Source organism: Pholcus phalangioides, unplaced genomic scaffold, assembly GCF_987345545.1.
Source record: "Pholcus phalangioides strain wild (caught in Gottingen) unplaced genomic scaffold, Ppha-v1.0 ptg000028l_1, whole genome shotgun sequence".
NCBI lineage: Eukaryota > Metazoa > Arthropoda > Arachnida > Araneae > Pholcidae > Pholcus > Pholcus phalangioides.
The window spans coordinates 12206196-12350374 of NW_028301618.1; the positions used below are offsets into that span (position 1 = coordinate 12206196).

Below are 144179 nucleotides of genomic sequence, written 5' to 3' on the forward strand. Positions count from 1 at the left end.
AGAGAATGCTACGCAGCTGCAAAGACGGTTGCTCTTGGCAACAGTACGTAATCGGCTTCATGAGGGAGGGCTCTATGCACGTAGGCCAATGGTCTGCATTCCGTTGACCCCACGCCACCGTGTGGCCCGAAGAAGTTGGGCTGCTGAACATCGAGATTGGGAACAACATGATTGGAGCCAAGTGTTGTTTACAGACGAGTCCCGATTCAGTCTGGAGTGTGACACCCGACGTGTTCTGGTATGGAGGGACAGGGGCACTCGAAATGACCCCGCATTCGTTCGTGAAAGGTCACAATACAGACGAGCTGGTTGGATGGTATGGGGTGGAATCAGCATAGGCGTACGTACGGACCTGCATATCATTCGGAATGGCACTTTGACGGCCCAAAGGTATGCAGACGAGATACTGCGACCTCATGTCATCCCTTACGCTGGAGCCATTGGAGATTCCTTTGTTTTCCAGGATGACAATGCCCGACCGCATAGAGCTCGTCTGGTGGAGAACATGCTTGAAGCTGAAACAATACAGCGTATGGAATGGCCAGCGTGCTCTCCTGACCTGAAACCACGACGACGTATTGCTGCGCGACCAAGGCCGCCTGTTACTGTCCGAGACTTGCAGATTGCACTTCTTGAGGAGTGGAACAGTATTCCCCAAAGTCTGATCGATAACCTCATCGCATCCATGGCAAACAAGTGTGCAGCAGTCTTAGCTGTTCGAGGAGACCACACGCCCAATTAAAACTCATGCACCATGTCTAAACAGTACTTTTTTTTATCGTTTACATGTAACCAAATTGTTGCCCTAAATCATCTTTTCATGTTTTTTCCATATTTTCAAAGAATTAAAGCTTAATTCCAAATTTTTTTACGTCTTTTTTCTGTATTGCGCATTGATACGCGTGTACTATCCATTGTATGCCAATACGTGGCTGTCTCGCACGGTTTTCTTCACTTTTTTGCTTGCTCCCCTAATTGATTTGAGCAGTGTAAATATAAAGAGGAAAAGTATATATGACTACTTTTACAATCCAGTCGAACAACCTGTAGAACTCCTACAATAGGGAGGCTGACGAACCTCTGGGAGTTCAGGGATCGACTCGCACACACACACATGTAAAATTTTCGTACACTAAATATTTATTTAAAACTAGCTTACCCGTCTCGCGTTGCTGCGATCTCAGAATTTCAATTTCGAATTTATTTTACAATTTGTGTGAATACGCGTTATATGATATTATTGACAACCAAGGAGACAAATGTCCCATACTGGTTGTTGCAATGAATAGGTTTAAAAAATACAGTACAGTGATATTAGTTTCAGATATATGATGGGGAAAAAAATACAAAAAATGCAGTAGTTACAGATAAAAATAGTATAATTAACAAAAAATAAATATGTTAAAAATTGCAATATAAATAATAAAGCATATTCTCATGCAACGGCGGAGGTGCTATAAAAATTACATATGAATAATATCAACACGAGTTCTTAATATAGACTTAAAATTGACCCGAAATACACAAAAGAAAAAAAAATATGGATAACATATTAACGATTTACATAATAAATATGGAGCCAGCACATGAATTTGTACAGGATTATGGAAAAGGCGATTGAAAGATATGATTTAATTAAGCATAATGTTAGAGGATGTAATCAGGAATGGGAGAAGAAAGGGAATTCAAGGAAACGAAGGAAAGGAGAAAAAAAAACGATGCCACAGAAACCTTCGCGGGAGTGTACTCAACAACTTCCCAAAGTTTCATGGCGATCGGACGAATGGTGTAGTAATGCATAAAGGACAAACAGTCATACATTCGTTTTTATATATATAGATAAAGTTAGTGAGTAGCAAAGTTTCTTGCTCCTGGATATGGGGGGGAGGGGCAAATGACAGTGTTGAGCATGCTTCCCTGGAACACCTTTTGCATTTTTGTGCCTTTATAAATAGATTTATCATATAAAATAGATATGATGAAAATAGATTTATTAAGAACTTCTCACAGGGCATACAGAGGGGCGAGAAAATTTCTGAAGCTCGTGGGAGCCATAGTCGCGAAAAGTTGGAAAACCACCGATTGAGATCACATTTCAGATTATCGCTGCTTATTGGTGCTCTGCAGAAACTTTGGTGTTCCAAATTTTTTTTGGGGGGGGGGGGGGTGATGGTGGGCTATTATACAAACACAAAGGACACAACAGGCAAATTACCCAACAAATTAAAAGCTGCGCATTTTTTCTTTTGTGTAGCAGCAATCTAAATAGTATTTGTATTAAAGAAATATTTGTTTGGTTCGGCTTCGTGGGCAGTCCTCAATGGCTGTATGTGGCCTAAGGCCGGGATTACACTATAAAAGTTTGATGAAATCCATTTTATAAAACTTGAAAAATCTAACCAATAAGGTTATTGGTTACATTTTAGAAAATGCAACCGTTGACCTTATTGGCTACGTTTTCAAGTTTTAGAATAGGACTTTTATCAAACTTTTATAGTGTAATACCGGCCTAGCACGTTGGAAACACTGGCCAATTAATCAAATGTGACACATTAATGAAATTTACATTTGTATATGGTACTGAAAAATTTAGAAAAAAATTTGAGAAGTTATATTTGAGTTATATTTGAAGTTATATATATATTTGTATCACGTGAGGATGTCACGTAATATAAATGAAACTTCTGGGTTTGACATGACTAGATTCAGTTCAATTGAATTGAATTGTAATTATTTAAAATTGAATTTTTAGATATTTTAAATTTAATTAAATTCTGTAATAATGGAGAACGAGCCTTCCCCATGCCCCCTCCAAGACTATCGAAAATTTATTTTTTTGATGCCAAATATATTTAAAAGAAAAATTAAAAATGAAAAATATTTAAAATATCGGAAGAAAATAAATTGTACATGTCATTCTGTCATTCTAATAAATGTGTATTAATTTCAATGCCATTTGAAGACGAACTCAGAATTTCTCTTTAAGAAATTGATTGCGATCTAAAGCCAGTGAGCTCAAAACATGACCACCCGGAGTTAGCTGATGTGGCCAGTCACTCAAATTTAATTTTTTTTAATAAACTAAGCGGTACATTTACAAATCGCTTAAGTGACCCACAAAAAAAAAGGATGGCACGAAAGATGAGAAACTAATAATATTGCAAACTAGACTTCACACACATTATTGCTCAGTTTTTCGATTAGCTTTTTACAATTTTCATAAGGTATACCCAGGGCAGTCTTAACATTATCATACGCCCAAATGCAAACCTATTTTTCTGAGAAAGTCACCACTACATAGCTAAAAATTCCTACCTACCTATTTGCATATTTACTCTTGAAAATCGGAACCAGGTCTAATTGTCACTTGACACCCCGGAGAAGTGCCCGGATGGGCCCGTGCAGTAAACCAAGTTCTACAGAATAAGGACGTGATTTTTGTGGGTCATTAATAGATCAACTGTGTAGTTTGATCAATAGAAGTAAAAGAAATGCTACCAGGTGTAAATTACAAACTTGAGAATGCATCTAAGGGGCCGTTCAAGTATAACGTCATCATCGATGGGGGGGGGGGGGTTCCGATTTGATGACTTTTGATGACAAGGGAGGAAAGGGGGGGGGGTTTGGATAATGCTTACATCATCAACCACCCTTTATGAAAATATGAGTTAGGATTCAGAGGGGCAGAGCTGATGACGAAATTTTTCTGACAAGGGGGGGGGGGTCAAAAATGGCTAAAAATTTGCTTACGTAATACTTGAACGGCCCCTAAAAAGAAACAGTACTCAATATATAACTGTGATTCGTCAGAAATAAGATACCTACTGGCAGGGCAACTACTCATTTAGGCACCCCCCCCCCCCCGTAGTGCTGAAGCATAGGTTGAACGGTTAAATTTGCGCCACCTTTTGTGATGCGCCCGGGGTACTAGACTAGCCTTCTCTCCCCCCCCCCCCCCCCACTACTTGCCCCTGCCTGTTGATAATATTATGGCCATTCTAAGATTAAATGGTTTGATACAAATACAAATGCAACGCCACAACAGGCAAAATGCCCAACGAGGTGGCGAATTGGAGTGTTGGTACAGCCTTTGTTCATCAACCGTTCGTCGTAGTGGTATGGTTATAATTTTATAAATTCTCAAAATGTGACCAGAAGTTACCCTGTACGAGTTTTGAGGATGAAAATACAGTGTACACAAAATGAAAAATGAAGATTTTTATACGATATCAACCCCCCCCCCCCCCCCGCGTCCACTTTTTCGTCGGAACATCACGTGACTCGGTGAAAACAAACATGATCCCCCGTTATTTTCTTATGGCATAAATAGGAGTTTAAAACAATAAATAGAAAAATAATTTCAGCATGGACGGGATAATTCCAAAATTAATGAAAGTTATAATTTCAGCATTATAGAACGATAATTTCAGCATTAAAGAAAGATAATTTCAGCATTAAAGAAAGATAATTTCAGCATTAAAGAAAGATAATTTCAGCATTAAAGAAAGATAATTTCAGCATTAAAGAAAGATAATTTCAGCATTAAAGAAAGATAATTTCAACATTAATCGAAGAAAATATTCTAGAATTAATGTAAGAGATAATAATAAAATTAATGAAAGAGATAATAATGAAATTAATGAAAGAGATAATAATGAAATTAATGAAAGAGATAATAATGAAATTAATGAAAGAGATAATAATGAAATTAATGAAAGAGATAATAATGAAATTAATGAAAGAGATAATAATGAAATTAATGAAAGAGGCAATTCCAGAATTAATGAGATATAATTTCAGAATCAATGAGATATAATATCAGAATCAATGACAGAAATAATTCCAGCATTAATAAAAGAAATAATTTCAGCATTAATAAAAGAAATAACTTTAGCATTAATGAAAGAAACAAATCCAGAATTGATGAAAGAAATAATAATTAATAAAGAAAATAATTCCAAAATTAATGAAAGAAAATAATTCCAGAATTAATGAAAGAAAATTCAAGAAATAATGAAGGAAAATTCAAGAAATAATGAAGGAAAATTCAAGAAATAATGAAGGAAAATTCAAGAAATAATGAAGGAAAATCCAGAATTGATGAAGGAAAATTCAAGAAATTATGAAAGAAATGATTCCGGTATTAAATAAAAATAATTTAATCTCTCTTTAGATGAGTTCTTCTCTCTATCCTTTTTTTAAATCTTTAAAACCCAATATTTAGAGACCGAACATTTCTTTGGAAAAATTGCCAGGCGGGAAGTTTGTTTTCACGGAGTCACGTGATTTCTTTGCATTTGATGTCGCTGCAGTCGCGGTGGCTGGATGCTCCCGCCAGTAATACAATCTCTGTCGTCTGCTTTTCTCCAGGTTACTTGTTTTGGACGTCTCCTTGTGTCCTGAAAAAAATAACTTCCAGTTCTAACTTCCAGTTCTGTTTGTGAGCTTAGCTTGTAGGGAACCGAATAAACCGACTTCTCTGTCGTCTGCTCATAAAGAGGTTCTTTGTTTTGGACGTCTCCTTATGCTCAAATAAAATAACCGAACTTATAGTTTAAATTTCCAGTTCAGTTTATGAGCTTTGTTTATAAGGAACTGAGCGGAATAAAGAATATAGTTTTTTTACTTTAAACTTCATCATCACCACATGAGTCACTTTTAAATTTGACATTAGATGGCAGCACATTACTATAAAGTGGAGTGTGGAAAAATTCACTGTTAACGGTCTTACCTAGGCTGACCATATTTCCTCGAAAGAAATACAGGACATTCGGATTCAAAATACGGGACATCGCCAAGAACAACGCCAAAAGTGAACAATGTTGCCAAATATTGTTGAAATTTCAGAAAAATCGCAATGGCGGGAAACGAAGCATTACTGCTAATTCCACTTGCTGTGGATTCCACAAAATAAAAGGTTCACCAAACCAAATATGGGAGAATAATGTTGTTATTTGTAGTTGTAATTATCATAATATAATTTATGAGTTCAAAAATTTCTTCAATAAAGAATAAAACTCCAAGGCGTCATGTAAAAAACGGGAGAAACCGGGACACTTTTGTCAAAAAGTCGGGACGGCTAGAAAAAGGAAAAAAACCGGGACTGTCCCGGAAAATACGGGACGTATGGTCACCCTAGGTTACCATCACTGTTAGAAGAGGAGAAGAAAAAAAAGAGCAAAAGAAGTCGTAGTCACGGTCGTACGGACTTCAAACTAAGCAGAAGCATTCTTCCGCTTAGCTTACGCATCTTGTGGAATGTTCTTTCTCTAACAGGGGATGGCCCGAAGGCATAAAGCCCTGTATAATAGAAGAAGAAGCTTACGCTAATCTATTTGAAACAAAGCTGCATTAAGGGTGTAGCGGCTTTGATTTGAAACGTGCATTCCGTTATCCGAGTGAATTGTTGCTTCATTTCATCATTTTTCTTCACCCACCAGCGAGTTGAAGGCGTTTGGGTTGACACTCAGCGGTAAGCTATCCGTAAGAAATATTCACTGGGTATTTTATGAGGCGCCGATAATAAAATGGCCCATTTCTTTTATTGTATTCTTAGCTCTACGTCAGAATTTTATCCATGACTGAAATCCTGTATTTTAAAATACATTCAGTGGAGTAATTATGAAATTATTCATGTGCGAACTTGACACATTGGGCTACCCAAAATGCTTTGGGGCTCCTCGACCTCGTGGGAACTTAACCCCTATTGTCGCTGTACAATTGGAATTGACTGAAATGGCACCCATGCAGAGTGATGGACAATGACAAATTCTATGAACGTTACCATTTAGTACATACATTGAGAGCCCTCTACATTAGACCTGTGGATTAAAAAATAAATACAAAATTAATTCTCGTGGAAAGCCGACAATCGTCTAGACAGTTTTGAAATTCTCCCAGTTGATTTCCCTAACTAATTCTAAAAATGAATTGAATACATCGACTTTTTTTTAAATACATGCATGCCGGAACATAAATTGAGCCAAATAAAATTTAAAATCTGCCTGCCTGTTGTATTCCAGCAACGTACTCTTGACGTGTCGCCAAGTGGTTTCTATGGTGTTCGTGTGAGCACCTGTTTCAGAATTTGTGAATTCAACGCTGTGGTTGACCGTCAAATGGGAGTGAACCTCCCACAAAAACCCAATGACCCTCTACCCTACGGCCTTTATTATATTTCCACTTCCCAAATTTTGCCTCGACGATCTTACAGATGCTGCCTATTTTCTCCGAATTGAGCTCGATGTGATCGAGAATAATCTCATTTATAAACTGCCGCCAGTCGGCCAAGGTGCTGGAAGAAAACGAATATTCCTGAATTATCCTAGCAGTGCTTTGGCATTGCAGGAAAATTTCGGGAATATTCAGTTTACTGAAGCCGAACCGAATAGATTTCTTGGCTCTGCACGTACTGGCCATGCAGACCCAAATGAATCCATCGGAAACATCATTTTTTGGTGTCACCTTCATGACAGTTCTGCATTTCGGGCAACATATAGATGATTTAATGAGCCCTGTTTCGCGTAAAAATTCTAATAACAAGGGCATGTGTGGGACAGGTAAGTTTGATAAAAAATGGTATTACCAACGCCCTCATTACCCAACGTTGGGCAGTTGTTCAAATATTTCAGAGTCAGTTTTTCACTGAAAATAATTCCCTGAAATTTCTTAACGACGCTGAAAACGGAAGGCATGATGAAAGAGGAAATAAAAAAGCGTCAAAATCAAATAATAAATGGAAAAAAAAAGAACAATACGACCTGACCTGTCGGCGAAAGTATAATCCAAACCACTCGGAACAATCATCAACGACAAAATGGCTGTATGGCTCTGACGCCTCCATAAGAAAAATAGTCAATCTTGAAATAAATATCTGTAGATGAGATTTGTGAAACGAGAGAATTAGGGATCACCTGTGTTCAAAGAAACAATGCCTCACAATTGGTACCGTGAAATCATGTGGTATCCTAGACTTGATGTCGAAGCGTGTAAGCTGAGTGCCTGGCTATGAGCAGATTCGCTCTCTCTTCAGACATTCGATATAAGCTGATGGGAAACTTTGGGTGGGATGCAGTTTAGACCCCTTCAGAAAGTTGCACATTGTGGCACCTCTGAAACGTTTATTTACCTTCAGCCTCAACTGGATTATATTGTCTTCTCGGTCTGCTAGGGCTTTATTCCTGCTTAGTGAAATATTCTTGTTATGTATCCTGCTTAATGAAATAATATTGCCATGTTTCTGGTTGTGGTGCAAACAGAGTTGATAATTACAGGCCGGGGGGCCCCCTTTAATGGCCGGAGGAGCGAAGCGAGGTGGCCAAGCCCGAACGAAGCTTGGCCTACAGGTGCAGCCACTGATTTGCATATTCGCATGCTTTTGTTAGCGATTGGACGAACCGTTTTCTGCGCTAATGCATTTCTGAACTATGTGTCATTTCACTTCCACCGCGTGTTGTTGTAGGATGTTTTGCTCGCAGTCACGTTTCAGCACCGATTTTTTTAAATTCTTGACGGTGTTAAATGGCTTCTGTTGGGCCGAGGCCTAATAACTTCAACAACAGCACATTTTGGATTATTTACGTGTTTGTGTCCTAAGGATAATTTCACGTGCATGTGCCCCAAGGATTATTTCTGTTTCTAAAGGATTATCGCTGTGCCGTTCAGGATGGGGGAAAAAACAGGTGAGCTGTAAAAAAATCTTTTTCATTTCCCTTTCTCGGGGCTACATTAGACTCGGCACTGCTTGGCGCCAAAGCAGTGCCAAGAAGGGTGCTTATATTGCCTTTTCACCATATACAGAACTGTTGTTTTCTTCAATGCACATACACTTAAATTCTGTATCACTCACATTTCTTTAAAAGTTGTGCAATTCAGCCCCATGTTGGTTTAATTTTCTTGCTTTCAAACTTTAATATTGTGGTCTACAAACTTCAATATACCCATCTTCTTGATGGGCAGAGAGACAGGGACAGAAAATATTCTCTCAAAGGACTACTATTATAAATTACTAGAGAATATTCTTATCAAAAATTTTATTTTATTTATTTTTAAGTTAATTCTCGAGATTATTTATTATAATACATGTTATTACATATATTCTTGATAACTCTCTGGAAAGATTTTGGTAACTGAAGAATATTCTCTGGAAGGACTATTATTAATAACTTCAGAATAATTGTTATTATTTTCTATAAGAATATTCCCCAGTAATTTATGAAAGTAGTCCTTCCAGAGAATATTCTCAAGGATATTATATGCAATTATAGTATACATAACAGGAGCATATTCTCATCAAGAACTTATAAGAATATTCTCAAGTTATTTATAATAGTAGTCCTACCAGGAGAATATTCTCCGAAAGATTATTAGAAAAACGGGAAAAGAAGATTGTTGTGCTGTCAAAAAAATTGACAATGAAATTTAAATAAAGAAGTTGGCTAAGTTCTAACTACCATTCCTGCCAAAAAATGATGCTACTACCAGTGGTGGGAACTTTGCGCCAAAATTAACATCTTGCTCCTATAATGTATTTTCGTATTTTTTTTTGCATCAAATATTGCGTTTCATTTTTTGTGTACTTGGAAATTCCTCGAAATACTTTTATGCCTGCCTTGTATGTACCGGTATTACACTATAAAAGTTTTGCAAAAGCTCTTTGATAAAATTGAAAAATTCCACCAATAAGATCACTGGTTGCATTTGCTTGAATGTAACCGATGGTTAAATGTTTTAGGTTTTATAAAAGCTTAAAAAAATCCCTTTTATAAAACTTGGAAAATCTAACCAATGAAGCTCATAGATTACATTTGTGCAAATGCAATCGATAATTGAATTTTTTAAATTTTTAAAAAAGCTTTTTTAAAAACTTTTATAGTGTAATCCCGGCCTTAGAGGAGAAATAGAGAAATATTTTTATTTCTCCTCTAAATTGTATGTACAATGATGCACTCTGCGCATTAAATTCCTAGTCTTTCGGAAAAGGGCACAAAAAAAGTTTTGTTTTCACGTGCCATGAAAAGATTGTCCCAGAAAGCGTGTTTTATTCCTTCGTACTTCAGCATCACCCCTTCCTCCCATCTTTCATAGTTGCACTTAGAATTATCCGAGAAAATAATTTTGAAGAGTAATTTCAGGAACAGATGCAGTATGGTCCACCACGACTTTGGCGACTTTTTCCTCGCGATAAGTCGCCAAGCCTGTCATAATGGGGCTTTGGGTTGCCGTATTTTTTAACATCTTTTCAGTTTTCGCTGGGTGATACTAGATGGCGCTGGCTTCGTCAAACAGGATTTTTTTTTTTTTTTTCATATGTTCACCACGTTTTTTCAAAAATTCTAAGCAGCCGTTGTTCCATTTCCAGCGCGTCTCTCTCTTTGATTATTGGATTTGATTATTCCTCCCTTCTGTAGCTCAAGTCATTTGGATTATTATCTACTGCTCAGGTTGTATCGTACCGTTTTATTTTGTTGTATTTATTAGTTATTCATCCATTGAATATTCATCCATTGCCTTCCGTTTTATCGGTTTATTATTTAAAATGAACCTACAGAATTTTTCATGCCCGGATCCGTTTATTAAAAAAAAGGGTCCGGTTTTAGTTTTAATGCATAGAATATTTATGCCTGGAATTCCTTATGCCCGATCTTTTTATTATTAAAGAAATGGGCCAGGTGTAATTTTTTTTTTAACTGATATTTTTTTCTATTTTTATGCTTGGTGGTTTCTATTATGTTTTGCATGCTGATGTTTTTTTTTTCGGCGTCCGTAGTATCTGACGGCCTTGGCGACTCTTCGTCAGGCCATCAGACATGTGTGGCGCCAAGTGGCGGACCATATGACAGCTGTTCCATTCCACAAAATTCGAAAGTATTTTCAGTCCTCTACAAAATCTGGAGGATTGAAATTGAATTATATGAGTGTTGGATTTTCCCGGCAAGATCCCGCTCTCGATTTAAATCGAAAATCGGATTGTGGTAACGGCTGCCCCTTATTCAAATTATTGGTCCCTCATCGGGCTGTTCATCATGAAACGTTGATCATATCCGTAATTCGTCAGCTGAAGATGGTTATTCTAGTCCAGTGTTTCTCAACAACCGACTGCGGTTTCCATTTTCAATAAAACAAAAGAAAGTCGCCACTGCAAGCAGCAGAAATTACTATGGTCGATTGTCATTGCGTCAAATCCAGATGTTCCATAAAAAAAAAATTCATTTCATGAATAAAAGAGCTAGTCCATCAAATTACGAGTGTTAATTTGTAAATTTAGCCAAATAACGAGTGTTGAATGTCCTGAAATTTGCTCTCATTTTGCAGCAATTTCTTTCTGAGTATAACTGAAAAACAAGAAGGAAAATTGAAAACTTAATTGTAAAGAATTTGTGTATGTGTTGTGATCCACTTTGAGTGAGAGGTGAATAAAGAGTTGCTGCAAACATAAATAATTTTGTAAGAAAAATCTTTGTGGCTGTGGTTTTTTTTATTTTGAATAATTGGTAGGGGGAATGAATATCACTTAGAATTTTTATAATTTATGTGATGCTGTTATGAGTTATATTTTTGATCGAAACTTGGTTTTAGAACGCTTTGGGGACAACAGAAAAATATGGAAAAGTAATGTGCATTGATTATTTTATGCATTCTTATAGTGCTGGGTAACGAATCAAAAATTATAATTTCTGAACCACTTATATGTCTATATTTTTGAGAAGAGGGAAAATTTGTTTGGCAAATTAAAAATTTGTGTGTGTGCTGCATCCTTTTTTTTCTTGCGGTAAAACTTATAAGTTATGAAGTTTGCCATGATTCCTTAAAAACTGTTTGAAAACTCCTTAATTTTTATTTAGGAAATTTTGTATGAACCCTGTCATTATTACTCCACCCATGGTGTTAGTGGCCTGCAATTTCTGTAGAAGAATTCCTTCATCCTTACAAAAGCTGATTCTGTGTACACACTCGTGATTTTCGTAGTTCGAAATGGTGACTACAGTATAGCAGCTGGATGACAAAACTAGATATTTAAGGTAGTTTTTAAAGATGCAGTTTTTTTTCTGAACGATCTCTTAAAAAATGTTTTACAATATGAAAAGGCATTCCAAATCCTTTACGATTTTTTAAAAATTCACATTCGCAATCTTGTAGGAACAAAGTGAATTCATGCTGTATAGAAACTGTCTTTAAATGCCAGCAGATAGCCGCAAAAGTACCCGTAATTTTCAATTTGTAACCGGAGGGGAGAAAATCTGCAGGGGAATAAAAAATTTGAAAATTCTGTATATGGCCTTTCATTCAGGGAAGCAATTAGATATCCATCTTATTTTTCAACAACCCACGTGTATGTATATCAATACAATACAGTACAGTATACAAAGTAGTAAAACTAGTTTTTCAAGGTTGCATGATTATGATAGACAGTTAAAAAAAGTTAAGGAGGTTTTTTCCATTTTCTTTTCTTAGAACTAGGAAAGTGAACCAAATTTTTATGTGTCCTTTTCTGAAATAGCACACTTCGTTGGGAACTCTGACCGTTGATGAGCAATTTTTGCCATGTAAATTATGATACAGATTTATCCAATACATGGCAAATAAGCCTAGTAAATTTGACATCAAGTTCTGGTTAGCAACTGTTGTGATATCCATGAATATGTTTTGAATGGATATCCGTATTTAGGCAAAGATAAAGAGAAACCAATCAATGTACATCTTTGGGGAGAAAGTGGTATTACAACAACCACAAAAGTCTGGACGTACTGTCACAACTTTACAGCTATTTTACTTCTGTAAAACTTGTAGATGAACCTTCTGTGAAGAAAACCCTAATTGCATGTGGCACGTCAGCGCCACAATATTGTCCTGTTGTTCTGAGAAAAAGAACACTCACGATATATAGGTGCAAGGACAAAAAATTCCAAAAAATCATTTTACAAAAAAAAAAAAATTTGCCTTAATTTCCAGGCTCTAATAATTAATAATGACATTCATAATTATTATAATAAAGTTTTATTTAAAAAAGTGCAATGTGGTAGAAACTATGGGAATGTCCCGTAAAATACTGGCAATATGATCAGCCCATACAGTGCCTGATCTAGACATTTTTAAAGTGTAAGCGAATATAATATTTTGGAGCCCCCTACCTAATGGACAAATATTCTGGAAAAAAAATTGTAACAATTGCAATTTTTTTCAAAATCCATTGGTTTCCCAAAGAATATTAATGACTGATGACAAAAATATAACTGTTGATGAATATAGAACGAAGTTCTAATTTTAATAATTATATGTGAGCAATTTTTATTAAATACACACCACTAACAAGGAAGGTCTGTCATCTGCTGAATTTAATGGAAATAAATAAGGTGAATGTATATCAAATAAGTAAGGTATATCAAAAATTTTATTTTGATAATTAAACAACTGAAACCAAAGTCGAAACTTCTCGTTTCTGTTGTTACTCATATTCATGTTATAAAAGAAAATTTTTTTGGCCTTTTCAGTTTGGCAAAATCTCTTATTAATACATTCGTATCAATTTCATTGAGAATGTCATTTTTAATGGAGATTAAAGCTAGTCCATTCAATTGTTCCTGACTTATAGTTGATAGTAAATGTCTTAATTTTAAATGATAGAAGTTATAAAAATAACAAAAGAGCAGAGATAGTGGAACCTAACAGACTTAATTAAGGTTTTTCAAAAAGAAAAAAAATTGTACAAGAAACATATTTTTAACATCCAACACCAATATAGAGCTTACCAAATGTGCATTAGAAACATACAAAAACATGAAGCTGTTCTTCGTGTGTATTTCAGTGAAAATCATAATTGCACTGCTTCAGATAATTTGCAAAGTCATAATTTCGATGGGTCCAGAAATCAAGTATGTCTTCATACCTGTGTGCTGTATGTTGCGGAACATGAGAAGCCAATTTTGTTCTGCTCAGTGTCACCGAATTTGGAGCATGGGGCCTTCATCTCTTTGGGCTCATTTGGAACCGATTTTGAAAGAATATGAAATAAATGTGGTTCACTTTTTTTCTGATGGACCTTGTACTCAGTACAAACAAAAGAAAAATTTTTACTTATTGGACAAATATGTCCCAAAATATTTCAAGTGGTTTTACTTGGAATTTTCTTGAAGCAAACCATGGAAAGGAGCGGTTGATGGTGTTAGTGATATATTGAAAAGGACAGCTGATAGCATGTAGGAATGACATCAGATGCTACTCAGTTTTTCACAATTCTCAAAGATGCCACCAATGTAAAATTTCACGAAATCAAAAATGAAGAAATAAAAGGTATAAAAAAAAATTATCCCAAATGATATACCTGTGCTGAAAAGCACTATGGCAGTCCACCAAATAGTAGCAACTGGCAATGGATTGCTGCAATACAGAGATGTTTCTTGCTTTTGCGAAAGAAATGCTAATCTCTGTGAATGTTACGAAAACTCTGTGAATGTAAGAAAACTTAATCTTGCCAAAGAAGTATAAAACTGGAAGTTCCACAACCGATTTCAGAGTTTGAATCTCTGGAAAATGATTTTCAAGAAAGAAAATAGTGAAAACTATGCTATCAACTCTAAAGGAAACAGTGATGGAGAAATGTCAACTGGTCTAATTAAAGCAGGTGTTCATATGTTCGTGAAATTTGATTCTGGTGGTATATATAAATCTACTTAGATACGTTGTTTTAGCCCAAAATGACATTGAAGATGATGGGGAGTTCAAAGTTATATGCCTCAAACTATGAATGATGCTAGGAAGCTGTTCAGAGCTGATGACAAAGATCTCTCTTACATCCACTTTGACCAGATTTTAAAAGTTTTGCCAGAGCCAAAATTCAAACTATGGGGGGGGAGGGGGGTTTTTTATGAATTTCCTTGTAGCGTGGATGTTTTTGAGATGTCATAGAGGAGTCTCTGGGATACCTTTCATATTGTCTATATAATTTTTGAAAAAATAAGTATTTAGAATTGTGATTGTGTGTGTGTGTGTGTGTGCTCGTGCTTACTAACATTTTTGTCCACTCTGTTATGGGAAGCATTTTTGCAGTTCACAGGCAAAAAAATTAAAAAGCACTTCAAACTAAATTGTTAAATAATAAGTTATCAACCCATTGTCTGTCAGAAATAAAAAAAATTAATTTTAAGTAATTGAAAAAAAATGTAAAAAATAAACTTTTCTATGCGCCATTTTGAAAAAATCACGAAAAATCAAAAAGACAAAAAAAGTCAATTTTTCAAACTTTTTTTTTTCAGCCTATGTGTTTGAAATAAGTTGATTTCATTATTTGAAGGGTAAAAACAGCAGAAATAATTATTTTTTTACAGCGATATTTGTTTTTGTAACAGAAAAAGTAGATAAAATCCATCATTTTCAGTCATTCTGTTGTTCTCGGTTCAGTTCACCACGATTGGTGCCAAATGGACCGATTTTAAATCACCACTGCTGATTCTCAAAGATTCTACCTTATTGCCTGTACAGTAATATTTTCTCTGAAAATATTCACCTTTGAAATAAAATCTAAAATTTCCCCCTTTTCAACCATGTAGTTTGCAGGATTCCCCTTGACTAACACCAAATCGCCAAATTGATCCCAAAAAATAGCTAAGCATGCCAAGATGGATACATGGTCATTTATCAGGTCCCTTTTGACATATAATGGACATTTTTAAAGTCATTGTGGTGTTTCATATTGTCAAGCCAGTAACTCTGGCAAATAGTGTCATATTTGGTTGGGCGATTGAAGATTTCTTGTAGATAATTTCTGTCTTTCCTTTTTTTTTTGTCAAAAAATTTGAGACACTAGAGTTTTTTATTTTTCTATGTTTGACGCTGTTATGCTTTTTCTCTTGTTCCAGTAATCATGTATCCAAATCTCGAGGAACTCAAGTCTGCTTGAACGAGACTATCTGGCAGTAATCACATTTCATACAGTGTTCATCCCATCAGAGTGTGATATCCTGTGTGGACGTATTTGGTCATCTCTACTTCCCTTCGAAGGCTTTCTATTTCTCTTCTTGGGCTGTATAAGTGATGTCTGACATCGGATCAAGTGGTTCTGATCATTCCTTTCCCAAAGATGGACCTCTTCCTTGAGAAGTTTGTAACAACTCCATCTTTGCTGACTGGGACCTAAAATGTCACATGAACTCACACGGGCCACACGTCTTATCAGTGCAATATATGTCTTCTCTGCAGCAAAAGAAACAATTCTGAAAATCTTGAAACTTCCTAAACCTTGGTGGAACCACGAATGTAGTCTTACTATTGAAGCACAAAAGAAAGCATGGAGTAGGTTCCAGCGGTACCCTACCCATGATAATATGTTGGAATTTTTAAAAGCAAAGGCGATAGCGAGAAAAACCAGGCACCAGGCTCAACGCGAGTCCTGGCAAAAGTTTACCATGGGAATCAACTTCATCCAAAATCATTTGGGACCGGATCCGAAAAAGAAAAATCAATTGTCATTGTCAATCTCATCAGATCACCATTTTAAATACCAATGGCACTATCAGCGATGTGAGGGATATTGCGAACACCATCACCCCACACTTTTTCACTGTTTCCAGTGAAGCAAATTATCCCCCATCATTCCATCACATCAAATCATCAGAACGCAATACGCACACCTTCCGGCCTTTTACACCGGAGGGGTACAATTCATTGTTCACCCATCATGAACTGACAATGGCGGGGTGTAATGTGATAGGCCTCCTCGTGGTGCACCCTGGGTAATGCTAAATCTATCACACGTCATTGTCTTCGCATATTTGTGCTCATATCATTCAGATTTCAATAGCCCCGATTACATGTTAATTTTCATACACCTTACAATACTTGTCTTGCATCTGTCTGTCCTGTACATGTCCTTGTCTTTTGTATCCAACCCCTCATTGTGGGCCCCGCTCAGGCGGGGAGGGGTCCTCCCAGATGGGGCATTGCCTCTAGCATATGCCCTATCTGGGTCGCTGTCTACCTGCGTGTTTCCCGTGCGTGGAGACCCGTAAGGCTGGAGATGGGGATCCTGGTTAGCCTGATGCGCTAGCTTTGGCCTCGGATTCAGCCGAAACGGGAGGCCTGGATTAGCTCCGTCTGGGTCAATCGGATGGTCGCCTCGGTGGCTGAAGGGGTTACACTACTGGGCAGGTAGAGGGACCGGGCCTGCCGGACTTCGTGAGGTTTCTTGGTGCTGCTTCACGTCGCTCTTGGATCTGGAACGCATCTGCTCGCCTGTTTCGGTGGTGTATAGTTCCTACCTAACCTGGCCACTAACCTTCATCAGTTACGTGTGCGCGTCCCCTTGTAGGGCTCCATGGTGGGCATGGTCGGTAGGGGCTGAACAAATTATCTCCAAAATGGGGAAAAATACAAATGCACCAAAACGTCTACGTATAGCTATGAGCGAAACAATTGTCACTGAACCTGCTCTACTGTTTCATTTTTCTTCTTGCATTCTACTGACACCGATAAACCTCTGGCCAAAGCATCACCATTGTTAATAGACAAAGCTCTCTACGGCGCAATAGGCACATTAAAATCAGTGAAGGCTCTTCGTTCAGGAGACCTTCTAATTGAAACTAACACACCGAAACAATCCAAACTTATTCAAAAGCTCACATCTCTCGGAGACATTCCAATAACAGTCAAAATCCATCCCACGTTGAATTATTCACGTGGTGTCATTTCAGATAATAACTTAATTAACATGGATGAAGAACAACTAACACAAGAGCTGGCGTCTCAAGGCGTAACATCTGCCAAACATATTATGAGCCGCAAAGATGGCAATCCAACTCCCACACGAAACATAATTCTCACATTCTCATCACCAACATTGCCGAAAGATATCAAAATAGGTTATTATAACCTCAAAATCCGGCCATACATTCCTAACCCTGTTCGATGCTTTAACTGCCAAAAATACGGCCACTCACGAACGCCGTGCCGCAGCCAACCCACCTGCGCAAAATGCGGTGAGAAGGACCACATTTCGGACAACTGCACTAATTCATCATTCAAGTGCGTCAATTGCGGTGGCGACCACCCCGCATATGACAGGAAATGTCCGAAATGGAATGAAGAAAAAGAGATCCAGAAGATCAAGGTCCTTAATAACATCTCATATATCGAAGCACGCCGTCGTATAACCTCTAACCAAACTCCAATAGTTACTAGATCATACTCTAATATGGTAGCAAATCCATCGTCAGCTAATAAGACTAACACTGTCACCAAAGCGTCTATAACAACTCAGACTGAACCAATAGCTGACACATCAACTCAAACATCATCATCATCTAACCAACCGTGCAATAGTTGTGGCTGCTGTTGCTCCGCTGGATTCCGGAGGGAGTCCACTACCTCCGAAGAAGAAGCGGGAAAAGCAACGGCTAACACATTCAAAATAACTACAGATACTGAACCAAAAATCAACTCTGCAAACAAATCAAAAAAGAAACCATTCAAGACCGGATATTCACGAAAAGCTGTACAGAGAGCGCTGAAATATCCATCCATGAAGAATGTGTCACTAATTGATGACACATCAATTGGTGACATGGACCTTGACAATAGATCAGATTCCGGTACTACTCGCCGTAAACTAGACCGGAATAAATTTAAAGATCTTGAACCGTCTACTTCTACTTAATTTATGGCCAACATAATTCAATGGAACATTTGTGGTCTTAGATCCAATTATGAAGATCTCAAGGATTTGATCAATCGTTATCATCCTGTTTGCGTGGCACTCCAGGAAACTTTTACGAAGCCCTCGGAGACATGGAACATCAGGCGACATTCCCTGTTCCGTATTGATTACGATGACGGGAGTAGAGCCTGCCGCGGTGTTGCTCTGCTGGTTCCACATCACGTGTCATCGCGCGTTTTAACGCTGCGCACGAACCTGCAAGCCATCGCGGTAGAAATCTCTACAGGCCTAAGGGTTACCATCTGTTCAATTTATTTGCCACCAAATGACACCATCTTATAGAGAGATCTAGAAGATCTGATTGATCAATTAACTCCACCATTTTTTCTTCTTGGAGACTTCAATTCACATAATATGATTTGGGGTTCCAACAGCAACACCCCACGTGGCGAAGTGGTTGAACGGCTGTTAGAAGACATGGACCTCGCCATCATGAATGATGGCAGTTTCACTCATTTCCATGCCCCAAACAATAGTTTCACTGCAATAGATCTATCCTTGTGTTCACCTTCACTCTTGCCCAACTGGTCCTGGTTGGTTGATCCGGACCTCCATGGGAGCAATCATTTTCCTCTAGTGGTTAAGTGCCTTGATCGAAGCCATAGGATACCTGAGGGTCCTGCTCGGTGGAAGCTTGTGGCTGCCCGATCGGCAGACTTCACGATCAAGGCAGAAATCACAGAGGATATAGTTTCGCAACCCGACGTCGACCTTGTGACCAGTTGTATGATCTCAGCAGCCAATGAAACAATATCCAAAGTCTCCTCGAAACTTCCTAAATTTCCTAAACCTTGGTGGAACCACGAATGTAATCTTACGATTAAAGCACAAAAGAAAGCATGGAGTAGGTTCCGGCGGTATCCTACCCATGACAACAAGTTGGCGTTTTTAAAAGCAAAGGCGATAGCGAGAAGAACCAGGCTCAATGCGAGTCCTGGCAAAAGTTTACCACGGGAATCAATTCATCTACTTCATCTGAAGTCATTTGGGACCGGATCCGAAAAATCAATGGTCATTATCAGTGTCATTATCCCATTTCACCATCTTGAATACCAATGGCACTATCATCAGCGATGTGAGGGATATTGCGGATACCATCGCCGCCCATTTCGCCGCTGTCTCCAGTGATGCGAACTATCCCCCATCGTTTCATCCCATTAAATCATCGGCCGAACGTACATCGTACACCTTCCGGCCTTTTACACCGGAGGGATACAATTCATTGTTCACCCTTCATGCCTTCAGGCCTTGCAGCGAAGTCCTGACTCAGCTGTAGAGCCAGATGCTATTCATTATTCCATGATTCGGCATCTATCACCAGAATCACTGTCACATTTACTTATTTTATTCAATCGGATCTGGGTCAGTCATTCATTTCCTGACACCTGGCGAGCAGCCATTGTTCTTGCATTCCCGAAGCCTGGCAAAAATCCTCAGCAACGGAACGGTTACAGACCTATTGCTTTGACCAGTTGTCTATGTAAGCTCATGGAACGCATGGTCAACTATCGCCTTATGCACTACCTTGAGGTTAACAATATTTTATCGAAACATCAAAGCGGCTTTAGACGGTTCAGGTCCACAACATGCAATCTGTTACGCCTTGAGACATCAATAAGACAAGCATTTGTGAAGTGGGAGCATATGCTGGCCATATTTTTCGATATAGAAAAGGCCTACGATCGTACTTGGAGGCACGGAATTCTTTCTGACCTCTATAATAGCGGCTTGCGGGGCAACTTGCCCATTTTCATTAAGAACTTTCTTGCTCGCCGCATCTTCCAGGTACGGATCGGAAGCACATTATCAGCTCCCAAAATTCAGGAACAAGGTGTACCTCAAGGTAGCATTTTAAGTCTCAACGGGGTGTTGAACCAACTCAAGTTGTCGGTTACTGACACACTCTACGTGGATAATCTGCTGATATCTTACCAATCAGTGAATATGAGGTCAGCAGAGAGAATTACAAACCACTCTTAACAAAATCAGCGTGGGTTCACGGTAACGGTTTCTCTTTCTCCGCCTACGAAACCGTCGCTGTGCATTTTTGCCGGTGTCGTGAGCTTCATGATGACCCACAATTATTTTTAAATAATAGTGAGCAGTCTCTGCCAGATGTCTCTCTATCATTATCATCATACCCTAGAGCCACCACAGCAGATGTCATATATCGACAAATATTTTTTAGGCACAGGGGTAGGTGGTACAACAGGTACTTCCCCATATACACCGACGGCTCTAAGAGCCCTGGGATGTCGGTTGTGCCTACATCTGCTGTGAGGAGACATCTTTCAAACTTCCCGACATGTTTTCTATTTATTCGGCAGAGCTGTACGCAGTCCTTCAGGCTCTACGTCATATACGACGCAAATGCCACCGACGATCATTTATAGTAACTCTCTCAGCGCATTACAAATACTGTGTTCCTGTACGTTTCACACGCATCCATTCATTCATGCCATTTTTCATGAACTGCATTACCTCATTCATCATGGTACCACAGTAAAATTTTAGTGGGTACCAGGTCATGTAGGAATACCAGGCAACGAAAAAGCAGACACCGCAGCTCGAACAACAACTAACATTGACAATAACCTTTTGGTACCTGCCAGTGACCACTTCTCAATCCTCCGGGAAGTGATGCATCACTGCTGGCAGGATCATTGGAACCATCAGATAAATAATAAACTTCATGCCATCAAGCCCACACTTGGCCATTGGCGTTCGAGCTGCAGAACTAACAGAAAGGAGGAAGTTCTGCTTGCCCGGTTACGCATAGGACACAGTCGCCTCACACAATCATATTTATTATTACGAGAGAGTCAACCAGAGTGCCCTCATTGTGAAAGTCCATTGACCATTGTTCATGCTTTTACTTGTTCACATCATCGTCATCGTTTTACGACCGCTTTTGGTCATTGTCATCTTTCACTTCATGACATTTTAAATGACAATAGCGATGCATCTCGCATTTTTAAATTCATCAAAGCCATTGGTTTATACGACAAATTATAGTTTTTACAATTTATGTCATTGTTTTACATGTTCCGTTTTATATGTTTTAGTTTTTTTGACATGACAGAAGGACATTTTTCTCATTTTTATGTCTTGCTTTGGCGCAGTTTGACCAAATTGGTCCTTGCGCCAATAAATTGAAAATCCAATCCAATGCAACTGACAATGGCTTTGCAGCGAAGTCATGACACAGCTGTAGGGCTTGATGCCATTGTTCCATGATCCGCCATCTCTCACCAGAAACACTCTTACTCATATTATTTAATCGGATCTTGGTCAGTCATTCATTTCCTAACACCTGGCGAGCAGCCATTGTTCTTGCATTCCCGAAGCCTGGCAAAAATCCTCAGCAACCTAACAGTTACAGACCTATTGCATTGACCAGTTGTCTGTGTAAGCTCATGGAACGCATGGTCAACTATCGCCTTATGCACTACCTTGAGGTTAACAATATTTTATCCAAACATCAAAGCGGCTTTAGACGGTTCAGGTCCACAACATGTAATTTGTTACGCCTTGAGACTTCAATCAGACAAGCATTCGTGAAAAGGGAGCATGTCATGGTCATATTTTTTGACATAGAAAAGGCTTACGACCGTACTTGCAGGCACGGAATTCTTTCCAACCTCTATAATTGTGGCTTGCAGAGCAACTTGCCAATTTTTATTAAGAACGTTTTGGCCATGATCCAGGTACGGATCGGAAACACATTATCAGCTCCTCAAGTTCAGGAACAAGGTTTACCTCACGGTAGCATTTTTAATGTTACATTTTTCATTTTAAAACTCAACGGGGGTGTTGAACCAACTCCCGTTGTCTGTCACTGGCACACTCTACGTGGATGATCTGTTAATATCGTATGAATCAGGGAATATGAGGTCAGCAGAGAGAATTACAAACCACTCTTAACAAAATCAGCGTGGGTTCACGGTAACGGTTTCTCTTTCTCCGCCGACAAGACTGTTGCTGTGCACTTTTGTAGGCGTAGAGACATTTGTGCAATTACTGTAGGTGTGCCACTTTTAGTATTGTATTTTGTGAGTCGTCATAGTGATCGTTGACACCCAGGTTCAGAAGGGGCTGAAATGGAAAGAGTTAAGTGACTCCAAAAAAAAAAAAAAAAATCAACCAGATTGAAAGGTAGAAATGAGGTATTTAATTAGGTTTCTTTTTATCCTAGTTGCTGTTGAAAAAACTAAATTACATCCTTTTTTTTAATAAAAATTCACATAGATCACATTATTAACACAGTTTCTTTTTTTTTTTTGTTACAATGATTATGAGAGCTCAATATTACACGGGCAGGTGCACCTAACCAAAAAAAAAACCAATTAAATTCTCGATTGACAGCGGAGGGGGGGGGGGGGTTCCAACCAAAAGGAACATCAAAGAATTACTACTTATCTAGGTACTGTCCCCCTTATTTCTTGTCTGTTGACTCCGAAGTCATCTCGGAACATGCACAACACCGCTGGAACATTGCGATGGATGAAACGGATGGTTGGGCGATCATCCCTGGTAGCCTTTCGATGGAGTATGCGATGGATCGGTTATCCTCACTGGAAACCTCTCGATGGCGTATGAGGTTGACCAGTGATCAGCACGGGAAGTTTTTTCTTTTGATGGAGAATGTGTTGGATCGGTTATCATCTCTGGCAGTTTTGATGGCGTATGAGGTTGTCCAGTGATCCGCTCTGGAAGCCTTTCGACGGTGTATGAGGTTGATCGTTATCATTATGTGATTTTTACGTCTTGTTCGTTTGGAGAAATGTCTAGTTAGTTTTGCCCTTTTTTTTTTGGATGCTATATTAAATTGGAGAAGTGATTATCATGGCAATTTTTACGATGGACCGCCATGGATTACTCAAGGCCCACCCGGAACAGCCACCAGAAATCTCTTGCGGCCATTCATGCTAGTGCTTCTCTCCGACTGCCTAGAAAAACCGGTACTCATCGAGTATCCTCCCTCGATTCTATGTGATCGGAGATAGCCTATTGGTCGAGGTCCCCTGTACACGAGCTCTTCTCTAGGCATTCCCTGTATAAAATCACGCGCTTGGTTTGGGAGCGTCAGCTTGATGATGATGATGACTGGTATTTTTTCTGCCGATAAAATTTTCAAGATCCTGCATGTTGAGAAATCTGCACGTGCAGGGTGCTCTATGGCGTGCGTGCTGTACTATTCAGTACTATATATATATTTTTTGTTTTGATTATTCTTATATTTAATTTCAGCAAATAATTTCGACATTTTAACTCTTCAACAAAAATATTTTTCCTATTTTCATTCATTTAGAACACATAAAAAAAATCGTTATATATATATATACGTTTCAATTTTGAGGAATCTTCAAAAAAAAAAAATCAAATTTCAATTTTTATGACCTGTCGTGAGCCACCCCGCAGTACTGCACACCTTCATGATGACCCACAGCTGTCTGTTAACAATAATCTAATACCTATTGTAGAAAACACAAAATTCCTTGGCATCATATTAGACAAGAAACTCACTTTTAAACCTCATATTGCACAGTTAAGAGCGTGTTGCATGAAGATTATGCACCTCTTGAAGGTCATCTCTCCTACATCATGGGGAGCAGACCGTAAGTCGCTCCTCCACATATATAAAGCTCTAATAACATCAAAGCTCGACTATGGCTCCATTGTATATGGGTTGGCATCTCGGAGCTATCTGAGTGTGCTCAACCCAGTCCACCATTTAGCCCACCGGATTTGTTCAGGAGCTTTCCAAACTTCTCCCATGGAGTGTATATGTAAAATGCAATGAGCCATCAATCACATCTAGACATCAGCAACTTTCTTTAAAATATTATATTAAAAGTCTCTACCAGATCATCCACTTCATCGCGTCGTTTTCACATCATTCCTTCATTTCATATGCTTTTCGCTGCTTGCCCTTCATGTGTTCCATCTTACGGCGTATGTATGAGAGCACTCGTGGAAGAATTACAAATCGACATCAGTCGCATGGCTCCAGTTGCTCGGCAACTGGCACTGTCTCCGCCAGATGTCTCTTTATTATTATTATATCCTAGAGCCACCACGGCCAGATGTCATATCGACAGATATTCTTTAGGCACGGGGGTAGGTACAACAGGTACTTCCCCATGTATACTAACGGTTCTAAGAGCCTTAGCCATGTCGGTCGGGCCTACATCTGCTGTGAGAAGATATCTTTCAAACTACCAGACACATTCTCTATGTATTCTGCGGAACTGTGCGCTATCCTTCAGGCTATACGACACAAACGCCACAGACGATGCATCATTTATAGCAACTCTTTCAGCACATTGCAAGCACTGCTTTCTTTAACTTTTCACATTCATCCATTTATTCATGCCATTTATTCATGCCATTTATTCATGCCATTTTTCATGAACTGCATCACCTCATTTATCATTGTACCCCAGTAAAACTTCAGTACCGGAATACCGGGCAATGAGAAAGCAAACACAGCAGCTCGAACAACTACTAACATTGACAATAACCTTTTGGTACCTCCAGTGACCACTTCTCAATCTGAGAAATGATGCATCTCCGCTGGCAAAATCATTGGAATAATCGGATAAATAATAAATTACATGCCTTCAAGCCCACACTTGGCCATTGGCCAAGCTACAGGACCAATCGAAGGGAGGAAGTTCTGCTTGCCCGGTTACGCATAGGACACAGTCGTATCACACAATGATATCTTTTATTACAAGAGAGTCAGCCCCAGTGCCCACATTGTCAAAGTTCATTCACCATTGTTCATGCTTTTACTTGTTCACGTCATCATCATCATTTTATGACCGCTTTTGGTCAGAATCATTTTTCGCTTTGTGACGTTATCTGACCATTGCGATGCATCTCGTATTTTTAAATTCATCAAAGCCATTGGTTTTTATAAAAAATTAGTTATTTACAATCCATGTCATTGTTTTATGCAACATTGTTTTCTATCATTCATAGTTTTACTTTCTGGACTTGACAAGAATATAAGTTTCATCATTTTATTTTTAATTAATCATTTGTTTTGGCACATTTTGACCTTATGGGTCCTTGCGCCATTAAACCCAAAATCCAATCCAGTATTTCCCAAAGGCGAGGTGAATATTTTGCGAGGATTGGTTGGCCTTGATTCTCTAACAGTTGCTGAAACAACTCTTTATTCTCTGCCTCCGAAATTAGTTTCAGAACATCAAGATATGTTCATTTGCTAGCTTATTGTTTTTTTAAAGTAGTAACAATTGCTTGCTTCTTGGTGTCCCTTTGCTTCTGCAATATTGCCAATAAGGTTGAAATGTGTTGCATCGAATATTCACTTGGTTGTGTATGTGTGGACATCGATCATTCTGTAAACATAACCTCATTCCACTATCCTTCTTTACTACTCACACAATAGGATGACTAAATTCTGCATCACACGATTCAATGAGATCAAGTTTTAATAATTATTTTTTCTACCCTTATCTTGTATTGGAATTAGAATCTTATAACAATGTAATGTTTTAAGCTGACTTCCTGGTTTCAGTTTAATTTTATGCTGTCCTATTTTACTTTTCCTAATTTTCCCTGAAAAGAAACCCGAAAATTCAAGTAATTCCCTCAATTGTTCTTGGATTTTAGAGAACTGATCCTTTTCTAATATTTCATTCCTACACTCCCGCTGATATCTGGAAAAATTAAAGAAGCCCCAAGGAAACAGTATCTTCCTGAAGAATTATTCCTACCAAATCACGGGTTAGATCATTGGCATGAAACATTCTCTAACCCCCATTTCAACAGCATAACTATTGTTTGGTCCTTTCCCAAAATGGTTACAGGGGCTTGTCATCTGGCAAAAAATTTATTGATGGATCTGGAACTATAACTATTACTTGATCACACACACACCACCTTTAAATTGTTTGCATCTATTTCCCCTGTTATCGTAATTAATATTTATTCGTCTTAATTGAACATTTTTTGGCTAATCTGGATTTAAGCAGGGCTCGGAACTGCTCATGGCTTCAAAACTAGTGAAAAATGCTGCATTTTCAAGACGACAGTAGTAGAAATACATTGATTTTGTTAAGCAAAGTTTATTGTATCTATGTTAAGCATTCCAAAAGTAATGAAGCTTGAAAATATCAATACAACAGATGTTTTCAACAATTATTAGCCATGTCCTGTTGAACATCAAGATAAGAGCTACATGAATGACAACAATCCAATTTTTTTTCTTATTTACCCATATACAGATATACATATAAAAGTACTCTTTTGACCTCAAATAAACTGCAAGTGAAAGGAGCTAGAGATATGCAACTTAGATAACATTGGAGTAAAATGACAAGAGTGGCTCACGTTTCTTGTATGTTTTTCCATCGTAAAGGTTATAGCGTGTCCTGGCCGTAAGGGACAACTCCAAGTTATGACATTACTGGGAATTTTTCTTGAACAGGATTTGCAAATAAATGGAATGGCTTACCCCCCAGGTGTAGTGAATTCTGCAACTACTGACACGTTTAAAAAGAAATGATATCCATGTTGGGGTAAATTCAGAAGCTACCCGTACATAGATGACAACCATAATTTCTTATAGGTGGTACGTAATATTTTAAATGATAATTGTTCTTTTTTTGAGGTTGTTGAATATTTAAGTGCATTTGATAGACAATGACATAATTTTTGTGGGGATTTTTTTCCCGCCTTGTTTGTCAGTTTGAAATTTTTGTATAACATACCTCTGTTTTTTGCAACAGTCAACAAACAGCAGCACATAAAATAACTTGAAAAAAAATTAAAATTTGTATACAGCCTCTGATATGAAGAAAATGCCACTGAAATTTGTGTCTCTTCCTCTATATAGACTTGCCTATGCACCACCAAAATAAATTTGCCTTGTAAAAACTGGATAAAAATTTGTTGAGATATATTGCCAACCAAAATTCTTGATTTCCACAACTATCTCCATATTATTTCTTTTGTTGCTTTCGCGCATAAAAGTGGAAAAAATTGAGAATTTCAATTATACTCATATCGCTGAGCTATAAACAAATATTAAGTTTTACATTCCTTAAATTGCATTACATGCTGTTTGTGGGATCTGATAAGGCACTGTCACTAAACTACACTGTTATCAAAATGGCGTAGCTGTAGCCTCCTACTTGGGCAAGTTATTTTAGATCACAAAGCCTTTCTAATGCAGATGTGTATATGTTACTTAAAGTACATAATTTGGTTATTTCATAGGATAACGTTACAGTATGGAATACCACACACTTATTTTATACTTTAACTATACTCATGTCTATAAATTAAGGATAATGCCAGCTCCGGCAAATAAAGGTTCAGAAACAAAACAAACGTTACTTATTCATAAAGCCCATTTATTAAACAAAAGATAAAGAACAAAAACGATGGTGTATGTATAATACCATTCATAAAAACTATGATTTTTGCTCCCTGGAGCAATTGTAAAAAATATCTCCTTTACAAAAACTTACTATTACATGGTTGGTATGATGGTTAATACATTGCATGTCTCCCATGCGATGAAATACAGTCCGTACAACGCCTAGGCATGCTGAGTATCAAATCATCTATCTGATCTTGGGGAAGATCACTCCACTCTGCAAGCAATGCTCTCCGAAGTTCCGGTACACATGTAGGAGGTGGTTGACGGGCTGTAACTCGTCGGCCAAGCATGTCCCACACATGCTCTATCGGATTCAAGTCAGGTGAGAATGTTGGCCATTCCATACGGGTTATTCCTCAGATTCAAGACATTAGTTTACGATGTTTGCTCGGTGAGGACGGGCGTTGTCATCCATAAACACAATTTCTGCGCCCATGGCACCCCCAAACAAATGTACATGTTGTTCCAGAATGATGTCCCGATAAATTTGGGCTTTCATGGTTCTGGTTTGAACATGCAGATCTGTTCTGGAACCCAGTATAATTCCACCCCAAACGAGCAATGCTGCATCACCCTAACGGTGTCGTTCAATGATGTTGTCTTGGTGGTAACGGGCACCTGGCGTTCTCCATATGAAAGTCCGACGTGAATCAGACTGCAAGCTAAACCTGGACTCGTCGGAAAACATCACACAAGCCCACTGTGACGATGTCCACATTGCATGTTCTCTACTCCAGGCTAATCGCTGCCGACAGTGAGTTGTCGTGAGCAGAACACATCTGACAGGCCTGCGAGTATATAGACCAATATCTCCCAAACGTCTGTACACGGTTTGCCTTGAAACTGTGGTACCCGTGGCTGCAGATAGCTGATGAGACAGGTCGGATGCTGTGCTCCGTCTGTTTCTTTTGGCAGTTACTGCCAAATACCGGTCTTCATTCGGCGTTGTAATTCAGGGGCGACCTGTACTGTAACGTCTACTGACATTTCTGTTATCTTGGAATCGTTGCCAAAGCCTAGAGATGACAATTTGGGCAATTCCAAGTTCCTCGGATACTTCCATCTGAGTACGCCCACATTCCAGGCGGGCGATAATTCTACCACGTAAAAAATCATCCACATGCGTCCTCTGTGTCGTAACTATTCGCTTATGGCACTGAGCGCCTTACAGAACTCTTGTGAACAATTTCACTTCTTTGCCACCATTCCTTATATACCTCCCTCTTACACTCTCGTCATTGTGACATACTATCAGCATCATCTGGTGTCTTCCTGAAATTCGCATATCATTCTTGCAGATGTGTGTGATAATTCTACAGGTGAAATTTTTACTTTAGATTTCGATTTCCGTGTGATTCTGAATTATCCTTAATTTATGGGCATGAGTGTACTTAAAGGTTAAAGTTTAATATTCTACACTTTTATTAGTTATTCTATGAAATAACTGAATTATACATTTTAACTGTAGCATATACATCAATCACATTAAGTATTTTTTGGGTTTTTTTTTTTTTAAAGAAATGTATCTAACAGTCAGCTTTTTTTTTAATACTTTTTGAATTTTGTTTCCTTCATCTCTCTCGTTGCTACACCTTCCAACATAGCATTAGCCAGAGAGATTTCTTCCATATTTTTGTTACTCACACCTTTCTTCAACCGTTCTGTAGCTTCAGCAAACAACTTATCAGCTATTTTACGAATATCATCTTTTCTATTCCTCTTCTTTTGTAACAATTCTTTGCATTGCTTAATCATTTCCTTTTGTGTCTAATTTTTCTCCATGTAATTTATCTTTTGCTTTCTTGTCCTCCGCTTCTTTTTTCTTCAGATCTTCCTTTTCTTCTATAACTTTTTGGTTCATATAAATAATTATCGTAACTTTTATGTGCATTGCGAGTAAAGTCCAATAACTCTTTCGTAATGGGTACAAGTTCAGGTTGGTTATCATAGTTTTTCAACATGTTTTTCTCCACCATAGTACTATCTAATGTCCTTTCAGATGTTGAAGTGTCTTCCATCAGCATTCTTCTCCCGATAATAAGAAACCTCTCTCTACTAATGCAGCTTTTACAACTTTTGCTACGTTGCCATATTGGATTATGTCTGTATGATTTTTGATGGATAGTAGGCTATTCCAATAAACATCTATTTTGATACTTTCAGACGCATCATCTTTCTCCTATTGCAAAGCCTTCCACTCATCCAATAGAATATCCTTGATATCAAGCTACAAAAACTTTGCAACAGCTACTAAATCACCACAACTATGTTTAGTTTTTTTTCCATAGAATGAAGGAAACAATTGTTTCAACAAACTTGATAATAGAGATGTTTTTTCGATAATATATTTGGCAGCACTCGCATAATGTTTCTGAGAATTTTTCAAAAAAATACATTTTCTTTGCTTCACTGGCATTTCCAAGTTCTTTAATTACTGCTTCACTGTAATTAATTTGCTTCAATGGCCAGTAATTATCTTCATTCAAAAGATTGTCCAACTCATCATCTTTATTCAAATTAGATTTCTTGCAGAATCTTCTAATCAATGTTTGGAACCAATGTAGTCAATTCTGAGTGCAATATGTGTACTAATGGCTCATCTTTCTGAAACATTCTGCTAAATCTTGTCTCTAAAAAGACATTTGCACTGGATATTAAAAAATGAAGTTCAGCCCTCATAGTGGTCTTTTTCACCAAGCTTACAATATTCTTGTACTTTACGCCAGTCACTGAGCTCTTACTTGGCAAGTCCTTCAAAAAGTAAGTTATAACTGCAGACCACTGCTCAAGAAGTCTTTTAGCTGCTGCTTCTATAATTAACCCAGCGTTTCCCAAACTTATTCACCCCATCGCCCCATTTTCAAAGACAAAATTTTTCATTGCCCCCTTGAAAGTGATTGTGCTGTCTGGGAACATGTTTGGAAACAAATCACTTCATGATCCTGCAACTCTCTCTCTGATTAATGGCACATGGCTTTATTGATGGCCCACAACACTTCTGCTTTTGTAACTTGGTCGTTCATGAGAAATTTCTCCAAATTGGATCTTTCCCATTTTCATTAACTACTGGTTGATTCAAAATGGCAGAAGTAGATGCAGATGCAGTAACAGATGTACCATCAGCAGCTGATGCAGAAACAACATTGAAAGTGTCAGTGGAGTTATTAAATTTGAAAATTGTTTGCACTGGAAATTAACGATGTTGACAAAATTTGGTGTTTTTTTTTTTCCTTTTTCATGATTTTTAACGCTATTGTGACCACTATGGCTAACATCAAATGATAACTTGCAGAGAAGACAATAGGCTTTATATTTGTCACCTTTCACTGGGTGTAACCATTTGGCAACATCCTCATTTTCTGTTATCCAGAATTCCCTAAACATACATTTTCCAGCAATGGAATTCGTGGTCTTGGATCCAATTACGAAGATCTCAAGGATTTGTTTAATTGATATCATCCTGTTTCATGGCACTCCAGGAAACTTTTATGAGGCCCATGTCTCCAAGGGCCATCTCCAGTGTGATGCAAATTATCCCATCAAATCATCAGCTGAACGTACACCTTCCAGCCTTTTACACCGGAGGGGTACAAATTCATTGTTCACCCTTCATAAACTGACAACAGCATTGCAGTGAAGTCTTGACTCAGCTGTAGGGCCCGATGCCATTCATTATTCCATGATTCGACATCTCTCACCAGAATCACTCTCACATTTACTTATATTATTTAATCGGATCTGGGTCAGTCACTCATTTCCTGACACCTGGCAAGCAGCCATAGGTTTGCAATCCCAAATCCTGGCAAAAATTCTCAGCAACCTAATAGTTACATCCTATTGCTTTGACCAGTTGTCTATGCAAGCTCATGGAACACATGGTCAACTATCGCCTTATGCAGTATCTTGAGGTTAACAATATTTTATCTAAACATCAAAGCGGCTTTAGATGGTTCAGGGGATGTACCACCTTCTGATTCTTACTAAGAATCCGCTTCTTAACTATGGATTTGATCTTTAGTTAAGAATTGAAAGAGAACTTTGCTACCACATTCTTAACTAAGAATCGTTTTTGTTCCATAGTTAAGAATCGAGTTAAGAACCAAGGCTACCCACTTCTTAGCTTGATTCTTAGTAAACATTTTTTTTTCTTGTATGCGAGATAACTTAAATTCTTTCTTTAATAGAAGTTATTTTATGATTCATATTTTAAAAAATGGAAAAAAAAATTAACAATGCATTTTTATTTTTAAATAAGGAATTTGTCAGACTTTTTAAGTTATCAAAAAGTTATCTTCCAGTTAAGTCCAAAGTTATCGAAGGTTGTGTGGGAGAGTTGAAAACAGTGTTAGAGTCTATATACAGCACATATATGTTGATAATAGTGATAAAATATCGGATTATTTCAATAAAGTTTGATAAATTTTGCTACATTTACCAGTGATTATGCATAATTCCCAAATTTTCAATCCATAAATATTATGAGTGATGAGTCGTAAATACAATTTTTTTCATATTATGGGAACTTATAGATTTGAAATTTTTTATTAGTTTAAAACTTGAGAGAAAATTGAATTTCGCCCACAAAATATGTGAGATAAAGCTTTAATCGGCCGAAATATAATTGTACATAAATTAAAAATCATTAACCTGCTGCTGCGTTTGTTTTTTTCACATTCTTCGGTGTATGTGAAAAAGCCAACATTACAGAAGCGATGACCATTTTTAATATTGATGTATTATCTGATCACTATATATTATTTTTATTTGGCCACGAAGCAGCTATGCAATACATGTACATCACCACGTTCATTTCACCATGACAATTAATTTAAAGAAACATGAAACATATTATAAAAATTATTGTTAGTCTTGTAATGTTAGCTTCACTTACATACATAATGTAAACACAACGATGATTCATTTATCGCATTAACCATGGTTTGACAATTATGCATAATGACCTACAAATGTGATAGATACACGGTATATGAACAAAATTTATCAAACTTACCGAAATGGCCGGTGATTATTTATATAATAACAGCTCTTTATCACTTTCACCATAACATATATAGCATAGCCCCTCTTCATGGAGGGTGGCAGGGATCCATCCCAGTGAACGTGGGATGAATCATATCGGATGATTAAGTATGGATATGTTTGTTTTTTACTGTAACTTGTTAAAAAAATATTATGTATTTATCATTTCTTCAAAACCGTATTCACATTTGCTGAAATAATCTCCGCCATTTTTTCAGGCTAGCGTCGCTCTAAAATTTCTTTTCCTCTCCATCTTGTCAACAACAAGCTGTTGTTAATTTTTAGCTGGGCGCTGATTGGCCAATGGCGAAATTCCCCAAAAGGGAAATTTATCAGCCTGTCCATCGTCATGTCACCTTAAGAATAACTTTTAACAATCACACCGTGGTTGCATTCGGAGCTCGATTCTTAACGTGATTCTTACGTATGGATGATTGGTTATTAAGAATCAGAAGGTGGTACACCCCCAGGTCTACAACATACAATCTGTTGCTCCTTGAGACATCAATAAGACAAGCGTTTGTAAAGAGGGAGCATATGATAGCCATATTTTTTGACATAGAAAAGGCCTACAACCGTACTTGGAGGCACAGAATTCTTTCCGACCTCTATAACTGTGGCTGGCGGGGGAACGTGCCCGTTTTTATTAAGAACTATCTTGATTGCCGCATCTTCCAGGTACGGATCGGAAACACACTATCAGCTCCCAAAATTCAGGAACAAGGTGTACCTCAAGGTAGCATTTTAAGTCTCAACGGGGTGTTAAACCAACTCAAGTTGTCGGTTACTGACACACTCTACGTGGATAATCTGCTAATATCTTACCAATCAGTGAATATGAGGTCAGCAGAGAGAATTGCAAGCCGCACTCTGCAAGATCAGCAAGTGGAGACTCATAATAACGGCTTCTCCGCTGACAAGACTGTCGCCATGCACTTTTTGTCAGCGTCGAGACCTACACGATGATCCAGAAATGTTCCCAAACAATAGTCAAATACCTATTATATAAAACTCTAAATTCTTCAGCCTTACATTTGACAAGAAACTCACTTTCAAACATATTTCACAGTTAACAGCTCGTTGAAGTGTCATTTCTTTCATCATGGGGAGCAGACTGTAAATCGTTCCTCCACTTATATAAAGCTCTAGTAAGATCAAAGCTTATTTGACTACGGGTCAGCACCTCGGAGCTACCTGAGTGTGCTCAACCACTACCTCCTATATACAAAGCCTCAGGACCGTTTGTGACGTCACCCACCCGAAGGCCGAGTCTGGTTTATGGTATTGCTAGAAACACCCTTTACAGGAGCGTTAATCTAGTTAATTTTTTCTTCTTTTAGACCATAGTTTCCCAAACTTTTTTTGTGGTGTCCCATCGCCTCCCCCTTCTACAGAATTTTTCCTCTCATCGGCCTCCCCCCAACTCAAGCGAACCCATCGCCCACTTTGTAGACGCCACTGTTTTAGACGTAATATTTTTTACGTAAATCTAAATTTTATATTTCCATAATTTGTGTACACATTAATTTCTTCCAACCTTAATTGGAATTTTTTTTCAATTAGATTTATTCATCTATTAGTAGCCAAAGAGATGCTTCTGCTAAAATTATAAACGGCCTATTTAGTTATAAAAATATGGTATTTCTCGTGATATTCATTAAAGTTTGCAATATACTCATAATAGGTGTTTACGTAGGAGTTTTCTTTTCTGATGTTTGGATTTTTTTACGTATATAAATCTGAATTACGTATTTGTGAACAATCTCATTTCACACTCCTGGAAACCGAAATTTTGGAATAATTCCGTGTAATTAAGTATTCCAATGTCAATTTGGAAAAAAAAACTTTATTATCCTAAGAGAGATGTTATTCCTAAATTTCATATAACATGCTCTTATTCATAATAGTCATTAAAAGTTAGCAATATGCCCATTTCTGCAGCACTGAAATCAAAAATACTTCAGAAAAAATTTATTACAAATACACACTCACACTACAAACATGTTTTTTTTATTGTTTACAAAATAACATGATTTAAATAATGTTCATGTGAATTTACAGTCAAATCCAGTTTTAACGGAAAACGTTATAACAAAAATCTTGTTTTAACAAACACTTCTCTAATCTCCCAGATAAGTTTACATAGGAACAATGAAAAAACCTGGAATTACTTTACAATGGAATTTTGTTTTAACAAAGCGCTTTCTCCAGTCTCTTCAAGTTCATTATAACACTATTCGACTATTATAAAAGTGTCTGTAGTTTTCTTTTATTTCCTTTTACATTACTTGGACATGAATTTCCAATACTTTCAGAATCTATAGGTTCATTTGCATTCAATTTATTTTTGTCCAACTTCGAAGTCTTGGGTGCATCATTCCTCTTTTTACAATAATTTTTCAGAAATATGTTAGTTGATGCAGATATAATTTGTTTAAGAATAAAATTTGAATAGTGACCATTTGTACATGTATCAGGAAAACATTCAATTCCAAATAATGTATTAACCGTTGCTTTGATAACAAAATCATAATGGTTCCTGATTTCAAAAAATTCCTTTTCAAACTCTTTTGAGACCAATTTAGAAACAATTACATAACAGTGCATAACAACTAGCAAAACAGATTGTTTTGGATATTTTAATCCACCCCTATCAAGATTTTTAATTAAATCATACTGTTCATTAAATTCCAGGGAATTATTGAAGGTGAGGTTGAATTTACAATTAGTACACTTCAATTTTTTTAAAGTTGCATGCGCACAATAACCTGCAATATAAGTTAGCGCAGGAAGTGAATTACCGAGATCTGTGAGCTCCTTTTTAGAAACAGTGATCTGTTTTAAAAGCAAATTCTCTGTATCTGGAAGTTTCACAGAATCTGGTTCATTGATTTGAATAATACAATATTCGTCGAGAGGAGCTAAGGAAATTTCTCCTTGCGAGTGAGACTTGACAGTTAGAGGCATCAAAGAACGAATCCTCAATTTCATTTCAGTTTCATACACTTGAACCAAAGACACATTGTATTGACAACCTGCAAGTTTTCGGTATTGACCAAAACGTTCTTCGAGGGAATCGGTTTGGAATTTGCCTGTTAATATGTACTGCAACTTCAATTCATCACAGCAATACTTCACAATTTCTATCATTGCATATGTTGTATGTTGCAAGGCAAGAAAAGTTTCCTTGGTTAGAAAGCCAGATGAACAATTTGCACTTTTCCAATAATCTAACCAATCTAAAAAATCATATAAAAATTTCATTTTCTCATCATCTGGAGATGATGTCAAAGGTTCCTGAAACACGTTCCTTTTACATTTTCCTTTCAGGACTGTGCGAACGTTCATTATATCAAACCACTTACATATTAACGTTATGTAATTGGCTGTATCTTTGTGGTTTGCAATGGCATGAATTTCACCACCGCATTTCAGGCCTTCGGAAATTGTATAGTTAAATATTTTCAACGCCAAGCGAACATTTTGACGTTCAAAATTATTGGGGCAAAGAGCTTTTTCTGTTAGAGAAGGGGCAAACTTCACAATATTGTTTGCTTCAGCTTCATGAAGCTCTTTCAATGCTAAAAATGAAGCTGTTTTCAATAATGGCTGTCCATTGATGCCCATTGGTCGAGCTTTAAAATCTGGGAAATACATACATTTTCCTGTATTCTTTTGGTTAAGCCAATTATTTCGGATACATTTTAATATATGGACAGAATCAATAAGATAAAACAAAGGACGAAGAAAATCTGAAGGGTGTTTATATACAATGCTTAGTTCTGGAGGGCTACAGAAATACGAAACAGCCTTTCGGTTTATAGCATTATTATCTGAAACAACTCCTATGACTAAAAACCCAATAGTTTCAAGACCAACAATTATTTTGCTTAACATATTATATAATACAGCAGCAGATATTGTTTTCACCGGCAGTATGTGTATTACATCTTTATAATTAGACTCAATACTCTGAATCATGAAAGCAAAAGCTGAAGATGCAGCTTTTTCGTTATTATATGCCATTCCTAAAATACTCCCACCTTTATAGTCTAAATATGATTTTATGTGGATTTCATCCATCAATAGTAAAACATGCTTATCTTTACCACCAATCAATGCAAATTTTTCTTTTGCATAAGCCAAAAAATTTTCATCATTCTGTTCAATTTTAGGATTTACATCATACATAGAACATAGCTTTGTCAGGGTAGATGAATGTGGCAAAATAATATAGTTACTGCTGCGTAAGAATTTGTATGCATGTGGAGATATGGAAAATAATAGGCAACATAAAATTAAAAAATTTCCACTGTACCTGTAATGGTTTTTGTGACAAATTATCAATTTCAATTGCTCAGAAATAAATTGAATCATTTCTATATTTACATTCTGCTCAATTAAATATTGTTCGAGTGTTCGAAGCATATCACAGATTGACAGAACAAGTGCTGCAGCATTTTGGCACATTTCATTGTTGGAGTTTTTAACATCGCACAGAAACTTATGTAACATATTCACATCAGTTAGCTTTGTAGGTAATGCACACTGGTCAACGCTGGTCAGTTTGCAATCTTTACGAAAAGCAGTAACCATCAAATTTTCATCCACAACAACTGAGGAAAGTATTATCGGAATTGGTTCTGCTTGGATGTGAATGAAAATTATATTTTCTTCCTTCACAAGAACATCCCAATCCTTAGGAACAGGACAGTTTTTCAAGCAGTCTTTCAGTTCATTTAAAGAACTATAGGAAAATCTTTTATTGTAGAGCTCTTCATCTGCTTTGCTTTTCTCAATCGCAGCAGCGATTTGCTCACTTTCAATTCAAGCTTTTTTATCCAATGGACTTTCCCTGCTGGTAGAAGGTGTGGACAAATACAAGGGACATCCATGGAAAACACGGGGAACTGCACCATCTCTGGGTCGAGGTTGGGGAAGGCTAGCAACAAGGTAATTTCCAGTCTTTTCATCATAATACGACACTTTCCTTTCAATATCCTCTTCGATAAAATGCAGCTCGCAAACCTGAAATGAATTTGGTATTCAAATTTTGGCTTTATCCATACAAACATAATTGAATGAGAAACAAAAAATCCTTCAGAGAACTAGTAACTGTAACAAGTGACATTTAATGCATGTGATAAATTATCTATAGTTATATTATTTAAAAATTAATACTATCATAATGAATATTTTGTTATAGTACAACAAATTTGTATTTTATTAAAAATTTACCATATCTTTAATGTTATTCGAAGAAATCTGACTACCAAGAAATAATTTCTGAAGCAAATTAAGGAAAAATTTAATTTTAACTTTGGAATAAGAATTTGTGAAATATTGTGAATTGTAAAAGCTATAAAAAGTTCTAACAATGTTTTTAAGGATGTATGAAAAGATGAAATATCATGCAACTAACTAATACAAAATTTCAAAGAGGCTCTCTGTCCTCAGGCCTATACCTTTGAATAGAACTTTCTGATATATAAATACCACCAAAAACAGTACTTACTCTGGAACTTGAGGTTGGTTCGAAATCCTTCCGCGGTATGGCTTTGATCCATTTCCTTTTTAGATTCTCTTCTTTTGGAAACCGGAATACTGAAACCTTAGGCCCAGTTTCATAATTGCCCTTGCAGTTGGTAACACAACACTTGAAAGGCATCTTGTTATTCTGCATGAAATGGAAAGATTGAAAAAAAAATTAAATTTCACATTTTAAATTAGAAATTATGAAATGTTGTGAATCTTAAAATGTATGAACAATTTATTTTCATTGCAAGTCATGGCTTACAGCAGAGGTTCTTAACCTGAACTGTTTGAAAGAATTTCCAGAGGCAGGATAGAAGTGTATAAAACTTCAATAGAAATTAAAAGCATAGTAACTATTCATAAAAGTATCACGAATAGGTAATGATGTAGCCATGAAAAATTTAGATATATGCTCGTATATAATATCCCAATTTTTATAATGTAAAAATATTCATAAAACTGATATTTCATTTATTTTTTATTATATATATCATAGATTTTATTTTATATTTTATGTATGTGTATTATTTATTATTGGCCTATATTATTATAGGCCTAAATTAGAAATATTTGATATTCAAGAAATATGGCAATCTATTTTTAGATGAGATCCATTCATAAATACTTTGGGTTCTAAAAAAAAATTATTTTTTAATTTTAATGCATTCTTTTTTTTGAAAGTTTCAAAAAATATTAAGTATTAGAGATATTTGAAGCTTTGTACTGTCACAGGATAGCATATATAATCAAAAATATGTATAGTAAATTTGAAATAAATCTATGGTTAAATGATATTTTTAACGATATTTCTACCAGACTTTACTTTTTCACCACGTTAAAAGGCAGGAAACTCCTCAAATTAGGCCTATTGCAAGTAGTACAGTACTTACAAAAACAAGTAATGTTTTAAACAAGTAACCGTTTTGTTGTCTGAAATTCATTTAAAAATATACAAGCTTAAACGATTAATTTAACGAAAAATGCAAAATATACTTACTCTGGAATTAGAGATCGATTCAAATTTTCTTCATAACCACGCGGTATCCGAAATATCACACAGCATCGCCATAGCTGGTTTCTTCCTGTCGTCGGCCTTCGGATAGTCACGTGACCACGTCAGCTGTGACGTGTGCAGGGGCTTTGTATATAGGAGGTAGTGGCTCAACCCAATCCACCATCTCACACTAACATTGACAATAGCTTTTTGATACCTGCCAGTGACCACTTCTCAATCCTCCTGGAAGTGGTGCATCGCCACTGTCAGGATCATTCGAACAATCAAATAAATTACGTGACATCAAGCCCACTATTGGCCCTTGGCATTCGAGCTGCAGAACTAACAGAAAGGAGGAAGTTCAGATGAATAACATAATAAAGGTGATGAAGCAAAAATAAGTACAAAGCTCAGAGGCCCACTCAAGCCCTATAATAATTCATCAATATAATATGGGTTTTTTTATCCCATTTCCCAGAGCTGGAAATTCTGGCACTCCTAATGTTATCTTCATATCAGAACCTGATCCATGAAAAATACAGTAGACTCTGGACTAATATGGCAAAGGGCAGTGGAAAAAACTGCGGTAAAAACCATTGAAAAAAATTTCTTATTCTACTTGTATATCCTACATGTTAGGAAACTACAGTATTATTCTCAATCAATAATTTCTTTTACACAGGCTTCAAATATTCAATAACTGGCCTCGGTTTGGGTAGAGCAATTGTATTTCTCGCATTCTCATTTACTGGTGTAAATTTTCAAGGCCTGCGGCAATCATCCTCTATCTCTGTGCTTGCAACGTCAGCTTCTTTGGCTCTTTTTCTGGCTTTCAGCAGGTCATCTATTAGAGACAAGACATACTTGTTGACAAGGAAAAGTATTTAAAAGAAATAAGCTGCAACATTCAACATTACACTTGAATATATTGTCCCCCCTTAATGCACAAATAAGCAATGTTCTTGGAAAAAGAATGTAGGAAATGATGTTTGAATGTTTGCTCTACTTATGTATGGTGGACTCGCCTTTGGACTATCACTCTATGGAAGTTATTTTCCTAAAATGTTTCATGTATTTCAATAGGGGGACACATTTGCAGCTCAGGCAAAATGTATAGAGCAAAATAAGGTATCCAACCAGCTGATACAAATGTGGAAATTTTCTTTTTTTTTTGCTTCTGGTATGAGGGGGAACTATATATACCACACAGGGCTGGACGAATCTTTAAAAAAATCTAAGTGGCAGAACAATTTTTTTTTACTGAAAAAAGGTTCAAAATAATGCTTCTCTTGGCTTTTTCAGGGCCTAGTGACCCTCTTTCATGTTCGCAGATATGCTGCTATAAATTAAAAACATTTTGGACTGCTCTCAGCCTGCAATTTAGTGACTCCATAAAGAATTTTTTAGTCCTCATGGTGACCTAAGATCTTTCCAGCCCTGACAACACAAAATGTATAACAACAAGGCCCCAACACTATTTCACTGGACCAAATTTATGACTGTTGATGCTGGAAGATCCATACAAAGGTTTACTGACATTGACTCTCAAAATTTAAGACTACAAAATATGTAAATTTCACAAGAGTTTTAAAAACCTTTTTAAAGCAAGAACCTAAAGTTTGCAAGCCTCTAAGTTGGTTAAGAAGAAATTTATCCCCAACAAAATTGAACTTGATCTTCATTCTTTAATCCCAATGTTACATGAAGTGAAATGGCTACCTGTTTCATAGAGGATTCTGTTCAGTTGTATGATTTTCCGATTTTCACCTGGCTCCTCACCAGAAATCAGAGCTTTATTGTAATTTTTCACATTTTTAGATGGCCAGAAACATCTGGTCTTCCGGACTGTTAACCAATTGCTGCTAACAATAACTGGACCATTCCCAGAATCGATTGCCTCTGTAATGCAAAACATTTTTCAACTGACAAGCAATCAAAGGTAAATACTCATTGCCATAAAAATTTGCGCACCAAGAAATAATTGTGGGATTGAAACGAAAGTTGGCCTGAAGGTACATGTCGGGCAGATATGCAAATGATTAGAAATGCAGCGTGATTGCGCATTGCGTAATGCCACTAGAGGGCATTGAACTTTGTTCTCCTTGGAGTATAAAACAGGTAAGCAGAGCTTGCTGGAGTGTATTTAATCGTTTGCAAAGGAAATGTTGAGGTAGACATGCCGTTACGCCGCCGTTGAAGACCATATGAGCAGTTGCCAGAGTTCGATAGGGGAAGAAGAATCATCGGGATGATGGAAGCTGGGTGGTCAGCTTGGCGAGTAGCTCGTCAACTAGGCCGTTCTGATTTTACTGTGAGCAGGTGTTGGGACCAGTGGACAGAAGAGACGTCATTTACACTGCGACCAGGTTCAGGACGCCCTCGACAGACCAGTCGTCGAGAAGACCGTCACATCATCCGAAACGCACGCGTAGAGCCAACTGCCTCGTTGGCCGCTATCCAGACACAGGCAGCAGCTTCACTACGGGCCCCTGTGTCTTCCCGAACCATCGCAAGGCGCCTGGCTGAAGGACATCTGGTATCGCAGCGCCCATTACGTGAGCTGCCAATGACACCCACCCACCAACGCCTCCGTTTGGAGTGGTGTTGAGCACGACGGAATTGGACTGCAACGGAATGGAACCAGGCCGTCTTCAGCGACGATTCAACTTGAGCAGTGATGACAATCGTGTTCGTGTGTGGAGGCCCCGTGGTGAACGCTTCAATCCTGCCTTCGCTTTACAGCGACACACCGCTCCCACAGCTGGTGTCATGGTATGGGGTGCCATTGCTTACGATACACGGCCACCCCTAATATTGATCCATGGCACAATGACAGCCCAGCGGTACGTCCATAACATCCTTCAGCCACATGTGTTGCCACTCATGGCAGGGCTCCCAGGAGCCATTTTTCGACAAGACAATGCTAGGCTACACACAGCAAGGATGTCACAAGACTGCCTCCGCCACATTACCACCCTTCCCTGGCCTGCTCTATCCCCAGATTTGTCACCAATTGAGCATATCTGGGATCATTTGGGACGGCAAGTTGGACACGCTACGAGGTTGGTCGAACTAGAGATGCATTTACAGCAACTGTGGAACGAGATGTCTCAGGACATCATACGGAACTTGTATCGCATCGTGCATTCGCGCTAGAGGGGGTCCAACAGAGTACTAAAACTTCTGTTCATCTGTACTTTTTTCTGCAATAAATGATCCTTTTTCTTGGATTTTCTAATCACTTACTTATATCAACGTAGTACTTACATGTGTAAAATTTCGTTTCATTTTGACGACTTCTTCTGGGTGCGTAAATTTTTATGGCAATGAGTGTACATAAATAACTTTGCAAAAAAAAAAAAAAAATTGACAGAATTGTAACAAAAAAGTAGGACATGCATGAGATTAACTGATAGAAATTGACTGTTGACTCATGAAATAAAAATTTGAAAAGAACCTCACCTCTCGAACCCCTTGAAAACAACCTGGTCCTTGTGCCTACGCTCAAAATCTTCACTTTTTCAAGGCACGCAACTAAAAGGCTATCCCTAGCATAAATTGAATAAAAAGAAAAAAACAATTCATTGATATAAATGACGTTGTAGGATTACGAAAAGGTTGAGAACATATGCATAAGACAAAAATTTCAACATCATATAGAAGAAAGACTATCATCAACATTCACTGCACACTCCTATGAGAGAGAAAGCTTACATTCTTTTGCAGTTGAAGATTTTCCAATGGGCACAAAATTTGTGATGTTTATGACTTAAATTCATTTACGCCATTTCATGACCCATCATATTTGATGCCAAGTGACTACTTGGGTAGCAGCTAAATAAATAGAAAAAGCACTGACCATGTTCCAGGCTGTTTGCTGGAAAACACAGCTAATCCAAGATCCGACGGAATGAGCGTCGCCATATTTTCCATAAATACTGGGTTCATCTCTTAACAAGAACGTTTCACGAAAGGCTAAAAACATCCTGAGAAGTTTTTTTTTAACGATTACAGAATGTCGATCAAGAGCTTTGACAAACTTTTTGAACAAGTTAGTCTGTATATCACATTTCAAGACACATATTCCATAAAGCCATACCACCAGAAGAACGGCTCCCTGTTAAGACAGAAGAAAAACATTTTTTAAAACTATCCTTTGTTCTTATTCAATATAGAGTCAAAGTAGTTGAATAATGTCAATTGATGGCTCTTAGAGTGGTCAATGTATTTTAGGCATCCTATCTTTATTTTCTTTTTCCTGAAAGGTGGGAGATGATAAACATTGTCATCATCTCTGCAAATCTGATGGGAAATGAATGGGAAACGAATACATATTATATATATTATTGTCCATGTTTCACACTCATATTTTTTGCCGCATATTCATTGTAACTTTAAAATGATGTACATAGGATCCCACTTAAACCATTTTTCAGGAAAGCATCATGAAAATAAGTTGAGAGTGAGAAAACGCTTTAAACGGGAAATCTCAATTAGTATTAGTAAGAAGGGATCACAAATATAAGTCGTACGGAGCAGGACAATGTATCAAGTGTGAACATTATAAGCGGGTCTACTGTATTGTGAGTTTAACCCAGACCTTTTACAGATTTCACGAAATATAAAATTACAACTTCTGCGAACGATTGAACAAATGTTGAAATAGAAAAATACTAATTTATTTGTTTGAATTATCTGTAAAAATGTCGTTACTGGCAAAGCAGCGAGCAACTGTCGCTGGATTAGCAGCATGGAAGGAGCCTGGGTCGGGCTTTGGAATTTCACGTCCCAGTGCAAAAATAGTTTTGCACCTCTCTAAACAAAAATGTAGTTACTCTTCAAAAAATTTTTAACAACCGGCTGTCGCGAAGATGAATTGTTAATTGTCACTCTTCGAGTTGCGAACATAAATCTTGAAGAGGTGAAAATTTTTTTTCAGGAACGTGTTAATAGTTGGGATCGTAATCAAAGAGCTCAGAAGTTTAGGCACTAACGGCCATATTCACCATCAGCGTTAATCGGTAGGTAGTTGTTAAAATGACGGTTATCTGAAAAACAGTATTTTCCGTACCTTTAACCGGCGAGTTGCCACTCCTTTTCCCCTTGCTTTTAAGCGGTTAGCATTACAGACACTGGTAAACGCATGTGCGCTAGTATTTACTTCTTGAATCATGGCTTCCTATCGTAGATATTTGCGGTATCTTCAAGCTCTGGAGGAAATTGAAAATGTGGAAAGATCACAGATCATTTACAGCGATAGGTGCTCGGACTTGGACATGTTATCTAACCATATATGTCCTAAAGCAGAACATTCTGCTATAGGGCTTATATGGAAGATTTGTTCACTGAAAAGTTGTGGTGCTAACCAGGGTTGGCAATATCACAACACTTTGTTTTATTATTAGCCTTAATATATGAATCAAAATTGTATATTGATGAGCTTTTTTTCTTCTCCAGTGGCTTTATTATTTTGTTGAATTTTTTTTAACTGAAAAACAGTGAAAAGGTTATGCAGTGGATTTCACTTTGGTATATCCAAAAAACTGTAATAAAAAATGTGAGAAAACATTTTGAAAGGGAGATTTTGAGCAGAATTAGGTTTGAGTTGGAACTACAAAAGTTAAGCGTAGTAAAGTGGGATTGACTGTACCACTTTTTTTTTTAGTTGTATTTAATTCAACTTTTAGGATAAGCTTGGTAAGCTACTCGTAGTTTTCATTGCTGATTGATGGGCTCTATTTGCAGTTGATGTTCGATATTTTTTTGCTACACAAGCATTCACTTATGTTTCTTCACAAAGTACACACTTGCAAATTATAGGTAATCACCTCATTTGTGTGTTCATTCATCGTAAATACTATGGAGACATTCATTGGCCTATGGCGGGGGGTGCCCAAGCTGAGATTATAGTGTTATTTTTCAGGATAAAAACTTAAAAAAACCCTTGAGAAAATTCTGCGGACGCCTATGGAGACATACGAAAGTTTTTAAACTTAAATATGTTTATTATGTGAAGAAAAAGGAAAATTAAAAATGGAATGAAAAATAAAAAAAAAAGAATAAGAAAGTAAATTTTATATGTACAAATTAATATATTAAATTTCCATCTTCTGAAACGCCTCAAAATTGGCTGATTGCATTTCTAAAATTTTCCTCTTAAATTCATGCAGTTCAACATGTGAATTCATTTCTTTTCTTCTCAACTGCATAATTATTTTGTGGTGTTCTACACTGCTGGCCACCCAAATTGCAACACCAAGAAAGACAAGAGATATCGCAACAATATTTATTTTGTAGATAACATGTTGACCAAGCATCAAATGATTAACTTTATAGACTTCTGTGAAGTGTGGTTCCTGCCAAAATCAGTAGCCAGAGTAGCCGCCATTGTTGGAGATCACCGCTGCCACACGCCTCGGCATTGATTCAAAGAGACTTTGGATGTGTTCTTGGGGTACAGCAGACCAAGCAGCTTCCACGCGTTGCCAAAGTTGATCTGGTGTGGCAGCTGGGGATGTAATCTGGGTCAATCGTTGAGCAACCATGGACCACATGTTTTCTATCGGCGAAAGATCCGGAGAGCGAGCTGGCCAGGGAAGCAATTCAATCTGGCGATTGACGAAGAACCTTTGGACAATGCGTGCCACGTGTGGTCGCGCATTATCCTGTTGAAATATGGCTGTGGGCAAGCCCTGAAGGTAAGGAAGAACAACTGGCTCCAACACCTCGGAGATGTAGCGCTGGCTTTTTAAAGTACCGGCAATGCGTACTAGAGGAGTGCGAGAGTGATATCCAATGCCGCCCCATACCATAATACCCGGTGCAGGACCAGTGTGGCGGTGCATAACGCAGCTGTTCAGCATCCTGTCTCCACGGCGTCTCCAGACTCGAATTCGACCATCGTGGTGTTGCAGACAGAAGCGTGACTCGTCAGTAAAGACAATTTCATTCCATTGTGCCATCCACATCCTTCTTTCATCGCACCATTGGCGGCAGAGACGTCTGTGGTTCTGCGTCAAGGGTAGACGAAGCAATGGACGTCTTGCGGACAGACCACTCTGCTGTAAACGGCGTCGAATGGTACGCGCAGACACTGGATGATGCGGTACAGACTGAATGTGCTGTGCTATGGTTCGTGATGTGGCTGAGCGATCCGTCACTGCCATACGCACAATACGCCTGTCATCACGTGAAGTGGTGCACTGAGGTGGATGCGATCGAGCACGTCGGTCCGTCGTACCCTCCTGCATCCAACGATCACATATCCACATTACAGTTGTTTGGTTTCGTCCAACACGACTACCGATTTCCCTGAAAGGTAATCCACAATCTCGGTAGGCCACTATCCTTCCTCTGTCGAACTCGGATACTTGATCAAAAGATGATCGCTGTTTTCTACGAGGCATAATTGATCGTTTTTTTGAAAAAACCACAAGAAAAACACAATTGCCGTACTTTAAATCGTCGAAATCACCAAGCCTTAAATAGCGCTTTGAAGTGGCGCCACAGGCGCGCGTGATGTGCGTCTGCGCTGAAATTCTATTCATTTGCATATCTCACCTTCGCTAATGCATGTTGTAAATTTCATATTATTTGCATGCTTCCTTCAGGGTGTTGCATTTACGGTGGCCAGCAGTGTATTTGCTGTTTTTTGTTTTTTTTTTATATCGCTTCCGATACTTTTTGGTTGACACAGCAGATGCTGGAACAGCTCTCTGCTTCTTCACTGGGGGCCATTTTACTACTCTTTGCGTGGAGGTGACTCTTCCACCTAAAAAAGCGCTCGCCGCCTTTGCAGGTGGCTCTGCTGCTGATGGCCGCACAATACTTTTCTTGTGGAGTTGAGAGGATATTCCCTCTCCGGGGTCATACTCCAGAAAAGATTTATGTTCTTTTTTGGAAGGTGGTGTCGAGGCTTGTGATGACACGCCTGCCTCGAAAGACTGCCCTTCCCTAGGATTGTAACTATCCTGCAATGACACATGTCTGATGTATTCATTAAACTAATAAAGGTTATGTTGATAAATTGCTACTTATAAATCAGTGCCCTCATGCCAGAAGCATGAATGATACTTTCCTCATTGGGAATAAAACCAAACGGGAGAAATACAATTTGAATGTTAACTCTACCCATGTATAAGGTTATTTGCCTGAAATGTTATACGACACAGGTTTCAATAGTGTGGTATATTTGGATTTGGAAACAAAGAATAACGACAAAAATATGGACAATGAGACAGACTCAAGACGTGCCGCATCCGTTTTTCAACTGAACATCTTTACTCCAGCAAACGTAAACAAAACATTGTGTTGCCACACACTTGGAACTAAATGATAGTAGATAAAAATGATGAACTACATAATCGATATATCATAATAGAGATATATCATTCCTCCCCCTTTATAAATTGAGCTTATCTGGAGGTTTTATACTTCGGGTTCGTCGCAAAGCTAATGGTGTGTCTGGGGACTTCAACACAAGATCATGTCCTTTAACAGGAGTGGGTTGTGTTGAACTTTCCACCTCTGGTGATGGAACATCAGTGTCTTGAAGTGATGGTGCTTGCACTGGTTCAGGAGTTCCCTCATGTGATGGTATTATCGTTGAAATTAACGCTATGCTTGGTCCAACTGGACGAATCTGGTCACTGTCTTCTCCATAGCTGATTTTGTACCGATATAGTATAATGTAGTTCGTCTCTTGAAACAATAGCACCAAAAACCCACTTTTTATATGGAGATCTGTAGTCTCTTACAGCCACTTTTTGTCCCACCTCGTAAACATGATCAAGAAATGTAACTCTCTTTCTGGTCTTTGTTTCTACTTCTCTGACTATGCCAGGCCGTGATAAGTTCAATCTTGTGTGCAATTCCCTTTTCAAAATAAGGATGCTGGACTATATCCAGTAGAAACCTGAGGTGCTCTTCTATACGCTAGAAGAAAGATATTGAGAACATTCTGCTCGGGTAGGTTTTTACTTTTGAGACATCGTAATGCTTGCTTCAAGGTGAAAACATGTCATTTCGCCTGTCCATTTGAAGCTGCATGGGTGAAGTGAGGAGTATTTCACATAACTTCAAAAACTGTTGCATCTCTTCCCCTACAAACGTACTTTGATTGTCAGAGACTGGTACCTGGCATTCCATAATGTGCAAACAGAGTCCAGAATACTGATCAATTATCGGTTACGTGTGCGCATCCCCTCATAGGGCTCCATGGTGGGCATGGTCGGTAGGGGCCAAACAAATTATTTCTAAAATGGGGAAAAATTCAAATGCACCAAAAGGAGGAAGTTCTGCTTGCCCGGTTGCGCATAGGACACAGTCGCCTCACACAATCATATTTGTTATTGCGAGAGAGTCAACCAGAGTGCCCTCATTGTCAAAGTCCATTGAACATTGTTCATGCTTTTACTTGTTCACATCATCGTCATCATTTTACGACCGCTTTTGGTCAGAGTCATCATGACATTTTAAATGACAATAGCGATGCATCTCGCATTTTTAAATTCATCAAAGCCATTGGTTTTTATAACAAATTATAGTTTTACAATTCATGTCATTGTTTTACGTTTGTTTTCCTTTTTATATGTTTTAGTTTTTTGACACGACAAAAGGGCATTTTTCTTATTTTTGTGTCATGTTCTGGCGCAGTTTGGCCAAATTGGTCCTTGCGCCAAAAAAAATTCAAAATCCAATCCAATCCGAGGCACACTAAACCAGGTTTCGGCGAAGAGTCTATCCCGAAGAGAAGGCTAATACTCCAACTCTCTTCGTCCCACGGCTGCCAGGAATAAGAGCCCCTAGGTCGTAGATTCACCAGAACATAATGACGTACTCTGCAAGAGACGAGACGCCTTGCTAAGTGCTGAGCTTTGTATGTTTGTTTGGATCTGCCCTTTTCTCTGCACAGTGGTGGCTTTTAAAGAAAAACTTCTATATTCCAAGAACCAATCAGACAGCAGAATCAATAGCCTGTAAAAACTTTAACATACTGAACAGTAAAACTCATTTACATATCATACGGAACAAAACTATTTTCAACTTTTGACATATGAAAGTTGGCAACACAGGAAAGGTAGGGTCTATAACAATAGGCATATTACACATTGAAACACTCATGAAATTATTGACCGTGAAGTGGTTCATGGCCTGCAGACGGCATGAAGGTAAAAACATTGTACATTTTTCTTGTATAATATATTGTAAAACAGGGTGTAATGTGATAGGCCTTCTCATGGTGCACTCTGGGTGATTTATTTCAGGGTATTTACATTTCTTAAGTTTTCGATATTTACATTTCTTGTTAAGTTTTATAATTCACTGTTTACTTTTAATGATTTCTGTCATTAATTTTTAATTAATTACAACCAAGAGTATGTTTTACATATTTTTTATGATATGTAATCAAGGTTTCTTTGGACATTTTTCAAATCGGATCCTAATAAAAAATTGCTTACATTGCAACTGGTGTTTTTTTTTTCTTGTCTTGAATTCCTTCCTCCAATGCTTCCTAAGTGTTGGAGCACAAATTTATCCTAAACTGATTTTGATGGAAAGAAATTTTTATTTCAAAACTTAGCGCTCTTAAGGCTTCGGACACGTGCAACAGATAATGACGTGGTGCTTAGCATCCACCTGCAATACACAGCTTAAACAGGGAAAGCATTCATAAGACCACCGAAGAAAACTTGTTGCAGAGGATTTTTTCCTCTTTCTCCAGTGAGACAAGTTTTCCAGCTGATGCAAATGACAAGGAAGCAATGAAAAGGTGAGCCACATTAAATGGTGCCCTACCAATTTTGCTTTACGGTTGTAGTTGACAGGGGGGGGGGGGTGTGTTAAATAGCAAACTGAATGGAAACACTGCTTATTTCTATTACTCTGAAAGATTTTAACCTTTTGTCTAAGTTCCGAAGAATGACAACAAATGCCACACAATCATCTTAATTAAATGCTGCTTTTCTCTCTTTGTGATTTAATGGGGTCCACTTTCCTGATAATTACGTTCTTGTGGAAAGATTTATATATAGAGAGCTGCTCACTTTTTTGGAAAATGAAAAAATGTGGCTGAACATTTCAAAACTGGAAAAAAATTATAGATTAATCAATCTGATAAACCCTCCAATTCAAATACAAACTGAAATGCTAATTATCTAATTTTATTCAGACATCGTTAAAAACATTTAAATTGCATTCACATGATATGAGCTTTAATGGAAACATCACAATTAATAGGCATATTTTAAGCATTCAACAAATGGTGCACAGTGAAATCCTTATGTACTAGCAGCGGAATGGAAAAAGTAACATTTTAGAGGGAACACTTTGATATCTGAGCGCACGCTGATACAAAGACATGCCCACGATGTCATGGTAAAATGCACACAAATCAAGATTAACAGCGGTTACTGAACCCATGACCCCAGCTAGCACCAAATTCCCAAAATATCTGCACAATAATTGTGAAGAGTTGTAAAATGCTGATGGCATCATGGGAGTACAAAAACATACATAGCACAAAAAAAAGTTTCTGAATCCTAATTTAAAAAAATATTAATGGAAGCTTCATCATGGTGACACAGTTTTTCACAGAGGTGAGCAAGTAAAAAAAATACATTAAGTATTGCTGCAGCGAGATTTCACTAAGGCACTACATAGGATGAACTATATACATGAGTTGAGGGGATGGGTGAATTTCTCATTGTCGTCCAGTGGCAAAGTAGTTCTCTATTCTGCCACGCAGTTCTTCCATCTCGTGAAGACAAATTCTCTGTTTCCTCAGATGGAGGGTGCCAGAGTTGATCATCTTCATCCAACAAGACAATGGGTGACTGCAACCGGTCCTCGATGCACATGTTGTGCAGTACAGCACAGGCATTGATAATTTTTGATGCAATGAGAGGCCTCCATTTCAGGGTTCTCTGCTTACTCAGACACCTGAACTTAGATTTGAGAACACCATTGCGTCCCTCAATTGTTGACAGTGCTGACTTGAAAAGTCTATTGTACTTCTTTTCCGCAGCCGTTCTGGCTCCATTGACTGGTGTTAAGAGCCAATGCTCTAGCGGATAACCACTGTCACCTAAGGAAAATTGAATAATCAATTGATATATTTATGGATGGTGCCACAATATTTTCATGGTGGCGAATGAGTTTATTGTAAAATTTTGTGTAACTGAAGAATGAAAAACATATGCTTACCTATCAACCAACCAGGTGGATATGCTAGCCCCAAATAGTCTTCTTCCAGAAATAGTTTAGCCTGGCTGTTCCGCCAAATGAAAGCATCATGAGTGCTCCCAGGATAACGGCTGTTGATGTTTATGATCCGTAGATCTGCATCACAAATCTGTACAAACACATAAATGAAGAATTAAATGAACAAAGAATGGTCAAGTTAAGAACACACTAGATTTAACCGACTGACGGTTTGAGGGTGTTGAGAAAATCTACTTAAAAAAGGTTCAGGTAATTGTGACAAAACCTCTTCGAAAAAAATCCAACAATTTTTCCTTCCCCCCGTACAAACAGCGGGATATCGGATTTAGTGTTGTGTGGTTTAAAATTTTTTGTTCCGCCCACTGTTGAATGCTTCTTTGTAGGAGAGGAAAAGAAAAGGTGTGTTCTCTCGTAAAAGGATTCAAATTAAGTACAATACTTGGCTTTTTGTGGGCTCGTCTTTTTTCCCATTCCTCTGCGAACGCATTTTTTACTTTTCAAGTAAAGATCTGGGCAAAATGGAAGTGATTACACGAGCGCTGATTTGAACAACTACCAAATTATTTTACTCAAAAATTTTAATAAACTTACCGTATTCCCACGCATTGGCCGGCACGCCGTAAAACACGAAGGGCACCAGCTTTTTGTATGTTGTGGTCTTGGCCACTTTCAGCATGCCGGAAAAAGTGAGGTTATAATAGGATCACCGCATGCATTCAGCTGAATCAGTGGATTTTCCGAATAAAGTTGATATACAGCATATGTGTATATTTTTCTAAATCACACTTCCTCATTTTCAAAAAAATCAGTTTTCTTTAAATATTAATTTGGCTCGTTCTTCCTCAGGAATAAATTGAATCTATGCATTATCTTGTGTTCATAAAACTTTTAAAAGAAAGTATTTTACTTACATAGTTCCTGAATTTTATAACTCTATGCCATCTGATATGAATTCAACTGTCAGCCTTCATTCATACACAGGGCCGCAACTATGGGGAGCAGACGGGTCTCGTACCCCGGGTGCTGAACCCGAGGGGGTGCGAATTTCATTCTGAAACATCTCCTTTACCATTACAAGGGGGTGTAAAAATGCGCGCTTGCCCCGTGTGACCAAGCATCTAGTTGCGGCCCTGTTCATACACATGTATAGAAGACTAATCAAATTTTACCTTCTTTCAATTACAGTACCGACATTGAACAATATTTCTGATTCTCTATGAAATGTTTCATTTCCTTCTTCCTCCCATTCAGTTATTCATTCTAATATTAAATATTCAACTGTTTGTTTTCAGTAACATCCAGTAAGAGCCATCATTGTTGGCTCCGTGGATATGTACAATCTATTTTCCTGATAAGAAATTAATAAAAAAATAAAGATATTCAAGAATTTTCCAGAATCCGTGAATCGAATTTATCGGCATTCCGGAAAATACGGATATTTTCAGCATGCTGGTCTGCCTCACTGTTTCCCAGCATGCCAGCTAATGTGGGGGAGTACAGTAACTATTTTAGTAAGAAATTAGTTTTTCCTCACTAATTGAATTCAATTGCTGTGGCCCGCTTTACATCCAGGAGCTGAACTGTTTTTGATCGTTAAATTTCTTCCTAAAAACATTATTGTGCAAATAAATGTTATGGTAGGTTGTTTGACCTCAAGACCTTTCTGTTATGTGGACAATGGTGCTATTGGAAGAGCCGTAGCCAGAAATTTCTTGAGGGTTGGGGGAAGGGAACTGACAGTGCAGTACTTAGTCAAGATTCCACAATATATAAGTAAAATTCTGGCATTTAGGGCAATGACTGGCAGTGGGGGTGGAGCCAGAGGGTGCAGTGAGTGCTCGAGTACCTACAGTATTCTGTACCACTGATCTGAGCACCCCCAAAATTCATTCAGGGATCAATAGTTTCCATGTAAAGCTCAAGTCAAGCACCCACGGTTTCGTAACTCTTCCGACGTATCTAATGGCTGGGACACCAGATCACTATCTTAGATGGAAAAAAAAGAAGTCAGTCAACCATTTGGATGTTTCGTTTGTACAATGAGCACACTTTTTATAAGAAGTGTGAGTATTTTATTTTTAAATTTAAATATACTTTTTTTTCGTTCAATGTTGAGGCATTGTGCTTGATGAGCACGTACAAGCTTATTCATGTCCTGTCGCATAAGTGTGAGGAATTGATAGATGAGCTGCATATTTTTTTTTTTTTTTTGTACGGAATGCTTAATCATAAGCCGTGGCTCAGCTTTTACAGCACAATACTTTTTTACTGGATTTTCACCCGTGGCCACTTACTATATTCTAGAGCTACTGTGTCGTCGCGTGGACATCATTCTGGGATCTCATCACGAGCATCCAGGTTTTTACCTTACTGGCGGCAGAGTGGTGGTCTACCGAAGTTCGTTTTCTGTGGTTTTTCCACTTAATGAACGGTTACAGCAGCGGTTCTCATCCTTTTTGGGCTCGCCCTTTTCAGTATATAATTTCTATGGTGGAGCCCTGTTTCACTCGAGGAGCACTTTTTGCATATAATTTTTATGGTAGAACCTTGTAGGCCTCTTATTTTTTATTTATCTATCAAAGTTACTGATTTGTTTTATTTTTCTCGAGTCACGGCGGAGCCCCTGGGAAGTGTACACGGAACCCCAAGGGCTCCGCGGAGCACCGGTTGAGAATCGCTGGGTTACAGGTTTATCCTGCTTGAAAGTTTGAATTTACTCATGACCGGTCAACAATGTGATAACATGCTTATATTTATTTCCACTTCCAACTGTTTTTTTTAAAAATTCTTACTATAACCGATAAATTAAAAAAAAAAAGCCACACACGAGTGCCCTTGCATTATTTATTTTTTAGAGCATTGCTCAACGAAGCGATGAACAATGATATAAAAATGTATATATTTGTATAAGTAATGGTACTAGCTGAAAATTATCAACTAAGCAATGAAATGTTGCAGAGATTGAATACATGCGTGGATTTAGGTATTGCAAATGCGCCGCATTCTCGATTTCACTGAACATTAGCATGGCATAGTTTGCAAAGCTAATAGAATTTCATACATGTTATATACGTCTTACCACAAATGTGATGCGCATACGTTCCCATATGCTTCCTCTGTGTACGTTCGCCCAACTCTGGTGCACAAGTATGGGCTGATCCAGGCATAGCCCGGGGGGGGGGGGGTATAATGTCTTCATGGGGCCTACATGATAAAATTCTGGCACACAATAATTTTCGAAAGTACGTAAATATGTAGGCTGTTACTTCCATCGAAATACTGAACCCCCTTCCCGAATATCACTTTGCAGGTGGGAGGGGGTGGGGTGGCGCGATCTTGGCATCACTGCCCAGCGTATAACCTTCACAAGAGGGAAGCTCGCTGGACTCTAGAGACATGACCGTCTTGACAGACACTATGACAGTCTTTGTTTATAAAATTTTCGCTTTCACTATAGATTTTTTCAAAAAGAAAATAGTTTGTATACTTAGAAATGGTTTCCTCTGCTGGGTGAGATTGGGGGCCCCATGCAAAGGCGGAGGCCAAGAAAGAAAGAAGTGAAGTGAGAAGAAAACATGGTCCAAAGAGGGTTACGGGGGGGAGAGTAAAGGAGTTAAGAAACACTGGTATCAATTATGCTCTGCGTAATTAAACATGATACTGTATTTGGTTTTCTGATGTAGGGCTTTCCAATCACATCGGATAATTGAGGTTCTGCCGTATCGTACTTGAGTAGTGATAAAGAGGTAAAGATAAACAAATGAAAAATAAAATTAAAAAATTTCGCCTATACTGTAAAAAAATTAAAATCACTGGAAAGCCAGGATGTCACAATTCGGGGGGGGGGGAGAATTCTGTTTATCTCTATCTTGCATTCAGTGTTTCGCTGTCAATGAGTTTTAATACAATGTAATTTTTTTTCATGCCAAAATAAAAGTGAATGCCAGTACATATCCTACAATCAAGCGATAAGAATTTCTATCATATCATATTATAAGATAAAGACGTGCCTTTTAGGTGGGGCATTTCTTGCTGAAGAGCAGCCTTTTTTATACTTTCTGAAAATTTCTCTTCCTTTACAAAAGGATTAAGGCTTTTTTGAACTGACTATTCGAGAGCTGCTTGTCAAACGTCTATCTGCTAAGTTAATTGAAAACTGGCCCCTCCCACCGAAGAGGCAGAAGCCATTTTGTCGTTTTCAATGCCCAGCGCTGTTGCGAGTACAATGGTCATTTTGTGGAGAAAGGAGAGGGGCGTATGCTAAGCCAGCTTAGTGATTCTTTATGGGGGGGGGGGGGAAGCAAGGCAGTATATTTACGGCCAGGACCATTTGGAAGTCGAAAAGTTCACACGTAAAAATACGGCCTGGACCGTTTGGAAGGCATGAACTTCACACGTACATATACGTGCAGGACCGTCAGTCGGTTAAATAAATCTATGAGAAAACTTCACATTTTGAATGACTATCAATGCAAGTCATGTGGGGGAGGGGTGTGTTCCATGGTTTCAGCAGGTGTAATGAGATAGATAGGCCTCCTCGTGGTGCACTCTGGGTAACGCCAAATCTATCACACGTCATTGTCATCGCATTTTTGTGCTCATATCATTCACTTTCAATAACCCAGATTACATGTTTATTTCTACACATTTACAGTACTTGTCTTGCGTCTAGTTTTGTCCTGCTCTTGTCTTTTATGTGCAACCCCTCATTGTGGGCCCCACTCAGGCGGGAGGGGTCCTCCCAGATGGGGCATTGCTTCTAGTGTATGCCCCACCCGGAACGCCTGTCTACCTGCGTGTTTGCCGTGCGTGGAGACCCGTAAGGCTGGAGATGGGGATCCTGGTTAGCCTGATGCGTTAGCTTTGGCCTCGGATTCAGCCGAAACGGAAGGCTTGGATTAGCTCCGTCCAGGTCAATCGGCTCTGGTCGCCTCGGTGGCTGAAGGGGTTACACTACTGGGCAGGTAGAGGGGCCGGGCCTGCCGGACGGCATTTAGGGGTTTGTTGGTGCTGCCTCACAACGATCTTGGATCTTGAACGCGCCTGCTTTAGTGTATAGCTCTCACCTAACCGGTCGTTGCTACTAACCTTCATTGGTTATGTGTGTGTGTCCCCTCGTAGGGCTCCATGGTGGGTGAGAGTGGAACAATACCCATTTAAAATGGGAAAAAATCGAAATGCACCAAAACGTCAAAGAACTGCTTCAAACCAAACACACGTCACTGTAACTGCTACAAATTCATCAACTGTCTCATTTTTCTTTCTGCAATCTTCAGATACCGAGAAACAGCTGGCCAAAGTATCACCATTTCTAATAGATAAAGCTCTCTATGGCACAGTAGGTACCTTAAAATCAGTGAAGGCCCTTGATTCAGGAGACCTTCTCATCGAAACTAACACATCCAAACAAGCTGAACTCATTCAAAAGCTCACATCTCTCGGAGACATTCCAATAACAGTCAAAATCCATCTCACGTTGAATTATTGACGTGGTGTCATTTCAGATACTAACTTAATTAATATGGATGAAGAACTAACCCAGGAGCTGGCGTCTCAAGGCATAACATCAGCCAAACATATTATGAGCCGCAAAGATGGCAATCCAGCTCCAACACGTAATATAATTCTCACATTCTTATCACCAACATTACCGAAAGATATCAAAATTGGTTATTATAACCTCAAAATCCGGCCATACATTCTTAACCCCGTTCGATGCTTCAACTGCCAAAAATATGGTCACTCACGAACGGCGTGCCTTAGTCAACCCACTTGCACAAAGTGCGGTGAGGAGGATCACATTTCGGACAACTGCACTAATTCACCATTCAAGTGCGTCAATTGCGGTGGAGACCACCCTGCATTTGACAGGAAATGTCCGAAATGGAATGAAGAAAAAGAGATCCAGAAGATCAAGGTCCTTAATAACATCTCATATATCGAAGCGGTGAACACATTCAAAATATCCACAGGTACTAAACCCAAGATCAATTCTGGAAACAAATCTAAAAAGAAACAATTAAAGACCGGATATTCAAAAAAAGCAATACAGGGAGCAATAAAATGTCCCACCCTCAAAAATGTGTCACTAATTGATGACAAGTCAATTGGTGATATGGATCTCTATAATCCGTCAGAATCTGGTAGTACTCGCCGGAAACTAGACCGGAATAAATTTAAAGACCTTGAACCGTCTACTACTACTACTACTTAAGGATTTGATCGTGGGGAAATGGAACAGTTGTTAGACAGCATGGAGCTCGCCATCACGAATGATGGCAGTTTCACTTGTTTCCATGCCCCAAATAATAGTTTCACTGCAATAGATCACCGCTGGCAGGACCATTGGAACAATCAAATTAATAACAAATTACATGCCATCAAGCCCACACTTGGCCATTGGCATTCGAGCTGCAGAACTAACCGAAAGGAGGAAGTTCTGCTTGCCCGGTTGCGCATAGGACACAGTCGTATCACACAATCATATCTTTTATTACGAGAGAGTCAGCCACAGTGCCCACATTGTCAAAGTCCATTAACCATTGCTCATGCTTTTACTTGTTCACATCATCGTCATCATTTTACGACCGCTTTTGGTCAAAGTCATCTTTCACTTCATGACATTTTAAATGACCACAGCGATGCATCTCGCATTTTTAAATTCATCAAAGCCATTGGTTTTTATAACAAATTATAGATTTTTACAATTTATGTCATTGTTTTACGTTTCATGTTCCGTTTTATATGTTTTAGTTTTTTGACATGACAGAAGGACATTTTTCTCATTTTTATGTCTTGCTTTGGCGCAGTTTGACTAAATTGGTCCTTGCGCCAAAAAATTCAAAATCCAATCCAATCCACTGCAATAGATCTGTCTTGTAACACTTTTTATTTTAAGACTCAAAGGGGTGTTGAACCAACTCCCGTTGTCTGTCACTGGCACACTCTACGTGGATGATCTGTTGATATCTTACCAATCAGTGAATATGAGGTCAGCCAAGAGAGAATTGCAAACTGCTCTCAACAAGATCAGCAAGTGGGCTCATGATAACGGCTTCTCTTTCTCCGCCGACAAGACTGTCGCTGTGTACTTTTGTCAGCGTCGAGACCTTCATGATGACCCACAATTGTTTCTAAACAATAGTCAAATACCAATAGTGGAAAAAAGTAAATTCCTCAGCATCACATTCGACAAGAAACTCACTTTCAAACCTCATAGTGCGCAATTAAGAGCTTGTTGCATGAAGATGATGAACCTCTTGAAGGTCATCTCTTTTACATTGTGGGGAGCAGACCGCAAGTCGCTCCTCCACTTATATAAAGCTCTAGTAAGATCAAAGCTTGGAGAGCCTATGTCGAATGCAACGAGCCATCACTGACATCAAGACGCAAGCAATTTTCCTTGAAATATTATATCAAGATGAAGTCTTTTCCAGATCATCCAAACACTTCATAGTGTCATTTTTAATCCCTCATTTCATAGACTTTTTGCTGCTCCACCTTCATGTGTTCCATCTTACGGTCTTCGTATGGGAGCGCTTGTGAAAGACCTAGAATTAGACATCAGTCGTGTGGCCCCAGTCGCTTGGCAACTGGCACCATGGGAGCAGTCTCTGCCAGAGGTCTCTCTTTCATTATCATTATACCCTAGAGCCACCATAGCAGATGTCATATATCGACAGATATTCTTTAGGCACAGGGGTAGGTACAATAGGTACTTCCCCATATATATACCGACGGCTCTAAGAGCCCTGGGTATGTCGGTTGTGCCTACATTTGCTGTGAGAAGACATTTTTCAAACTTCACGACACATTCTCTATTTATTCGGCAGAACTGTATGTAGTCCTTCAGGCTCTACGTCATATGCGACGCAAACACCACCGACGATGCATCATTTATAGCGACTCTCTCAGCGCATTACAAGCACTGTGTTCCTTCACTTTTCATACCCATCCATTTATTCATGCCATTTTTCATGAATTGAATCACCTCACTCATCATGGTATCACAGTAAAATTTTACTGGGTACCAAGTCATGTAGGAATACCGGGCAATGAAAAAGCAGACAACGCAGCTCGAACAACAACTAACATTGATAATAGCCTTTTGGTTCCTGCCAGTGACCACTTCTCAATCCTCCGGGAAGTGATGCATCGCCACTGGCAGGATCATTGGAACAATCAAATTAATAATAAACTTCATGCCATCAAGCCCACACTTGGCCACTGGCGTTCGAGCTGCAGGACTAACTGAAAGGAGGAAGTTCTGCTTGCCCGGTTGCGCATAGGACACAGTCGCCTCACACAATCATATTTGTTATTGCGAGAGAGTCAACCAGAGTGCCCTCATTGTCAAAGTCCATTGAACATTGTTCATGCTTTTACTTGTTCACATCATCGTCATCATTTTACGACCGCTTTTGGTCAGAGTCATCTTTCACATCATGACATTTTAAATGACAATAGCGATGCATCTCGCATTTTTAAATTCATCAAAGCCATTGGTTTTTATAACAAATTATAGTTTTACAATTCATGTCATTGTTTTACGTTGCTTTTTTATCACGCACAGTTTTTGACATGACAAAAGGACATTCTTATTTTTATATTTGTTTTGGCGCAGTTTGACCAACTTGGTCCTTGCGCCAATAAATTCAAAATCCAATCCATCGTCATCATTTTACGACCGCTTTTTGTCATGACATTTTAAATGACAATAGCGATGTATCTCACATTTTTAAAGTCATCAAAGCCATTAGCATAGCTGCCAAGTCTCCAGATTTTTCCGGGAATCTCCCGAATTTTAGCTTCATCCCTCGACCTCCCGAAAAGTTCTTAAATCTCCCAAATTTGTACAAAAATCACAAAAAATCCCTAAAAATTCCCCACTTCATTAAAAAAAATCCCCGCTTCTGAAAACAATTTTTAAGGAATTTCTTGTGGGGCATGAAGTCTTTTGCCCATTTTTTTCTCCTTTCGAAATGACATCACACGTCGTAAATGGGGAAATTCCCTTTTTAAAGAAGTTTTAAAAACCCTCTGATGGTAACAAGAAAGTTGTTTGTCTTATCGTGCAGGGAAATAGCTTAGCAGCCAATAGTCCTGGATAATAATTGAAGATTATAGTGACGCACATGTGGTCAAAACTTCCTCTTTGTTGAAGTTACGTACGTGCGATATAACAAAACATGTGAATACTGATAAGCAAAAACATATTTAATCAATTTTAAAGATATTTATTCCCCGATGAATTTCCTTTCATCAAACGTTCCAAAGAAAGGCAGACTTTCTTTTTGTACAAGTTGTGTTACGGACATAAACATCGGTCATGGTGGAAAGACTGCCATCATCACTCATGTGAAATGAAAAAAAAACATCAAGTGTCACAAAAAATCAGTGTTCTTCAAAAATTGACGCTTTTTCCCTTAATCTTCCGATGATTTTGGGGTCATTCGCGCAGAATGTTTGTTCACATCGTTTCTGATTGAACATATTTTTTTTAGATCATTTTAAAGTTTTGGCCTTCAATTTCACTTGTTTTTGAATAGGGATTTTCTTCCATGTGTGTAAAATCCCTATTTTATTTATTAGGGAGTGGTTTTAGCACAAAATACAGGTCTGCGTGAAAATCTCCCTAATTTTCATTTTCAAAAGTTGGCAGCTATGGCTATGCATTGGTTTTTATGACAAATTATAGTTTTTACAATTCATGTCATTGCTTCACGTTTTATGCATACTTTTACCTTTTGACATGAAAAGAGCAGTTCTTGTATTGATTTACATAGACATTACATTTGTTCTGGCGCAGCTTGACCTAGATGGTCCTTGCGCCAAAAAAATCAAAATTCAATCCAAATGACAATAGCAATGCATCTCACATTTTTAAAGTCATCAAAGCCATTGGTTTGTATAACAAATTATAGTTTTACAATTCATGTCATTGTTTTACGTTTCATGTTGCTTTTTATCATGTGCTTTTTCAAATTGGTTTTTGCGATAAACTTAAAATCCAATCCAATAAGAATACATAATGAAATGCTGCTACTTACTGTGTGTTAATAGAATGGTACATTTTCCTATTGACATAGGCAGGCTCTGGGTAAACAGGATCATTTTTGGAAGTGCTTCAATGGCAATGTGTGTGCAGTCTACTGCGCCTCTATTATCCTGGGAAACTCATATGACACCAGGAACTTCGATTGGAGATCATTGTATTCAGATACTTCAGGAAAATTTATGTACCTAAGCAACAATTTTTCACTGATCGCTTTGGTGACCGAAATGATGGAGTTGTTAACAGATTGTTGGCTCATGGCACAGCATGGATCTCGGCCCAAAGTTTTTTGATATGCACCTGTCGCATAAAAGCACACAGAACCTGTGAGGAAGAAAAACAATTTTCACTGTAGTTTTTAAAGAGGAACAACTAAGTGAATGGGGGGGGGGGGAGTAAAAACGGTACATACATGTGCACACAAAAACTGTTTATTTGCAGACATGTTAAGGGGTTAGGCCCATGAGACACAGATTATTTATGTGAAAGTGAATAAGTTCATGAGTGGTTACACACTTTTAAGGTGAGGTAGAGGGGGTTCGAGCAAGATTACGATGCAGGTACATATGAAATGAAAATCCTACATAACAATACCCTATATCACATCAATTATCTATATAACAACATTATTCTGTAGCACCGATGTGCTTTTCATGGTTTAACATATATCATCTACCTTTAACGATTATTCCTATGCAATGAAACATTTCTCAAGTTCCTTGAACACAGTTATATAGGCGTTTAACTGTATATACATATATATGCAATAGGTAAAGCACATTGCCGCCCCCATATCTCTGCCAATGGCTTGCAAAAAAGAGACAAAATTACTTGACATAGTAATGGAGAGTGAAAAAATTGATAATTGGGGCTTAGCTATGGATGTGCAAATTAATGATTCAATAAATGTTTTTAGCCATAAGCACCCATGTTGGAAACATTGGGAAAGCTCAAAAACATTGGGAGAGGGGACCTTGAACCTTATATTTACGTAGATACACGTGGAGATCATAACAAACATTGGTGGGGTGATACAAGTTTGCGCTTATTTCTTAGCTATATTATCAAAGCGTACAAAAAATATCTGGAAGTGTCATAATGTCACAGGGTGGAACTCAAACCTAATGTTCCCATAAGCTTCCATTACAATTTCGGCGAAGGATGCAAGTTTTCACCATTGCTGTGAATGTTTAAACGGTGTGGGTTTTTTTTTTGTTCCACACTTTATTTTATGCTGACCAATCGTCAAAATTCTCAAAGAAGTGGCTCTGGCCCACGGAATGGATACAAGTTCATGCCTATAATGTGAATGTTTACACAGTTTGCAATGTTTTTGTTTCAAACATAATTGTATCAATCTGCCACAATTCTCACACAAATGGCTCTGGCCCGTGAAGCGGATTGAAGTTGCGCCTATAATGTGAATGCTTTTTGACATGGTTAGCCATGTTTTCATTTCACACATAATTGTATAATTTGAACGATCTCTGTCAAAAAATTCTAAAAACAAATGGCTTGGCTTGGGCTCAGCACATGGGCGGGATACAATTTTGCACATGTCGGGGGGGGGGGGGGGACGAAAACTATTGTTTGGACTAGGTGACAAATATTGGTGGAGGGGGCATAGACAAAGATAGACTTGAAAGTCTGGGGGGGGGGTCATGGTCATTATTGCTGGGGGGCACGATGATGATGTCAATTCATATATACATTAGATCAGTCGACTTCACCTTTGATGATGATGGGGGGGGGGCATAGGCCCAATTTTATGCCACGTAAACATTGTATACAGACATTTTATATAAACTTTTTAAACGTTGCTTCAGCAGGGGTCGGCCCTAGTTCTTTAGCGAAAAATAAAAAAAAAATTTAACTAGGAAAGCTCTATGTTAATTCATGTAATTGAATAACACATTAAAATGGGTAAAGCACTGTCAGTCTACCCTCCACGTAGTTGGCAGGAAGGGTCGCATTAATATATTGATAAGAACAACATAATTTCACAAACACTGATTACACCTATAGGATGATAAAAGACTAACAACCAAAAAAAATTTTTAAATTTCAATTATTACACTTATGTAGCTTTCTCTAGAAGCTTCATTGAATAAATACCAAACTGTAAAATCTCAATCAAACTAGAAAAGCATATTTACTATAAGACATTTCTAAATTTAAAAAAGAAAATAATGATTAGGAGAAAGGTTTCAAAAAGCACTATTTTTTTTATTAATTTGGAGAAACTTGTTATAGAAAAATAAAGTACCTGGTATTCTTTATTTATTTTAAACTTGACCAATGATATTAAAGATAGCATGCCTGGCATACAGATTTCACCAATCAAGGCAATGCTGTGGGTATGGCTTTGAGAAGGGACTGATGATTGGTCATTTTTTATCTTATTCATTTTTTCCCCCTTAAACACTGAAACTATGCATTGCTCTATTATCTGGCACAACCATTTGTTTTTTATGTTCAGCCATTTTGTCAATTTGTTAGCTTCAAATCTGAGGGGAAAAGTAGAGTTGCTGTGATTAAAAATCCACCTCAAATTTGAAATAAAAAATGAACAAAGGTGGCAGACCATCAGACAGTGTGTGGCAACATTTTTTGAAAGTAGACAATGATGGGAAATCAGGAAGTAATGGAAAATATGCCAAATGCAAGAACTGTGGAAATGCACAACTTGGAAAAGCGGATAGATTGAGAAAACACATTTTTAACTGCGAAACTGAAAAGGTATGAGAGAATAAAAATTCAAGCAACATGGAAACTATGAATTGTGATGGATTAGCTGACCTTGGAGTACAAAAAGAAGCGAGTGAAAATATAGTTGTGGCACCACCAAAGAAGATGAAAATTCAGCTATCTTTAGACTCGCATGTTTTAAAAACAAATCACAGAACTGCAGAAAATTTGGATTTACTGGTAGCAAAATTTTTTTTATGCTAATAACCTTGCATTCTCCATAGCTGAGCACCCAACTTTTAGGGAGTTGATTACATCTTTGCGTCCTGGATATAACTCCCCAAGTCGTAAGGCATTAGTAGGACAACTTTTAGACACCATTACAGCTGAGGTAAAAAATAAAACCAAAAGAATTGTGGATGACAAACAAGTTATTCTAATTGAAGATGGGTGGAGTAATATTCATAGACTCAGTAATAGCAACTTGTATTCAGAGTGAGGAAAAAGCTTATTTTCTGGATTCAGTGGAAGCAGGAACTCGTACTAAAAATGCACACTATCACAAAGATATCTTGCAATCATCTATTGAAAAAGCAAAGATAGAAAATAATTGTGATGGAAAGGCGGTAGTCACCGACAATGTCAGAGTCATGGAGAAAGCAAAGGAACTCCTGTCTGAGGATAACAGCTTGTTGTTATATGGTTGCAATGGGGTGTAATGTGATAGGCCTCCTCGTGGTGCACCCTGGGTAACGCCAAATCTATCACACGTCATTGTCATCGCTTTTTGTGCTCATATACTTCACCTTCAATAGCCCAAATTACATGTTTATTTCGACACATCTTGCAGTACATGTCTTGCGTCTCGTTTTGTCCTGTACATGTTTTTGTCTTTTGTGTCCAACCCCTCATTGTGGGCCCCGCTCCGGCGGGGAGGGGTCCTCCCGGATGGGGCATTGCTTGTAGCGTATGCTCCATCCGGGACGCTGTCTACCTGCGTGTTTGCCGTGCGTGGAGACCCGTAAGGCTGGAGATGGGGATCCTGGTTAGCCTGATGCGCTAGCTTTGGCCTCGGATTCAGCCGAAACGGGAGGCTTGGATTAGCCCCGTCCAGGTCAATCGGCTGTGGTCGCCTCGGTGGCTGAAGGGGTTACACTACTGGGCAGGTAGAGGGGCCGGGCCTGCCGGACGTCGTTGAGGTTTGTTGGTGCTGCTTCACGACGATCTTGGATCTTGAACGCGTCTGCTCGCCTGCTTTGGTGGTGTATAGCTCCCACCTAACCTGACGTTGCTACTAACTTTCACCGGTTACGTGTGCGCGTCCCCTCGTAGGGCTCCATGGTGGGCATGGTGGGTGGGAGTGGAACAATACCCATTCAAATATGGGAAAAAATCAAAATGCACCAAAACGTCAAAGAACTGCTTCAAACCAAACACATGTCACTGTAACTGCTTCAAATTCATCAACTGTCTCATTTTTCTTTCTGCACTCTTCAGATGCCGAAAAACCGCTGGCCAAAGTATCACCATTTGTAATAGATAAAGCTCTCTATGGCACAGTTGGTACCTTAAAATCGGTGAAGGCCCTTCGTTCAGGAGACCTTCTCATCGAAACTAACACATCCAAACAAGCCGAACTCATTCAAAAGCTCACATCTCTCGGAGACATTCCAATAACAGTCAAAATCCATCCCACGTTGAATTATTCACGTGGTGTCATTTCAGATAATAACTTAATTAACATGGATGAAGAAGAATTAACACAAGAGCTGGCGTCTCAAGGCGTAACATCTGCCAAACATATTATGAGCCGCAAAGATGGCAATCCAGCTCCCACACGAAACATAATTCTCACATTCTCATCACCAACATTGCCGAAAGATATCAAAATAGGTTATTATAACCTCAAAATCCGGCCATACATTCCTAACCCTGTTCGATGCTTTAACTGCCAAAAATACGGCCACTCACGAACGGCGTGCCGCAGCCAACCCACCTGCGCAAAATGCGGTGAGAAGGACCACATTTCGGACAACTGCACTAATTCACCATTCAAGTGCGTCAATTGCGGTGGCGACCACCCCGCATTTGACAGAAAGTGTCCGAAATGGAATGAAGAAAAAGAGATCCAGAAGATCAAGGTCCTCAATAACATCTCATATAACGAAGCACGCCGTCGTATAACCTCTAACCAAACTCCAATAGGTAATAGATCATATTCTAATATGGTAACAAATCCATCATCAACTAATATGACTAACAATGTTGTCACCAAAGCATCCGTAACAACTCAGACTGAACCAATAGCTGATACATCATCATCTAACCAACCGTGTAATAGTTGTGGCTGCTGTTGCTCTGCTGGATTACGGAGGGAGTCCACTACCTCCGAAGAAGAGGCAGGAAAAGCAACAGTGCACACATTCAAAAAACCTACTGTTACTAAACCCAAGATTAATTCTGGAAATAAATCTAAAAAGACCGGATATTCAAGAAAAGCAATACAGAGAGCAATAAAATGTCCCACCCTCAAGAATGTGTCACTAATTGATGACAAGTCAATTGGTGACATGGATCTTGATAATCTATCAGAATCTAGTGGTACTCGCCGGAAACTAGACCGGAATAAATTTAAAGACCTCGAACCGTCTACTTCTACCTAATTTATGGCCAACATAATTCAATGGAACATTCGTGGTCTTAGATCCAATTACGAAGATCTCAAGGATTTGATCAATCGTTATCATCCTGTTTGTGTGGCACTCCAGGAAACTTTCACGAAGCCCTCGGAGACATGGAACATCAGGCGACATTCCCTGTTCCGTATCAATTACGATGACGGGAGTAGAGCTTGCCGCGGTGTTGCTCTGCTGGTTCCACATCACGTGTTGTCGCGCGTTCTAACGCTGCGCACGAACCTGCAAGCCATCGCGGTGGAAATTTCTACTGGCCTAAGAATTACCATCTGTTCCATTTATTTGCCACCAAATGACACCATCTTACAGAGAGATCTAGAAGATCTGATTGATCAATTACCTCCACCATTTTTTCTTCTTGGAGACTTCAATGCACATAACATAATATGGGGTTCTAACAGCAACACCCCTCGTGGGGAAATGGTTGAACGACTGTTAGATGACATGGACCTTGCCATCATGAATGATGGCAGTTTCACTCATTTCCATGCCCCAAACAATAGTTTCACTGCAATAGATTTATCGTTATGCTCACCTTCACTCTTGCCCAACTGGTCCTGGTCGGTTGATCCGGACCTCCACGGGAGCAATCATTTTCCTCTAGTGGTTAAGTGCCTTGATCGAAGCCATAGCATACCTGAGGGTCCTCCTCGGTGGAAGCTTGTGGCCGCCCGATGGGCAGACTTCACGGTCAAGGCAGAAATCACGGAGGATATGGTTTCGCAACCCGACGTCGACCACTGTGTCGACCTTGTCACCAGTTGTGTCATCTCTGCAGCAAATGAATCAATACCCAAAGTCTCCTCGAAACTTCCTAAATTTCCTAAACCTTGGTGGAACCACGAATGTAATCTGACTATTAAAGCACAAAAGAAAGCATGGAGTAGTTTCCGGCGGTATCCTACCCATGACAACAAGTTGGCATTTTTAAAAGCAAAGGCGATGGCGAGAAGAACCAGGCGCCAGGCTCAACGCGAGTCCTGGCACAAGTTTACCACGGGAATCAATTCATCTACTTCATCCAAAATCATTTAGGACCGGATCCGAAAAATCAATGGTCATTATCAGTCTCATCCACTTACCATTTTAAACACCAATGGCACTATCATCAGCGATGTGAGGGATATTGCGGATACCATCGCCGCTCATTTCGCCGCTGTTTCCAGTGATGCGAATTATCCCCCATCGTTTCATCCCATTAAATCATCAGCCGAACGTACATCGTACACCTTCCGGCCTTTTACACCGGAGGGGTACAATTCATTGTTCACCCTTCATGAACTGACGACGGCCTTGCAGCGAAGTCCTGACTCAGCTGTAGGGCCCGATGCTATTCATTATTCCATGATTCGGCATCTATCACCAGAATCACTGTCACATTTACTCATATTATTCAATCGGATCTGGGTCAGCCATTCATTTCCTGACACCTGGCGAGCAGCCATTGTTCTTGCATTCCCGAAGCCTGGCAAAAATCCTCAGCAACCTAACAGTTACAGACCTATTGCTTTGACCAGTTGTCTATGTAAGCTCATGGAACGCATGGTCAACTATCGCCTTATGCACTACCTTGAGGTTAACAATATTTTATCGAAATATCAAAGCGGCTTTAGACGGTTCAGGTCCACAACATGCAATATGTTACGCCTTGAGACATCAATAAGACAAGCATTTGTAAAGAGGGAGCATATGCTAGCCATATTTTTCGACATAGAAAAGGCCTACGACCGTACTTGGAGGCACGGAATTCTTTCCGACCTCTATAATAGCGGCTTGCGGGGCAACTTGCCCATTTTCATTAAGAACTTTCTCGCTCGCCGCATCTTCCAGGTACGGATCGGAAGCACATTATCAGCTCCCCAAATTCAAGAACAAGGTGTACCTCAAGGTAGCATTTTAAGTGTTACACTTTTTATTTTAAGACTCAACGGGGTGTTGAACCAACTCCCGTTGTCTGTCACTGGCGCACTTTACGTGGATGATCTCTTGATATCATATCAATCAGTGAATATGAGGACAGCCGAGAGACAATTGCAAACCGCACTCAACAAGATCAGCAAGTGGGCACATAATAACGGCTTCTCATTCTCCGCTGACAAAACTGTCGCTATGCACTTTTGTCGGCGTCGAGACCTACATGATGACCCACAATTGTTTCTAAACAATAGTCAAATACCAATAGTAGAAAATACAAAATTCCTCGGCATCACATTGGATAAAAAGCTTACTTTCAAACCTCATATTGCACAATTGAGAGCTCGTTGCATGAAGACGATGAACCTCTTGAAGGTCATCTCGTCTACATCATGGGGAGCTGACCGTAAGTCGCTCCTTCACTTATATAAAGCTCTAATAAGATCGAAGCTCGACTACGGCTCCATTGTATACGGGTCGGCACCTCGGAGCTATCTGAGTGTGCTCGACCCAGTCCACCATCTCGCCCTGCGGATTTGTTCTGGAGCATTCCGGACGTCTCCAATGGAGAGCCTGTATGTCGAATGCAACGAGCCATCACTGACATCAAGACGCCAACAACTTTCTTTGAAATATTATATCAAAATGAAGTCTTTACCAGGTCATCCACTTCATCGTGTCATTTTTAATCCCTCATTTCATAGACTATTTGCTGCTCGCCCTTCATGTGTTCCATCTTACGGTCTTCGTATGAGGGCACTTGTGGAAGAACTACAAATAGACATCAGTCGTGTGGCCCCAGTTGCTTGGCAACTGGCACCATGGGAGCAGTCTCTGCCAGATGTCTCTCTTTCATTATCATCATACTCTAGAGCCACCACAGCAGATGTCATATATCGACAGATATTCTTTAGGCACAGGGGTAGGTACAACAGGTACTTTCCCATATATACCGACGGCTCTAAGAGCCCTGGGCATGTCGGTTGTGCCTACATCTGCTGTGAGAAGACATCTTTCAAACTTCCCGACATATTTTCTATTTACTCGGCAGAGCTGTACGCAATCCTTCAGGCTCTACGTCATATACGACGCAAACACCACCGACGATGCATCATTTATAGCGACTCTCTTAGCTCATTGCAAGCATTGTGTTCTTTTACTTTTCACATTCATCCATTTATTCATGCCATTTTTCATGAACTGCATCACCTCATTCATCACGGTACCACAGTAAAATTTTACTGGGTACCAAGTCATGTAGGAATACCGGGCAACGAAAAAGCAGACAACGCAGCTCGAACAACAACTAACATTGACAATAGCCTTTTGGTACCTGCCAGTGACCACTTCTCAATCCTCCGGGAAGTGATGCATCGCCGCTGGCAGAATCATTGGAACAATCAAACTAATAATAAACTTCATGCCATCAAGCCCACACTTGGCCACTGGCGTTCGAGCTGCAGAACTAACCGAAAGGAGGAAGTCCTGCTTGCCCGGTTGCGCATAGGACACAGTCGCCTCACACAATCATATTTATTATTACGAGAGAGTCAACCAGAGTGCCTTCATTGTCAAAGTCCATTGCTCATGCTTTTACTTGTTCACATCATCGTCATCATTTTACGACCGCTTTTGGTCATAGTCATCTTTCACTTCATGACATTTTAAATGACAATAGCGATGCATCTCGCATTTTTAAATTCATCAAAGCCATTGGTTTATACGACAAATTATAGTTTTTACAATTTATGTCATTGTTTTACGTTCCATGTTCCGTTTTATATGTTTTGGTTTTTTGACATGACGGAATGACATTTTTCTCATTTTTATGTCTTGCTTTGGCGCAGTTTGACCAGATTGGTCCTTGCGCCAATAAATTGAAAATCCAATCCAATGGGAGCAGTCTCTGCCAGATGTCTCTCTTTCATTATCATTATACCCTAGAGCCACCACAGCAGATGTCATATATCGACAGATATTCTTTAGGCACAGGGGTAGGTACAACAGGTACTTCCCCATATATCCCGACGGCTCCAAGAGCCCTGGCCATGTCGGTTGTGCCTACATCTGCTGTGAGGAGACATCTTTCAAATTTCCAGACACATTCACTATATATTTGGCAGAACTGTACGCAATCCTTCAGGCTCTACGTCATATACGACGCAAACGCCACCGACGATGCATCATTTATAGTGACTCTCTCAGCGCGTTACAAGCACTGTGTTCCTGTACGTTTCACACTCATCCATTCATTCATGCCATTTTTCATGAACTGCATTACCTCATTCATCATGGTACCACAGTAAAATTATACTGGGTACCAGGTCATGTAGGGGTGTAATGTGATAGGCCTCCTCGTGGTGCACCCTGGGTAACGCCAAATCTATCAAACGTCATTGTCATCGCTTTTTGTGCTCATATACTTCACCTTCAATAGCCCAAATTACACGTTTATTTCTACACATCTTGCAGTACATGTCTTGCGTCTCGTTTTGTCCTGTACATGTTTGTCTTCTGTGTCCAACCCCTCATTGTGGGCCCCGCTCCGGCGGGGAGGGGTCCTCCCGGATGGGGCATTGCTTCTAGCGTATGCTCCATCCGGGACGCTGTCTACCTGCGTGTTTGCCGTGCGTGGAGACCCGTAAGGCTGGAGATGGGGATCCTGGTTAGCCTGATGCGCTAGCTTTGGCCTCGGATTCAGCCGAAACGGGAGGCTTGGATTAGCCCCGTCCAGGTCAATCGGCTGTGGTCGCCTCGGTGGCTGAAGGGGTTACACTACTGGGCAGGTAGAGGGGCCGGGCCTGCCGGACGTCGTTGAGGTTTGTTGGTGCTGCTTCACGACGATCTTGGATCTTGAACGCGTCTGCTCGCCTGCTTTGGTGGTGTATAGCTCCCACCTAACCTGACGTTGCTACTAACCTTCACCGGTTACGTGTGCGCGTCCCCTCGTAGGGCTCCATGGTGGGCATGGTGGGTGGGAGTGGAACAATACCCATTCAAATATGGGAAAAACAAAAAATGCACCAAAACGTCAAAGAACTACTCTAAGTGAAACAATTGTCACAGAAACCGCTTCTTCAAATCTGTCATCTGTCTCATTCTTCTTCTTGCATAGCTCTGATACCAATAAACAGCTGTCAAAAGTATCACCATTCTTGATTGATAAAGCTCTCTATGGCGCAGTTGGAACTCTGAAATCAGTGAAGGCTCTCCGTTCAGGAGACCTTCTCGTCGAAACTAACACTCCCAAACAAGCCGAACTCATTCAAAAGCTCACATCTCTCGGGGACATTCCCATAACAATCAAAATCCACCCCACGCTGAATTATTCACGTGGTGTCATCTCAGACCCTAACTTAATTAACATGGATGAAGATGAACTAACTCAGGAGCTAGCGTCTCAAGGCGTAACATCTGCCAAACATATCATGAGCCGCAAAGATGGCAATCTAGCTCCATCACGTAATATAATCCTGACATTTTCATCCCCAACATTGCCGAAAGATGTCAAAATCGGTTACTATAACCTCCATATCCGGCCATACATACCTAACCCTGTAAGATGTTTCAACTGCCAAAAATTCGGTCACTCACGAATGGCGTGCCGTGGTCAACCCACCTGCGCAAAGTGCGGCGAGAGGGACCACATTTCGGACAACTGCACTAATTCACCATTCAAGTGCGTCAATTGCGGTGGCGACCATCCCGCATTTGACAGAAAGTGTCCGAAATGGAATGAAGAAAAAGAGATCCAGAAGATCAAGGTCCTTAATAACATCTCATATATTGAAGCACACCGCCGTGTAACCCCTAACCAAACTCCAATAGCTAGTACATCATACTCTAATATGGTAACAAATCCACCAACAGCTAATAAGACTAACAATGTCACCAAAGCATCTGTGACAACTCAGACCGAACCCATAGCTGATACATCCACTCAAACATCTAACCAACCATGTAATAGTTGTGGCTGCTGTTGCTCTGCTGGAATACGGAAGGAGTCCACCACCTCCGAAGAAGCAGGAAAAGCAACAGCGAACACATTCAAAGTAACTACAGCTACTAAGCCAAAAATCAATGCTGGAAATAAATCTAAAATAAAACTATTCAAGACCGGATATTCAAGAAAAGCCATTCAGAGAGCAAAGAAGAACCCTACAGTACAAAACATGTCACTGCTTGATGACAAATCAATTGGTGACATGGATCTCGATAATCCGCCAGAATCCGGTGGTACTCGCCGGAAATTAGACCGAAATAAGTTCAAGGACCTTGAAACGTCTACATCCATTTAAAATTTATGGCCAACATTATTCAATGGAACATTCGTGGTCTTAGATCCAATTACGAAGATCTAAAGGATTTAATCAATCGCTATCATCCTGTTTGCGTGGCACTCCAGGAAACTTTCACGAAGCCCTCGGAGACATGGAACATTAGGCGACATTCCCTGTTTCGTATTGACTACGATGACGGGAGTAGAGCCTGCCGCGGTGTTGCTCTGCTGGTCCCACATCATGTGTCGTCGCGCGTTCTAACGCTGCGCACGAACCTGCAAGCCATCGCGGTGGAAATCTCTACAAGCCTAAGAATTACCATCTGTTCCATTTATTTGCCACCAAATGACACATTCTTACAGAGAGATCTAGAACAACTGATTGATCAATTACCACCACCATTTTTTCTTCTTGGAGACTTCAATGCACATAACATGATTTGGGGTTCTAACAGCAACACCCCTCGTGGGGAAATGGTTGAACGATTGTTAGATGACATGGACCTTACCATCATGAATGATGGCAGTTTCACTCATTTCCATGCCCCAAACAATAGTTTCACTGCAATCACTCTTGCCTTCACTCTTGCCGAACTGGTCCTGGTCGGTCGATCCAGACCTCCACGGGAGCAATCATTTCCCTCTAGTGGTTAAGTGCCTTGATCGAAGCCATAGCATACCTGAGGGTCCTCCTCGGTGGAAGCTTGTGGCCGCCCGATGGGCAGACTTCACGGTCAAGGCAGAAATCACGGAGGATATGGTTTCGCAACCCGACGTCGACCATTGTGTCGACCTTGTGACCAGTTGTATGATCTCAGCAGCCAATGAAACAATACCGAAAGTCTCCTCGAAACTTCCTAAATTTCCTAAACCTTGGTGGAACCACGAATGTAATCTTACGATTAAAGCACAAAAGAAAGCATGGAGTAGGTTCCGGCGGTATCCTACCCATGACAACAAGTTAGCATTTTTAAAAGCAAAGGCGATAGCGAGAAGAACCAGGCGCCAGTCTCAACGCGAGTCCTGGCACAAGTTTACCACGGGAATCAATTCATCTACTTCATCTAAAGTCATTTGGGACCGGATCCGAAAAATCAATGGTCATTATCAGTCTCATCCGATCACTATTTTAAACACCAACGGCACTATCATCAGCGATGTGAGGGATATTGCGGATACCATCGCCGCCCATTTCGCCACTGTCTCCAGTGATGCGAACTATCCCCCATCGTTTCATCCCATTAAATCATCAGCCGAACGTACATCGTACACCTTCCGGCCTTTTACACCGGAGGGGTACAATTCATTGTTCACGGCCTTGCAGCGAAGTCCTGACTCAGCTGTAGGGCCCGATGCTATTCATTATTCCATGATTCGGCATCTCTCACCAGAATCACTGTCACATTTACTCATTTTATTTAATCGGATCTGGCTCAGTCATTCATTTCCTGACACCTGGCGAGCAGCCATAGTTCTTGCATTCCCGAAGCCTGGCAAAAATCCTCAACAACCGAACAGTTACAGACCTATTGCTTTGACCAGTTGTTTATGTAAGCTCATGGAACGCATGGTCAACTATCGCCTTATGCACTACCTTGAGGTTAACAATATTTTATCGAAACATCAAAGCGGCTTTAGACGGTTCAGGTCCACAACATGCAATCTATTACGCCTTGAGACATCAATAAGACAAGCATTCGTAAAGAGGGAGCATATGCTAGCCATATTTTTCGACATAGAAAAGGCCTACGATCGTACTTGGAGGCACGGAATTCTTTCCGACCTCTATAATTGCGGCTTGCGGGGCAACTTGCCTATTTTCATTAAGAACTTTCTCGCTCGCCGCATCTTCCAGGTATGGATCGGAAGAACATTATCAGCTCCCCAAATCCAAGAACAAGGTGTACCTCAAGGTAGCATTTTAAGTGTAACACTTTTTATTTTAAGACTCAACGGGGTGTTGAACCAACTCCCGTTGTCAGTCACTGGCGCACTATACGTGGATGATCTGTTAATATCATATCAATCAGTGAATATGAGGTCAGCCGAGAGACAATTACAAACCGCACTCAACAAGATCAGCAAGTGGGCTCATCATAACGGCTTCTCTTTCTCCGCTGACAAAACCGTCGCTGTGCATTTTTGCCGGCGTCGTGAGCTTCATGATGACCCACAATTATTTTTAAATAATAGTCAAATACCTATTGTAGAGAATACAAAATTCCTCGGCATTTCATTTGACAAGAAACTTACATTTAAACCTCAAATTGCGCAATTAAGAGCTCGTTGCATGAAGACGATGAACCTCTTGAAGGTCATCTCTTCTACATCGTGGGGAGCTGACCGTAAGTCGCTCCTTCACTTATATAAAGCTTTAATAAGATCGAAGCTCGACTACGGCTCCATTGTATACGGGTCGGCACCTCGGAGCTATCTGAGTGTGCTCGACCCAGTCCACCATCTCGCCCTGCGGATTTGTTCTGGAGCATTCCGGACGTCTCCAATGGAGAGCCTGTATGTCGAATGCAACGAGCCATCACTGACATCAAGACGCCAACAACTTTCTTTGAAATATTATATCAAAATGAAGTCTTTACCAGGTCATCCACTTCATCGTGTCATTTTTAATCCGTCATTTCATAGACTTTTTGCTGCTCGACCTTCATGTGTTCCATCTTACGGTCTTCGTATGAGGGCACTTGTAGAAGAAATACAAATAGACATCAGTCGTGTGGCCCCAGTTGCTTGGCAACTGGCACCATGGGAGCAGTCTCTGCCAGATGTCTCTCTTTCATTATCGTTATACCCCAGAGCCACCACAGCAGATGTTATATATCGACAGATATTCTTCAGGCACAGGGGTAGGTACAATAGGTACTTCCCTATATATACCGATGGCTCCAAGAGCCCTGGCCATGTCGGTTGTGCCTACATCTGCTGTGAGGAGACATCTTTCAAACTTCACGACACATTCTCTATATATTCGGCAGAACTGTACGCAATCCTTCAGGCTCTACGTCATATACGACGCAAACGCCACCGACGATGCATCATTTATAGCGACTCTCTCAGCGCATTGCAAGCACTGTGTTCCTTCACTTTTCACACTCATCCATTCATTCATGCCATTTTTCATGAACTGCATCACCTCATTCATCACGGTACCACAGTAAAATTTTACTGGGTACCAAGTCATGTAAGAATACCGGGCAACGAAAAAGCAGACAACGCAGCTCGAACAACAACAACTAACATTGATAATAGCCTTCTGGTACCTGCCAGTGACCACTTCTCAATCCTCCGGGAAGTGATGCATCGCCGCTGGCAGGATCATTGGAACAATCAAACTAATAATAAACTTCATGCCATCAAGCCCACACTTGACCACTGGCGTTTGAGCTGCAGAACTAACCGAAAGGAGGAAGTTCTGCTTGCCCGGTTGCGCATAGGACACAGTCGCCTCACACAATCATATTTGTTATTACGAGAGAGTCAACCAGAGTGCCCTCATTGTCAAAGTCCATTGACCATTGCTCATGCTTTTACTTGTTCACATCATCGTCATCATTTTACGACCGCTTTTGGTCACAATCATCTTTCACTTCGTGACATTTTATCTGACCATTGCGATGCATCTCGCATTTTTAAATTCATCAAAGCCATTGGTTTTTATGACAAATTATAGTTTTTACAATTCATGTCATTGTTTTATGTTTCACGTTGCTTTTTTATCATGCACAGTTTTTGTTTTGACATGACAAAAGGACATTTTTTTAATTTTTATATTTGTTTTGGCGCAGTTTGACCTGGTTGGTCCTTGCGCCAATAAACCCAAAATCCAATCCAATCCAGGTCATGTAGGAATACCGGGCAACGAAAAAGCAGACACCGCAGCTCGAACAACAACTAACATTGACAATAACCTTTTGGTACCTGCCAGTGACCACTTCTCAATCCTCCGGGAAGTGATGCATCACCGCTGGCAGGACCATTGGAACCATCAGATAAATAATAAACTTCATGTCATCAAGCCCACACTTGGCCTTTGGCGTTCGAGCTGCAGAACTAACAGAAAGGAGGAAGTTCTGCTTGCCCGGTTGCGCATAGGACACAGTCGCCTAACACAATCATATTTGTTATTACGAGAGAGTCAACCAGAGTGCCCTCATTGTCAAAGTCCATTGACCATTGCTCATGCTTTTACTTGTTCACATCATCGTCATCATTTTACGACCACTTTTGGTCATAGTCATCTTTCACTTCATGATATTTTAAATGACAATAGCGATGCATCTCGCATTTTTAAATTCATCAAAGCCATTGGTTTTTATGACAAATTATAGTTTTTAAAATTTATGTCATTGTTTTACGTTTCATGTTCCGTTTTATATGTTTTAGTTTTTTGACATGACAGAAGGACATTTTTCTCATTTTTATGTCTTGCTTTGGCGCAGTTTGACCAAATTGGTCCTTGCGCCAAAAAATTCAAAATCCAATCCAATATGGTTGCAATGCACATTACTTGAACTCATTGGGGCAAGATATTATGCCAGTATCAGTTTTAAAGAACATTGTTAGAGTTCAGAAGTTTTTTTGGAATCGCCAAGTGCATTGCTCGGAAAAATTCCAAACTCACTGAAACCTCAGTTGTCAGGAGATACTAGATGGAAAAGCCAGATGACTTGTATTGAGAGTTTTTGCGTAACCGAACAGCATATCAAAAAATTCTCGAAGAATATGAAGAAAAAATTGATGCAGATATAGCTGCTCTCATAAATGATTATAATTTATGTAAACAGGCAAAGGATACTTTTCACCAGCTTAAACTAGTTACTGATTCATTAGACCGTTTTCAAAAGGACAGTTCAACTATTTATGAAGCCTGCCATACATGGCTCATGTTGTTAAAAGAAGAATGCTTACAGTCTCGAATCAACGAAATAGCAAAACGAATGAATCAAGCACTGCAACCTTTTCATTTCCTTGCTGAATCCAAAATGAAGGAGAAGGTCGTTTATGACTAATAGAGAAGTATCCTGACAGCATTTCCCTGTTGATTGCATACGAAGCTGAAGCCGCACCGTTTCCTCCAACCAATTTCACGCCATCTGGGAGAAGTATCAATCTTATCACATGGTGGACAGCAGTCAGAAAAACACTGGAAGAAGAAGGCTTTTCAAAAGACTGTCTTCAACAAATTGTTTTTTTACTTTCATGTCCCGCAAGTTCTACATCAATTGAAAGAATATTTTCAAATTTTGGACTGATACACACTAAACTTAGAAATCGTCTTGGCACAAATAGGGCAGCTAAATTAGTTATGTGTAATCGAATGTTAATAGGTGCAGCTGAGCTTGATTATTAAGCCCTCCGCACACAGAGGGATTACTGGGCGAGCGAACTACAATTCTTTTTTCCCTCTCTCTCCCTCACTTCTCAACTAAATAAGTTGGAGACCGCCAACGACGCGATTGCTTGGCGATTTTTATGCAGAGCGAGTGATTGGTGTTTCGAGCGATCTGAAAAGAAGTAGATTCTAATCGAATCACCCAAATTGTCAGGTAAAAGAAATGAACACAGAATGAAGTTTTAAACGATTTTCTATAGCGGTGCATTGCTGCTTGAAATTTGAGCTGTGATCCTTTATAAGTACTTTACAATTTTTTAACACTGACAGATGAAATTGACAAAAAAAAAACCCCAACACAGGTGTTTTCAGACATCAAACAAATGTTTCTGTAGTGTTTATTTTGATTACAAACATTTCCAACAAGCTGCAGGCATGCTCAAATCTATTTTTACTGCTAGTTGATGCAAACATGAATTTAAGAAAGAGAAAAGTCAACTGACCTTGTGGGGAATTGAACCGATGTCCTCATTTTCCAGGTGAACGCCGTAGACCACTAGACTACAAAGGCAGCTATTCTCAATATTTCTTTACAGCTTGTGTGCTCTGAACAGGACCATTCATGGAAAGTCAAAGATTGAGAATTGTTGCCTTTGTAGTCTAGAGTGCTCACCCGGAGAGAGAGAAGGTGGATTCAATACCCTGCAACTTTTTTGACTTTTCTTTCTCTCCTAAATTTGCTGAAATAACATGATCTCACCAGTTTATGAAATAACAGCTCAATTGTATTAACAATAATAAATTTATCTTATTCATAAATGTCTTGTGTCCCGCCCCTAAAGGCATACACATAGTATATAACCATTTTTTATTCAGTGCAAGCCAGATAACAAAAACCACTCCATCCATAATCGTAATGGAAGGCATTTTGTGTATTCTGTGGATGTGTGTAAATGATCTAGTGTTTTTTTTTTCTTATAACAGACATGAGAAAACCCTTTTTGTTACAAATTGATAAAAAAGTTCCACTTTCCCCAAGAATTCAGCTACGTAATGCAGTAAATTATATTTTTATAAGTAGTATGCATTGGTATTTCAAACATTCATTAGCAAGGTGAGCAGGAAAATATAGACTATAAGGATATGCATCACAATATGTACAGTATTTACATTTCATATGTATTTAGGTTGTGACAACAATATAAAAGTTTATTGAAACCAATAATACAACTGTTTGAGTGAATTTAACCACACACACACACAATGATACGGTTATTGGTTGTATTTTCAAGTTTTGTTGAAGATCTTTTATCAGATGTTTATAGTTACCCTGCCTTATGCCATGAGTATCATAAAGAAACAAATTATATACAATAATTCCATTGCCAAGGCACTGACCCCCGAGGACTCAAAAAATAATATAAGTAATTTCGGACAACACTTGGCGGCGATGATGAGGTAAATATCGCATGTGCTTCAGTAGCTTCTTCAAATTGTGTGTGGGGGGGGGGGGTTATATTTATACCCCTCTTTTAACCGAATGAAATTGTATAGCATGCACACACTCTTCACTATATTCACAACTTTAGCATTGCTGCGGCACCGTATTGGTGTACTCAATACTTGGAACTTTTCAGCCATCATGCCAAAGGCGCATTCAATTGTTTTTCTCCCTCTGCTCAATCTATAATTAAATACTCTCTTCGAATTGTCAGAGATTCTTTTAGAGTATGGACGCATTAAATTTGTTGACAATGGGAATGCCTCATCAGCCACAAAGTACTGAGGAAAAATGCTACCATTTTCGTCACATGGCAGTCTGGAGGGGGGCAGGAATCTCCTGTTGCGAATTCACTAACCAATATCTCATGGCAGACGCTTGAAATATGCTGCCAGCCTCTACCATCGTGAATAAGCCATCTGCATCACAGCTGGCTAACAGTATGATGGAGTGATAGGATTTATAGTTGAAATTAGTTGAACCTGTGTTTGGAAGCTTCTCTATAGTGATGTGTTTTCCATCCACTGCACCTATACAATTTGGCAGGTTCCACAATGACAAAAAGCATTCTGAAATTTGTCTCCATCGCTGCATGTCAGGTTTTGCTAAATATTGTTTGTTTAGCTCGTCCCACAACGTCTTTGTAGTCTCAGCTACAATGCGCCCAACTGTGGTCCCCCCTCGAGAAAAGTACAGACCAAGGGAGACAAAGGAACATCCTGCAGCCAGATACCTGTGAAAATCGAGAACAAAATTATTCTCGTCAGTTTGTTGAATTTCTTCAAAAACAAAAAAATGATATTATTTCACCTCACTTTTAAAATGTAACACCACCATTTGTCTTGCGGGATTGGTGCTATAACAGGGTTTGACTGTGAGTACTTTATAACTTGGAATGCATCCTAGGCCTTCTGTGTTAATGCTTTGTACTTTTATTTTGCAGTGCATGACTGCAAAGGCAAGTGGAAGAACTTGAGGACAACTTTTGTGAGAAAGCTGAGACCTCCTGCTAGCGGTTCTGGGTCAAGAACCAAAAAACCATATTATCTGAATGAGGCAATGCAGTTCACCCTGCCTTTTGTGAAGACTGCAGGTGCACCAAGTGGAAATTTTCCATCAGTTCCGATGGACCAATCACAAAATTTTGACATACCAGAAAGCTCTCAAGTGTCAATTGATGACAACTTTTTGGGATCTGCAGAGACAGAAGACCCAGACTCTCCACCTAATCCCCCTCCATCAACTTCGCCTGATACACAATCCAGAGGCATTCTCCGGAAAAGGAAGGGCTGCAATACCAGCAATGCGGATGAAGCCTTCACAGAATATTTCAGCATGAAAAAGACGAAAATGACTGCTGTCTCTGCTTCACCTCCTGTAGATGCACTAAAAGAGTCTATGCATCAGTTCGTAGGCTGCATCTTACCGGATCTGGGGCTTATGACTAATGTACAGGTTCGAACATTCAAGAGACTGTCTCTTTTGTTGATAGACAATATACTTGGAAACAGTCCCTTCGATGCCACACAGGCTCATGTCCAACCAGTGGAATTAATTTTATTATTACAATTTATTCAGTCAATGTATTTCTCAACAAATGCAAAGCGAGATAAAACCTGGGGACTATTTTAAAATTTTATGGGTTTCGTCATCATAGGATGAAATTAAATAAGAACATGTAGGACGGAAAAGACCCAATTTCGGTTTTTTTGGGTCTTTCTCAATCTTTTGATAATGAAATCCATAGAGATTTTATCTGATTTGAATTTGTCGAGAAATACATTGATTTCACTGGTTTTATTATTTCAATGTGTATATGTGAAAATGAGCAGAGCCTGTTCAGGAAAGACGATGCTTTCCCCCATTCTCACCAGCAGGTAGCTGATGAGAATGAGATTTTCGGTGATTGGGGATCCTACCATCGCAACAATACCTCAACAACATGAATAGACCTATGTAGGTTAGCCACAATGGCCTCACTGAGTGTTTAAATTTTTATGAAACCTAGGAAATCAGTTTTCCCTGATTTCTTGGAGAAAAATGAGAAATTTTCATTTTCACCAATTTTTTTATATTTTTGGATTCATGCAAAAAGATCATTATTTTAATCGAAAGATAATCATAAATAATTATTATTACATGAAAATCTCGAGTATTCCATTGGTAATAATGAAAACTTCTATAAATTTTCACTTCTGAAAAACGTTGTTTTTAGTAAATGTTTACTAATTTATTTTTTTAATGAAGTAATGGTAAAAAAAATTAATAAAGAAATCACAAAACGTAAGTGGAAACATACGAACAATTATAATCATTTTTTTAAAATTCTTTGACGAAAATAATGTGCGTCTTACTTGAGGCTTCGACGATGGTATTTTTCCACAAAAACTTTTTTTTCTTTTCTAGATGTGGCTTATACATCCTTACTGGAATTTACGGTTATTGAATCGAAAGTTTCATGAATACTCAATATAAAATCAATTTCTATTGTATGACACACATTGTGGACATTCAATGTTTACTAGATAAATGTCAGTCTATTAATTTATCTGTTGGTATTCAGTATGCGATGATACGAATATGTATGCTACATTTCAAAACATTTTAATGAAGTTTTAAAAAAATAATAATTAGCAGTTGATTAGTTACCATACAAATGAAATAATTTTTTCGTGGATAGTTTTGTCTTCAACAAAGTTTTGTGAAATGTTTGTCTTAAGCTGGCCCAATTATTTTCTATATGCAAGTTAGTTTTCATCAACTCTTTATAATAGGTGTCCTGTAAGCAGGGTAGGAACTAGAGGGGTGCGGGGGTGAACTGCCTGGGGGGGAGACAGTTTTAGGTGGTAACAAAGAGCACCTGTAAAAAAAAGTATATGGAATTTTAAAGTTGTGGCGGTGGCAAAATAATGTTGCTCCAGGCGGCAAAAATTCTAGTTACGGTCCTGTCTGTAAGCACTAGCTCTGCCCTTATCTGATCAACCGTCCGTCTTAGAGGTATGATTTCAATTTAAAAAACGCTCAGCAGGCGTTTAAAAATTTCCCCTGTACTAGTTTTGAGACTGAAAATACAGTGTGTAGCAAAATAAAAAAACTTAAATTTTTATACCGTCCTCCATGCTTTCAATTAGAAAGTTGTTGCCCTGTCTCTCCTGATGCCAACAAAAAAAATTCCATGGTTTTAAATGCTATATTCACAGAGGTATTCGAATTCGAAGAACGGAGGAAATTTGGGAAAAGAACAGCGTTAAATGTGGGAAAACAGTTTTACACGCTTTTAACTCTATTCTTCCCCAAATTGCCTCTATTTTTCGAATATCTCTGTAAATATAGCACTTGGAAACTTGGAATTTTTTTGTGGATTGTTCGTGTGTCGGACTAACACGCTTTGATTTTGATGCCACATTATTTTGTTCAATATATTCTGTAGCAAAGTCATTGATCTACGTTAAAATGTTTTCAATAACTGGTTCATAAAAAAAAAAGGTTTAACTAGTTGAATGAATTTGAAACGTTGTATAGTGGGACCTGTATGCCTGGGTTCCCACAAAATGGCGTACTCGAGGTGGTGGTGGAATTTTCATTACAACACGACTGCACTAGTCTCTTACACTCTGGAGTTTATCCTAAGATTCGGATGAAACTGATGAAAACGAGCAATCGTTCTCCGAACTTGATATTAACTTCTCTCATCGAATTCATCTTCACTCAATAGAGCCAGTATAATTGCACTTATGGGGGTTTCACTAACTGTAACCTGTCAAATAGCATGAATGTTATACTGAATCATCAAAAACCATTGTGAAAAACACATGGCTCAAAAAGTTGAAAAGAAGAGCGAGGAGAAAGGAAATAGGTGGGAAAGTAGGAATGTGTGAGATCACGGGACATGCATTGTTTGAAACAACCAAATGCTTATTTGTGTTTACCTCTGGTGTTGGCTATAACAAGCCACGATGATAAGAGGCTTATACTAATGGGCGGATACAGATAACTTCACGGGCACCAAATGAGAAATTCTTGTATTTTTCTTGAAATTCTTCCTCTTCCTAGAATTTGATTCTGCCTCGTTCAGTTATGATCAGCTCTGGTCAATACAACCAATTTATTTTGAATGAACTGCTTGCTTTCTTCCATGGGCGTCCGCAAAACCTACCTTTGGGGAGGGGGTAAAAAGAGACACTGGTGGGATTGAAAAGAGGGAGTGTTCAGAGAGTCTCTTCCAAAAAAAATTGTATCCAGACTGATCCGTAGCCCGTAACATTTGTCAAGCTGTTTTTCCTTTCAAACTTAGGCCGTAAGAGTTGAAGAAAAAAAAACAAGTTTTTATTCGTTTTATTTGAATGCATTAACACCTTATATAGTTCTCTTTGTATAACCTTATAATCTTCACACGTCAGTATAAATGCCTTCCCAGCTCAATCGAATTTCCTATTCAGGTGTGACATTATCAGGTTAAAAAAAATTGTAAATAAGATGACAAAGACTAATGCTATACAATTTATCCTAGCTGATAAGACAGTTAAAACATTTTTGCCCATGGCACAGGATAAATACAACAGATCAACAATGATCTTTACTGAATAGAAACAGGACGTGAAAGTTTTTGCTTTGTGGGAGCTTTCTTTACTTTTTAGCACGCAGACATACAGTATAAAAACAGTGAGAGAATAAAATAATGCGAGGAAAGAACGAATACAAGTCTTTTACTTTTCATTGAGTGTAGCACTCACTACGAGGAAAGAACAGATCTCTGATAATACAGATCCAAGAATTGATCGGATAATCTGGTATTCAATGCTCTGCCCAAAGGTATATGCACCTGTTTCTTGGGCATTGTAAAATATATTGAGCATAAGATTTTTTCTTTTGTGACAATGAAATCCAAAATTTTTGCACACCATACGCTTTCCACCTTATTCTTCTTTCTACAATCACCCAACTTCTATTCAGTGATCAACTTCACAAACTGTCTCTTTTTTTTCGGAATACCGAACGGCTGTTTCATAAGTTTCATCGTACTTTCTTTCATTATTTTGAGAGCGACAGAATTTTCCAATGAACTGCATCGAATATGCAACCCATGTAAGTGGGCATTCTGTGATCCACACAGTTTCGCTATAAGACCACTTTTCTGAACACAGCATTGACATTTATCAATCACAGAAAGAACAGACAAGACTACGTCAAAGAGGTGAATGTGATCATAGGCATAGGCAGGATTTTCTCTGAGGGAGAGAGGGGCGTTTCAAAATTTAATATTTCCTTGGGGGGAGGTTAAGTTTTTTACTGCAAAATAACACTATTATATTGGCTCATAGGGGTGGTTAGACCTTCCCTTTTGCGTTAACTCAGGAATGTGATAAATTAGGATTGGAAGATTGTGCAATCTTGGGAAAGTGTCACTTCAAAAACTTCACAGAACTGGCTGCTATGTAGGACCAAAAGTTCCAGAAGTTTAAAATAACTATGTTAATATTCAAGTTCGATGTTCGCAAAGAACGTGAAAGATGTGTAATGAATAGTAAAATTTCTATGTTTTTGGAATACATCAGCAGTGTAATAAACTCTATTTATAGACTGTGAGGTTATTGAGGAAATGATATGCATAGATAATAATGAGAGATTGTAGTTGAAAAAATAAAGAAATGGTGAAATTGCGAAATTCTTTACATTTACTCATACAATATTGTTTGTCGAGACCGATACAAAAGAATGTGTTTGATTGTGACAGACTGTGATCAATGATAGTTGAGGGGAGAGAGTTTCTCCATTCGACTATAGGTGTGAGGAAAAACAAACTATATTTAAAACAGTCAGAAGATGCAGAAATAGGATTTAATTTTTGACCTATTTAACATGAATTATATATGCCAATGTAATTGTATAACTTCTGCACTGTATCTGGGGATAAGGTTCCCGTCTGACATATTTACCAATTCTTCTAAATTTCTTTTATCAAGAAATTTTTCAATTTTTCTTATACGGCAACTACATTACTAGGTTATTGGCATTTAAATGTGTGATGTTTAAATGAAAATAAATAGGTGATTTGAATTTACTATTGGTTATTTATCCATGACTAAAATGAAGCTAATTTAAGTTGGCTTACCTTGCTAGAAATTAGTATGATCTGAATATTATTGGTTTTTCCATCTGCTGTGTGTGTACATTCTCTAAACAAATCTAAAATTTTACATATATGGCCAGACTTAAATGATAGGCTACTGTAAGAAGTTTGGCAAAGCTGAGCAAAAGAAATGTTGGAATGGTTGGAGGTTGAGTACAATGTGGTTCATGGACCTCAACAGCTTTTAGAATGCTTAATTTTGGGCTACTCACCTATACATCTATTGCATTTTGCTATCTTTAATATTAGATTGTGCATTTTTTTCACAATTTTCCAATGCAGGTATCTAGCTGCGTCTTGGAGAAATTTTTATATCAATTCGAGAATTTTATTGACTTATATCAATATCATGTATCAATATTTTTCCCACTTTGTGTAATGTATAATTTATTTTAATTTCCTGTCACCAGCCTTTTAATTTATCACAGTCATATTTATTTGCCCCTTGTTGAAATATTGTATTACTGACTTTTTATGTGTTTTTTTTATACCATTTTTTAAATTAATAAATTCATGTTTAAATAAATTTGTGGTTTCATTACATTGTTCAAATTTTGATACGTGTAGAAATATGAGAAAAACATAAACTTACCTCAATGTGATTAGAAGTCTTTCCTCTGCACTAACACATTATCTCATGTTGGTATTTTGTTTTCTTATATGGTATTTTGTTTTGGCGAAATTATTGTTACTAGCTCATTATATGCCTCTTTGGACATTCTATAAAATGACATAAATTTTGCATCGTTTTCCTACAGCTCTCTCGCCGCCACAAACAGCCTGTTGTGAAGGTTCTTTTCAATGTAGGGATGAATCCAATGCTTTCTTCTTTTTTTTTTTTTTTTGCAGTTTTTTTGTGGAAATACAACATGACGATGGCCTCCTCGTCACTGGAACTTTCCATATTTTAACACCTATAATAAAAGTATATGAAAAAAAAAAAAATTTATGTAGCGCACAGAATAACAAAAAACAATACTGCAAGGCAGGGAACGGGTGGAAGAAGTAGCAGGGAAGTAGGAAGAGCACAGGTACGAAGGCGAAAAATAATCAAGTTCGCTGGCGCAAAAAATCGGGCCATTGGCAGATGCCAATCGTATGAATCGTATAATTACCCGCATCGTTGGAAATTCGCCACGATCGCTCGTGACTCGCCGCTTGACTCACTCGACCAGTAATTGCTCCATGTGCGGAGGGCCTTCGTGTTCAATTATTACATAAATTTAATTTTATTCTGTAGTCTCAGTAGATTAAGAGAGAATGCACTCTTGCATTTTTCTAATTATCATGCAATATTTTTAAGCCGTTCTTGTGTACATATATATCTTCCATGTTTCAATAAATCTCATATTTAACCTCAAGCAGTTCAGCTTTCAAGTACAATACATAGCTTGATAACCTGTTATCAGTGATGTAACCCTCTACACATATACTGTTTTGAATCACAAAATTTTACTATATTTAATGTAATTAATAATATAATTTATATAGTATAAAGTTTATTATTTGATTATAGAAGTTACTTCATCAAATTGTAAAGTTTTTCGCTTACAGTTATAAATAGGAGGTTTTAGACAATTTTGGACCGAAGGGTTGTGGACACTACGGTAAAAACAATGGTATTTACCGTACTGTCCAAAACCTTGCCATATTTTCGTGTCCCCCAAGTTATGTATAAATTGAAAGAATATTTTCAAATTTTGTTATCTTAGAAATCATCTTGGCACAGATACAGCAGCTAAATTAGTTATGTGTTATCAAATGTTAAAAGGCGCAGCTGCGCTTGATTATTAGTGTTCGATTATTACGTAAGTTCAATTTCATTCTGTAGTCATATCTATTGCTTTTTTCTAATTTTCATGTGACAAATTTCTATCCCATTCTTGTATCTTTCATTTTTCCATAAATCTAATATTTAACCTCAAGACAGTTCAGTTTTCAATTGTTTGATAACCTGATATCAGTCGTACAACCCTTTGCACATACTGCTTTGAATTTCAAAATTTTATTATAGTTTATGTAATTTTAATAATATAATATAATTTATATAATATAAAGTTTGTTATTTGATTATAGAAGTTGACTCTTCATCGAATTGCAAAGTTTTTCACTTATAGTTATAAATAGGAGGTTTTGGACTGTACGGTAAAAACCACGGTAAATACCATGGTTTTTACCGTACTGTCCAAAACCTTGCCAACCCTGTCTAGAATAAATTATGAAATGCATTTGATAAATATTAATGATTAATATTCCAAACACATGCTTGAATAGATATGAAATTCTCAAATATTATTTTGGAGATTATTCTCGTCAAGAAAAATATTCTACATTTTTTAAGCACTTCATGAAAATTGTTCAAAAGTTTCCAAAAAGCTTCATAATATACAAATACAAATACAAATACAACGCCACAACAGGCAAAATGCCCAACGAGGTGGCTGATAAAAAGATGCCCATAAAAATATGGTTGTCATATGTTTCAAAAATACAGCAACCCAATTAAAAATGCAATTAACACAAATTACAAACAATATATACACATGATAAAATATTATACAATGCCCATAAAGAATACTTATGGTTGTCTTATTCTAAGAATGGATAGCTTCTCGATTTACCCCAACATGTTTATCGTATTTCTTTTTAAACGTGTCAATTGTGTTACAATTTACTACCTCCGGGGGTAAGCTATTCCATTTATTAACAACCCTATTGGAGAAAAATTCCCTGCGACACCATAACCTTGCATTGTCCCTCACCAATCGATACTGGTGTCCCCTTGTAAAAGCAGTCGATTGGCGGTGTACTAAAAGTTCATGGTCCATCCTATCCATCCCATTGAAAATTTTGAACACTTCGATCATATCTCCTCGACACCTGCGTTCATCCAATGTAAACATATTCAAAAAATGAAGTCTTTCTTCATAACTCAAGCCCTGTGTGCCAATAAGGACACGCGTAGCTCTTCTCTGCACCCCTTCAACCAAGTCTATGTCCCTCTGTAGGTATGGTCTCCAAAACCTTACAGCATACTCCAGTCCAGGACGAACTAAGCCTCGAAAAAGCGGAAGAATGACTTTAGGAGAACGCGAAGAGACCTTTTTGAAAATGAGACCAAGCATTCTATTCGCTTTTTTGACAACCGCTGAACAATGTTCAGAAAACTTAAGTCGCTCGTCAATGAGAATTCCCAAATCGGTGACTCTAGTTGCATCCGGGATAGTGACACCATTCAACTCGTAAGAGAACCGTGGGTTGTTCGAACCAAAATGAGCGACCATGCACTTATCTACGCTAAACGTCATGCTCCATTCATTTGCCCATGCTGCAATCTTGTTTAAGTTGGTCTGGAGCAACTCCCTATCGCTTTCATTCCCGATTACCCCCATTAGCTTCACATCATCTGCGAATTTGCTAGTAATTCCATCGATACCCTGATCGAGTTTGTCGATAAAAAGTGAAAAAAGTATGGGGCCAAGGACACTTCCCTGAGGAACTCCACTTGTGACGTCTGTCCAACCAGAGAATTCCCCGTTCACCATAACTCGTTGCGACCTATCTCTTAACCACGATTCTATCCAATTCAGCAAGTTGCCCCCTATTCCAATCTCGTGTAAACGCTTCAAGAGTTTGCCATGTTGGACCCGATCGAATGCCTTCTGGAAATCAAGGTAAACAACGTCGACATTTTTGCTCTTACCCAAAGCCTTAGTCACGTAATCATAGAAGCAAAGGAGGTTAGTTACACATGACTTCCCCTTCCTGAACCCATGCTGATTATCCGACAATACATTATTCTCGTCTATCCACTTCACAAACTGCCTTTTGATGATAATTTCCAAAATTTTCGAGAGGGAGCTCGTCAAACTCACTGGACGATAATTAGACACCACTTCTCTACTACCCTTCTTAAATATCGGAACAACGTTAGCCAGTTTCCAATCTCTCGGGACGATACCCTCAGCAACACTACTCCTGTATATCTGTGCGACTGGCCCCAACAATTCATTAGCACCTTCCCTGAGAACCCTGGGATAGATATCATCTGGTCCTGGTGCTTTGCTTGCACATACATTTCTTAGAAGATTTAGGACCTCCACGTCTTCCACTTGAATATCGTTGAGCGTTTTATTACCCCATGCAACACCCGTACATCGAATATCATTATCTCCATTAAAAACCGACGCGAAAAAGTCATTGAAAGCACTACACATGCCTACATTGCTCTCTACTTTTGAGCCTCCTATCGAGAAGTATATAGCAAATATAAAGCAAATGTGACCTCCCACAATTACAGAGAATATTCTCAAACAAAAAGTTGTATTCTTTTTATGTTTTAGGCACCCAAATTGAATAATATTTCATAATGTAAATGAAAGTACTTTTTTAAAACAAACAGTCTGAATTATTCAATTTTAACATCCAGGAGAATATTCTCGCCTTGCATCTCTATGCATATTTATGAATAGCTTTTCTTGTTAGTGAAACTTTTCCCACTCAGTGGATTCGACAATAATATTTTGAATGTGTGTAATTGCATGAACTTCTTTTCATTGCATAATTTCATCTTACAATGCAAACACAAAAATATTTTCTCTACTATCAACTTATAAATATATATCAGTAAACTGAAAATATTTTTGTGTGCATTACAAGAGGAACTTATTTATAATTAATTTTTTTAACGCTATTACACAATCTAAATTTTATTGTGACATGCAATTGCAGAAAGCTGCATTAATAAAAAAGAACTTGATATATGTACATAGAAATGCGAGGCAAGGACATTTTTCCTGAATAATAGTAAACATTCGTATCATCTTACCTCATCATCTTCAGGGTAGCCTTGTGCCCCCTCAGATTCTGCGAAAGACACACTGTAAAGATAAAAAAATTCAGTTTCTGAACAAAAATTTTAAATTTTCACATGTTGCTTATTAATGGAATACAAAAGTTTAAACACAGAATGATTTCTTACAAAATTGCCATTTTCAACTGTAGAAATGCACAAATTTAGTGGGGGTTTTCTGTCACATAAATAATTTTAAAAATTGTATTGAATTCTTTATATTTGAAATATTGAATTTGCTTAGAGATATACGAAGCCCAGAAAATTGAATATGAAGTAATTAGCTGGACGCACTTTTGAGTTGGATATTCATGCAATAACATTGATTTAAACTTTTTATTTATATCTTCTCAAACATGAAAATAAATGCCTCCGTATTGTCTTTTGATATTCAACTGCTTAATTCATGTAGTTTAGAATGTTTTAAAATTAATTATGGGCCCGTAAAAAGTACATCGAAAAAATTCCACAGCTTTAATTAAGCATTTTTGGAAGCTGAAACAGGCAGATGAATAACTTAAAAAAGTTTAGGGATCAAAATACCTAGCGCCCCTTAAAAAAGGGGGGGGAAATACATTTCTTTCATGAGTCACGCAGGAAGTTGCCATGTTGGTTAACTTAGACACGGTTTGTATGTCCCTCCAAGAAAGAGGGAGACATCACGTGATCCAAAAAGCCTCATTGAAGAAAACTCTGGCAGCGCTGAGTATTATAGCTAGTGATAATATATTAATCAATTATAAAATTTGGGATTAGTGTCGTGAAAACATAGTGCGATTGACGTTGTGTGGCATATAAAGGAAATATTTTAAGTTTAAAAAGTATAGAGTAAGCGAGGCTGAAAAACGTCGTAAAAACGGAAGGAGTCATATAAATGGGGTTCCAGTGTAAGTAAGTGATTTCAACAATTCTCAAGAAATTTGATTTCCCGTTCCCGAGGGCTTTAAAATGTCACAAATTTGGAAACCCTACTTATTGGTAGGAAGTTATTATATAAATCATGGCATAGCACACTCTTGCTCTAGAATCAGCAGAATAATAGAGAATAGTGTGTGATGAGTTATCACAACTCATTGGAACTCCGGCTCCACTAGTCATGGTTTTCAGATATTTTTATCAGGGATAAAAATTTAAGTAAAAAATAATACTAATTACAAACCTGTTTTATCAGTGAATACACACTGTTCTACACAAGTTAAAATTCTTTTGGAATATTTTCTGGCTCATAATTGTAGGGTATCATCTTGCTAACTTGTTCTTTCAGAACATTCTCTCTCCTATAATTTTTACATTTACAATAGACTCATTAATTAAGGTCACCAGAATCCAGCTCACCTCTGATTACTAACCACTCAGATTATCTGAAAAGCAAAAAAAATGCATAGGATGTTAGTTTTACTTGCGTGAAAGATCATATGGGGAAAAAATACTTATTTGTAATTTATCTAAGCTAGGATTTTTACAAATACAAGGCCACAACAAACAAAATACCCAACAAGGTGGTTGGGAAAAAGATGCCCATAATAAATATGGTTGTCATATATTTCTAAAATACAGCAACCCAATTAAAAAATGCAATAATAAAAACTAAAAACTATGTATACATGATAAAATATTATACAATGCCCTTAAAAATATTTATGGTTGTCTTATCTAAGTATGGATAGCTTCCTAGAGATTTACCCCAACATGTTTTTAGTATGGGTCATTCCCAAAAAAAAGTGTACAAACTTTCTCTCTCCAGACTTTTTTTTAGAGCACTCTGGTAGTGATTTTAATTTTTTTTCTAGTTCTTCATTTAATTCTCTCATGGGGTACTTCTTAATTTGTTTTAGATGGTGTCTGATTTTATTAAAAAATCATTGTTTGTAGCGAAACCTCAAAATTTTGGCTATCTCAGCTTCAAAAAAGTGTTAAACAAAGAGACTTGGCGCAAATCTCTCTGGAATTTTTTTCAAAAAACTTGGAATCACATTTTATATATGTGCCATAGATGAATAAAACTGACAATAAAATTCAGAAAAAAAAATTTTTTTCTTATAAAAAACTTTTTTTGTTCGTGTCCCAAAAATTTTCCCATTTTAAAATGTCCACTCTGTTACGGTCATTCGGGAAATATATTTTTTTCCAGATTGAATCTGATAACACTTTTGAGCTTATTGCAAGGTTTACTTTTAATGCTTGATCAACAATTTTGGATTTGACTTTTGCAAAACGACTTAATATTCACATTATGTCTTTAGTACCCGATTTCTCTCTGTTATATGTACACTGTGTTAAGGGGCCATTCAAGTATTACGTAAGCAGATTTTTAGCCATTTTTGACCCCCTCCCCCCACCCCCCTTGTCAGCAGCTTAAAATATTTCATATCTTCAAAAAGGGTGGTTGATGACGTAAGCAACCTTCAAACCCCCCCTCCCCCCTTGTCATAAAAAATCAACAAATCCGAAACCTCCACCCCCCCCCCCCTCGATGCTGACGTAATACTTGAATGACCCCTAAGTCATCATCATAAATAATTTTGTTTTTTTTCCCATCTATATCAACAACAAGTTATAGGACATGGAGATATGATTCAAAATATAAAAAAGTTTTCATCAATCATTTAAATTAATAATGAAAAAATAATTTAAGCTAATTTGTCCACTTTTACGTCTTCCAAGAACTCAAGCAACGAAACAGAATTGAAACTATGATTTAAAGTAAATTTTTCTGAGTTAAAAGGTTTAAATTGAATTTCTAAGTTATCTATTCAATTTCACCTGGTTGCGTATAGGGCACAGTCGCCTCACGCAATCTTATCTTTTATCAAGAGAGAGTCGACCAGAGTGCTCACATTGTCAAAGTTCATTCACCATAGCTCAGGCTTTTTTTAGTTCACACCATTGTCATCATTTTACGACCGCTTTTGGTCATAGTCATCTTTCACTTCTAGATATTTTAAATGACCATTGCGATGCATCTCACGTTTTTAAATTAATCAAAGCCATTGATTTATATGACAAATTATAGTTTTTACAATCGATGTCATTGCATGAAACGTAAATCATACTTTTACCTTTTAACATGACAAGAACAAGTTTTGTATTAATTTTATATGGACATTTGTTTTGGCGCAATTTGACCTAGATGGTCCTGGTGTCAAAAAAATCAAAATCCAATCAAATCTATTCAATTTAAACCCTTTACTACATTCTCCATCATGTCATATTTTCATTAAATACAAAATTAAAGTAGTACAGATCATTAAAATCACTGCAAGGCACAGATCTAGGGAGATGTATCATAAAAGGGGCATTTTAGTATAATTAAAGGTTGTTATATGACAATAGGCCTATATTCTGTATTTTATAGGACAGAACCATTATCTTCCTATATTGTTTTTGTTTCCAGCCTCTACTTACCCCCCCCCCCATTCCACTCTGGATCACTAATGTGAGAGGCATAAATGTGATCATTTTTGTCGCACCACAGTCATTTTCTGCACACGAGGGCTAATTAGACCGGGACCTAGAATTTATTGCCGATTCCGAACGGCAGGCTTGTTTTTCATACTCATCAAGAGGTTGGTGCGCTAACCCCTTGATGGGGGGACTCCCTGCGGTAGCAATTTTTTCTGCGGTCAAGTCGCCGTTTTTTTGTTGTACCCCTGTGTCAGGAAAGTTTTCTGACAAGGACGAACTGGGTATCGAACTCGCGACACCTCTAAACATCTTTTGGTACTTTAGGCGAGCATCTTATCGACTGGGCTACCGCGCCCCGCATAAATGTGAGATTTATATATACCAACATCAAATTACTATTCAATTTCAGCAAAAAACTTGGAAATAAAAGAAAAACCATTATGATGATATAATATACAGCTGAGCAAGTCCAGTGTGTTGTCAGACCAGATTTTAATAATTTTATCTGACCAAAATTCAAACTACAACAGGGGGCATGTTTTTAAAGTTTGGTCATGGGGTGGACGTTTTTCAAAGGTTAGAGTTTCTGGGTCACCTATCACATTTTGTATTTAATTTTTGAGAAAATAAAAGTGTGTTTCCATGGCCTATTTAAAGAATATTTGAAACAACCTTCTCTCAGTTAAACATCTCTGTGCACTCTGTTGCGGGAAGTATTTTTGCAGTTCACTAGAGCAGAAAAATTTAAGAACACTTCAAACTAAGATGTTAAATTATTAATAACCAATCCATTGTCAGTCAGAAATAGAAAGTTTTGATTTTTAGTAGCTAAATATATGTAAAAAATTAACTTTTCCATGTGCTATTTCGAAAAAATCATGAAAAACCATCAAAACGACAGAAAAAGTAAAAAACAATTAAACTGCTGTTTTTAGCACATGTGAAAGAAATAAGCTGATTTCATTATTTTAAGAGATAAAAACTGCAGAAATAATAATTTTTTTAAAGCAATATTTGTTTTAGTAACAAAGTAGATAAAATCCATGACTTTCAGTCATAAAACCCAAAAAAATGAAGTATTGCCACAAAATAGAAGTGAAAATTATTTGTGAAATATTAAATTTCAAGTCAATGACTATAATTTGAGATCAATTTCATTTTGAAAATTCAGCTTTTAATTTTTCATTTCAAAAATGTGGAATGTACACTCTTTTTTTGGGAAAAAAATGACTCGTATATTTATTTTTATCTGTCTAATAGGCAGTTGTACAGCTGTAAAATTAATGGTCTAAAAGTGGAAAAGCATGGAAGCATCTTTAAATATGTGACGATAAATTACTCTATGAACATAATGATCAGAATTTTTGTGACTGATTTAAAGTAAATTTTCTTAGTTAAAAGGTTTTGAAGGTTTAAATTGAATTTAATTAAGTTTTTTATCTTTATTTTTAATTCAATTTAAACCCTTTACCACATCATGTTATTCTTTCCTTAAATACAAAGTAAAGTAGTACAGATCATTAAAATCACTGCCATGCACAGATCAATGTTTCACTTCAAGGAGCTGCTCCACACCAAAAAATAAAATAACATAGCAAAACTAGAGAACTGTAGAAAGTTTCAATGAGGCTGATGAACATTAAATTTAGATTTTTCAGTTATAAAAAAAAATGTCCAATTATTATATAAAATTTAATCACCCTCCTATGAAATCAATTGTGTGTGTGTTTGTTTTGCTTTGAGGTAAGGTTATGTTTGTTTATGCTCATCACAAGATTGTGTCGGATTGTTTGATATACAAAATTATTTTATTAAAAAATTATCTCATTTTATGATCTTAGGCTTAGAATCAATACGGAATGATAAACTATCAAAATAATGAGGATACTTTGTACTTTTTTTGACTGGTCCATCCCGGTCGAAATATTTTGTAAGTTTTTGAATGCTGTGCAAAGTAGCCCCCATTCAACTTCGCACAATTTTTTAAAAACTATGTTTTTAAATAATTGCCAAAGAGAAAGATGTTTCTCATAATATTAAGCAATGATTGGCATACTTAACATAAATAAAAGAATGATGCAAAGCTGATTTCATACTGAAAACTAAAAGAAAATAAAAATTGCGTGCTTAGTAGGCTAACCCCCAGTTTTCTGTATTCTAGGGGTCTCTAATGAATGGCATCCGGGCCGCTTCGCTGACTATTTTTAGGAAAAAGTAAAAAAAACATCCAAAGGCTATTAAATAAAAAATGAGAATTTGTTGAACCCTGCTTTCTATACTTAATTCTGTACATGTAATAAATTATCAGAGCTGTCTTAACTGTTTGGGAGAGAAACACATAACACTTTTGAGGACTTTAATTTCATTACCTCTGGAGGATACTGTCTTCATACATAATCACACAATTTACAGAAATGTTTGAAAACCTCTTGCTGAATTTTTTTTCTTTCAAAATTACTAAAAAAACACTCAAAAACTGATGAAAATTTGTGATTAAACACAAAATTTCTAAGTTACTGACAATTTAAGAATCAATAAGAGAGAAAAACAATTACATAGTTGATGATAAAAATAATTTCAGAATAACCAGAAAAAGTAATTTCCAGAGAAAATAAATGATTTCACAATCAATGGGAGAAATAATTAAAAAATAATATCTATCAGAATTGATGAAAGAAATTATTTCAGAATTAAAAATTTTCAATTATTTGGGGCCCCTCGTTTTTACTCTGGGAGGTGCTATCCATTAATACAAATACAAACACCACAACAGGGAAATTGCTGAGAGAGATGCCCATAAAAAATGTATGGATGTAAATATATAACCGAAATACGACAATCCAATACAAAAACATGTATTGCAAAAGAAAAAATTAGTAATTAATACTATATTATACACTTCCCATAAAAAAAGATTATGGTTGTCTTATCTAAGTATGGATGCCATTGGACATTATATCAACTCCATATGAATTTCATCCATAGGTCTAAACGTGTAGGCCTATACGGCTCATGGGCTCGACCTTTTTCCCCTCCAATATTTGCCAACATTTCTATATCTACAGAAACATTGAGTTAGAAACCCTCCCCAATACTTTCAATAACTTATCTATGATTCCATCTTACAATTCTAAATATCGTAGTATGGCTTGGTTGCCCCTCCCCAGCTTCATGCCAAGTTTAGATTTAGCCTTCAAAAGTAAAAGTCTAAAACATTGCTGTGTTCAAAAATGAATACTGAAGAATAACTTCCAGTGATTTAATATAATTTTGTTATGCAAAAATATCCAATTTTATATCAAATCAAATGCCAAAAAATAATCACCTATGTTCCACTGGCTGCAGCTGAGGCCCATCAAGGAAAATAGAACAAAGAATTAGTCTAGATTGGTGGTGATATGTCTATCTTCTTTGGTCAATGTCAGGTAATGAAGTAACCTATGCTGATCTTTATCGGCTCTTCAGAGAGCAGCTGGCGTCTTTATTGGATTATAAAACCCCCTGTGTGTGCTCATGAAGATGATATCATTGCTGCTTGTGAAAAAGAGATAATAAATTAAGACATGTAGATGTACAATGCATGAATGAACCTGATAAATAGAGCCAGGAAGTTTAGGGTCAGGTGGGGTAAAATGGTCATAAAAAGAGGTGTTTTCATCTTTGAAGAGGTATAACCATATGACTTTTTCAAAAATAGGATATATTTTGGCTGATATTTTATTTTTAGACCTCACTTTTATGACCACTTTACCCCATGGAGTGAGTAGTGCATAGGGTAAAATGGTCATACCAAATAATAATGAAATTTTAAGAAAATAATCAGTGGGCATTGAAATTTTATTTAACACATTTATCAAACAATCATTTTCTACTTTTAAATTTATAACTTTTAATGTACTCTATGGTTATAAATCTTGGCTTCATTAGGATCTTCAAATACAACTGATCTCTTATTTCATCTATGGCCTTATTTTCTGGAAAGGTATAAAAATTCATTATTTAGGCTCTTTCAAGATATTCAACAGATAATAAATCCTTATTAATCACTTGTCTGATAATTTGCATTATTGGTTTTTGTTCACTTCATAATAAACCAGCACCCCACGCACACAGCCTTCTGACACCTTTCATAAAGTTTGAATAGTTATAGATTTGCCTCAGATCTTCGTTTTTGCAGCTGAGATTAACGAGGGCAAGGTAGTCAGTATATGACTCGTTTCAAGTCTCTCATCAGACACAACACTGATATTAGCTAATTTTGACACTTTCTAAGTTCAAGTCAGCCACTCATGAAGTTTGTATCTTTACTTCCCTTGGTTGTGAATTGTGAAAGTTCAACATCTACAAAAGGGGTGGGGGGTTGTTCACATTGAGCAAGAGATTTCAAGCCTTCAATACTAGTCTCCTTTGCATGGTAACCGTGATTTTCTTCTAGAATCCTTTTGTCTTGACTTGTTAATGATCCATCTTCCTTAAGTCGTATGGAATCTTTAACTCATGTTCTTGCAGCTCACATGATACTCTAATGCTCTTTCCAACAGCTAACAATACTAATGGAAGAATGTCAGAGTAGTTGTATATTCTTTTCACATATAGGTTCAAACACTTACTTTCCAAGTGCATGTTTGCTCTGGAAAAGAAAAAAATTGAACTACATTAAGTAAAAAGTAAATTAAGTAAAAAAACTCTTACAAGTTCAATTATATGTTAGGCAAAATAGCTCCTAGCAACTAAGTGTTAGTTAAGCCTAATGCTATGACTACTTTACCCCACATTGTTTAAATTACTATAAAATATGAAATATAATGATTACAACTTACCAGTGCATGGAATAGTGTTCTTGAGATACTTCTGGTGTGCCCTGTACAGCCAATCTATAAAAAGTTTTAGCAACTAAAATGGTAGAGAGAAGTTATTCAGGCACTCAAAAAATGGAATCCGAGCTTCAATAACAAAAAAAATGTTCATTTCCATTAAAATGTTGCTTGGCATTATATTATAGGTGAAAAACTTTGCTACTAGCAAGTGAAAGTTAAAACAGAAATTTGGTAGTAATATCAGTTGAAATTCTTAAGCTATGCCATTTTATGTTCAGTATGAACATTTTACCCCACCTGACCACTTTACCCCACTTGTACGCACTAAAAATGGTCGAAATAGGCAAGAAGGCACTAAAAAAAGGCATTTATAGTTTTTGAAGGAAGAAAAAATAACAAAAAACAAAGGTATTAGGGTCCAAAAAACTAGCTAAAAAATTGGCTGCACTTAATCCGTCCATTTTAATTATAGTTTATAATAACTGCATCAATACCCAAGTTAAATTGATTTCAAGCCCAAAATAAAATGTTAGATCTTCAGAAGAGCCGGTAGAGAAAATGATCTGTGGGGCTCCTTCAAATTCTCATTTATTTGCTGTATTATTTGGAATGATCATTATCATTTCTATAATTGAACCATGGTTATCTTGTTCTATTTTTGTGAAAAAAAAAGTAACTTTTTTAAAATATTACCACATATGAGGGACTCCTTCAAGTGCGGGTCCCTGTGTAGTCAACATCTGGCAAATACCCCTGAGGGCCACTCTGGTCAGTTTAATCAAATAGTAAATATGTATGTTTAATAAATAGCCATGGTTGTTTGCAGTGGATTTATGGTAAGAAAAAAAACAATATATTGGCCCAGAGCCGTCTGCGTCTACTCCACCTTGTGTGAGCCATGACGTCAATTCATGACCTCTTGGAACAGTCATCAGTCAGTTATGCACATAGTTATGCCTGAGTGAGACATTATGTAACGCGTGTGGAGAGAAACAAAAATGTAGTTTTTCTCTGCTTTTCTAACACAGGCTGCATTCCCCAAAGCAGAATGTTTAGCACTGTTCTGCGACGAGCCCTCCTGACTGGAAATGTTCTGCGGTAAAAATTTCCATACATGTAATGGTGTTTTTTTGCACTTTCTCTTAAATTCTTCCAAATTGTTCTGCAGTAGCGCTAATTGTTCTGCAACGTACGTCGCAGATTTTGGCACATTCTGCTTTGGGGGCTGCATAATCTGAAACTAAATCATTCAAACCCAATGCCATTCAGTCAAAGCAAAGTTAATGCATGGCAACACCAATCTCTCAGATCACTTATTTGCATCTAAATGGGGCTGTAAAGGGGGAGGGCACATTCTGATGATAATTAATACTGAGAGTTTGAAAATTTTACAAAAAGACCATTTCTTTTGAAGTTTTGAATGATCAAAATATCCAAGTTTCACAGATTATGGCCTCTGAAATTCACTAATAGATATAAAACTATGTTAAAATAAGCATTTATAGCATGGAAATTTCAAAACAAGCTATTTTTACCAAAAAATTTTGAAAATAGGCAAAAAAAAAGCATTTATGGCATTTTGCCTGAACTTCCTGGCTCTGCTGATAAAGATAGAGCAAGGATATTTAACATGTGGCCCTCTAAGCTTTTTTGCAATGACAGCTTTTATCCCCAGAGAAAAATACCATTTTCCTACAGAATCCATAGAAATGATGGTGAGGGGGATGAAGAAATACATTTTAGGACTAGTAAATTAAAAGAAGCAATTTCAAAATTGTTTTTGAAAAACATTTCAGAACCAATGAGATATAATTTCAGAATTAATGAGGGAATGGCCATAATTTTGCATGAAATATTTTTAGAATTCATGAAGTTGATATTGAATTAAAAATAATTTCAGAATTGATGGAAATTTTTTAATATTTAATGAGAAGAAAATTTTTCAGAATGAATGGAAATTCATATTCAAATGATAAAATTTCAGAAAAAAAATCAACATTGATATTTGATAAAAAATAATTTCTCAGAATTTATGGAAACAAATTCTCAGAAATTAAGGAAAATTCATATTTCTTGAAAAAATATCAGAATTTATGAAAATTCATGTTTAATGAAAGAACTATTTCAGAATTGATATTTTTTTCATAGAAAAATAATTTTAGAATTGTTGGAAATCCCATGTTAGATGAAAAACTTTCTCAGACATTAATGAAAATTCATATTTAATGGGCAAAAATAATAATCTGAATTGATGGGAAATTCATATTTACTGATATAATTTCAGAAAAAGTCAAAATTTATATTTGATAAGAAATAATTTTTTAATGGGGAAAAAATTTCTAGAGTTTATGGAAATCCATATTTACTGAAAATGTAATTTTAGAATTGATGGAAAATTTTTTTCATATTTGATGAAACAATTCTAAAAAAAAGAAAATTATTATTATTATTGTAAACAAATACATACACATTACACAAATACTGACATACACAACATATAACCAATATACACTTTGAGGGCCCCCCAAGTCCTTTCAGGAAGCCAAAAAGAAATTGTATTACATTGTTTTGCCGCCATTGTGAGCCACCAAGTACGCTGTATGATTATAGAAAAAACATTAAAAAAATTTAAGACATGATGTATAACAGTTGAATGTAAAATGACAATCCATATTTAGTGAAATTTAAACAAGATGATGCGAGTATATTCTGGGTACATCACTAATACACATAAAGATATATCATTTTAAGCAGTGATATGTAAAAAAATATTGTTAATTTTATATTTATGTAGCTTTTTTATGAACAGTGTCAGAAAATGTCATAATTTTGAATGTTTTTTGCATAGGCTATATGTAAATTTCATATTTGTGGTCAGTATTATTAGCAGTTGGTTTTTTTTGACTGAAATGAATTCATAAAGTTAGAAGCAGTGGATGAGAAACACTTTTGAAAGAGATGCTTTCTATTTTCGGCACTTCAAAATCATGTTTGAATCTCGCTGCTGTTCTATTTGTTTTTCTGTGAAGCCAATTTTTATTTTTCATCATGGTTTATCATTAGGTAAATATATAATTGTCTGATGTCTAGTGTGTCAGTTAATTTTTCTATCATTTTCAGTATAGGCTTGTGTTAGCATATTTCTTACCTTGTTATATGTGTTACTTAGTTGCATGATATTACAATGGTATGCTCCAACCCCCCACACACATAAACCGTAAGTTACAACTGAAAAAACCCACGCGTAAAAAATCTTTTAAAAAATCCTCCCCTATCAAATACTTGAGCTTGTATAAAAGAGCTGTACAAATTGGCATTTTTTTGTTATTTTATTGCAATGAATATTCCATTTCAAGTCATCCAGTATTGCTACCCTAAGTATTCGTATTCATGCACTCTTTGGATTCTTTGGCAGGTGCAGTTTTGTTGTGTTTGAGGATGACAGATATGAATTTTAATGGAGATTTCTGTGTAGGAATTTAAGCTTCTCGTTTTACTAATCTGATATTTGGTCTTTTGCACGTTCAATTTAAGTTTGTTTGCAACCATCCACTGATTAATAAGTCACAGATCATCCTCTGTCTTTGTTAGTTATTAAAGTTATGTCGTCATCCTCTATGTACAGAGCTGTGTCATCAGCAAATGAAATTGACTGTTTAGTTTCAGTTTACAGTAGTAGTTTATGTAAATGAGAAATGATGTGGGACCCAAAACAGATCTCTGGGGGACCCCCTTTTGAACCTGGAGATAACTACTCATTTTCTGATTTATAACTACTGCTTGTTGTCTGTCAAAGTAGTTTTGAATCATTCAAATATTAGTATTAACTCGTATAAAATTATGTCACAATCGATGGAAATTCATAGTTAATGAAAACCCTCAAAGATGTAATAAAAAATTCAGAAATGATAAAAATTCACATTTAATGGGAAAAATATTTTCAAAATTAAGATTCCCATATCAAAAATAATTTATATTGAGGAAAAAATAAACTTTGGAAACAAATAAAATATTTATTTAAAAAAAAAAAAAAAACTGCTCAAAATTAATGAAAATTATTAATTTAATGAAAAATTAAAATTGATATTTGATAAAATAATTCCAGAGTTTATGAAACAATCAAATTGATAAATATAATTCTAGTTCAAGTTCTCCAATATTGTCCCCGTTTGATTCGAAGCCCATGGGAGCACCGTTCCACCCACCCTTAAGACCATGGTTCTCACATCCTGCAGCAGGGCCCCAGTTTAGATTTTTCAGGGGCCCTTGTATATTGTTTATGGTGCGAAAATAAAACAAAAAAAAATTGAATTGTCTCGGATCCCAGCCCCGATGCCCTGTCACCTTAGCAATAGTCAGGGCCGTCTTAACAGCATCATGGCCCCCGGGCCAATAGGTTACTCTGAGGCCCTACCTGGAAAATTCTCGAAAATTTCAATTAGTTCTCATTTTTGTGAGGCCCCTCTTCTCTTGAGGCCCCCGGGCGGGCCCATGCGTTAAGACGGCACTATCATGGCCCCCACACGGGTGGGGCTGACAGGGCTCTAGCCCTGTGGCCCGGGACGATTCTCACAATTTTTTGTTTAATCACGCTATAAATTCACTGTAGAGGGGCATATATCTTGTGGCCTGCTCCAAGATGTGGGGGCCATGGCCACTACTTCGATAGAGATAATGCAGTATGACTAAAACAAAGAGTAGTACTAGGAATGAGGAAGATATCAATAATATACTTACCTTGAGGCAGCACCATCGATGAAAAATGGATTGATCCGTTATTAACACGTATTTGAGGATCTAAATAAAAACCCATTTGTCTCACTGAATTCTAAAAATTCGCGAAATGAGCTGACACCGAGAAGTTGCTTGCCACCTTCGGCCATCTTGGAAACAATGGCTGCCTTGTGATAGTGATACTAACTTCAAAGACCCGCCAAAAAAAATCATTGAATTTATATTTTGAGGTTCATAGATAGCGCTGTTAACATATATACAATGATTTACTGGCTTTAGAAATTTAGATGGCGCTAAAACATTTTAATTCATTTTGAATTTATTATAAACATTAGATGGCGCTCAAATTTTAGATATAATATGATTTCTCCCCCTTCATGGTAGAAATGAATAGATGGCGCTAAGAAAGATTGTTTTTTATTCAATGTAGATGTAGATTAACGTATTCGGAACATCAGATGGCGCGCCTAAATTAGATAGAAGTAATTTCACATTTCTCCAAAAAGGAACAAATGACGCCATTCATTCCCTATTTAACTACAGCCGCGAGATGGCGCGCATGTTTGGTTTGTCATCAAATCGAGTTCAGCTGGTAGCCTTCCTTGTAATTGTTTTTGCGATGTTGCCCAAACTTTGTGCCGTGGTGCCCTGGGTACAGGGCGTTATAATGCGTGTATTTGATACAGTAGCGAATTGCCGTTGTAACGGCTTCTTCTACGTTACAGCATTATTTGAGCTCTGACTGTTTCGGCCAATATCAGGCCTCGTCAGTCACACTAGGCCTTCCAGCCAGTGTGAGACAGTCATAAATTAACCCCTTCCCCACCAGTCCCGCTTAAGAGCCGATCTTGTAGGTGGACAACGGGTGTGGCTGAGATGTTTAGCAGGTGCTCCTGGTCTGAGTTTTCCAGAGCCAAATAAAAAATGGTCAAAATAATCCGACACTCCACCCCTCGGGCTCGAGCCCTGTCAGCCCCACACCCATGATCATTTTAGAGCATCATGGGGTCCCGGGCGAAGTGAGATTTCTGAGGCCTCCCTACCAATTTGTGTATCGGAAGTTTTGATCAGATCTCATTTTTATGAGGCCCTGGCTAGGCCCATTCGTTAAAAAACAGCAATTTCAATTTATTTCCGTACATGAATATTACAGTGCATTATAAAGCACCTACACTCGCTGTAAAAATAATAATTGCATGAAAAATGTTTATGAAACAATCTACATGCGGAATATCAGATTAAATTATTCGTCCCTCGAGGGCCCTTCACCATGGGCGGCGATACGCCCCCCCCCCCCAGTGTCGAAGGTGGAGTCGACTGATCTAATGTAGTATATATGAACTGACATCATCATCGTACTCCCCAGATTTCCAAGTCTATCTCCGCCTATGCCCTTCACTATTGTTTTTAGATCAGGCCCTGCCTCTAAAAATGGGGCTCAGGGTGGACTTGATTGTGCCAGTGAAGCTTGTGACAAGCGAACATTAAAATCCCTGCCTGGGTAGCAACGTATAAAGGAAAGTGGGCAGATTTATGGTTTTGGCGTCGTAACACTTGGCCCTACCTGAGCACTGCTCTAAGTTACAGCCTGCTTCGTAGGGTGGATCGAAAAATCGAAATGTGGATAAAAGAATCGGTTTCGGGTGCAAAAGTTGTCTTTTAAGCATACTAGCATATAAATGCAATTTTTTTTTCTACTTCAATTAATTTCTTCCGGTACCCTAAGACACTTAAATATTTGCCAAAAATCGATTTTTTTTGCAGATTTTGAATTTAAAAAAATGAGTTAAATAATCGATTTCAAAGGGAAAATAGTATTGTTTATTATTAAATGTACACTGAAGAGCCAAAAAAACTTGTAAACCTGCCTAATATCGTGTAGGGCCCCCGCGAGCACGCAGAAGTGCCACAACACGACGTGGAATGGACTCGACTAATGTCTGAAGTAGTGCTGGAGGTAACTGACACCATGAATCCTGCAGGGCTGTCCATAAATCCGTAGGAGTAAGCGGGGGTGGAGATCTCTTCTGAACAACACGTTGTTCAACACGCAAGGCATCCCAGATATGTTCAATAATGTTCATGTCTGGGGATTTTGGTGGCCAGCGGAAGTGTCTCAAGTCAAAAGAGTGTTCCTGGAGCCAGTTTGTAGCAATTCTGGACGTGTGGGGTGTCCGTGTTAGGGTGTTAGGGTCCATGTCGCATTGTCCTGCTGAAATTTTCCAAGTCCGTCGGAATGCACAATGGACATGAATGGGTGCAGGTGATCAGACAGGATGCTTACGTACCTGTCAGAGTCGTATCTAGACGTATCAGGGGTCCCATATCACGTCAACTGCACACGCCCCATACCATCACAGAGCCTCCACCAGCTTGAACAGTCCCCTGTTGACATGTAGGGTCCATGGATTCATGAGGTTGTCTCCGTACACGTCCATCAGCTCGAAGCAATTGGAACCGAGACTCGTCAGACCAGGCAACGTGTTTCCAATCCTCAACAGTCCAATGTCGGTGTTGTCGGGCCCAGGCGAGGCGTAAAGCTTTGTGTCGTGCAGTCATCAAGGGTACACGAGTGGGCCTTCGGCTCCGAAAGCCCAGATCGATGATGTTTCGTTGAATGGTTCGCACGCTGACACTTGTTGATGGCCCAGCATTGAAATCTGCAGCAATTTGCGGAAGGGAAGTCTGTCACGTTTAATGATTCTCGTCAGTCGTCGTTGGTCCCGTTCTTGCATGATCTTTTTCCGGCCGCAGCGATGTCGTAGATTTAATTTTTTACCGGATTCCCGATATTCACGGTACACTCATGAAATGGTCGTACGTGAAAATCCAAATTTCATCGCTACCTCGGAGATGTTATGTCCCATCTCTCGTGCGCCGACTATAACACCACGTTCAAACTCACTAAAATCTCGATAACCTGCCATTGTAGCAGCAGTAACCGATCTAACAACTACGCCAGACACTTGTTGTGTTATATAGGCGTTGCCGACCGCAGCGCCGTACTCTGATTGGTTCCATATCTCTTTATTTGCATACGCATGCCTGTACCAGTTTTTTTGGCTCTTCAGTTTATAAAACTATTTAGTATAGTAAAAGTTGGAAAGAATGGTGAAAATATTCATGCCATACCCAAGCAGTTGCAAGCAGTTGAAAGATGCATTCGCCTAGTGTCTGAGGCGTCGGAAAGTGTGTGAAGAAGAGACACGACTTCTCTCATATTGAATAGGATAAGATCAAGAAGTCATATCACAAGCATTTTAATATAATATGTAAATCTTCAAATTAATACAATTAAAAAAACCATTATATAAGTTCAATTTTTACGGTCGCTCACTGACATCGTCCCTCTCTCTCTTAGTCACACCTTCGGTCGCTCGATGCCGTGAGTTTTTGGGACGCTCTTAAGTTTTGCTCTGCCTAAGGTCACTCACGTGTGCTAGCACACTCTAGGTCACTATTTCTGTCGCTCACTGACTTGTCCCCCCCGCTCTGTCGGTCACTCTCTTGGTAGCTCACTCTGACATTGTCCCCTCACTCTCTCGGTCAATCCTTCGATCATTCAGTGACCTGTTCCCTAACGCTCTAGAATATTCTTTTGGTCACTCACATGCCTGCACACTCTCTAGGTTGCTCTTTCGGTCACTCACTGACCCAAACCCACTCTTATGATTGCTAATTGACCTGGTCCCTCGTTCTCTAGGTCACTCTTCCGGTAGTCCACATACCTGCGCAATCCCTTGGTTGCTCTTTCGGCCGCTCACGGACATTATCCCTCATTTTCTAGGTCACTCTTTTGACCACTCATTAACCTAATCCCTCCCGCTATAGGCCACTTTTTGATCCCTCCTACTGCCTACACACTCTCTACTTTAGGTTACTCTTTCGGTCTATCCCTCAGTGATCTAGTCTTAAGGTCACTATTTCGGTTGCTTGCTGACATGAGCCTTAACTCTCTTGGCCATTCTTTTTATAGCTCACAGACTTGGCCCCTCGCTAGGTCACTCTTTTGGTAGCTCACTGACCTAATTCCTCATTCTCTGAAACATTCTTTTCGTCGCTCACTGACCTGGTCCCTCACTCTAACCTAGAGAGCGAGAGATCAGGTTCAGTGAGCTACGAAAAGAGTGACTCACTCTTTCGGTAGCTCAATGATCTGATCCCATCATTCTATTTTCGTCGCTCACTGACCTGTTCTCCCACTGTCTAGGTCACTCTTTCGGTAGCTTACTAACCCGATCCCTTAAGTCACTCTTTTAGTTACTCACTGACCTGGTCCCTCTTTCTGTAAGCCACTCTTACGGTAGCTCACATGCCCGCACAATCTCTTGGTTACCTCTCGGCCGCTCACTGACATTATCCCTTACTCTCTTGGTTAATCTTCCGACGCTCACTGTCTTTAGCCCGCCTAATGGCTCCAATGTGGTGAGATTCATTAGTTAAGTAACGAAAATAATAATGATAAGTTTTCATTCACAAATAGTTTATCAAAAGGGGATCATTAACGTATTACGTCAGCATCGATGGGGGGGAGGGGAAAGGGGTTTCCGATTAGGTGACTTCTGACGACAAGGGGGGGGGGGTTGGATGATGCTTACGTCATCAACCACCCTTTATGGAGATATGAAATATTCTTAATGGCATCTTATTCGGTGCACCAAAAACGGAAAAAAAACTTTTGATAGTTATTGGACACCTGAACTAACATTCTCCCTATTGATAAGCGTCCCTTACAGAGCCACTTTAGTGATCTCTAAATGTTTCACGGATCCTTCAAGTGCTCCGGAAATGTGTCCGGGCCACTTAAGTGCTCTGGAACTGTGCCACGTATCACTCAAATGATCCGTAATTATACCACGGATTACTTAAGTAATCTGGGAATGTTCTGCGGGTAACTTGAGTGATGTAAAACCGCACTGGGGACCGCTTACGTGCTCTAAAACTGCGCCACTTGTCATTCAAGGGATCTCTAAATGTGCCACGGATCGTTTAAGTGTTCTGGAACTGTGTCGCGGGTTACTTAAGTGATCTTTGAATGTGAAAGTGATCTTTGAAGCCTACTTCAGTGATCTGAAATTATGCCACGGGTAATTTAAGCGATTTGTAAAGATGCCGCTTCGTTAATTTTTACAAAATTAGGTTTGGGGGGGGGGGCAGGCCACATCAGATAATCTTCATGGCCACATTTTGTCCGCGGGTCAAGGGTTTACCATATATGGCTTAAAGGGTGGGTCGCAATGAATTTCTTAAAGAGAAATTTTGAGTTCTTACCCTTCAAATAGTATTGAAATTAACAGAAATTGATTCACATAACATATAACGGTATTTTTAATTTTTGCATTAAATTTTTTTTTCGTTTGGGGAGGGGGCGCACGAGCCCCCTATGCCCCCCTCCCGGAGGTAGGGGGCAGTGCTGCGAAATTTTGCTGACAATGGGGGGGGGGATCAAAAATGGCTAAAGATTTGCAGACGTAATACTTGAACGGCCCCAAACGAAGAAACTAGATGCACGTTTTACAGTAGTCGTGGCACCCTCAGCAGCGGGTCGCAGTGTCAAGGGTGCCGTAGAAAATAGTTTGGGAACTGCGAAGAGAACATTTTTCTTTTGTTTATAATAGAGTGAATTACATATATTCCATTGTGTACCGGGGACCTCGTGTTTTTTAAAGAATGTGATAATTAGGGACTCGGTTTTTATGACATAAAGATGAAACGTCGTTGCTTATAGATTAAAAAACCTGAATTTCATTTCAAGTTTTTTTACCGAAATTGGCAGGGGCACCAGGTTCCAAACCACGTGTGGGAGAAGAGTGACGTCCAGTGTCTAATTCACTCTTTAACCCACGGGTCTTTAACGCATGGTCCGCGGATCACATTTCGCCCATTTTGTCGTGGCCCACCGCCCATTTTCAGAATGCAATTGAAAACATTCGTTGAAACAAACGTTCAATTCTATAATTAATTAAAGAAAAAAAACACATAAATGAAGGAAATAATTTTTTTCGGAATTTATAAAAGAAATAATTTCGAAATTAATGAAGAAAATAATTCTAGAGTAAATGAAGGAAATAATTTGGAATTGATGAAAGAAATAATTCTAGAATAACAAAGAAATGATTTCTGAATTAATGAAAGAAATAATTCTAGAATAAATGAAAGAAATAATTCTAGAATAAACGAAAGAAATAATTCTAGAATAAACAAAAGAAATAATCTACCAGGACAAATTGGTGAAAACTCAATTAATGACAGAAATAATTCCAGAACTGATGAAAATTCATAATTACCGAAAGAAACAGTTTGTGAAATTTTGAATCAAATCATTTCAGAATTAGTGAAAAAAATAGCTTATAAATCAATAAGAGAAATAATTTCGTAATTTCTGTGTGATATAAATTATTTCACAATCCATAAAAGAGTAACTGCAAAATTATTGCAAAAAATTATTTCAAGATACGCTGAGAAGGAAAATAATTTTAGAATTAATAATTAATAAAAGAAATCATTTCAGAATTAATAAAACCTTCAATTATTGTCTTTGTTTAACTCGGGGCCCAGTTAGCCCCGTCTGTTATGATGTCACTAAATTGCATGGGTTAGTGGCCCGCGGGTTTCGTGAGAAGTTTTAATTTAACCGAAAAGTTGGAAAGTCTGAAAGGTTGAAGACCCCACCTTTAACCTCTCCTTCAATATTACATGGGAGTGCCAAAATAAGTGCTTCCTCCGGTCATGGTTCCCCACAACGGTGAAGCTGGCACGGTGCTCTAGTCCAGGGGCCCGGGACGATTTTTGCCTTTTTTTTTTCTGCACTATAAATTCACAACAGTGAGGCCCGTGAAAACCTGGGGGCCCACCAAAGATCGCTGCTGAAGGGGATCTGCTGCCATAGAGGGGATTGATCGCTCTCCGCCCCCCCCCCAAAAAAAAAGTTTGTTGATGCTGAATGTGCGGGGGGTCATGGATCCACTTAGCTAAGTATCTGGTACCTACATAACTAGAGCTTACAGAAGCGGAATAAATTCAATTTTTTTTGTCGTTATTTTGCGTTTATGCACTGTCTATTTTAGCCAATATCAGGCATAATCAGCCAAAACACAAGGCTTTCCATCGAGTGTGAGACAGTCATGGAAAAATGGAAATTCATTCCAGTCTCGCCCTAAAGCCTATGATAAATTACAGATTGTGTGCAGAGCCTTCCTAAGGGGTGTGCGACAGGTGCGGCAGCACCAAACTTCGCGCTTGAAAAAAACCTGCTCTCTCGATATTAAAATTGAAAAAATATAATACTGTATGTCCATTCCATATTGATTATAATAACAAAACAAGATATGGCTCTGCTTCAACAATGAAAATATTTACGTAGAAATGTGAGGAGAATATTCTCCTGGATGTAAAAATTGGAGAATAATCGAGAATATTCATTTTTCATTTAAATAATTTAAATTTTTTTACTAATTTTGTTTATATTGTGAAATATAAATCAGTTTTCATTGCCTGAAACATTTACAACAAAACAATTTTTGGTGTAATCACCCCCAATGACAATTTTAGTTCGAGAATATTCCCAGGTCATGATGAGAGGTTTTGAAAGTTTGGTTATAAAGATTTTAGAAACCTTTAGATTAAAACCTTAAAAAATTATTTTAAAGTTAGATAAATTTTCAGAAATAAGTTCACAACAAAAGAAATTAAACCAAAGTGGATTGATAAAGGAAGCTACTCTTATAAAATCCCCTTCATTCTAAGAATATACAGAACTGTTGTTTTCTTCAATGCACATACACTTAAATTCTGTATCACTCACATTTCTTTAAAAGTTGTGCAATTCAGCCCCATGTTGGTTTAATTTTCTTGCTTTCAAACTTTAATATTGTGGTCTACAAACGTCAATATACCATAGGCGGAGATAGACTTGGAAGTCTGAGGGGGCAGGATGATGATGACATCAATTTATATATACATGGTGATTATAAAAAAACTATCCCGACATATGGGCCCCTAACTATCATACCATTCACAGAAACTGAATGAAATTTTGGCATAAGGTATTTTGATGTATGCGCTCAAGAATGATATGGAAAACAACAGTGCCACTCTAACAGTTACGGTTACAGTGAGAAAATTTCGAAAATATCAAATGGCAACACCAAGTTTTTTGTATTGGAATGTGATCCCCATTGTGAAAAACCCTAAATAGCGTTCGAACGGCAACTGTAGCATGAAAATCACCGGCGGTAGATAGGCTAAAAGTGAGGACAACCAATAAGGACAGAGAAGCAGCATAAAATAAAGCATTTTATTGTGTTTCACAAATTTTCCACATGACCTTGTGGAGGACTAATCAGGCTGGGATCCGAAGAAACGGACATTAATGCTCTGGTGCACGGCAAAGTCCTTTTTACTTTTTCCTTGCCTAGCTCCGGGGATTTTCGTGCTACAGGTGCCATTCCAACGCTATTTAGTGTTTTTCAGTATGGAGATCACATTCCAATACAAAAAACTTGGTGTTGCCATTTGATATTTTCGAAATTTTCTCACTGTAACCGTAACTGTTAGAATGACACTGTTGTTTTCCATATCATTCTTGAGCGTATACCTCAAAATACCTTATGCCAAAATTTCATTCAGTTTCTGTGAATGGTATGATAGTTAGGGGCCCATATGTCGGGATAGTTTTTTTATAATCACCCCGTACATACATCATACATTAGACCAGTCGACTCCACCTTTGACGCTGGGGAGGGGCAATGCTCCCCACCGTATCTGCGCCCATGCAATATACCCATCTTCTTGACGGGAAGAGAGACGGGGACAAGAATATTCTCTCAAAGGACTACTATTATAAATTACTAGAGAATATTCTTATCAAAAATTTATCGATTTTTGTCGATAATTTTAAAAATTATCAAAAAAAATTTTATTCTCAAGTTATTTATCGAGATTATTTATTATAATACATGTTATTACATATATTCTTGATAATACTCTCTGGAAAGATTTCGCGGCAACTGAAAAATATTCTCATCGAGGAGAATATTCTCTGGAAGGACTATTATTAATAACTTCAGAATAATTGATATTATTTTCTATAAGAATATTCCCCAGTAATTTATGAAAGTAGTCCTTCCACAGAGAATAATCTCAAAGATATTATATTACTGCCGCTGGAGTGCATTGCACACCAACACCCCCCTCCTCTAAAGCTTTCCCTGAGTTCAGCAACCATCAAATATATGAGCTCATCCTCTTCTGTCACTGGTGTCCTCTTTCTGAAACACCGATGCATCCACTCCCCACAACAGATATGTTCGTAGCCATGTTTGTAACAATAAAAAATTCCCCTCGGAGGGCAAATAACACCCTCTCGGGGTTGCCATGTTCGGCTGGTAATCGCCCTTCAACACTCTGCACTCAGATACACACACACTCAGCAGAAACTCCAGGCGAAATTTTCATGGGACCTTTTTTAGAAAATTTATTAAATAAATAAATAAATGGGGGGGGGGGAAAAAATACCGCCGAATCCTGCTATAACGAAAAAGAAATTATTTTTATATTTTTCATACATTAAAATAAAAAGCTAGATTTATTTGCAAGAGACCGGAGAAATCAACTCGTTACAACGAAATTTCGTTATAAAGGAATATCAGGTTTTTGCATTGGTTCTATATAAACTTATCTGGGAGATTAACACGTTCACTGCGGGGCCGAAATTGCTTGTCGAGTCCGCGGGGCGCATTTTTTTTAAAGAGTAAACTGGTTTTGTACATGACATGGCGTCATTAGCAGTGATATAAAAATGTTCATTAAAACGAGATTTTCGCTATAACGGTATTCGACTGTAACAGGGGTAGAGTTGTCAACCTAAATTACGTGGAGCCCAATGACACAAATATTTTTTTCAACATTGCATGAAAAGATAGATGGCTTTTTCTCAGCTCTAGGTCAAGGAAACCTTTTATTTTCTGGATATTATGCTGAGGTGAACTCGGAAAGAAAAGTCATCTTGTCACCGCCGGGACTCGAACCCAAGCCCTCTTGCATACCGGGCAAGCATGCTACCATCTACAAGAGGGCTTGGGTTCGAGTCCCGGCGGAGACAAGATGACTTTTCTTTCCGAGTTCACCTTAGCATAATATCCAGAAAATAAAATGTTTCCTTGATATCTAGGGCTAAGAAAAGGCCATCTATCTCTGTGAACCGTTTCACCTGGGGGGCCAATTCCTGAAGTTAAGAGAGGCTACTAATGTCTCTACTTCATTGCCTCACGCCACAGTGCGTGAAATAATAAAGGCAGGGTCGTCTCCAGTGGTGTAGATGGTAGCATGCTTGCCCGGTATGCAATAGGGCCTGGGTTCGAGTCCCGGCGGAGATAAAATGACTTTTCTTTCCGAGTTCACCTCAGCATAATATCCAGAAAATAAAATGTTTCCTTGATTGCATGAAAAATCGAAATAGGGGATCCGCTCAGGGTCCTAAAAGAATTTAATCAACATACGTTTGATGAAAAGCCTTCAATATTCACATAGTCAATATTCACGTGCGAACATAGTGCACGCTGGTTTCCACGCCGTTACGGATTGGCGCTGGCTTGCTGAATCGGAAACCAGCGTGCACTATGTTCGCACCCATACGATGCTCTCCTCCTCAAATTTAGCTGTCGTGTACTGAGGGCTAGCTCTCAGTTTGGTTGAGATTAATGCTGGGCCCTGCACACATTCGCCACACTGGAATGTCCCGGCAGAGTGGATGCACGTGGCGGTCACCGAGTAGCATTATCGAAGCCGGAGAGAAACAGAAAACCCACTTCAGCTGACCACCATAGTACCGCCAACGGGGTTCGAAACTGGATCCTCACGATGCGAGTACAGTGCGATGCTCACGCGACCTCATAGTGGCAGCCGGTGCCGCATGTGGGTATGGAACTGGAGACCTCACGATGGTCATTCATTAGGCATCGCGTACTTGCTGCGACTAAAAAGACAAATACAAAATTAGAAACCACAACAGGGACAAATTACCCGAGGGGCCTGGAAAAAGGAGAAAATAAAAATAAATACTATTAGGAAAACGCCTATAAAAATTATGGTTGTTATAGGCCTAAATACAGCAGCTACCTAAAAATAATAAGCCAGAAAAAAGTAACTAAACAACCTGCCCATAGAAATATGGTGGTCATTCTTTATATATGCTTAGCTTCTTGATTACTCCCACTCATTTTAATTTTTCCTCTTGAAGGAGTCTATCGTGGGGGAAATTCACGACATCACAAGATAAGCTATTCCATGCTTCTACTGTTGGAAGGGGAAAAACTCGGAAAAAACTCTCCAAACCACTTGGAATTATCCCTAACTAATTGAAACGAGACATATGAAAGATGGCGTGACAATATTCCATGGCCCATCATATCGATCCCCTTGAAAGTATAAAATACTTCAATCGTATCTCCAAGACGCCTACGTTGATCCAAACAAAACATATTGACAAATCAAGTCTTTCTTTATACACTTCTCACAAGCATGCGTTTTGGTAAACCCCTATTCCGTAATGTTAAACAAGCAGTCAAAGGATAATTTCAATAACATGCAAAATTTTTATTACAGTTGTTCTCAAAGCAGGGCCGTAACTAGTGGGGGCAACTGCCCCGGGAGGTAATTTTAGGTGGGAACAAAGAACACCGTTATAAAATTATCGAATGCTGAAGTTGCTTTCCAACTTCAAGGGGCGAATGCGAGCCGATCTCCCCTTTAAAAAGTCTCACCACAGAAAGCAACAGTCCTACAGACTGTACAAATGTAATTCAATCATACCGCATCACTCTCTTCACTTCTGAAATACAGATGGCAGCATTGAAAAAAACAAACACAACACTACAAACGCACTCAGACTGTTAGGTACACACAGTTACACTTCCGGCACAACTCGCTAGGTAGTAAATCGCCCATAGATGGTGATAGACCTGAGTTGTGCTCGGTTTGAAAGAAAGAAAGTTACGACCATGGCGAAAATACGATGGTATCTTTGTATCTCCCCGTATCTTTTGATGCTGAGCATTGGATGCCCCCTTCCCCCCCAGCATCAAAGGTTGAGTCGACTGATCTAGTGCATATATATATATATATATAATTGACATCATCATCAACGTATTCCCCCAGACTTCCAAGTCTATCTCCGCCTGTAGCGAGGGGGAACTTGGTGGTCTTGTTCCGCACCCCCCCCCCCGAAATGTGACAAAATGACAGGAAAAAAAGTAAAAAGATGGCCAAATCTATTGTTCTATCACTTTGGTCCCCCCGACATGAAAGTGGTCCCCCGAACGAAATTTTTGACTATGCCTCTGCCGCCTATGGTTACGGCCTTGATCAAAGTATTCGTCACAGCTCCCATGGTAAATAATCTCTGTGGGCAAAGAAGTCACAGGTAAATGATTTATGGCGCGAAGGAATCACGGATAAATGATCTTAATCATCATTTGATCATTTTTGTCGCACCACGGTCATTTTCTGCACACGAGGGCTAATTAGACCTACAAGTTGTTGCCGATTCCGAATGGCAGGCTTATTTTTTATACTCATCGCGAGGTTGGTGCGCTAACCCCTCGATGGGGGACTCCCTGCGGTAGCAATTTTTTGTTGCGGTCAAGTCACCGTTTTTGTTGTACCCCTGTGTCAGGAAAGTTTTCTGACAAGGACGAACCGGGTATCGAACTCCCGACACCTCTAAACATCCTTTGGTACTTTAGGTGAGTATCTTATCGACCAGGGCCAGCACCTCCTAGAGATAGAAGGACTCTGCGCTGTTTGCCATAAACGTCATTCAGACTACCTAGCAAGTTTGCCACATTTTGAAACACAACATCCTACTTCGTTTCTTCTTATTTTGGCGTCCCTGATTGGCTCACGAATACCGCATAGTGATTGGATGTGGGGCATAGAAATCGCCAATTATGAGCCCGATCATTTCTTTTCCTCACAACGATGATACTGGCGTGAGCAGGGAATTTTTCCCCCTGAATATTCTCAGGGAAAATAGACTACTAACTGACGTCACAAGCGGAGTGCGGAGGCCTTCTATCTCTAGGAGGTGCTGGACCAGCTCAGAAGCGGAGTGCGGAGGCCTTCTATCTCTAGGAGGTGCTGGGCCTCCGCACTCCGCTTGTCACGTCAGTTAGTAGTCCATTTTCCCTCAGAATATTCTTTGGAAAAAATTCCCTGCTCGCGCCAGTATAATCGTTGTCTATCTTCAGAAGGTGCTGCCTGGGCTACCGCGCCCTAAATGATCTTGGGGGGGGGGGGGAAGGAATTTACCTGTGAATCTTTCGCCACAGAAATCATTTATCCTCGACTCCATCGTCCCTCAAAATATTTATCCGCAACTACTTTGCCCAAGAGATCATTTAGCCGTGACTCCTTTACCCCAGAAACGATTTACCTGTGCCTCCCTTGTCTCTGAAATCATTCATCGGTGACATTTTTTTTTTCCTAAATGATCTTACGAAAAAAAAAACAGTCACTAAAGGAGGCACAAGTGTATGATTTCAGGAGCGAAGGAGTCACCGGTAAATAGTTTTGGGGGTGAAGGAATCATGATTAAATGATCACTGGGGCGATGGAGTCACGAGTGAACGATTTCTGGGGAGGAGTCACGGGTAAATATATTTTAAGGTGAAGGTAAATGGGTAAATAATTTCTGGAACGAGGATGTCACGGGTAAATGATCTCTAGAGTAAGGGAAGGCCCACAATTAAATGATTTCTAGGAGGGCATAGGACCAGAGAGAGGTGATAGGAAACGTTCCTTCGAATATTTTTGTTTTTAATGCACAGCTCTTTTGGTAGACAACGCGTAGGATTTTCACTCATGCTTGAAATGACAAAATAAATTAATGCCATACGGAATTTCTTGTAAGCAGATTTCTGGTCGTGCTCTCGAGCAGCCGAAAGTGAACCTCGTTGATTGGGGCGACCCTCTCGGAGACTCGAGACCGAAAATAATAAGGAAAAAAAAATGGTTCAGTCACATACAGTTCAGATAATACAAGAGCATGACCACCGAACGACCTTGAATTCCACATAATCTTTCATCTTAAGGGTTCAAACATAGTGGCGGCTGGTTTCCGATTCAGAAAATTGGCGCCGTTACGGATTATTCAGGTTTTCTTGCAGAATCGGAAACCTGCAGCCACTATTTTTGTACCTGAAAACCTTTATTTGTGTTTGAACCTGTTTTTAGCACAAGATGGCCACGGATAAATAGTTTCTAATGCCAGGACACCAAAAAAAACTTCCACTTTATTGTATCGGGCCGATAACGCACGTGTGGACTGACACACGTTTCAAATTCGAAATCAGACTTGGCCCGCTGACCACACGAGAGGGTCGTTTTCAAGGTTGAAAGGGTGCTCAAAACTGTTTTGAAAAATATGTATTCAAATACAAGGCCACAACAGGAGAAATGTCCAACGAGGTGACTCAGAAAAAGATGCCCATAACCCATAGTTTCCCAACCTTTTTGGTCCCATCGCCCCCTTCTTCAGAATTTTTTTTCTCCCATCGCCCCCCCAACGCAATCTGACCCATGGGATCCTATGTTATACCCGTAGCTTCTACTGCCCCCTTGAAACTTTCCATCGTACCCAAGGGAAATCACTGCCATAACCATAGGCGTATAAGCAGAATTTTCTCAAGGGGGGGGGGGGGTTTACGTTTTTTCCCGCAAATTTACACTATAATCTCGGCTTGAGGGGTGTTAACCCCCCCCTTTTGCGAACGCCAATGCCCATAACACATATGGATATGTCATATATTGCTAAAATACAGCACCCAACTACCAATTAAAAAAATGCAATTATCAAAACTAAAAACTATATGCACAATGAGGAGTGCCGTCTTAACGCATGGGCACACCCGGGGGCGATCCTGTTGAAATTTTCTAGAATTTACCACGTAGGGCCTCGGAAAAAACATTTGGCCCGGGGGCCCATGACGATCTTAAGGCGGCCCTGACAATGAGCTGTTTTTTCAGCATTCAGTGCCATTTTTTTAAAAAACGCCAGATTTCAAAACCACGCCAGATGTGAATTTTTTTTTTGTTTGTGTCATATGAATTAGCGCTCAAAGTGCATCGCCAACAACTTGCGCAGCATATTCTTGTAACCCTATGGAATGTCCTCAACGAAGATAAGAACGGCACGTGTGAACAAATGACTCACCCCTTCTCTATCAATACACCGTTAGACGACCGTTAAAAACATCCAGCAAGATGTTGGGGGGGGGGGGGAATGGCCAACGTCGTTTCCTCCCTTTTTTTTGTGTGGAATATTACTACACAGTTTAACGAATCTTCCACAGACAATACCGAAGAGAGAGAGTTACCGGGAACCGTATTTTTTTTTTCTTTTCGGGAGCCATGGGGTCATGAATCTCACCCTATTGCCAGGGCCGTCTTAAGTGCATCATGGGTCCTCGGGCCAAATGATTTTTCTGAGGCCCTACCAGGCAAATTATCCAAAATCTCAACCAGATCTCATTTTCGTCAGGCCCCCGGGCCGTGGCCTGATGAGCCCATGGCAAAACGGCACTGCCTATTGTCATACTTTCATTTAAATTTTTTTTATCCAGCAAAACCAGTTTACAACACCAGGGGCGTAGCCAGAAATTTCGTTCGGGGGGGGGGGGGAATCAGACCCCCAAGTCTCCCCCCCCCCCGCTACGCCCTTGTACAACGCTATTTTGTGCCACGATAACTCCCTACGATATTTTGTGAAAAGACTGAAACGTCTACAACAGGGATTCTTCATCCTTTCTTACATTGCGAACCAAAAACAAAACATTTCCACGAAGCTGGAATGCCATGCCATACTGCGTTATCTAGATTCACACAGTGGGGTATTAACGGAGGGGCCCGGAACTTCCAGTCAAACAGGAACCTCCATATTATTTGAGAATCTTTCATTTTGAGATTTTTTTTTCTTCATACGAATTTTTATTAATTCTGAAATTTTTTTTTCATTTAATATTAATTTTCATTAATCCTGATACATTAATTAACCTGATGTATTACTAACCCTGATATTTTTATTAAATATGAATATAGAAAATATTTCAAATGAGGTAAAAATAATTCTGGATTCTCATTAATCCGGAAATTTTAGTTCTGCCGTCGAATCCCGTTTTAACGAATACCGTTATAGCGAAAATCTCGTTTTAACGAACATTTTTCTAATCCCTCAAATAAGTTTACATAGGAACAATGCAAACAACCTGAAATTCCTTTATAACGAAATTTCGTTATTACGAAGTGATTTCTCCGGTCTCTTGGAGTTCGTTATAACGGGATTCGACTGTATTTCTAAATTATTATCAAAAAAAAAAGTAATTTTGAAATTATTTCTATCACAAATTCTGGAATACATTTTATCATTGAGGATTCTTTTTCAGTCTTTTTCTATTTTGCAACCCCATGTAAACCTCTTCGTGGACGGCCACTGCAAAAAGTTTCGAGGGCCAAATGTGGCTTGCAGAACATGCGTTAAAGACCTCTGCAGGTCTGCAATGATATTATGTTATATCTCCTCACGTAAACGTGACCAAGCGTGGATCCAGAGCGATGTGTCACGAACGGGAGTAACTAATTCTTACGAGGCAGCGATCTATTTTCCCCATATTTTCAATGCAGGAGGGGGGGGGGGGGGAGTCATCGCCCTCCCACCAACCATCTGCATCCGTGGCTGAATGTGACAGTACATGAAGTTTCGACTCGGAAACTGCCATAAAATATCATTATGAACGAAATCCACTGCCCAACTTTTGAAACGACACCACGTGAGTCAGATCTTTGCTAATCATCCCTTGTCTATTATTATCTATAGTCTGTGGGCTAGACAGTTTTCGATGTGATGTTTCCCTTGCAATGCCTTCCTAATGTAAATTAAGAATTCCGGAATTAATAAAAATTCGATCTACTGGAAGAAAAACTCCAGAACTAGTAAAACGTCAAATAGTGGAAGAAAAAAAAAATCCAGAGCTAATAATAAATATATCAGAACTAATGGAAAAAAATTCCAAAAAAGTCCGGTTTTATAACAGAAATTCAGGACCTAGCAGAACAAATTTCATAAACAATAAAAATTCACAACTACTGGAAGAAAAAATCCAGAAATAACGGGACAGAAAATTCCAGAACTAATAAAAACTGATTACTGAAAAAACAAATTTCGCAACTAATAAAAATTCCAAATCTAATGAAAGAAGAAATTCCAGAACCAATAAAAATCCGAATCTAATAGACAAAAAATTCCAACACCAATATAAATCTGAGAATAAATGGAAGAAAAATTCCAGAACTAAATATAAATTGAAAACTGATAGAAGAAAAATTTCCAGAACTAATAGAAATTGAGAAATATAGTAGAACAAATTTCAAAATCAATAAAAATTCAGAACATAATTGTTAGGCTCACCGTTGCTCGTCGGCGAAACCCTTTTCTTCCAAAAAAAAATGGAAATTACCACACCAACGCACTTGGTTTGTTTACTGGAATTTTAATAATTCTATAAACATGTTATGTGAACTCGCATTACACTCCTATATACAAGCTCTACCAGCACATTTTCAACCACTTCATTGAGTATGGCTTTTCTTTTCATTGACCAGTCCCTCTTCTCTCTTTCGGTTTGGTCAGATCTACATGGTACATTTCCGCACATTGGGAATTTAGTGACACTTCCTCAAAACATAGGCTTTAATTGCCTTTATTTTTTCATAGCTGCCAACTTTGGAGAGTGAGAATTCGGAAGGTTTTCGCGCGGATCCAAGTTCCGTACAGAAATAAATGTAAAAGGGACCTTTTTACACATTTTAGGGACCTTTCATTAGTAAAAGAGAAATTTTAGGAATATTTTCCCGTTGCAAAAACCGTGCAAGCCATCGCTAATCATGGACAACCTTCGGATTAAAAATTACCCCTCAAAAATCAAATCTCGCAAACCAAAAAATCTCCGTCGGGGCCGGAACAGGAACATATGGATAAAGCAGAGATACACACGATCGTGCCAATTTTGGATTTCGAAAGGCGGGATTTTGCTGATTGACGAATTTTGTGTTTTCTCCCAAAAATGACATATTTTTTGTGATTTGACGAAATGGCGACAATTTACACAACGCTTATGAAGCAGCAGTTTTTTTTTTTGTTTTTTTTTCTTCGGGTAAATTCTTGGGGGAATAATTTTTTCCCTAAATGTAGGGATTTTTTACAATTACGGGCGAAATATATTTGGGAGATAAAATAATTTTTCCGGGAGATAGAGTAGAAATTCATTCGGGAGCCTCCTGGAAAATCCGGGAGACTTGGCAGCTATATTTTTCTGTTCCTCTTCTTGCCCTTCCTTTTTTTCCTCTACCATAAATGGCCTGAAGTTATGAGGGGGGCTGTATCTACATAAAATTGTGCCACTGAAATGGTCTTTCATGCATGTTAGTGATTGAAATTATGGTAAAGTGATAAAATTTATGAAATTTTATTGTTCTGATGTCGGGTCTTTTTGATTTGTTTGTGACTCCCTGTATCTAGACTCCCTGAAAAGAAAGTCGTGTGCTTTGACACTTAAAAATCAACCCGCAATGTGTTGTCTCAACTTTATTTTTTGGTGAGATTTGCAATATTTCACTAACACCCTTGGTGAATCCAAAAATAATGTTTAGATACCTCTGTAATAAGTTCACAGGACATGATGGATTGATGTATTTTCATAGGTGAATACATCATTATGTATGCTAAAATATTCACTTTATTTTTCATGTACGCTTATACATTTATTACAGTATTCACTGAATTAAGTTTCATGAGTAGTTAATGCACAATAATTCAAAACAATTGATAAATTTTAAAATTCTAGGATTAAATGAATTTATGAAATAATTAGAAATGTTAATGTAATGTGTCTAATGGGAGTTGGTGAAAAAAAAAAGGTTTTGGGTGAACAAAATAATTTTTCAAATTTAACCTTCATGTTCAGATTCTTAGAAGTGTTCAAATTCCAAATAATTAATTTCACTTTTAATTGACCTATAAATATTTCTTATGATGCAACAAAGACGAACTTTTGCAATCTGATATATTTTTGCATAAAGAATTATTTTGTATTTGATAAATCCAGATAATATTAATCATATATATATAGATTAATTTTTGAAGTTTTTTAACATGCTTAATTATAAAGTTATTTTACCACAACAGTGTTAAATTTTTTTTAATTACTTTGATTTTTACAGCATATATTTTAACAAACATATATTTAATGTATATGATAAATATGAAATGGTTATACTTGTGTGAAAAAAAATCTACATTATAATATTTAACACAAGCCTCTATATATTTTTCCCAAGAAATAATTTAAAATCGCTGATAAAAAGCCAGAATATGAGGCATTAAATCACAAAGAATGAAATAATTATCAGCTACAACCTAATTGTTGTAGCTGAGGCAGATGGAAGGGAGTAGAATTGAAAACCTAATGTATATATAGCCTGGTGGTGATATATAAGATGTAATATTTCTTGTTGTGATGATGATTGTAAAAAATAATAATAGCTTCAGTGAAGATATAAACTATGGCACACTGGTCTTTGTCCTTCAGAGGGCAGCTGGTGTTTTATTTAATTATAAGACTTTATCATCCCAGCAGGTGATGATGAAGTCACTGCTGCTGCTTCATTGAGGAAACTAAAACAAAAGTGTTAGAACTAAACTGCTCCCCATAAAATGATGCAAGTCTCAATTATGATCTTGCTGAAGACAGAATGTGCTCCATAGAGTAGCCAACTCAGGGTTAGCAAATTTTTCTTATGATAACACAATTTCCATTTGAGCTAAATATTTTATATCATTTTGGAATTCAAAGTAAAATATCAGAAAAGACACTTGAAATTTATAGTGTTGGAAAAAAAACTGGATCTGACTGTCATAAAAAGTGTTACGCAAAAGTGTAAAATCTGTTACCCATTACATCATTGGACCCATCGGACATCAATATTGAGGAGTGGAGCAAGTTCTGAACATTTATCTACTGTGTGTTTAAGCATCATAGAGCTTTTTTCTCAAAGTATGAAATATATCCGAAAGCATGCTTTAATCCTTTAAAATGTCATAAGAAAAAAAGAACAAAAGGTTTAAGGATAGTAAACTTGTATTTTTCATGTATAAATGAAATAAATGGTTGTACAAAATCAATTCCAGGGCAAAAAATATGCCATGCCTGTAGGGACAGTGAATATAAACAACAATAAATTAGGTGAAGAAACTGAATACTGTGAAGAGATGAACAGTGATAGTAATGTAGAGAAGTAACTTGGAAAAATGTCAATTATTAAACAAGAAGCACTTGAAGAAATAAATTCATCTCTACAGAACATAGAAGAGTCACCAATTAAACTTCATAGGGTAGCTCCACAGTGCAAGTCAAACAATGCCAAAAGAAAAGTTGAATCTGCTTGCAACACTTTAAAATCAAATGTTTGTGAAGTTTTTGAAGAATTACCAGAAAATGAATCTCAAAGCACATTTAATGAAGATATTAAACAGAAAGCAAATATGATTATTTTGATAAAGTTAATTAGAAATAAGACTCAATTTAACCATCACAACAAGGGGAAAACTGCAAATTTTAACTCTGGTCCCTGCTTTAGGAAAGGGAAACAAGGAAAAAAATCTGAAGAGTTCAATGTCACTGAATATGCTGTGTGAAAAGCAGGAGAGCTTTTGTAAATGAAAAAGCAAAGGTGAGCCATTGTGTTTTTATTGTAAAAAGAATCAAAAATTAAATTTCAACAATTTTTTTTGCAATCAAATTTTTTAATGCAAAGGTTTAAATTTTCTTTCCTAGTCATAATCTACATTTTTTTGTGAGCATTTTAGTGGAAATTTCATTTGAATATATTGAAAATCTGCAAAGTTATGATATACTTTCACAAATAATATTGCTTGAATGGGTTAGCCTAAGAGACGTCATTCGTGAGGTTAGAAAACATTTTTTTTTCTCAAAATTTTTTGAGATATGTACATGAAACTTTGCATGGTCAACAAGCATGGTAGAAGCAATAAATAAAAAATAATAATTGGAATCCGGGATGATGGGTTGCATTTCAGTATCTAGTTGAATGATTTGAAATCGGAACGATCCAGTCTTATTTTGATGAATTTTGTGTTGCGAGCCAGAATAAACATATTAACGGTCAAAAAACCATTATTTTTTTTTCTCCAGTATTTTACTTCATATATTTAGGAGAAATTTAAAATAAAAGTTGTTTTGGTAACTGCTGTGCCTCTGGTCTAAAAATACGTTTGAAAAATTGTATTTTTTCTAACGAAAAATTACACAAAAATAAAGTTTACATAATTTTTTTGCATGTAAATTTCAAATGTAAGTATATGAATTATTTTTATTCATATTCTGTATGTTTTTGTGAACACTTTAGTGAAAATTTCACTTGAATATATTGAAAATTGAAAAAGTTATGATTTATTTTCTCAAACAATGCCGCTTAAAAATTGAGCCTCGGAAAAGTCATCTGCATCAGTTTTTGATAAATTTCAACATTTTTTTTCTCAAAAAGTTTTAGAGATATGCAAATAATATTTCACACAGTTAATTAGGATGGTAAATGCAACAAATAAAAAAAAAATCACTGAAATCTGAGACTATGGGTGTCATTTTGGCATTTTGCCGGGTGATTTGAAATGGAATGACCCGTTCTTCAAAAGATGTAGGGCAGAAAAAAAAGGACCAAAACGTAAGTGCAACACTCATATGAAAGTTTCAAGAAAAAGCAAGACAGTTTTGAGCAACCCGAAAAAAAAATATTGCATGGGATAAAAAAAAAATTATTTCTAGAATCTGATCAAAACCCCAGCTCTGGATTCCATTGCAAAAGATTTGCCATATGACCATTACAGCACCTATAGAATAATTCATTCAGAGTTGCGAGAAGCGGATCGTATTTCGCATTTGAAATTCCGAAGAGAAGTGACAATGACCCTTCTACCAACGAAGGAGGGGTTAATTATTCATCCAGGCCCACGTTGTCAACTGAAAAAAAGATGTCAGGTCATCTGATGGTCATTATATTGTGTCTGCAACGCAAGGACAGTGCGCGGTTTGCCAAAAAAAACACTATTACTTGTATAAATGCTACCAATGTGACAAACGGGTCCATATGTTTTCCTTCTTTTATCACGGACATTAGAAAAAAAATTGAATTTTCAGCACACATTTCTATGTTAATAGGCGATACCAGTTTTCGCTTTCACCTCTCCTCAAGTGCCAACGTTCTATTTAAGAAATATCGTGAAACACAAAGCAAAAAATTATTTTCTCGAAATTACAAAGTTGATCTATGTATAGGCATGCAAAAGGACCTCGAATTCCAAATTTCAAAGTAATACCGTAAGTGACCTAGTTCATAATTCGGCCTTTAAACGGTTAAAGAAAGGAAATAAAAAAAAATAGGTGTAGCAAGAAAGCGTGGTTGTGTGCTTAAATGTCATCACATTCCCCATGTGCTATACACCCTCCCTTCGGCCTAATAGGGTACGTCCATAGTGCACCGCTTCAAGCTTCTCGCTTTATTGCTTAAACCGCGGCAGTTGTAGAAGGCGAGATGATCCTGCGCGATTCTAGCCGGTGGTGGTTATACTGCACCGCTCGCGGGAGCGTCTGCCTGCATGGGCAGTTGGCATCATTGGGCTATCACGTGGGGATCTATTGTGTGTTTTTGTTGACAACAAAAAATATTTATTATAAAATTAAACATGAAAGAATGACGAATGTACATGCAATTAATAGGACTCGCCTTGAAGTTGCAATGGGTTTAGTGTAATCGCTAATTATAGTAAATTAATTAATTGATGATAAATCAGCGATTTCGCTTTTAGTGCCACAACAAATTTTCAATTAGAAAAACGAAAATTAATCGTTACAAAATTCCGTTTGATTTAGTTTTATCGTTAATTAGTTTATATTAATGATAAAACTAAATCATGATCGATAATTAACTAATCAACTAATAACGATAAAACTGAACTGGCCGATAATTAGTTAATTAACTAATTAACGGCAAAATCCGTTGGATTTCGTTTTATCGTTAATTAGTGTATTAACGATAAAACTAAATCATGATCGATAATTAGTAACGATAAAACAAAATCCAACGGTATTTTGATTAATTAACGATATCGTTTTCATTACGTCAACTAATTAACGATTAGTATTAACAATAATTAGGCGTCATAAAAACTCCGTTGGATTTAGTATGATAATTAATGATCCTTAACTAATTAATGATTTCGCTTATTATGTCATAACTAATTAAAGATTAGTATTAGCAACAATTATCCATCACAAAAACTCGTTGGATTCAGTATAATCGTTAATTAACCTTAATTAATGATTAACCAACGATATTGCTTTTATTATGTCAACTAGTTAACGATTAGTATTAATAATTCCCAGGGAACTTGGGAACCGAGTGTGTAGGGATTTTCGGGGTTTCGAGCGCTGTTGTCTTCCTGGGGGGAAGATTGGCAACGTTCGAGACGTTTTTCATCGCCGAAAGTTGCCCTTGCGGGTGATTCTGTGGGTGGGAACAAATCAGGTAGGAGCGAATATTAGTGAGTCTCTGTCAGAATACCGGGATTTACTATTATCCGCTAGGGAGGGGGGTTCAGATGTGGCAGTGATTCCAGTGCTGCCAAGGGGTAGTAGGGGATATAGGAGTAGGATCCACCAATTCAATATAGGCCTGAAGGACATTTGCTCCTCACTTGGGGTCACGTTCTTGGAGCTTCCCGCATTTACCGATAGGTGGCTTCGTTCGGATGGGATCCATCTAAATAAGAGAGGGGTCTGGGAGGTTTACGATAGTCTTAGGTCAGGTTTTTTACTCCCAGACCACGTAGTCGGGAATGCGGGTTAGTTAATGATAATCACAACAGTACTGACGGGGAATTACCCACCTCTGACTTGGATGGCTTCTCGATTGACAACAAACCACCGGGCAAATTAAAATGTGTGTTAATAAATGCCAGGAGCTTGGGTAACAAGAAAGATTTTTTAGAAACTATGATAGTTGTGGAGGACTTGGATCTTATAGCCATTACAGAATCTTGGGCAAACGATGGGGATGAATCTTTCTTACACATCTCCGGATACGATACTTTTTTGAGAAATAGATCTGATAGGAAAGGGGGTGGAGTGTTGATATACGGGAAATCATGTTTGAAGGCTAGGGAGTGTAACGTGCAGAGAAGTGATATTGAAACCATATGGGTTGAACTTGAGAACAAAAGACGTCATAAGCTTATTGTTGGGGTTTGTTACAATCCACCGAATAGGGATCAAAACTATATCGCCAAAATGCATGATGGAATTTCCTACATGTGTAAGCGAAAGAGGGTTCTCATACTAGGGGATTTCAATTACCCGGGTATTGATTGGGAGAACCTTTCATCTGGAAATCAGTATGAAAGAGACTTTCTTAAGTTGGTGCTCGAAAATTTTTTGTATCAGCATGTATCAGAAGCCACTAGGGGTACTGCTATTTTGGATTTAGTTCTTACTAGTTCTGAGGATCTAGTTGAACATGTTTCGGTGGGGGAAGAGTTTTCTTCCAGTGATCATCGTATCGTCAGATTTCACTGTAACTTTTCCTCGGGTGAGGTTGATAACAAAAGACTGGTTCCTTGTTTTCGGAGAACCAACTTTGATGTTTTGAGAAGAAGGTTAGCGGAAGTTTTCAAAGACCGGTTGGAATCAGTAGGGGTGGTAAGTCAATGGGAAGAATTTAGTACGAAGCTGTCCTCTGTTTTGCACGACGTCATACCCTTTGTTCGAAAAAAGCGTGTTTGTACATCACACCCTCTATGGTTCACGGATAGCGTGCGGAACCTTTATCTTGAAAAGAAAAGAGCATTCAGAGAGTATAAAAGTGGACGAGGTGACCTATCATTGTTTACTGATAAAAGAAGACTGTTGAAGAAAGCGATAAGGGATAGTAAAAAGCAAGTTGAATCTAGGTTGGCAGATAACATTGGCTCTGACCCAAAATCATTTTTTCGATACGTCAATAATGGATGTAAGGGGACAGTTGGCCCCCTCTCGATAGGAGGCTCAAAAGTAGAGAGCAATGTAGGCATGTGTAGTGCTTTCAATGACTTTTTCGCGTCGGTTTTTAATGGAGATAATGATATTCGATATACGGGAGTTGCATGGGGTAATAAAACGCTCAACGATATTCAAGTGGAAGACGTGGAGGTCCTAAATCTTCTAAGAAATGTATGTGCAAGCAAAGCACCAGGACCAGATGATATCTATCCCAGGGTTCTCAGGGAAGGTGCTAATGAATTGTTGGGGCCAGTCGCACAGATATACAGGAGTAGTGTTGCTGAGGGTATCGTCCCGAGAGATTGGAAACTGGCTAACGTTGTTCCGATATTTAAGAAGGGTAGTAGAGAAGTGGTGTCTAATTATCGTCCAGTGAGTTTGACGAGCTCCCTCTCGAAAATTTTGGAAATTATCATCAAAAGGCAGTTTGTGAAGTGGATAGACGAGAATAATGTATTGTCGGATAATCAGCATGGGTTCAGGAAGGGGAAGTCATGTGTAACTAACCTCCTTTGCTTCTATGATTACGTGACTAAGGCTTTGGGTAAGAGCAAAAATGTCGACGTTGTTTACCTTGATTTCCAGAAGGCATTCGATCGGGTCCAACATGGCAAACTCTTGAAGCGTTTACACGAGATTGGAATAGGGGGCAACTTGCTGAATTGGATAGAATCGTGGTTAAGAGATAGGTCGCAACGAGTTATGGTGAACGGGGAATTCTCTGGTTGGACAGACGTCACAAGTGGAGTTCCTCAGGGAAGTGTCCTTGGCCCCATACTTTTTTCACTTTTTATCGACAAACTCGATCAGGGTATCGATGGAATTACTAGCAAATTCGCAGATGATGTGAAGCTAATGGGGGTAATCGGAAATGAAAGCGATAGGGAGTTGCTCCAGACCAACTTAAACAAGATTGCAGCATGGGCAAATGAATGGAGCATGACGTTTAGCGTAGATAAGTGCATGGTCGCTCATTTTGGTTCGAACAACCCACGGTTCTCTTACGAGTTGAATGGTGTCACTATCCCGGATGCAACTAGAGTCACCGATTTGGGAATTCTCATTGACGAGCGACTTAAGTTTTCTGAACATTGTTCAGCGGTTGTCAAAAAATCGAATAGAATGCTTGGTCTCATTTTCAAAAAGGTCTCTTCGCGTTCTCCTAAAGTCATTCTTCCGCTTTTTCGAGGCTTAGTTCGTCCTGGACTGGAGTATGCTGTAAGGTTTTGGAGACCATACCTACAGAGGGACATAGACTTGGTTGAAGGGGTGCAGAGGAGAGCTACGCGTGTCCTTATTGGCACACAGGGCTTGAGTTATGAAGAAAGACTTCATTTTTTGAATATGTTTACATTGGATGAACGCAGGTGTCGAGGAGATATGATCGAAGTGTTCAAAATTTTCAATGGGATGGATAGGATGGACCATGAACTTTTAGTACACCGCCAATCGACTGCTTTTACAAGGGGACACCAGTATCGATTGGTGAGGGACAATGCAAGGTTATGGTGTCGCAGGGAATTTTTCTCCAATAGGGTTGTTAATAAATGGAATAGCTTACCCCCGGAGGTAGTAAATTGTAACACAATTGACACGTTTAAAAAGAAATACGATAAACATGTTGGGGTAAATCGAGAAGCTATCCATTCTTAGAATAAGACAACCATAAGTATTCTTTATGGGCATTGTATAATATTTTATCATGTGTATATATTGTTTGTAATTTGTGTTAATTGCATTTTTAATTGGGTTGCTGTATTTTTGAAACATATGACAACCATATTTTTATGGGCATTTTTATGTTTCATTCTCGCTGAAACATTCGTCCGAGTGGAAGACGATAGAAGACGAAGTGAACTCTTTGACTTATTGCATTTAATACACATACACATGATAAAGGATGAAGCACGAATAGAAATAGATGTTAACGCGTTAGCTACATGATTGCGAATGCTCGAGAGAGCGTGAGACACAGAAGCAGAACAGACAGCAATCTTAAATCACTTGAACATTATAAACAAAACACAGAATAAGGTCTATTAGATGCTGCCATCTATATCAACGAAATAGATCACAGCAGGCATCTTTTTATCAGCCACCTCGTTGGGCATTTTGCCTGTTGTGGCGTTGTATTTGTATAATAATTAATCGTCACAAAAACTCCAATTGGATTCACTATAATTGGTAATTTTCTTTAATTACTTAATGATTAACGATTTCGCTTTTATTATGTCATAATTAATCAACGATTGGTAATAACGATAATTGATCGTTACAAAAACTCCGTCGATTTACTATTCCATTATAAAACGAACACTTAGAGGAAAGTATCCGTTCAAAACTGCAAGCGGTGAGCCGGTCAAGCGAGAAAAAGAAATAATAATTCATTCTGGTTAAAGCGGGTAAAAGCAGTTTGAGCCGGTAAAAGCAGGTAGGCGGGCGCACTATGGCCGCCCCAATGAGTTTTCACGATCTTTTTTCAGCCGCGATAAAGCGAGTAGCGAGAAGCGGTTCACTATGGACGTACCCTTACGTCCACGTCTGTCCCCATGCAAATTCCGACACCAACTTTTTTTTTTCTTCTTTCCCCCGACAGACCAGACACGGGATATAAGCCATTTACCCGTGCGGGTTGGAGTTTTGCTTCTCCCCGGCGGGGAATCGAACCCCGGTCTCCCGCGTGACAGGCGGGTATACTTACCACTATACTACCGAGGACCCTCTCTCTCTCTTCTTTCCCCCGACACACAAGCCTCCATTTCCTTTCAGCCAGCTGTTCTCAACCTTTTTTGACTCACGGAGCCCTTTCGGTAAAAAAATTTCTATGCCAGAGCCTCGTAGGCCAGTTTTTTATTTATTCATGAAAATTACTGGCTTATTTTTATTATTTAAAAATATTTATAATAAATTTTCTCCAAATTTACTGTTTTATTTTTTTCATTTTTCGCGAGCAGCAGCGGAGCCCTTGAAGAGTGCAAACGGAGCCTCAAGGACTCAGCCGAGCACCGGTTGAGAACTGCTGCGTTTCAGCCACCCTTTTCCTTTCTCGCTTTTAGGATGAGGGAATGGGTGGTTTCGCTTCCTTTCCCTCATATCTCTCAATAATGGAAAAAAAATTACGGGACCAATATAAATATTCGAACTAATGAATTTTGCAAAAATGTCAGAACTAATAAAAATTTATAACTAACGGAAGAAAAATTCCAAAACTAATGAAAATTTGAGAAATAATTTAGAAGAAAAAATATTCTGGAACTAATAAAAATTCAGAAGTGTAACCGTTTTAACAGTCATAACGTGCGGGATAACTTCACAGGGCTGGCTTTCGCGCTTTTTATTCACTGTGACGCAGATTTGCATACGGGTTCTTCTTTTTTCAAAGGTTGCATTTGCATGCATGGTGTTCTTTTTCTCCCGATACATTTCAACAGGAATGCCGTTTAAACGCTTGCAGGAGCGGCCGTTTCAAAACGTTCTAGAGTGTTTGCGTTTCACGTTAGACCATGAGTACTTTGATGATATGACAATTGTTTGTATTGGTGTGTACAATTACCTCTTAACGTTTCTTTCATTTTTTTTTTAATCACCCGGTACACAAAATGTACATCATAATATTTAATGATGAATGTTAGTTACTATATGATGAAAATAATTTTTTTTGGGGGGGGGGGTCTAAAACTTTGCTTCTTCTGAGGGGGGATTATGTTTTTTCCTGTAAAAAAAAATAGCACTATAATCTCATCTGAGTATATAGTGCCCCGAAGACCCCCTTCCCCTGAAGATGAGATCATAGTATAATCTTTCGTAAGCCAATGCACGAAGTAGTAAATGAAAAATTATTTTTTCCATTGAGACAGCAGTTTTTAATGACTACTCAAAATACTGACACCCAATGGGTTTTTGAATCCTCAAACCAAGCAAAGGAGAAATTAATACACCATAAGGCCCACATACATCCCCTCCCCCAAATAACATGAAAAAAACGATACAACTTCTGCGTTGGCAGAATTATCAATTGCAATCTATTGAATGCAAATGGTGAAATTTCGATAGTTTCTTCTTCATTTAAAAACAGTTACAAGAATTTTGTTGAAAGGACTTCGTAAAAAAAAGTAGGACAGAAGTAGGAGATTTTACCAAAAAGTAGGACAAGTGGGAGCCCTGCTGAATTAATGATGTAATTATCAGATGATATTTCGATACGAAGTTGCAAATTCCTGCTCATGGCCGTACACCCCGCATTTAGCCATTACCTCCAAGAGATACATATCGAATTTATAGGTCCATATTAGATATATGCATATCTAGGAAGTAATGACCTAATGCATTTTTTTCGATTTCCGGTGGCTACAAACGTGCGCGCTGTGGTGCGCTGAACCTTAACCTCTTCCTTTACAAGCGATTGGTAAGAAATTCGGATGCTCTCTATTTGACGAATCCGCAATAAATATAGTAACCTTGTTGTAACCTAACCGCGTGTTAGGAGAAGAAAGGAAAATGAAGAAAAAAAAATAATAATATAGGTACGAAGTATATAGATTTCTCTTTTCCCTCTCACTCTACATGTTTTCTTTCACTCTAATAAAAAAGATACATCATATGTAGGGGGAAAAATTACTATCAGGGTATACAAAAATAAAGAGGAAAAAATTTGTAGGATTGCAACAAAGCTTCCGGACGATGAGGAGAGAGGAAAGAAAACGGAGTGAACTTGTTTGAATTTATTCCACTGGCGTTTGGACGCAATATTACGTCCTTGATCGTAAAGTGGTTAATCAGAATTTGAACTTTTGAATCTGAAACTTTTTGTTAAATACTTTTTCCAGTGTTTTTCCTTATTCACCCTTTTAAACAAACCCATATCATATCCATCGCTAGTACCACCCTCCTTATCCCGGCACCCTATGTGGGATACACTACAACAACTGCTTAACCCTACAATGCCCCTCCTACACATTAATTACTCTACGGAACTTCCAACGAATCGTACATGCCGGTTTTTGTGTTCTGAGTGTACGTGTGGCTAGAGCCGCAACTAGGGAGAGCAGTCGGGTCTGGTGCCCCGGGCGCCGGATCATAGAGAGCGCTACTTTCACCCTTTAACCCAGGGATTTTCAACCCATGCCCCGCGGGTGAAATGTGGCCTTCCGAGATTTTGCTGTGGTCCATCGCCCATGTTTGTAAAATAGCTACTTTACATAGAAAAACGATTACATTCCAAAAAAAAAAAAAAAAAAAAAATCATTAAACAGATTGGGCCGCTGAAATCTGAACTGCTGTACTTAGAACTGTGAGACACTTTCCAGATTCAATATTAATGCTGTGCATTTGATGCATTAAAAGGAATGTCGTAATGAATTCGGGGATCCTAAGTCAAACCAGTTTTTGAAGCCAATGATTACACATAGGCTACATATTTCAAGAGGCCAAATTCGGCATCCAACAGGTATACATAATTAAAGAATTCACAAAAATGCTAAATATACATTTAAAATGGAAGAAATAATTTTAGAATTATTGAAAAAAAGTAATTTCACAATTGATGGAAATTTATAATTAATTAAAAAATAGTTACTTTACAGAATTACTGAAAGGAATGATTACAGAACTAGAACTAATGCAGCTCAGAGTTATTGATGATAATAATTTCAGAATTTTCAAGAATAACTTCAGAGTTGTAAAAATAATAATTCATGTGAAAATTAAGAATTTACAGAAGAAATAATTTCTTAAAATTAATAAAAAGTAATTTTTGTCAGAGTTATCGATATCGGGACAAATTTCAGATTTCATAAAAGAAATAACCGATTGAAAAAGAATTAATTAATGAGAGGAAGTTATTTTTGAAAATAAATATATATATAAAAATTTGATGAAAGAAATAAATTCAGAGTAAATAAAAAAGTGCTCAATAATTTTGTGAATAACCGCGAATGTCATGGTATGACCTTGTGGCCCTCAGACTTGGTGAGAAGTTAAATTTGGCCGCAATTCCTGAAACCCCTTCAAAATTTCAATTGGCCAAAAAGCAAGCTTGCCCGGTTGACCAAAAATCTAGTTGTGGCCCTGGATGTCCTTTTTGACTCGCGGTGAACTTTTTAGTATATAATTACTATGGTATAGGCCTCCCCCTTGTTTTTTAATTTACTGATTTATTTTACTTTCTTCTAGCCTCTGGCACGATTCAGAACTGCTGCTCTAAACTACTGCCTCTTGATATAACGATAATCCAGCAATCGTTGGTGTCTTCTTAATAACGATATTACGTTTCCTATGAATGATTAGCATTCGGAAACATTCAATTAAAATTCGATTAATCAGTCGATTAACCAATTAATATTTTTTGATTAACCAGTTAAAAATTTTAATTGATTAATGAAAATTCTGAAGTAAAGGAATATCATCCCGTAATTAAAGATTACTTACAGGAATTAATGGAAAATAAACCCATATCTATGTATATAAAATTGATTTCCTGTGTGTGTGTATGTTCTCTATACAAAATCTACAATTTTGGGTCGATCGTCACCAAATTTTGCAAATTTTTTTTGGAGGTGGGACGTCGGATAATACAGAATGTCGGATAAACGAAGGTCGGACGAAAAAGACTCTACTGTATATTTATGTTGTGCCCGTATCATATATGTGTGAAGTTTCTACATATTTTTGCGGATTTTTCTGTACATTTATCTTGTTTTCTATATACATGTACTTATGTTGTTTTTCGAAGTATTGTATTGTGTTGTTATCAAGGTATGAAAGAATCGTGATTTTTTTCAAAAAATCAAAAAAATCGTATTTAAATCAGACTTTCATTTTAATTAACTGACTGCTTATTAATTAAAAGAAATCTTGTTAATCATTAAGAATGCACATTTTCAAATCACTTGCTTTTTTTTCCTAATTGCTCAAATTTAATTAAGCATTATTGAATAAACTACAAACGAACTACAAGCAAAAAATTAAGAATGCCAAAAATCTGCGTTTATCTAACATGAAAGGTCATTGAGCCCGAATTAATTTCATGTATTAAAATTTTTTTTGTAGAGAAAAGTGCTTTTATATATATTCATGAGGCTCCCCTCTCCTCCATTAAACTGAATGAATGGTGGCAACTTAGTATCACACATACCATATGTGCAGGTATCTCAATTCACTGAATGTGCAATAAATAGAATAAAACTAATTCTATTGTTTCTTGTGTAATTGATGGATGCATTTATTGTGTTCCCGGCTTGTATGACGTTGTTTAATAATTTAAACGTTTTTATTCTTTCACAGATTCGATGAGTTTTGGTAAAAAAACAAACTCAAAATTTTAATGTGAAAAGTAAAGCCCAATGATATTTATGTTCCTACAACATCTTCTATTATTTTGAATCAGCAAATTAGAGCATAGAATTCAAGGCTTTATATAAAAAATTATTTCCTCTGTTTTTTGACCCCAATGCTGCCACATTGTAATGCATTGAAAATACTTGGTGAAGTTTAGCTAAGTCCAATTTCCTGTATTTTTGTGCTATTTTTTCCTTGGACAAAATCTAGAAATAGAGCAGCTTTCTTTCTGCACTGTATCTAGTGATTAAATTCAAGTCTATATTTACCCCAAAAAACATCATCTATACTTCTTTTAATCACGAACTTTACCACATATCAGCATGCATACCGTACCACTTTACTTTCACTTCAATATCCTTGATGTTACATAAAGAAAAAACAAAATGTAAGTTTTGTGATTCAAATGATTTTTTTCAATGTTTTTTTTTAAAAAATCAAGTGATTTAAACCGCGACTTAAATCGGCGTATTCTGGTTGTTATATGTGCATTAAATGTGGAATTTTAGAGTAAATCGTAACCAATAAATATTTTTTTACATTGTCAAATTCGTGTTCACCACACTGAATTACATAAGAAATGAAATAGAAAGACTGAAAGCAGGAAAAAAAAAAGAGTAACCAAAACTAAAACTAAAACACTTGGGTGGCCTCTTCCTGGAATGTCGTCGTCGGAGAGAGGCCCTTGCGGGTGGTTTATCGTTCTGTTTACATATTATAAGACACTATAGGCTCTCCTCTCTATTGGAGTTGTATCCGTTTTTGGGGTTGCCTGTAGATGCAGCAATATGGTATTTAGGAGAACATATAGGAACCCGTCGGTGAGCTGCTTCTTTCTGTCAAATAAAGGAAAAAAGAGTGTCTGGATTTTAGAAGGGTCCATACTGATCGAAGGGGTGAGTGCATGTTGTGATGTTGTGGAATGCAACAGTCCGGATAATTGAAGCAAAACAAGTATCAGATAAAACGCGGCCCACCGAGAAAAACCATTCCCATAATAAATAAATAACGCTGGTATAAAATAATATTAACGAAAGATAAAGTTTTTCGTCTATGGTAAATAGTCGTTAGTGAGGAGCACTTAACCAACAGGATTCACATCTCCATATAAGAGGCTACTGCCATTTTGTACAGGACATTACAAAATATCCTTTATTATTGTTTCAATGTAGCGTTTCTCAAACTATGGCTAACGACAATGGCACAGGTCCACAGGCAGATTTGATAACTTAATTTTAAATGAATGAAAAATTATTCAATTATGTGAACAACATACTTATAGAGCAAAAAAACTAAACCTCCATATAACTTCGCGTAATCATATCCCATCGAAAAAAAAAGAAGATATATTGAATACGGGATATCGCAAATTGTATCTAAAAAAAATGAAGGGGATTACGGCAAATCACAGTAAACAAAAAACCTATTTCACGAAAAATAAAACGTTCATCACGGCTTGGTGAACAAAAACATATTTCATTGAGAAATACTGTATTCTGAAAATCAGGATATTAAATATGGCAAAATCATCAACTGATGCTGAAAATACTGTGGAGAAATGAAGGTATACTGGAAATCACGGTGAATCAATATGTAGTTCACGAAAAAAAAATTCAGCATGACATGATGAGAATTCATAAATAAAATCTTACTTATATTAATTATAGTATATTCTAATATTATTTCACAATATAATTTATAAGTAGTGAAAACTTCACGGTTTTAGAAATCTTTCACGTTCGAATAGGCTGCGTTGAAAAAATGGGATTATTGCAAAAAGAAAATTGAAAGATCCAAAAATACACGAAAACACGAGAATGTCCTTTGAAATTGGACTATAGACTTGAGAACTGAGATGATCATTTACTTGATATACACAGTAATTTAAATACAAATACAAGGCCTCAACAGGCAAAATGCCCAACAATGTAGTTGAGAAAAAGATGCCCAAAACAAATATGGATGTCATATAATTCTAAAATACAGACTAAAATTTCGCACCACACATTTCCTTTTAAACACTTGTTTAAACATTAAAAAATTTTTTAATATACTTTTAAGGAACCTCCCCTCCCCCTCCCGAGCCTAGCACGGCACTCATTGCGCAATTATTATTTTAAATAACATATTTTCAGAAGCGAATTTCAATAACATTACAGTACTAAGAAATATTATTTAACATATAAATCCCAGATAAGCGCGAAAAATCTGAAGATAAATACACATAAATTAATAAAAAATGTACACAAATTTCAGACATACACTATAAATTAATAAATGAAACACACACAAAAAGATTTAAAAAAGATCAAAGCATTACATGAAGAAAAAAGATTAAAAGCAATAAAAGAAACGAACGATTTCTGATGCTATACTAAGTAGGTACTAGCAAGTACTATTAGGTAGGAAGGTGGTTTCACCTTAAAGATTAACCGCAATCGATACATCGTTATTAGAGATAACGTAAATTTCGCAAAAAAAATTTTTTTTTTAATCATAAATTTCGCATTTATTCGCAAACCGTGGATATAACATAAAGATGTGGAATTCTTAAAATTTGGCCCATTCACGTCTATATATTTTTAACTCTGTTATAACATACCCTGCTTAAAGCATACACTGTGGATATAACAAACCAAAAGAATGGTCTTAACCAAGAAAATAATTCGGATATAACGTGCTGAAAAAAAACCCTGGAAAAATCACCTAGGGGCTATGTTATAACCGAACGACTGTATTCACATCTAACACAATGTCAGAGGGGAAAGAAGTGATGCTTGTGATTTCCCTTTCAAGCACACTCACAAGTGCTATCCAAAATTACGACTTTCTCACTTGAAAAAGTGTAAATTATCTAGATTTCGCTAAAAATAGTAAAAAATCAAATTTTAGCATTTATTCGTTAAAATTGGCAAATTTAACATTTATTTCAAAAATTTCGTATTTATCGCAGTTATTTCTTAAATACGAAATTTACGTATTCCTAATCATTATACATAATGTTTTAGAAAAATTCAAGTGAAAAAATTTCTTCTAGCGTGGAAGCATTGCAAGTAAACCTACATGAAAAATGGGTGAAAAAAAATGCGCATCGAAATTATGTTCTAAAGAAAGTATTTTGAAAAATTATTTAGTATTTTTTATGTTTTATCGATATTAGTTATTTGTTTGGTTCCTACACAAACATTATACATACTGCTGTAATCAATGATTGTCATTCTACGTATTCAACCAAGTTTTTTACATGCACTAAAAGCTTTTCGTGTATAATCACGGTTACCCTTACTAGACGCCGAGTCTAGTTCGAAAATAATAGTGGGGCCAGGTATGTGTCACAATTTTGGAGCCCCAAACATTTTTGGACCCCTTTACCCCAATCACATGTATTTTAAGGAGCGAATCAGCATCCGAAAAAATTCATATATGATATATTCAAACATAATATACAGAAATGCTGAAAAATATTCACAAAAACACATCCACACCAGAATATAGACTAACTAAAAAATTATTGTAATTTCGAATCGATGAAAATTCAAAGCTGAAAAAAATTGAACCAATGAAGGAAGTCATTCCGAAACTAATGAAAATTAAAAAATTAATTAAAAAAAATTGAATTGATGAATATTTAAAATCAGTGAAAAAAATTACGAATAAAAAAAAATTTTAAAGTCAGGAATTAATTCCAAGAAGTTACAAAAAAAAATCCAGAACTGATGAAAATTAGGAATTTATGAAAAAAATAATTTTTCAGAATTGGTGAACGCCTTCAACAAGTTTGCCCCCCCCCCCCTCCTCGTTTGATATCGGGCTCTTGATTCAGTTTATAATGGGTGTTAATATATCAATAATATATATGGCAAAAAGAAACAAGTTGCTGTTTGGACACGATATTATACTGAACGAGTATTAAATACGCATAAACGATAGATTCAAAAATGGAAATACTTTATGGGAAATAATATAATTCTGAAATTATGTAAATTTTCATTAATCCGAAAATTGTTTTCATCAAATGTAAATTTTCATTAATCCGAAAATTGTTTTCATCAAATGTAAATTTTCATTAATCCTGAAATATTTTTTGTTTAATATGAATTTCCATCAAAACATTCTGAAATTATTTTTTCATTAAATATGAATCTCGATTCATTCCGAAATTTTTCTTCCATATAACATTGAATAACATAATTTCATATTCCATTATGAAATTATTTATCTCATTAATTCTGAAGTTATTTATCTCATTAATTCTGAAGTTATTTCTTTCAATAGTTAAAAATTATTTTTTATAATTATTTTAATTATTTATTGTATTTGTATTAATTTAATAATAAATAATTAAATTATTTAAATTAAAAAATTATTTTTTTAATTCTACATATATTTCCCATTATTTCTGAAACCATTTCCCATTAAATCTGAAACCATTTCCCATTAAATCTGAAATTATTTCTCTTCTTAGTTCTGAAATGGTTTCTAAAAGCAAATTTGAAGAATAATTCAAATTCTGGAATTTATATTTTCATTGATGTTTTTTTTCCAGCATTTTTATAAATTATTAACTTTGTTTGCTTTTCGAGGGCCCCATGCTGCCCTTGGGCTGTGCGTTGAAGACCCCTGAATTAGAAAGTGGATTAATACCTCCACGAAATCAAACAGTCTTTCGTGCTTCAGAGAGCCCTAGCAATAAGTTGAAGGCGCTCGAAATGTGTTGATAGTAAATTTTTAATAGCTCGCGAAAAATATAAAAAATAAACAGATTGACGTTGACTACATATGATCGAATCTCAAGTACCTGACATGTGAGGCCAATATTAGATGACATTATCGGAATGAAAAAAGATCAAGACAAAACAAGGAACAATAAAATCAACAATAATTATTGCTTAATAACTCACCATAAATCTGTTGCTTTATCCACTGAGCACGTCCGCATCGCTGGGAATCGCCATTTTCTCATTTTTGAGGTTCGGCAATTTTTTTTCCCCTCCAAAGAAAGTGGGTGTCGGAATGTGGCGTGTTCAAGCTTCGCCAATAGCATTTGGGGAAGCACCTTGCTTCGACTTTTGGAACCCCGTTTTCCCGGGCAATTTGCCATTCGGTAGGTGATTGCTGTCGAGTGTGGTTGTGCTTGTTGTGCGCCGCTTCAGTTTAACCATTTTCTTCAGAAAAATATAGTTTTAGCTTTGATTCCGTGTAAAATGGAAATATTCCGAGATCAGACGCGTTTATTTTACTGAACCTCTACGATTTTAGACAACTTTGATTCCAACTTTTTCGCGATAATGTTCATTCCGGACCGCTATGCAGAACTGACCATCATTGTGCTAGAACAGTTGTCCAGTACTAGAGTTGGTGTCAACAGTGTTTATTGCCTCCCGTCGTAGCTGTTAGTGCAGAATTCATTAGATGCCCATCAAATGTCCTCCTCGTTTGCTTCACCATTAAAGAAGTTCAGCGCGGATGAAGTAGGTGATAGGAAACCAATTCTGGTCGCTTTGGAAATGGGTAAGTCCCAATTTTTAAGTGTCTATTCAGTGAAGTACAGTCAAATCTCGATAAGTCTGAATGTGCGGTAGCCGACAAAAACTTCGATTTATCGGAAATTCCGATTTCAGAGTAAAAGAAAAATGAATTGAAATGACAGCTCTAATTTTACGAATATCGTTTTGGTAAAGCATGTCAAACTACTGGAGATGAAGTTCGATAAAATGAGTTATTCTAATTTAATCATATTTAATTAATGAATGAAAATATTTATAAGTTATTAATATTGCGTTATGGAAATCGGACGCATACATGATACTCGTATAAATGAAACGAATCATAGTGTATACACGACTATTTCCTGTCAAAAAAATGCAGTGATTTTCGACTGTTTCTTTCTCTTTCGAAAGAAAGTCATTCACATTTTGCAAGCAGACGAAAAAATGAATTTGGTAATTGCTACTTTTTAAATTTCTCTCATTCCCAAAAACTCCAGTTATTGCGAATTAACAAGAATTCAGACCTATATTGCGTACATTCCATGACGATTGTCAGAAATTTCGGAATGCCACGATTAGTAGTTCGAGGGAGGGTGTAGGCAGGTCAATAATTATTTATTTAAAATATAAAAATGATAAAATATTTTTTGCTGCTATTATATATTGAGTATAAAAAAAGTGGGCTGCCTCGTACATTGGATTTAGAACTCTGAAGCTCCCGTAGCTCCAGTGATTGGCATCAACGTTCCTATGATTTTTATTTCCAAGTGCAAGGCCGTAGCAAGGGACTTAGGGGTCTGATCCCCCCCCCCCCCGAAATGTGACAAAATGACCGAAAAAAGGGAAAAAGATAGCCAAATCTATTCTATCACTTCGGTCCCCTCCCGAACGAAATTTCTGGCTAAGGGCCTGAAGGAATGGCTATTTGTCATTTCTACCTCTGGTGTATTTCGTGACTGCGTGCGAAAAAGAAGTTACGCAGCGCACGCTCCCGAGCAGCTAGTCAGGAGGTTAGGAGAAGAGTACAGTCAAACCTCGTTAGTGCGTCACCCGGTTAACACGTCACTCTGCTTAACGGGTCACTTTTCGGAAGTCCCAATTGTCCTCAGACAGCTATGGCTTACTCCGTTTAACGAGTCACTCTGCTTACTAAGTCATATTTTTGCTCTCCCAATAGTGACTCATTAACAAGGTTTGACTGTACATCTCTTGATAACAGTAACCGCTGGAGTTGCAGGAGTGCTGAGTGCAAAATGATTTGTCCAGTCGCTAAGACGTGCGGTTATTTGTTAAACTAGGTGATAAAAATTTTTTAGTAAATTATAGACCTATCTGAATTTTGCTCATTTTTCAAAAATTGTTGATACAAAACAGTTTTTGTGTATTCGAGAATGTTTTTCTTTGCTAAAAAGTCAAAATACAAGGTAACCTATGTATTTATGTCCAAATATGCAGGGAAGGTTCACAAGGCTCTATATTGGGTTCTTTTTTCTTATGTTCATTAAATTGTGAAATCGGAACTCAAGAAGTATATGGAGTTGAAAACCGATATATGGATAACAAATTACCGAAAAAACTGCATTCTATTTGTATATCCATGCGTACAAAGCTGTGTTTTTCTATGAGTAGGTTTAAGTGCAGCGTGAGGGCAAGAATTGGTTAAAAGAAACCTAAAAAAAATTGTTTCTTAACTATTCGATTTCTCACGCAGCCTCGGAGCAAAAATTCTATAAAATATCTTTTAAAAAATCCCCATCTAATGTATTCTTAAAAGCCTGTATAAATTCTATAAAGCCTATTGCATGAATTCGAATATTTTAAATTATTTTTTATCTATGTAAATCCCCCCCCCCCCCCCATTTA

At 37.8% G+C, this 144179-nt stretch overlaps 1 protein-coding gene and 1 non-coding gene across 3 annotated transcripts; both read right to left on the reverse strand.

The window, feature by feature from the left end:
* Positions 1–35152: 35152 nt before the first annotated feature.
* LOC149067981 (THAP domain-containing protein 1-like) lies at positions 35153–104609 on the reverse strand. Of its 2 annotated transcripts, XM_089252299.1 has the most exons (10): positions 104336–104609; positions 98107–98312; positions 92536–92737; positions 91353–91404; positions 87117–87438; positions 61965–62293; positions 43156–43241; positions 39697–40537; positions 38680–38841; positions 35153–38192 (listed from the first exon to the last, which is right to left on the reverse strand). In XM_089252299.1, the coding sequence occupies exons 9-10, from the start codon at positions 38830–38832 to the stop codon at positions 37992–37994; spliced, it is 354 nt and encodes a 117-aa protein (XP_089108425.1). In that variant the 5' UTR covers positions 38833–38841; positions 39697–40537; positions 43156–43241; positions 61965–62293; positions 87117–87438; positions 91353–91404; positions 92536–92737; positions 98107–98312; positions 104336–104609; the 3' UTR covers positions 35153–37991. The 2 variants fall into 2 exon arrangements, with proteins under 2 accessions (XP_089108425.1, XP_089108426.1); XM_089252300.1 differs by lacking the exons at positions 35153–38192; positions 38680–38841; positions 39697–40537; positions 104336–104609 and adding an exon at positions 40556–41592 and having other exon boundaries at positions 98107–101370.
* A 27529-nt stretch (positions 104610–132138) lies between these two features.
* Positions 132139–132210, reverse strand: TRNAD-GUC (transfer RNA aspartic acid (anticodon GUC)). Its single transcript has one exon. It is a non-coding gene; the product is annotated as a tRNA-Asp (tRNA).
* Between the last annotated feature and the right edge of the window lie 11969 nt (positions 132211–144179).

Coding starts and splice junctions, on each gene's coding strand:
- LOC149067981 (XM_089252299.1), bottom strand. CDS start 38,832: ATGCCTTTCAAGTGTTGTGTTACCAACTGCAAGGGCAATTATGAAACT. Junction 38,193..38,679: donor AACCAACCTCAAGTTCCAGA/GTAAGTACTGTT, acceptor AATTCATTTCAG/GTTTGCGAGCTGCATTTTAT.